This window comes from Hylobates moloch, unplaced genomic scaffold (genome assembly GCF_009828535.3).
Source record: "Hylobates moloch isolate HMO894 unplaced genomic scaffold, HMol_V3 SCAFFOLD_2, whole genome shotgun sequence".
Classification (NCBI taxonomy): Eukaryota; Metazoa; Chordata; class Mammalia; order Primates; family Hylobatidae; genus Hylobates; species Hylobates moloch.
This window is the reverse complement of record NW_026652277.1, coordinates 78332602-78476780: the sequence shown is the minus strand read 5'-3', so window position 1 is coordinate 78476780 and position 144179 is coordinate 78332602. Positions and strand designations below refer to the sequence as shown.

Sequence of the window (144179 nt, the reverse complement as noted above, 5' to 3'; positions counted from 1 at the left end):
GTGCTATGTGCCGCGTACATGGAAGGAAATATTGATGCCTGCCAGGTAATTCTGGCCATTATTTACATTGACCAATAGTATATAAATAACTGCTCTTACTTTATGAAAATCATCAATATGGAGACAATTCTATACTTCAATTAATTTGCAATTTTCCAATCCTGTCAAAGTTCCTCTCAGCTTTGGCACTAAAGTAATTCTTCCCTACATGCAGCATATGTTTTTAAGTGTCTAACAAACATTTATGCTGGACTTATTCTGAGTCAAACACTGTTCTAAGTCCTCTACAAATATTGATTCACTTAATCATCATTACACTCTTACGATGTAGGTAATACCAGTATTCTCATTTTGTAGATGAGGAAATAGAGGCAGAGGAAATTTTAGTAATTTGCACATCATAGCTGGCATACAAACCTAGGCTGTCTAGCACCACAGTCCAGATTTTTAGCTACATTTCAATAATCAGTCTCAGAATTTTTTCAATTACTTTTAGCCCATTCGAAATTCCTCTCGCTTTCTTACCCCCTCATGGTTAGAGTTCTGGTACTTTTCTCAGATATGAAGTCCTATATTCCAAGTATATTCATATGTCTCCAAAGCTTTGTCATGGAATTAAAGCTTGTAACTTATTAAATCACACCTTTGGTGCAGTAGCTCATGCCTGAAATCCTAGCACTTTGGGAAGCCGAGGCAGGAGGACTGTTTGATATCAGGAGTTCAAGACCAGCCTGGGCATCACAGTGAGACCTCATCTCTAGCTCAGTGTGGTGGCATGCCCGTATTCCTAGCTACTCAGAAGGCTAGGTGGGAAAATCACTTGAGCCCAGGAGTTTCAGGCTGCAGCGAGCTGTGATTATGCCACCGCACTCCAGGCTGGGAGCCAGAGTGAGACCCTGTCTCTAAAATATAAATAAATTTTAAAAATAAATCACACCTTTCAGTTTCAGGTAAACTCCAGAGTCCTAGACAAGCTATTCTGGTCAGTCACAATTGAGGTTAATGGTGACACAGGGATTTACACCGTAGGTAAAATGCTAATGACTTACAAACTTTATCTGGGGTTATCATTTAGTGTAAAGTATCCAAAAGGAAATTCTCACAATGATAAATGTTCTTTTTTTAATTCAGGGTGACTCTAGAGGACCACTAGTTCATCCTAATTCTCGAAATATTTGGTACCTTGTTGGAGTAGTGGGCTGGCAAAGGAATGAATGTGGTGCAATCAATAGTCCAGGGGTCTACACACGAGTGACCACCTACCGCAACTGGATTGCCTCTAAGACTGGTGTCTAACAGAGAATCATCTCCTAGCAACTATTGTAGTTACTCCTAAGCCTTATTTAACGTGCATTTTAAATTAGTGTGTACAATGGCTGTTTTGAAAGAACTGCCGTCCTGAGGGAATATTTGTGGACTTCTAAGCCAACTCAACAAGACAAAACAAGACATCTCAGGTTTGGTGCAGAAAAGCCTAAGCAAAGACAGTGTTCACTTCAAAAACAGACTATTATGAATTATTTTTCTGTTTCATTAACTCACATCATGGCTATCTCATCACAGCATAAACTCGTGGTTTTTGTCATTCAGACTTTCTAGAATTGTGAAAGTGTGTCCTTGTCCATGGCAAATTAGTCACTGTGAGTGACTGGAATCAATACTTTATGCGGATTGGGTTGGAATCCGCTATACCTGCCTTCATGTCATAGCTTTTGTGGAAGGGGTGTGGTTGTGACCTAAACCTGAATGTAGGCACTGCATTACACTCTTTTATTTGTATGGGGTCTTGATCAATTCTTGCAATCCTTGTGAAAGAATTTCACCATCAGCAAAACCAGGCAAAACAGCACATTTTAGACTTACGGAGACCAGGCAGAGTAGTAGTCCTTTACTGTTGTTACAAGTTTCTGTGGAAATTCCTTATTTGTAACATATTTTGAAAAAATCTCTATGCACCCTGAAAATGTGTAATGTATTTTAATTAAAACAAATTTAAAAGCAAACTGTTCAATGACAGTTTTCTTTTTGGTTTTTGTTTGCTTTTTTGAGAATTCGTGGGTGGGTTTTCCTCTCTTTCTCTTTTTAACTTTTTTTTCTGTAAAAAGAAGGGTTGCTTCTACTTGGACCATAGCTTGAGGGAGGGCACGGGGTGGTTAAAAAGTATCTTGAGGGCAGGGCCCGGTGGCTCACGTCTGTAATCCCAGCACTTTGGGAGGCCGAGGTGGGCGGATCACTTGAGGTCAGGAGTTCGGGACCAGCCTGGCTGACATGGTGAAACCCCGTCTCTACTAAAAATACAAAACTTAGCCAGGGGTGGCGGCTCGCGCCAGTGATCTCAGCTATTTGGGAGGCTGAGGCAGGAGGATCACTTGAACCAGGGAGGCGGAGGTTGCAGTGAGCCGAGATCACCACTGCACTCCAGGCAAGGAGACTCTTTCAAAAAGAAAAAGAAAGAAAGAAAAAAAAAAAGTGGCCGGGCGCGGTGGCTCACGCTTGTAATCCCAGCACTTTGGGAGGCGGAGGCGGGCGGATCACGAGGTTAGGAGATCGAGACCACGGTGAAACCCCGTCTCTACTAAAAATACAAAAAAATTAGCCGGGCGTGGTGGCAGGCGCCTGTAGTCCCAGCTACTCGGAGAGGCTGAGGCAGGAGAATGGCGTGAACCCGGGAGGCGGAGCTTGCAGTGAGCCGAGATTGCGCCACTGCACTCCAGCCTGGGCGACACAGCGAGACTTCGTCTCAAAAAAAAAAAAAAAGTATCTTGAGGCTGAAGGGAGCAGCTCGGGTGGACGGCGCCCCAGGTCTGACAGAGGGATGTGGCGGGCGGGCCTCTTGAAGGCCCCTGGGGGCCGCACTGCCCGGCGCGGGTTGGGCCCCTGCAGCCTGCTGAGTCTGGTCGGGGTGAGTTGCCGTTGGCGGCCTAGGAAGTGGTTCCCCGGGAAGCCTAGGAAGTGGTTCCCCGGGAAGCCTAGGAAGTGGTTCCCCGGGAAGCCTAGGAAGTGGTTCTCCGGGAAGCTGAGAGTCTGCACGCTTTGCGCCCAGGGCGTGCAGGCCCAGCAGGGCCTGGTTCAGGCGCGTCTCCAGGGCCAACGCGGCCCGCAGGGCGCCCACACTGCTGCCCTGTTCATCCCAGGGCGGCTTCTGGATGGCATCGCAGAGGGCTCCGCGCTGGTTTTGCGTCTTCCACAGACTCTAAGCCCCCGTCGCTGCTTCTCGGAAGGAGCGGCCCGTGCCCTCCAGGGCCGCGTCGTCGCGGTGGAAATGGAGGAGAGACAGCCAGGTAAGGGAAGCCCGAGCTGCCGTGGACCAGGCTGCTGACGGCGGCTTCCGCTTCGGTGTAGCAATTCCGGCTGACGTGGGAACTCACGGTTCTCTGGAAAGTTGCTAACCAGACACGCACACGGAAGAAAGGCTGAATCGGTCTTGGGCTGGGGGATGACGGGAAGGCCCAGAAGCTGGTTCTGGAAGCTGCGGCGGGGGTAGGGGTCAGAGGCTGGAGGCGGGAAAGAAGGGAGTTCAGGAAGGAGGTCAGCACGGTACGTCTGCAGGTGGGTTTTTGTGTGACACAAATGTTAATTTCCGGCCGTAGTCCCAGTCCCACAGTCCCTAGAAGCGAGCCTAGGGCCCTGTTTTATGAACCACACAGTCTCCAGGCGTTAAGTGACTACAGTCTGTAATAGTCACTTTTAAAAAGTTAAAATTTTTACTGGTATTTACTGAAAATTTGATTTAGTGTCTTGACAAGTCCTTATACAGTATTTAAATTTTACTTGAGCTTCAATGACCTGGATTAGATATATGAGAAAATCTTTTACTTACTGAATTTTCTTCTTCCAGAAAGTGTGGATTTTGCACTATCTACTGATAGCCATTTTGCATTTACCAAAGATCTAAAATAAGTATATATGTAATAATAGTTGTCCTAAGATTTTATTAAATCACTTTTAAATGGCATTTTTAGTTCCTTTATATCATAAATAAACTCAGTTTCTTAAAACATTGAAATACCAAAGGCCTTTTAAACTAGGCTTAGCATATTAAATTTCAGTTATTAATGATCTTGATATTTAATACCTTTGGTGGTAATTAACATTACACATTGTATTCATTATCATCATCATAAATGAAACAGTAATGCTTAACATTTACTGAGTTGTTACTATGTGTCAGGCACAATTCCAATAACTTTGTATGTATTATCCCAATTGATCCTTCCGTCTATTCCATGAAGAATACTATTATTATTTTAACTTTATAGATGAATAAACAGATACCAAGAGGTTAACAACCTTGTCCAAGAATGCAGAACAACACCCACTTTACACAATCCTGCCTCTTAGTCATAGAAGTCCAGGATAAGGAAGTGATTTTAACCAGAGATGTTGACGATTCACATTTTTGTGGGAGTTTTTGTTTGTTGGTGTTGTGTGTTTGTGTGTTTGCTTGCTTGCTTTTTCTGAAAAGAGTGAAAACTCCTTATAGCTTTGAGTAATAAGAAGTCCATGCTGGGAAATGACATCAGCATTACTTTCACAAAGGCATTTATATTTGTAGGGTATTTTTTTATTTCTCACTTGAGCCTATATAAAAATGCCCTCTGAATCATGGTCTGGCAAATTTGGCTGTCATTCAGGTGGAGCCTGGATGTCGATTCATCTAGAAGGGGCAGAGGAGATTAAAGGATCTAGTCTTGGGGTGGGGGTAGGAGTAGAGATTATGGAAAGTGATACTAGTGACTGCTAAGATTCTAATTTTGTAATTTTATGTTTTTAAGCCTTCAGATGCAGCTTGAATACTAGTGTAATTGTTCTGTGTGAATCCATGCCAGAACTCTATCTGGGAGTTGGAATCTTTTTTGCTCCCATCTGTTTCTGAGAGGCAGAGTTTATTAATGTGGAATAGAAAACTTCATTTTTTTTTGTTAAAAAATCATTTGTTTTACAAATAAATATTTGTATACCTTAAAGTGAAAATAGCTTGATGGTACCTAACTGATAAATTTTTAAGCTACAACTTAAACTGAATTCTGTATGTTACTGAATTAAAGTTTGTTAATGACAAAACTTTGCAATGAGAAGTAGCAATGCAGATGCAGCTGTTTTAGGTATTAAAAATTTTATGAATTATTTATTAAAATCAAATACTGCCAATTAGTATTATGTCTACCATACGGTATTCAAAACAAATGGATAATTCCATGGATATTTTAAAATATTTTTAAACATACCATAAACAAAATGTTACAAATTAAAGTGTGCTGTACTTAATTATATAAACTTGTAAATAATTTTTTTTGTTGTTGTTAAAAAAAACTGCTACCACGTTGGTTGTTTTCTTCATAAAATAAATTAAGAAAAGTAGAGATAGGGTCTCACCATGTTGCCCAGGCTGGTCTCAAACTGCTGGCCTCAAGTGATCCTCCTGCTTTGGCTTCCCCAAGTGCCAGGATTACAGGCAGGAGCCACTGTGCCGGGCCAATAAAATACAATTTTTAACTATGTTTCCTGATAGTTTAGATGTTATCATTAAGAGTAGTGCAAAATTTGACACAGCTAGTTTTGATTAGAAATATTTATCTTAAATATTTTATACAAATTAATTAAATGTGCATAACAAAATGCATGCAGTTCATTCATAGTACAAAAGAGGTTTCAATGAAAGTGTTTTAAAAGGGTATGACAGGCCGGGCGCGGTGGCTCACGCTTGTAATCCCAGCACTTTGGGAGGCCTAGGTGGGCGGATCACGAGGTCAGGAGATCGAGACCACGGTGAAATGCCGTCTCTACTAAAAAAAAAAATACAAAAAATTAGCCAGGCGTGGTGGTGGGCGCCTGTAGTCCCAGCTACTCGGGAGGCTGAGCCAGGAGAATGGCATGAACCCGGGAGGCGGAGCTTGCAGTGAGCCGAGATCGCGCCACTGCACTCCAGTCCGGGAGACAGAGCAAGACTCCGTCTCAAAAAATAAATAAATAAAAATAAAAGGGTATGACAATGTAGATTGTGTATTACACGTATAAGATTTCTATACTTTAAAATCCTGAGATTAAGAAAAGAAAAACAATGATTACTGTAAAAGATTATTCTAGGTATTTATTTAGTTTGTATCAGAAGAAATGAAACCTCAGAGAGCTCAGTGTTTTCCAAGTCCAAAAACTTAATGTCCAGTCAATAATCCTAATTTTTTTAAGTTCTGGGAATGATGCTTCTTTTAGAGCACTGCAGAGTGAAAAACTGGATTATCACTGGCTTGGTGATTTTTTGTTATGTAGCTGACCTAAACTGTTTTATATTTGCTCCTCATCTCTCCTTTATTCTTAAATATTAATTAGGCCTTTTACAGTGTCTTTGGGGTGATACAGGTTCTGTAACTCTGATTTTTCTGTAAAACCAGCATCTAGATCAAGTTCCCTTTCTACTGAACCCTTTTTGGAGTTTGGTCTTTTCAGTTTTCAGCTGCTTATGTTTCTTCCTTCATTCATTTCTTTCTTCATTCATTCTCAGCCACAAGACATTCTACATGCCTCTTTGGATCCGATAAACTGCTGAATTTGTTTTTTTGCTTTTTATTATTCTATAACATCCTTGGAAGCATTGCTTCAATAATGTAGAGTTTTTGGCTCTCTCATTTTCTCAGAGTGTTGAGTCCTGTCAAAAACAAAAACAAAACCAACAAAAATGTAAAATCTGAATTCAGATTTTGTGGCATGTGTTCCTCTTAGGAAAGGTTACTCTTCTGGGAAAGAAAGGGGCTTGGGCCCTCAACGTCCTCTGAAGAGAGTGCGTATGAAGGCTAAAGGTGGGTCCTTCCATTCTTACCCATGTTCTGCTGGGTTTTAATTTCATTTTATTTTCCTTTCTCCAACACTCCTGTATGGGTAGTAGCTGTTTCATGAGTCTGTGTACTTACTGTTATAAATGAGCCTGCTCAGATTGTTAGCCTCCCTGTTTCAAAATAATAGTTTACTTTTGTAGTCATAGAACCCTCTTAGCATTTTCCTACAACTAAAAATCTGTATGTTAGTTTCTATTCTATTGATGGAACAGGTTGATAGGACTATCCCATCACTCTTATAGTTTCTGGGGTGGGTAGCAGCCTCGAAGCAAAGGACTGCAGTGCTGTAGCATAGAAAGAGAGAATGTAGGGGAGTTCAGCCAGGCTGTTACGAGGAACCCTCTTCTGCACCTGGGAATCTGGAATAGTAAGAGCTTTGGTACTTTCTCTGGAAGCAACGTTTTTTGTTTTTGTTCTTGTTGATTGAACCATATCAACAAACTTTTTACGTGTTGTTATATTGAAATCCATTAGTATATCTTGCATTTTGAAAGGATCTTTTATTCATGCATGATTCTGTGACATAATTTGTATGCTTTTTGAAAATGTTGGTTAACTGAGTGATATGATTTGGCTCTGTGTCCCCACCCAAATCTCATCTTGAATCGTAATTGCCATGTGTCAGAGGAGGGGCCTGGTGGGAAGCGATTGGATCATGGAGGTTGTTTCCCCCATGCTGTTCTTGTGGTAGTGAGTGAGTTCTAATGAGAGCTGATGGTTTAAAAGTGTGTGGCTTCCTTCGCTGTCTCTCTCTTGACACCATGTAAGATGTGTCTGGCTTCCCCTTTGCCTTCCACCATGATTGTTATTTCCTGAGGCCTCTCCAACCATGTGGAACTGTGAGTCAATTAAATCTCCTTTCTTTATAAATCGCCAGGTCTCAAGTATGTCTTTATAGCAGTGTGAGAACAGACAACTACACTGGGTTAAGTAAATATTCCAAATGTTGACACTTTTCATTGTACTATATCACAAAGTCATGTTCATTAATATCACTGATCACATTATAAACATCTTTTAAGTATTATGGGGATGTCAGGTTCACAGTAGCACAAATAAGTTTACCAAAATTCTGATTTTCTTAATAAATCTCATATTTCATAATTAGTGACAAATAGTCATTTTCCAAAAATATCTGCCACAGGTAGATTCTAAATATATTAAATACTGATTCTGATTCTAATAGGTGTTCAGTCACTCTTAGCAAATAAAATGTTGTTCCATGGCAAAAATGATGCATTCACCTTGCAAATCATAAAATTACTTCAGTGCTTTTACTCAAGATTGCCATTCAATTCAATTATGCAGCAACCATGCTTATGTCTACTTCTCATTTTGTCATTCATAACAAAGACATGTATGTACTCAATTTCAAAAGGTAATGCAATTATAATCTTTAATGTTTCATCCAGGGCATTCTTAAATCAAGTTGGATTTTTTTTTACTGCAAATGTATGGCAGTGAAAAATACAATGATGCAATGACTCCTGGTACAGTTTGGTGCCTTTACCTTGATTTGCTAAAAGTCCCAGCCTTTTTTGCCACTAATCTATTTTCACTGTTAGTTTGATTTCACAGACTTCCTGAAAAAGTCTCAGAGACCCTTAGGGGTCTGCAGAAAACACTTTGAAAACTGCTGATCTATTCTAATTATTCTAATAATTATTCTAAAAAAAGTTTATATAACCAATACCTACAAAATAATTTCATCAATCCATAAATATCCAAGAACTGTTCATTTATATACTTACGGTGCTACAGAAGCATACGGGACAGACAGCTAACCCAGAATGAGGGGTGGGGGCAATCAAAAGTTTATCAAGTAAACGCCCCTGAGATGAGTCCTGTGGGATGAGCAAGAGGAAGCTCAAGAAAAACTTCTTGGTGAAGGGATGGAGGTGCTTGGGAAGGGCACCCAAAGCAGAGAAAACAACATTGTCGAACACTGTGACTGAATATACTATCATGTATTAGTCAGGATAGGCTAGATTTTACTGTGATTCCATACACTTAAATCTCCATAGCTTAGCACACCAAAATTTACTTCTCACTCATAGGCTATTGACAGTAGGATGACTCTCCCAGGCTGCTGGATTAGCAATCCAGGCTGCTTTCATCTTGTGGCTGTGCCGTGTGAACATTTGCCTTCACAAGCCTAATCACAGAGCAAGAGAATGCTGCTAATAGACCCACTAACAGAATGAAAATATATCCACTAATGCTCCTAGATCATTTGCCAAAACTTGTTAAATGGCCCCTTTTAACTTTAAGGAAGCTGAGAAACGTGAGACAGAACATGAATATTTGGAGACACAGAAGTTTCTCTGGCCTAATTTGTTGAAAAAGACCACTGGCACTAATTTCTACTGTAGCAAAGAACAAATAGTTTTCACAGAGTAAACAGTAGAGGGTTCTGGGAATAAACTAGAATGATGACTAATAGGCAACAGTGCAGTTCCAGATCAAAGAGGAGTAGAAGTAGAGCCCGGAAGGTTCCGACAAGCCAAGAGATGCTTTCTGGTATAATGATCAAAAGCTCTGTGCTAGTATTGGAGAAGTTTTATCTTTAACTGGGTAGAAAAGGGAAAAGGAAACAGGTACAATGTTGAGATGAGAATTCTTTAAAATTGCACAGATTTGTAAGTCATCACGCAAAGAAACAGTTATGTACAACTGCTCTGTAGTTTGTCACAGATTTGTAAGTCATCATGCAAAGAAAAAGTTATGTACAACTGCTCTGTAGTTTGTCTCTGCTATATAAAACACGAGTAGAAAAAAGACTAGGAAAAATATAGGACACCAGAGTGTTTTTTCTTTAAACAGAGTTTATTCTAGTGATATTATGAATAATTTGTAGAGTCTGTCTTAGATTTTCCATAATGAGCATGGTTACTTTATAACCAAAAGGAAAAAAAATTCATTAACCTTTGTTTAAAGAAATTTCAATTCAAATGATATATTTTCAATAAATCATTAGTCATTAAATATTGATGAGATATTTATGAATATGGTGAACATATTTTCCCAGCCTAAATTGGGACATTTAGCTTGATATAAATGAATTGAAAATTTTGCACCGAACAGTCTTGGAAAATCATATGGTTGCATAGTCATAAATAACTGAAATCCTATAATTATGTTTCTTTAAGCTCAAATGGGACATAATTGTCTATGATAGATTTATCATTTATTTTTGCTTTCCATAAATGTGTTAATGAAATTTGTTAAGCTAGTTTTTATAAACAGAATTGCATTTTAAGTTACCAGAATAACTTGGTATTTAAATATATCCACTATTTTGAGTTATTTTTCTATGTAAAATATATATGCACATATATACTTGCCTAAAGGATAAAAAGCCTTTAATTACTGTCTCTGACATCTGAACTTCAGTTTTTTTCTTTTCTGCGAGAACACACCTATGTTCTATCACTTTTCCCAGCAGAGGGCACTACAACCCAAGTATCAGGCTTCTCATATTTCCCCTAAATGTCAAACGTAACATTGTTAACTTGAGAAGGCTCATAAATGAGCAACGTATAATCCCAGCAGGAGACAGAAGAATAGACAAAGTGAAAACCCGCCCCCCCATCCCTATGTCTGGCAAATAAAAAATATAAACCGTGATTCCATTAAAAAAAAAAACTCATTCTTGCAAAGGACAGTAACAAGTTCCATGATAAATAAAGATGTATTTAAGTAATAGATTCTGCTCTAAAAACCACATAACCTAGTGAAAAGTACCAGTACACAGCAAATGCAATGCAGGATAATTATAATAACTTCCAGGTTTAGAACACTACACTCTGTTTTATACCTCCAGCTGCCTACTTGACCACTCCAAATAATGCAAGGCCACCCCATTTTATCATTTGACTTACATATGTGCTCCTCTTTATATGTTCACCCATTTATTGAATGGCATTACTGTTCTTGAAAATTTATTATCACCTTTAATTTCTCCTTTTCTATCATCTTTCCCCATCAGTCGTAAGTCCTGATGGTTTCCTAACTAGTCTTGCAAGTCTTTAGTGATTTACTAATACATGAAGCATAACTTTTTTTTATTAATTTTTTTTTGCACACAAAACAAACATTTTCTAAAAATACATACAAACAAAAAGATGCATATCAAACATATTAGGAAGGTTGCACATGGGAAGTCGGGGAATAGAAATGGGGGGGTGGGAATTAAAATAAATGAGAGAGGGACTTTATATGGATCAGTGATAATAGCTCAATCCTCTATTTGACAAAGAAGAAGGAGAAGGAAGAGGAAGAAAAAGAAAGTGGGATAAAGGATTAGAAAGGGAGGAAAATAGAAAAACTTAGAGTATGACTCCAGGGTAGACCTGTTCTGTTGTCACTGAGTTGGTTGGTTGGTTTGTCTGTTGTATTTTTCATATGTTTCACCATGTTGGCCAGGCTGGTCTCGAACTCCTAGCCTGAAGTGATCAACCCGCCTCAGCCCCCCAGAGTGCCGGGACCACAGGCGTGAGCCACCACGTCCAGCCCCCACATTGCTACATGAAGCATAACTTTTTATCCTTTCTTTTTTTTCTTTGTTGAGACAGAGTCTCACTCTGTTGCACAGGCTGGAGTGCAATGGTGTGATCTTGGCTCACTGCAACCTCTGCCTCCTGGGTTCAAGCAATTCTCCTGCCTCAGCCTCCCAAGTAGCTGGGAGTATAGGCGTGTGCCAACATGCCCAGCTAAGAAGGATAACTTTTAAAATTTTATTTTCAAGCTCTTCGTAATCTAAATGGTACCTAAATTCCCAGTCCTGCCTATGGGTTCCTCCCTTTAGCAACACAACATGCCAATTAAAACTCTAATTTCCTTCAGAGCCCAGCTCAAATTTCATGTAAAAAAGACTTGGCAAAAATTATTCTCTTCTCTGCCGTTCTCTGATAACATATCATTTGTATTTTTGTTAGAACACTGTATTAGTCGTTTTCTTTTTTTTATTTTATTATTATTATACTTTAAGTTTTAGGGTACATGTGCATAATGTGCAGGTTTGTTACATATGTATACATGTGCCATGTTGGTGTGCTGCACCCATTAACTCATCATTTAGCATTAGGTATATCTCCTAATGCTGTCCTCCCCCCTCCCCCCACCCCACAACAGTCCCCAGAGTGTGATGTTCCCCTTCCTGTGTCCATGTGTTCTCATTGTTCACTTCCCACCTATGAATGAGAACATGCGGTGTTTGGTTTTTTTGTCCTTGTGATAGTTTACTGAGAATGATGTTTTCCAGTTTCATCCATGTCCCTACAAAGGACATGAACTCATCATTTTTTATGGCTGCATAGTATTCCATGGTGTATATGTGCCACATTTTCTTAATCCAGTCTATCGTTGTTGGACATTTGGGTTGGTTCCAAGTCTTTGCTATTGAGAACACCATATTAGTCGTTTTCACACTATTGATAAAGACATACCTGATTCTGGGCAATTTACAAAACAAAGAGGTTTAATTGGACTTAAAGTTCCACGTGGCTGGGGAGGTCTCACAATCATGGTGGAGAGCAAGGAGGAGCCAGTCACATCTTACATGGATGGCAGCCAGCAAAGAGAGCTTATGCAGAGAAACTTCCCTTTTTAAAACCATCAGCTCTTGTGAGACTTATTTGCCATCATGAGAACAGCATGGGAAAGACCTGCCTGCATGATTCAGTTACCTCTTACCAGGTCCCTCCTACAACACGTGGAAATTCAAGATGAGATTTGGGCAGGGACACAGTCAAACCATATCATTCCAAGCTGGCCCCTCACAAATCTCATGTCTTCACATTTTAAAACCAATCATGCCTTCCCAACAGTCACCCGAAATCTTAACTCATTTCAGCATTAACTGAATCATCCATAGTCCAAAGTCTCATCTGAGACAAAGCAAGTCCCTTCCACCTGTGAGCCTGGAAAATCAAAAGCAGGTTAGTTACTTCCTAGAAACAAAGGGGGTGCAGGCATTGGGTAAATACAGCCATTCCAAATGGGAGAAATTGGCCAAAACAAAGTGGCTATAGGCCCCATGCAAGTCCAAAATCCAATGGGGCAGTCAAATCTTAAAGCTCAAAAATGATCTCCTTTGACTCCATGTCTCTCATCCAGGTCATGCTGATGTAAGAGGTGGGTTCCCATGGCCTTGAGCAGCTCCATTTCTGTGGCTTTGTGGGGTACAGCCTCCCTCCCAGCTGCTTTCATGGGCTGGTGTTGAGTGTCTGCAACTTTTCCAGGCACATGGTGCAAGCTGTCAGTGGATCTAACATTCTGGGGTCAGGAGGATGGTGGCCCTCTTCTCACAGCTCCACTAGGTGGTCCCCACAGTAGGGAGTCTGTGTGGGAGTTCAGACCCCTCATTTCTCTTCTGCACTGCCCTAGCAAAGGTTCTCCATGAGAGCCTTGCCCCTGCAGCAAACTTCTGCCTGGACATCCAGGCATTTCCATACATCCTCTGAAATCTAGGCCTAGGTTCCTAAACTCCAATCCTTGACTTCTGTGCACTTGCAGGCTCAACACCACACGGAAGCTGCCAAGGCTTGAGGCTTGCACCCTCTGAAGCCACAGCTGAGCTCTACATTGGCCCCTTTCAGTCATGGCTAGAGTGGCTGGGATGCAGGGCACCAAGTCCCTAGGTTGCACACAGCATAGGGACCTTGGGCCTGGCCCACAAAACCACTTTTTTCTCCTAGGCCTCTGGGCCTGTAATGGGAGGGGCTGCCGAGAAGACCTCTGACATGCCCTAGAGACATTTTCCCCATTGTCTTGAAGATTAACATTCAGCTCCTCATTACTTATGCAAATTTTTTCAGCTGGCTTGAATTTCTCCTCAGAAGATGGGATTTTCTTTTCTGTCACACTGTCAGCCTGAAAATTTTCTGAACTTTTATGCTCTGCCTCCCTTATAAAACTGAATTTCTTTAACAGCACCCAAGTCACCTCTTTAATGCTTTGCTGCTTAGAAATTTCTTCCACTAGATACCCTAAATCATCATCTCTCTCCAGTTCAGTTTCTTTTCTTTTTTTTTTTTGAGATGGAGTTTCACTCTTGTTGCCCAGGCTGGAGTGCAATGGTGCAATCTCAGCTCACTGCAACCTATACCTCCTGGGTTCAAGCAATTCTCCTTCCTCAGCCTCCCTAGCAGCTGGGATTACAGGCACCCACCACAATGCCTGGCTAATATTTTTTATTTTTAGTGGAGATGGGGTTTCACCATGTTGGCCAGGCTGTTCTCAAACTCCTGACCTCAGATGATCCACCCACCTCAGCCTCCCAAAGTTTCACAAATCTCTAGGGCAGGGGCAAGATGCCGCTAGTCTCTTTGCCAAAACATAACAAGGGTCACCGTTGGTCCAGTTCCCAACAAGTTCCTCACCTCCATCTGAGACCACTTCAGCCTGGATTTCTTTGTCCATATCGTCAGCATTTTGGTCACAGCCACTGAACAAATCTCTAGAGAGTTCCAAATTTTTCCAGATTTTCCTGTCTTCTTCTGAGCCCTCCAAACTGTTCCAACCTCTGCCTGTTACCCAGTTCCAAAGTCGCTTCCACATTTTCGGGTATCTTTTCAGCAACACCCCACTCTACTGGTACCGATTTACTGTATTAGTCTATTTTCATGCTGCTGATAAAGACATATCCTACACTGGGCAGTTTACAGAAAAAAGAGGCTTAATTGGACTTAAAGTTCCACGTGGCTGGGGAAGCCTCACAATCATGGCAGAAGGCAAAGAGGAGCAAGTCACGTCTTACATGGATGGCAGCAGGCAAAGAGAGCTTGTGCAGGGAAACTCCCCTTTTTAAAACCATCAGATCTCATGAGACTTATTTGCTTTCATGAGAACAGCATGGGAAAGACCTGCCCCCATGATTCAGTTACCTCCTACCCTGTCCCTCCCACAACACATGGAAATTCCAGATGAGATTTGGGTGGGGACACAGCCAAACCATATCAAACTCTAATCAGAGTCTGTTTAAAATAATGTGCCTGTGTCTCTTTTCTCTGTGCCATTTTTATAAAACAGCAGTTTTATAGTTCAGTAGACAGCCTACTGAACACAGCAGAAGCTTAATATGCTGAATCAAGTGGCACACTGATAGTACCATGATTCAGTTACCTCCTACGGGGGCCCTCCCACAACACATGGATATTCCAGAGAAGATTTGAATCAGGACACTCAAACCATATCGAACACTAGTCAGAGTCTGTTTAAAATAATGTGTCTATGTCTCTTTTCTCTATGTCATTTTTTATAAAATTATGAGACAAGCAGCCTACTCAACACAGTAGAAGCTTAATATGCTGAATCAAGTGGCACACTGATAGTACAAGTGGGGGATCTTCATACTTGCATGCTTGTTCATTTGTGCTATGCACTGCTTACATCCACTTCCTCATGAGAACTGCACTGGAAGAGCTCAGGTTTATATTTTAAAAATTTTTATACAAACTTTAAGGTTTTATCCAGAAAAAATATTGTCTTTTAATAATATTTTCCAGGTTAAGGTTTGTTAAGGAACAATAAAATACATAAATGAGTGAAATCCTTCTTAGTAAATGCTAATGAAAAGCACTTTTCAAAAATTTTATTGTTTAAATACTTTTTCTGGATTCCAAAAATAAGATTTTCAGATTATCTCTTGTATAAAAGTAAATTTGAAGGAATAAAAAAACCCCATACCTCTAAAAGTAGCTTTTTCTTCTTGGTTCTGTCATATTTTCTTTGACTAAATATTAGCTCTGGACTAATAAAATACTTTCTTGGTACATCTTACCTGAAGGGCTCCTAAGGGTTTTATACCACAGAGGAAAATCCTAACTGAAATACTGACATGGGGATTAATTACAAAGAGACATTAGTGCTTGCATGTAATATAGTCTGGTAAACAATTCAAAAATACTACCAGGTCATAAAAATTCTACTTAATTTTTTTGGCAAGTATATTATGTTTATGAACACCTCCAGGCTGCTTATAACTCACCCGCCTCTTCTTTTTATGGAACCTTGCTGCACAAGCATAGATATCTGAATCATAGATTTCTACATTTGAAGTCACTAAATCCAACTTCTCACCCAGTTGAGAGAATCAGTCTTTCTTTGCTTGAGCACCACTGAAAACAGGGATCTCCTCACTTTTGAGACTGTTCATTTGATTTTGGCTAATACAAATTATTAAAATGAACCAGCATTTGTATAGCTCTTATTTGTGTAATTTTTGGTGAAATTTCCTAATGTGGTTTTCTCTTTATCAGCAATTCTGATGATAAACATTCTAGGGTGAGATCATACCAAGATAGAATAGTTGTCCTAGAATGGTCTAGGAAGGCACACTAGAATAATAATTTAAAATGTGAGCATCACAAACATAGAAAGACAAGTATCACTTGTTCTCTCACTCATATGTGGGAACTGAAAAAGTAGATGTCATGAAGATAGAGTAAATTGGTGTTTACCAGGGTCTGGGAAGGGTAAAGGGAAGGGGAGAGATGAAGAGAGGTTGATTTGTAGGTACAGATAATACACTTTGATAAAAGAATTTTTTTAAAATCAATTTTCCATCAAAGAGTAAAGAAAAAGTGTGGGCATTCCCTGACATTGCCAAGCTATATGAACTTAAATAAGTTTCTTAAACTCCCCAAGTTTCCATTTCCTTGTCTGCAAAGTAGGAATCACAGTAGTTACTACCTACATTTGTACATAAATACAATAAATATAAAGCATTTTGCATAGTGCCTAGCAAATAGTAAATTTTTTAAAAAGTAGTGATCTCTTATTACAGAAGAGAGAATTTTATGGGAAGAGATAATTTGAATTGGTAGATAGTTGAGAAAAGGCTGGCATTTTAGGTGAGGGGATTAATGGTCAAAGGGCTGAGCATGGCACAATTGGGAGCACTAGGAAATAGATGCCCATTAAAGAGAATAGGGATAGGTTGGGCACATGGGATGGATCTAAAGCAGTAGTTCCCTAGGGGCAGTAGTGGATTGTGGAGTTATCACAAGAAATCCTCAAATCCATTAGTACACCAACCCATGCCTTAAACTAAATGTATATTACATACCACTTCCAAATATGAATAGATGTTGCAATTCTTAAAATAAAAATTCATTTAAAAGAGCCAGTGAATGAATAGATATTTTGATTTTTTTTTCTTTGAGATAGAGCCTCACACTGTCTCCCAGGCTGGAGTTCAGTGGCACAATCTCAGCTCACTGCAAGCTCTGCTTCCCAGGCTCAATTGATCCTCTCACCTCAGTCTCCCAAGTAGTTGGGACCACAGGTGTGCACCACCATGCCTGGCTAATTTTTGTTTTTTTTGTAGACATGAGGCCTCCCTATGTTGAGCAGGCTGGTCTCAAACTCCTGGGCTCAAGGGATCTGCCTGCCTCAGCCTCCCAAAGTGCAGGGATTACAGACGTGCACCACCACGCCCTGCGATATTTTTATTTTTATCAATTTTTCTCTTCTTCAGGTCTCTACTTGAATCTTATACCTTCAGAGAGGTTTTCTCTGGCTTTACTGTCTAATGTAGTCTCCAAGTCTTTTTCACTCTCCAGTCCTTTATTCTGTTTCAGTTTCCTTCACAGCACCAAACGCAACCTGGCATTGTATTATATATCTACTTGTTTACTACCTATCTCTTCTCTTTGAATATAAATGACCATGAAGGCAAGGACTTTGTTATATCACCATCGTCACTCCAGCATCTAGAACACTGCCTACGCATGGTGCACCTTCAGTAAATATTTGCTAAATAAATAAACAGATTCACAAAATAGTAGTTTCAAATGCATACTACAAGGCAAACTAATTATGTTATATGCAGCCCTTTTCATCTTCTCAGTAAATAATTCAAATTAAAGTAGCATCAGAAGACTCTTTTCTCCTTCTTTATAGTCATCATTGAGTCTTTTGCCTGAAATAATAACTTCTTATTAATAAATGAGTTGCCATAGAAATTGGCCCAATTACAATGAGATACCTAAGAGGGAAATGAAAGTCTTTTTTCTAAAAGGCTGCAACTTAAACATGTTAAAGAACATTGCTTTTGAGATACAAGTACAAGACATAAGTATTCATTTCATTGCTCAAATGATAAGACATTAGTCAAAGCTTCCTGTAACCCCAATCAAGTTAAACCTCTAACGTGTTATTTTAAATTAGGTAGTGCGTGTTGCCACTTGGATGCCTGCTCATCCACTACCAACACATGTTGAACTCATACAACCTCAACCTCCACAGAAGAACACGTCATGAGATTACTTAATGTGTAATCGAAACAAAATCTGTTTCATATGTTAATGAGGTCGACAAAAGATATATTTAACATTTGATAAGACATTAGTGTGATCTAAAGTATTCACTATACAGTGTTCTGTCTGGACCTCTCTATTTTAACTGTCAATGTTACATTATCATGTTTACTGGGTTCCTTGCCCTTTATTCTGACATCTGCAGAACCAAATCGGTTAGATTGCCACTGATTGTAGGGCAAATGTTCATAGCCCCCAAATTAGATAGAGTTGTTTTCACTTCATTCTCTTCCCTTGAGAGAGTAGAAATAGTGGTCCTGTTGTGTTCTTTTCTTTCCCCAAATCTGGCTGCAATTCTTTAAACACAATACATTAGCACGTTTGCTCTGGATATTTGGTGAAGAATGCATACTATGCATCAATATAAATCCCAATAGTGTGCAAGCAAACAATTACCTATAGGATAACCTGTTTTTATATTCTGCTATTGCTACATCAGAATTAGTTCTGACATGTCTGTCTCTAAAAATTCCTAAGCATCACCTCTTGCAATCAAGATATTTTCAGTGCTAGAGATTTGAATAGTTGCATGTGTAACTCCCTTCCACCCACCATGCCATCTGTTACCTACAAAGTATAGAAGTTGGAGTCAGGAAATTTGGCACAGTTCTCTAAGTGGGGCAACCTCCTCTACCTTCTTGGAGCCTAGTAAATAAGGTTCTCTCTTCTGTTCCTCTTTCGTCTCTCAATCAAATAACTATAAATAAACCCCTAAATGGTTTTATTAACTATTGAATAATGGTAGTGATCATAGGATGGCAAACTGTTTTTAGTCTGGATTTTTTTTAGAAAATAGAGCCCAAGGCAATTCTAGGGAAGAAGGACTGAGGGAAAGGGATCAATAGAGAAAGAAGGGATGAGGATGGAAAGCAAATGTAAGGGGTACGTTACCAATTGGGCTAGAGTTTTATATCAAGCTAGTGGGATATCTTTGGAGAGTCTATATGAGCCACTGTGTTTCTGAATGATTTGTCCAGGGAGAGGAAGGGAGAAGAATTCACCTTCTTGTGTCTGCCATTGGAAAAAATTCCTCCCATGACACATCGACTGTGACACAGTTTTAGGTTGTACCACCTGGCCCTCTAGCAGCTATGAGGAGGCTAGATCACAAAACAGCAGTGACAACATCCACAGTGGCAGCCACACTGCGTGAAGTAAGCTAGTGAGTGGAAGCAAGTCAGTGACACTTGCCACTGTCCATGTATAATTTGCAACCTCACAAACACAACTGGGCAAATCGGTGCACCTCCACAGTGTGTCAGAGGCGATGGAAAAACTCCACATGGGAAGCAAGAAATGCAGAGTAAAGAGTGAGGCAATACGCTGTCAGATTTTGTTTGAGACCCCCCAGAGGGACTGGGAACAGGCACCTCAATGGAACTGGCTGGCCAAGCAGGTGCAGTACCATGAAAACATGACCCCAACGTGAAAGCGTCAAGAAACTTTGCTCCAACAAAGTCTGAAAGCCCTTTTCTATGGTATATCCTGATGTGGTAGATGCCAGACAGTCTTCTGAAGTATCATCAGGAGGATTCTAGAGAAAACTTCAATCTAGAATCCAAGTAATTCCAAAACTAGGTTTAGCCAGTAACCCAACAGAGCTGAAAGAGTGAGATCATGATAACGGATTGTAGTTGTAAAAAAGAACTATTTCTGGAAATTGAGCTTGTACAAGATGCATGAGAATGAGTCATTCTTAATTCTGATCTATTTAAAATAAGTTCTTGAGTTTAAAATAAGTTCTTTAGAGGTGTCCAACCATTTTACAGTATTCACCAAAATGAGGAGATTTTGACAAACAAGTAAATAGTACCTGCCTGCACTATGATAAATAAGAGGCACTGTGAGGTAATGAAAACTACTTGGAAGTAATAAAAACTGGATTTCAATCTCAATCCTGTTACTCATATTGTGACCTTGTGACCTGAGAAGTTTATTCAAGCTCCCTGATCTCAGTTTGCTCTCCAGTTTAATGGGAATAAAGTGCGTACTTCACAGCATTTGTAAAAATTAAGGAAATGAAGTATTGAAAAGTGTCCAGTGCAATAATAGGAAATCAGCAAATTTAAATCAGAAACTACTCTTAAATCCTGCTTCTTCACTCATTTTTCTCAGATATTTAATTTCACATGCAAATATGTATGCAGATCTCTTCCATCAACTATGTAACACCAGTTAGGTATAAAGTGATTTTGTATGAAGTAGTTAAAAATTCAACTGAGGTGTTAAAAACATTCTATGAAGAATAATTCTTCTTGAGAATCAGTGACTGGGTACTAACTGTAGCTCACTAATAATACGTAGCATTTATTAAGCACTTTCCTTTGTGGTGGTGAGGTAAGTATAATATTGATGATCTTATTTATCTATTTATTATTATATTAAAGGGACAGGTTCTTTTTATGTTGCCCAGGCTAGACTTCAACTCCTGGGCTCAAGAATCCTATCACCTCAGCCTCCCAAGAAGCTGGGACTACAGGCATACATCTCTGCAACTGACTGGGGGCTAAATAATAATTTTCAGGTAGTAGTGAAAAATGAAAATGCAATGCTCCTTAAGCTTTTAACTTTAAAAATATTTTATCACTTATAAAACATAATAGGGATGAAAATGGTATGTGGGTAACAATATAAACTAATAAATTGCAAAAATACAATTTTTGGTGTTCTAATTTTAGATCATAAAAGAAATAATACTTTATAATGTGTAATCTTGATTTCTCATAAATTTTTATCCTGCTTTTCTGGAAACTCATTTGTTAGTTTATCAAAATTTATACTTTTTAAACCTCAGTTGATATAATTGAAATTAATGCCAGTTGCTCTTGGTAAAATCAGTTTGTTTTTTACTTTTTATAAAGATGAACTTTTCATTTTAAAACAGTTTTAGATTTACAAAAAAGTTAAGATGGTAGGGAAAGTTTCTATATATTTCACAGTTTCCCCTGTTGCTGCCATCTAAAGCGTGGTACATTTGTTACAATTAATGAACTGATATTGGTACCTTCTTATTATGAAAGCCCATACTTAATTCCTGTCTTTTTAGTTTTTGTCCAATGGCCCCTTTCTGTGCCAGGATCCCATTTAGGATACTACATTACATTTAGCCATCATGTCTCCTTAGGGTCCTTTTAGCTGCAATCGTTTCTCAAATTTTCTTTGCTTTTGATGATCTTCACAGTTTTGAGAAGTACTTGTCAAGTATTTTATAGAATGCTCCTCAATTAGGATTTCTCTGATGTTAGTCACATAATTAGATTTGGAGTTATGGGTTTTTGGGAGAAGATCACAGAGGTAAAGTGCCATTTTAATCATATCGTGTCGGTGGTTTATACTATCAGTATAACTTATCTCTGTTGATATTACTTTGATCATCTAGCTTAGGTAGTGTTTGTCAGGATTCTCCACCATAGAGTTACATTTCCCCACTTTCCATTTGTACTGTTTGGAAGGAAATCACCGTTTAGAGATGACACGTAAGGAGTGGGGAGTTATGACCCACCTCATTGAGGGTGGAATATCTACATAAATTATTTGGAATTTTTCTGCATGGGTTATTTGTCTCTTCTCTCTCATTTATTTATTTAATCATATACTTGTACCACTGTGGACTCTTGGATACTTATTTTATACTTTAAATTAAAATCCAATACTAGTTTACTAATTTTATTGTTCAAATTGTTCCAGATTTGACCAGGGTAACAATCTGTGTCTCTATTAAGCTGAGTTTGTACTGATGAGTATGATGATTTCATACTGATGTCTCCCAGTCTAATACATTGATTACAGAAAGCTTGATTACTTTTTCAAAATGTATTTTATTTTGTTGTTGTGTGTGTTCCAACTCCATTATTTTATTTTACTATTTAACTTTTAGTTTCAGGGATACACGTGCAAGTTTCTTTCCTTTTTTTTTTTTTTTTTTTTTTGAGATGGAGTCTCGCTGTGTCACCCAGGCTGGAATGCAATGGCGTGATCTCGACATACTGCAACCTCTGCCTCCCAGGTTTAAGCTATTCTCCTGCCTCAGCCCCCTGAGTAGCTGGGACTACAGGTGCACACCACCATGCCCAGCTAATTTTTGTATTTTTAGTAAAGACAGGGTTTCACCATGTTGGCCAGGATGGTCTTGATCTCCTGACCTTGTGATCCATCCGCATTGGCCTCCCAAAGTGCTGGGATTACAGGTATGAGCCACCACACTGGGCAGCAAGTTTCTTATATAAGTAAAGTGCATGTCATGGGGGTTTGGTGTACAGATTATTTCCTCACCTAGATGATAAGCATACTACCTGATAGGTAGTTTTTTTGATCCTCCCCTTCCTCCCACCCTGCACCCTCAAGTAGGCCCCAGTGTCTGTTTTTTCTTTCTTTGTGTCCACATGTACTCAATATTTAGCTCCCATTTACAAGTGAGAACATATGGTACTTGGTTTTCTGTACCTGCATTAGTTTGCTTAGGATAATGGCCTCCAGCTGCATCCATGTTGCTGCAAAAGACATGATCTAGTTCTTTTTTATGGCTGTATAGTATTCCATGGTGTATATGTACCATATTTTCTGTATCCAGTCTACCATTGATGGGCATCTACACTGATTTCATGTCTTTGCTGTTGTGAATAGTGCTGTGATGAACATGCAAGTAAATGTGTCTTTCTGGTAGAAGGATTTATATTCTTTGGGGTATATACCCAATACTGGGATTGCTGGGTTGAATGGTAATTTTAAGTTCTTTGAGAAATCACAAAACTGCTTTCCACAATGGCTGAACTAACTTACATTCCCACTAGCAGTGTATAAATGTTTCCTTTTTGTGCAACCTTGCCAACGTTGTTATTTTTTGACTTAAAAAAAAGCCATCCTGATTGATATGAGCTGTTATCCCATTGTGGTTTTGATTTGCATTTCTCTAATGATTAGTGATGTTGAGTGCTTTTTCATATGCCTGCTGGTCACGTGTATGTCTTTTGAAAAGTGTCTGTTCATGTACTTTGCCCACTTTTTAATGGTGTTGCTTGTAAATTTAAGTTCCTTATGATTCTGGATATAAGACCTTTTTCAGATGCATAGATGGCAAATATTTTCTCCTGTTCTGTGGGTTGTCTCTTTACTCTATTGGTAGTTTCTTTTGCTGTGCAGAAACTCTTTAGTTTAATTAAGTCCAATTTGTCAATTTTTGTTGTTGTGTTGTTGCAGTTGCTTTTGGCGTCTTTGTCATGAAATATTTGCCAGGGCCTATGTCCAGAATGGTATTTCCTACGTTTTCTTTCACAGATTTTCATAGTTTCAGGTTTAACATTTAAGTTTTTAATCCGTCTCAACTAAATTTGTGTATATGGTGTAAGAAAAGGGTCCAGTTTCAATCTTCTGGATATGACTAGCCAGTTATCCCAGCACCATTTATTGAATAGCAGGTCTTTTCCTTATTGCTTGTTTTTGTTGACTTTGGTGATTATCAGATGGTTGCAGGTGTGCCACTTTATTTCGGGGCTCTGCATTCTGTTCCATTGGTCTATGTGTCTGTTTTTGTACCAGTACCTTGCTGTTTTGGTTACTGTTGCCTTGTAGTAGGTACTGTTTCCTTAGATTCCTTGGATTAGGTTTTCATTTTCTCCTGAATCTTTTTTTTTTTTTTTTTTTGAGACGGAGTCTCACTCTATCGCCCAGGCTGGAGTGCCGTGGCGCAATCTCGGCTCACTGCAAGCTCCACCTCCCGGGTTCACGCCATTCTCCTGCCTCAGCCTCTCCGAGTAGCTGGGACTACAGGCGCCCGCCACCACGCCCGGCTAATTTTTTGTATTTTTAGTAGAGACGGGGTTTCACCGTGGTCTCGATCTCCCGACCTCGTGATCCGCCCGCCTCGGCCTCCCAAAGTGCTGGGATTACAAGTGTGAGCCACCGCGCCCGGCCTCTCCTGAATCTTAATGATCTTCATTACTGTCCATATTTTGAGTCATATGTCTGAGATTTTAGCCATTTCAGCCTGGTTAAGAAGCATTGCTGGGGAACTAGTGCAGTCATTTGGAGATAAGAGGATACTCTGGCTTTTTGAGTTGCTAGCATTCTTGTGCTGGTTCTTTCTCATCTGTGTGGGGTGATGTTCCATCAGTCTTTGAAGTTGATTTCCTTTTTGCTTTTATCTTCTTTTATGCCCTTGGGGTTTTGATTATGGTATAAGGTGGGTTCTATATTCTGGCTTTGATTCCTGGAAGATTTTAGGGTGCCAGGTGCTCAACTCAGCACTCCTGGGCTGCATATTCTAACTCTGGGGCTGTGGTACCCAGCCCCTGGCTTTGTTCTCTGGCTCCTCAATATTTGGAACCTGCCATGCTGGAGGGGCTGAGACATTCCTGGGCTGCTGACCACAACACTCTGATGGGAGGTGCTGGCCAAAGTGCTTCTCATGGCAGTGGGAGTGGAATCCATGCTCGCTCATGTGTGCTAGTAGCCACAGTATCGCAGCAGGGTGCATGTGCATTAGCTGGAATAGGGTGCTGGAGGCAGGTAGCCTTTGCCTTAGTTTTCACAGGTTCTGGCAGTATATTTTTATGGTGTATTTTGGGCTGTGATCCAATAGGTAGCACTCGAGAGTGTTAGCCAGCACATAGATGGCTAACACTTTCAAGTGCCACCTACTGGATAGGTCTTTTGTATTTTGCTCAGTTGGCAGCAGTGTTCTGTGATGAGGGACTGAGATAAGACCTCCTCACCTAATTCACCCCTGGGTCAAAATTTAAATACAGCTTTTATGACAACTAATACTGAAACTGTTAAGTGTGTTTTATAGAATCTGACAACATTGGGATAAATTAATGATAAAGTTTTTCAAAACTTAAGTTTTAGTACATCTACAGCTGATGATTTTTACAGAAAAATTTTTCTAAAAACATATAACTCTTCATATAGATCAGTTTTTTGTTAGTCTGAAATCAGTTTTACATATATATTTATACAGTGGCATTTTAATGTTTCTTCTGACATTTCCTGAAACTTATGGAAATAATATAAGAAATTGAAAGAGGCCTCATGATTTGTATATAATTTAAAGTACCTGTACAAGAAAAAAATTAAATTTGAAATTATTTCTCCTTAATAATTGGTTCATCCAAAGCCTCATATGAAAATGGTGTTCTTTTCCATTAAATGTGATCATGGGGGAGGATGCTAAGATGGCCGACTAGAGATAGTTAGGAAGAACTTCTCTAACCCAGACAGACCAAAATATTGAGTAAACTGGAATACTCTGAAAAGACCATCTGAGAGAATACAGTGAGAGATGTTAGAGAGTTGACCAAGGTGCCAGACTGAATGAGGAGGAAGCTGAGAACCCTTCATGGAGTTGTTGAGCACTAGGACTTGGACATGTTCTAGGCCCTAACAGTTCCTAAGGAAGGGGTACCTTCTGCCTCTGGTGCTCCCCACCATCCCCTGTGGCGTGCTGTTCTCAGTTGTCTGACAGCACCTCAGCCCCTCCAGCCCAGCCAGGGCTTGACCTCAAGGGACCAGAGGACAAAGTCACAGATCCAATCCCAGTCCCCCAGGATTAAAATATACAGCCCATGAGTACAGAGCTGAGCCTTGCCCTTAAGAGCATCCAGAAATGAAGATACTCAACTATATCCAACTGACACCACTGTTAGAACCTCAAAGGCAATAAAGATCATCAAAAATAAAAAGCCCTATCCAGAGGACAACAACTTCAAAGGAAAAAGGAACCTCAGCCTTCACAGATGAGAAAGAAACAGCACAAAAACTGTGGTACCTCTAAAATCCAGAAGGTCTTCTTATCTCCAAATGATCACAGTAGCTCCCTAGCAATGCACCCTGATCAGATTGAAATGGTTGAGATGTCAGACATAGAATTCAGAATCAGGATGGCAAGGAAGCTCATTGAGATACAAGAGAAGGTTGAAACACAATCCAAGGAATACCATTAAAATGATCCAAGAGTTGAAAGACAGCGTAACAATTTTAAGAAAGAACCCAACTGAACTTCTGGAAGTGAAAAATTCACTACAGGAATTTCAGAATACAATTGGAATCATTAACAACAGAATAGACCAAGCTGAGATAAGATCTCAGAACTTAAAGATCACCACTTTAAAGCAACATGGGGAGACAAAAATAAAGAAAAAAGATTTTTTAGAACTGAACGAAACCTCTGGAAAAAAAAAAGGGATTTTGTAAAGAGACCAAACCCACGAATTGTTGACATGCCAGAAAGAGGAGAGAGAGAGCAAGCAACTTAGAAAACATATTTGAGCATATAGTCCACGAAAATTTTCCCAATCTCACTAGGGAGGTCAACGTGCAAATTCAGGAAATTCAGAGAACTCCTGTGAGATACTAATGCAAGACGAACATCCCCATGACACACAGTCATTATATTCTTCAAGGTCAACATGAAAGAAAAAAATATGAAAGGCAGCTAGATAGAAGGAGTAGGTCACTTGAAAAGGGAATGTTATTGGGCTTAACAGTAGACCTTTCAGCAGAAACCATACAAGCCAGAAGAAATTGGGGGCCAATCTTTATTATCCTTTAATAAAAGAAATTCCAACTAAGAATTTCATACCCTGCTGAACTAAACTTCAGAAACGAAGGAGAAATGAAATCCTTTTCAGACAAAGGCTTAGTGAATTTCTTACCAGATACGTAAGGTCCCTCTTACAAAAGTGCCTATAGGGAGCACTAAACATGGAAATTCAAGAATGATACCTGCCACCACAAAAACACACTTAAGCACATACCCCATAGACATTATAAAGCAACTATACAACCAAATCTACATAACAATCAGCTAATAGCACAATGACAATATTGACCCTGAATGTAAATAGGCTAAGTGCTCCACTTAAAAGGCATAGAGTGGCAAGTTAGATTAAGACGCAAGACCCAACTGTCTTCTGACTTCAATAGAGCCATCTTAAGAGTAATGACATCCATAAGCTCAAAACAAAGAGCTGGAGAAAGATCTATTCAGGCAAATGGAAAACTAAAAACAGCAGAAGTAGTAATGCTTGTATCAGTTCAAAGAGACTCTAAACTAACAATGATCAAAAAGGACAAAAAAGGATGTTACATGATGATAATGGCTCAATATAGCAAAAAGACTTAACTATCTTAAATATATACATACCCAACATTGGAGCATGTGGGTTCATAAAGCAAGATTTTAGATATCTATGAAGAGATTTAGACAACCACATAATAATACTGGGGGCCTTCAACTCTCCTCTGATAGTGATTAGATTAATCACTGAGGCTGAGAACTAACAGATATCATGGTCTTAAACTTGACACTTGACCAATTAGACCTCATAAATATCTAGAGAATAATCCACCCAGTGATAACAGAATATGCGTTTTTCTCATCTGCACATGGCACGTAGTCTAAGGTCAACTACATGCTTGGCCATAAAGCTCATCTCAACAAATTAAACACAAATAGAAATCATACCTACTACACTCTCATTGTATGGCAAACAATTAGAAATTATGCCAAGAAGATCTATCAAAACCCTACAATGGCATGGAAGTTAAATAATGTGCTCTCAAATGACTTTAGAGTAAAGAATGAAATTTGGGCAGAAATAAAAAAAATTCTTTGAACCTAATGAAAACAGAGACACAATATACCAAAATCACACAGATAAAGCAGTTTTAAGATGAAAGTTTATAGTGCTGAATGCCTACATCAACAAGTTAGTAAAATCTCAAATTAACATTCTAATGTCACACTTAGAGGAACTAGAAAAACAAGAGCAAACCAACCCCAAAGCAATCAGAAGAAAAGAAACAACTGAAATCAGAGCTGAATGGAATGAAATTGGGATGCAAAAATCCATACAAAGGACAAATGAAGCCAAAAGTTTGTTGTTCAAAAGATTAAACAAGATTGATTATACTGCTAGCTATACTAGTAAAAAAAAAAAAAAAAAAAGAGAAGATCCAAATAAACACAATTAGAAATGACAAAGGTGATATGACAACCAACCCCACAGAAATACAAAAAATCCTGAGAGACTATGGTGAACACCTCTGTGCACACGAACTAGAAAACCTAGAAGAAATGGATACATTCTTAGAAACACAAGTCTCTGAAGATTGAACCAGGAAGAAATTAAAATCTTGAGCACACCAGTAACAAATTCTGAAATGGACTTGGTAATAAAAAGCCTACCAACTAAAAAAAGTCCTGGACCAGATGGATTTATAGCCAAATTCTACCAGATGTATAAAGAACTGGTCTCATTTCTACTGAAATTATTTCAAAAATCTAGGAGGAGGGACTCCTCCCTAACTCATTTTACGAAGTCAGTATTATTCTGACACCAAAGCCTGGCAGAGATACAGTGAAAAATGATAACTTTAGACCAATATCTCTGAGAACAAAGCAGCAAAAATCATCAACAAAATACCAGCAAACTGAATCCAGCAACACATCAAAAAGTTAATTCACTGTATTGAGATGGGCTTTATTTCTGGGATGAAAGGTTGGTTTAACATATGCAAATCAATAAATGTCATTCACTACATAAACAGAATTAACAATAAAATGACACGATCATCCAATAGACACAGAAAAAGTCTCTGACAAAATTCAATATCCCTTCCTGTTAAAAATCCTCAATAAATTAGGCATCAAAGGTGCCTCAAAGTAAGAGCCATCTATGACAAACCAACAGCCAACATCATATTGAATGGGCAAGAACTGGAAGCATTTCTCTTGAGAATATGAATAAGACAGGTAAATTCACTCTTGCCACTCCTGTTCAACATGGTACTGAAAGTCCTAAGCAGAGCAATTAGGGAAGAGAAGGAAATAAAAGGCATCCAAATAGGAAGTCAAACTTTCTCTGCAGAAAGTATGATTCTGTACCTAGAAAATCCTATAGTCTCTGCCAGAAGGCTTCTAGAAGCGAAAAATGACTTCAGTAAAGTTTCAGGATACAAAATCAACGTAGAAAAGTTGGCATTTCTATAAACCAATAACATCCAAGCTCAGAGCCAAATCACAAATGTAATTTCATTTACAATAGCCACAAAAAGCATAAAACACCAAAGAATACAGCTTATCAAGGAGGTAAAGGATCTCTGCAATGGGAATTACAAAACATGGCTGAAAAAAGTCAGAGATAACACAAACAATAAAAAACATTCTGTGCTCATGGATAGGAGGAATCAATATTGTTAAAATGGCCATACTGCTCAAAGCAATTTACAGAGTTAATGCTATTCCAGTTGTTATAGGAGTTATTAAGAAATTATTTTAGGAAGATAGAGAGGAAAAGGAGTCCTTGGGAAGTTTTTTTTTTTTTTTTTTAAAGCAGTTCCAGAAACTTTTCTTATATAGCAGAAAAGCCCTGGCTGGGCCAGCAAGCTTCCATATGCAAATGCCGGCTGTTAGAAACTGGGTCCACCCAAACATGGCGATTCCCACCAATTCTTCAGGTCCCCACGTGTGCCTGGCAACATGGCTGCCCCCACATATGCCCACGTGTGTAGAACATCATGGCACCTACACTTGCATACTGAAAGGCCAGGGTGGGAGGGCCAGTTTTTTCTTTGGGCTACTTGAATGGCATACCTGGTCAAACCAATCCCCTGGGTCCTGTGCAAATCAGACATTGCTTCCTCATATAACTGGCGGTTTTCAGCCACACTTCGGGTTTCCTCTTTTGGGTTGAAGGCCCCCTCCCTCTGTCTCTGTACCTGGGAGCCTATTCCTTCTTTCTTGCCTATTATATGCCCCTTAAAACCACTCCACATGTGTCTGTATTGTTTTATTCAAACCAGCATGAGACCAAGGACCCTGGTGTTCCTCCAGTCATTGGGGCCATATCACAATCAACCAATCAATGACATTCCTCACATAATTAGAAAAAAATGATTCTAAAATTTATATGGAACCAAAAATGTGCCCAAATTGCCAAAGCAATCCTAAGCAAAAAGGCCAAAACTGGAGGCATCACACTATTGGACTTTAAAGTATACTGTAATACTACAGTAACCAAAACAGCATTTGTACTGGTACAAAAACAGACAAATAGACCAGGGGAACAGGATAGGCAACCTAGAAGTAAGCCAAACACCTAGAACCACCTGATACTCAATAAAATTAACAATAACAAACAGTGGGGAAAGGACTCCTTGTTTGATAAATGGTGCTGGGATAACTGGCTAATTGTGTGCAGAATTTTGAAACTGGACCCCTTCTTTTCACCATATACAAAAATCTTTTCAAGATGCTTTAAAGATTTAAATGTAAGATGTAAAGCAATAAAAATTCTAGAAGAAAACTTAGGATATACCATTTTTGACATTGGCCTTAGCAAAAAATTTATGACTAAGTCCTCAAACGCAATTGCAATAAAAACAAAAATTTACAAGTGAGACCTAATTAAACTAAAGAGTGTCTGCACGGCAAAATAAATCATCAACCAAATGAAGAGACAACCTATGGAATGGGAGAATGTATTTGCAAACTATGCATCTGACAAAGGTCTAATATTCAGAATCTCTTAAACAACTCAACAAGCAACAAACAAATAACCTCACTAAAAAGTGAGAAAAGAACATGAACAGACACTTCTCAAAAGAAGACATACAAGTGCCCAACAAATATATGAAAACATGCTCCTTATCACTAATCATTAGGGAAATGCAAATCAAAACCACAATGAGATAATATCCCTTAGAAGTCAGAATGGGTATTTTTAGAAAGTCAAAAAACAACAGATTCTGGCAAGGGTGCAGAGAAAAGGGAACTCTCATACACTGCTCGTGGGAATGTAGAGTTCAGGTTCAGCCACTGTGGAAAGCAGTGTAATTTCTCAAATAACTTAAAACTATTATTCATCCCAGCAGTTTCACTATTGGGTATATACCCAGAGGAAAATAAATCATCCTATCGAAAAGACACATGCACTTGCATGTTCACTGCAGTGCTATTCACAGTAGCAAAAACATGAAATCAATCTAGATGCTCATCAGTGGTGCACTGGATAAAGAAAATGTAGTACATATACACCATGAAATATGATGCATCCATAAAAAAATCATTCTTTTTTATGATCACTCTTTTTCATGTCCTTGTAGCAACATGGATGCAGCTGGAGGCCATTATCCCAAGGAACTCACACAGGTACAGAAAACCAAATACCACAAGTTCTCACTGATAAGTAGGAACAAAACATTGAGCACACATGGACATAAACATGGGAACAGTGGCTACTGTGGACTACTGGGGGATAGGGAGGGAGAGAAGTATAGGTTGGAAGGCTACCTATTGGGTACTGTGCTCACTACCTTATTGGTGGGATCATTCGTACACCAAGCCTCAGTGACACAATTTTCCTGTGTAACAAACCTGCACATGTAGTCCCTGAACCTAAAATAAAAGTAGGAAACAACACCAAATGTGATAATTATTAAATTCAATTCCCATTTCTAAGCCTGTGGATATTTGCTTTGCAATTCTGCAGCAGTTTTTAAAAACTAGAGATCCTACACTTTTTGAAGGATATAATAATTCCCTGATATGAAAAAAACATGAAATCAATCTAGATCCCCTTAGTGGTAGACTGGATAAGGAAAATATAGTACATATACACCATGGAATATGATGCATCCATAAAACTAGAGATCCTACACATTTTGAAGGATATAATCCCTGATATGCTTCATTATCACAGTGTGTTTTTATTTTGTAATAATTTACTGGCAAAGTTTATTTCCTTATAGTGGCAGCCCTTATGTCACTGCTCACGTTGGAGAGTTAATATTTGTGAAAACACTGCTGGGACCACTCTGGGGATAGACAGACAAGCTGGTTTTCGATCGGTGATCTCAGTTCTGCCTCCACATGGAAGCCCTTATTTCTCAGGGCTACTGCCATTCTTGTTGCTATCTCTGTTGCTGTTAGCACCATTGTTTTTACCAGTGTGGATCCAATTCCCACCCTGGCAGCCCACTCAGGTCTGCAGCACCTTGAACGTGCATACCAGACAACCAGGCCCACTGCTCTCTGCCTGTGCTGTCCATCAGGCCCAGGACTTGACAGCTTGACTAAGTGGCATGTTCATGCTGTCATCCATGAGTATTGTGTTGCCTCTACTCAAATGCATGTTCAAATATAAAATTGTTAAGAATTTAAATATGGCAAGAATAAAACTTTAAATCTAGCAAGGGCCATTCTAGTGGGTGATGCTTTATAAGACTACACAAGTTGCACTCTCCTGAAGCCATCCCTGGGATAAGTATTCTTATTTTCTGTATCAAAAAAATTGCAAATTAAGGTTGAAATATCACCTCCACAATGTTATATAACTAGTAAACAGCAGAGCTGAAAATTAAATCCAAATATATCTAATTCAGTTGTGATTCTCTGCCATATGGAAAAATTCACTTCTAAAGGTTTTCTTAAACTTCTGATCAATCACAGGAACTGCTAATGACTTATTCATTCTATTGAAGAAGTAGCTTAATTTTTCTATGAGAAATATCTTGTTCCTAGTTCCAAAGCCAAAAAAAAAGGTCTGTGGTTTTCACATTGTTAGTAGATTAAATGTTATAATGAATGAATGAATGAATGAGTGAATGGCTCTGAATAAAGTTCAGTCTCTCAATTAAAGCTTGGGCAAGGTCTTTCAGCCCACACTCCAGAGCACTACCTCTCAGATTTGAATCCCAGCTGGGACACTTATTTACCGAGTAATTTTGGGAATATTGCTTAATTTCTTTGTGCTTTATTCATTGTTTTCCCATTGGTAAAACAGTAGTAACAAGAATAGGGAGTTCTCACTGAGATTATAATGAATTAATCCACATAAAGCTCTTAGTAAATTGCCTGGCATATATTAAGTCTGCAATCAATGTTAGCATTTATGTAGCTCTTAACATTTCATAACAGTTTTGTATTTGTGGATATGAGGAGTGAAGAGTTAAGAAAACCCAAAATTTTAACAGTGATTATCTCCAGGTGATGGGATTATGAATATTAAAACTTTATATTCTTATTTATTTTCAAAATTTTGTATAATTTTGCATATGCTAATACAATAAAAGTATTTTAGTAATGTGAAGAATATAATATCTCTTATCCCTCATCCAAAGTCATCTAAATTTTCCCTCTCTCTTTCTCTGTCTCTCTTCTACCCTCATCACACACACACACACACATGCTGAGATCCATGGACACACACACACACACACACACACATGCTGAGATCCATGATAATATAAATTTAGAAAAATATATACATAGATGAATCATGTACTTTGGAATAAAGTTGCCAGATTTTATAATAAAAACACAAGACACCCAGTTAAATTTGAATTTTAGTAAACAACAATAATTTTTATAATAAATATGTCCTAAATATTGCTTGTCCTAGAAAATAAGTGGCAACCTTAAGACCTGGGCAGTACAGTTCTGGGGTATAGGATTATGTCAAATATTGCATGTACCATACACTACAAAACTTTTGTCTGAAATTCAAATTCAGTTGGGCATCTTGTATTGTATCCGGTGACTCTACTTTTTATCTCTGTTGGCAGATTAATGCCAATTTCCCCTGTCCCTATTTCTAGCCTGATCTATATATAACAAATAAAGGAATTTTTTTCAAATCTTTTTTTTAATTGAGGTATAATTGACATACAAAAAAGCTGTATGTATTTAATGTGTGCACCTTGATGAGTTTGGAGATAAGTATACACCCATGAAACCGTTACCATAAACAATGCCATAGACTTAGACATTGATATCTCAGTACTCTGCCACAAAATAAAATGCTTAAAACACTCAAGCATGTAATTTTTGCTCCCCTCCCAAGTTCTTGTTCTATTACATGCACACACATGCAGGAACATGTCTTCTCTTTTCTATCACACATCCCCCTTCTTACTGTCGTGACCCACTGTCTCCATTCCTGTTGTCTGTAATATCTTTTTTAAAGGAGTGAGAAAGCAGAACTAAAAAATTATACTAAGGAGGTAAGGTAAAATAGTTTGAATCAGAGTAACATATCCTGTTCTTGTCCCCTCATATCTGGGATGCTTCTCTCCAGTTACTGTGTGAGTCATGAGTCATGGTCCTTCCTTTGCTGTGTTGAATCACAGGTAGTCTTTGTGAAAATGCTCTGGTATCAGTTCTTATACTGACAAAGGACATTTTTTTTGAGAGATAAATTAGCCTTAGCTGAATCATCCATTCGTCTGCTGCTTGCTTCTTTGCTTACTATTTTCATTGGTTTCTTTTTAGCTGAGGGCTTAGCTTTTTTGGAGTATCAGGGATTGTGTCTGGCTTCTGCTGACTATTTATCTTGGTTGTATTTCCTTTTAAATTGCTCAGTAGATATTTGACATTTGGGCTTCTACACTGACCCTTTCTTAATCCCATCTCTCTGTGATATCATCTCTTCTAATTTTTAAAAATCACCTTTCAGAAAAAGGTGGTGAGGCCAAGAATGAGTTAACTCTGTCAGGAAGTCAGCCATATAGATCCTAAGAGGCCTCATATCCATTGTCTGGGATTCAACAGCCCTAACACTTGTGGAATTAGAGAAAGAGGTGAGAGATGTGGGCAGTTACTGTTAATTCACAGCCTTTGCTTAAATTTTGGAGAGGAGGCATGCAGAAAACTTTAGTACAGAGAAGAGACCGACATATATCAACATTTTCCCCTAGATTAATAGCTGACATAGTATAGTAGAAAAAGTCAATCTCTGCAAGCTAAAATCTTGGCCCTACTCCTTATAAGCTGTGTGACTTAGAATTTGGTCATTAACCTCTCTGAGTATTGGTTTCTTCATACATTAAAGGGGGATAATAATAACTCAAGTACTCTTCTGTGGATTAGACATAATATGATGAGGCATATGGCACATGATAGAAAATCGGTAGTTTTTATCTAGATTGTTATGCTTTCATAATTGGAAATTTAAGGTTGAAAATCATTAAACTATTTTCATATATAAGTAAAGATACCATTGTGTCTATGAATTTCAACTTTCCTCATGATTTGAATGTGTATATCATAGTTGTGCTGTGAGCAAATGAGAGGAACAGTGTGTCCTTTAGCTATTTCTGATTGGACTGTAAGTCATTAACGATTTCAACACAAGAGAACTCCTTAAAAAACACACCCAAGAAACTTGAGATCTTAGGGAAAAACCCAAAGGTATTATACATGTCAACCTTGCTTTGTTTTCTTATCCTATTCTTACCTATAGCCTAACAAAGGCACACATTAAACACATGCATATTACGATGCTCGTCTCATACTGTAATCACTTAAAGACACTTTCTATGTACATGATTTTGAATGGATATATATTTTTATAAATCTAATAATGTATTCTACATTATTGCCTTTAAGAGAGAAAAGCAAAAGAGAGTTAATGATTTAAGAAAAAATCCTGAGAGTTCCAGAATGCAAGATCTTTTTACTGGGATACTCTACTTCCTATAAATTTCTTAACTGGAAGTTTCCTATAACTATACTGATATGTTAAAGGATAAGCCATAGTTAAATATGGAAGCCTAAATTCACACAAGTCTAAAGGGGAGATGTTCAGCTGAGGTTCCACATGGAGTAGGGAAAATTTAAAAAAATAGAAGAAAATGAGCGACTAGAATATCTAGTGGTTTCCATACTTAAGGAAAAATGGGAGATAGTATTACTGTCAGAAGATTCCATTCATTATGTTCTCTATAAAAAGCACAGTATTGTGGGAAATAAAGTATGACAAGTATATGTAATAAGGTAATATTTTAAAAATGTCATCATTGTGCTTTTCTCTTTTGCATTTTTTCGTGATGAAGAACCCCCCATCATGCCAAGGATATCCATTTGCCTTGGGTTAGGAATTTTACAATGGAAATTTTGTAAGAGAAAAGATACAACTTTTGAAATCCAAAGTAAAATTTGTTTGTAGTTGAGGGAAAGCCATAATTTGAAAGCTAAGCTTTGTCATGAAAATAAAAAAAAGTATTTTCTAAATCCTTTTAGCTCCAATGATCATTTCTAGAGCCAAGCCCCAGGACAAGGTTGTTAACATTTCTTCCATAGTGTAGAAAGGATTTTCCTTCCTTATTTAAAACTAAACTCTCAGGATTACTGCCTCAAGGAAGAAAGTTATGATAAGGTAAGTCCATGCTGGAGAAAAAAAAAGAACTTTTCTTAGTGGGTAAATTATGAGGAGAATGAAAAAGACTTGGGGAAAGGTTAGATGCACATTTACTCATGCCCCCACTTGAAGTGGAACTCCAGGGGGTGGAGAGGCAAGTAAAAATAGCCAGTGCTGCCAGCGGATGGGGGAGGGATGGCATTGGTGATTCAAGACTGTCTTTTCTACCCTCTTCTAGTGCTTCTTTTAGTAATATGAAGTTAAAACCAGGTACTGTGAATGGTCACCTGATTTTTTGTTCTTATGAAGGTGATTTTTTTGGTGTAGATGGTTGTTAAATTGGTGTCCTTGTTGGGGGACAATCAGTGGAGCCTTCTATTCAGCAGTCATGTTCTGCCTCTCTCTTGCTGCTATTTAAACTGGAGCCTCTGAAGATTATAGGTAAAAAATATTTGAAGAGCCATGATCAGAGAACATTCTGAGATTTATACCTAAAGGAACATTTGAATATTGTGATCCCCAGAATTTCCCGTGTTCTCTTCTCACTTTCTTTCTTTTATTTGTTTTACTATTTGCCACCCATTTTTTCTCTATCCTGCTGAAAACCTCTACTTGTTCCCTTCTCTACTCTTCCTCTTCCACATCCTGATACCTAATATGAATTTTCATACTTAAAACTGCTACACTTTTTAAACAATTTTATATTGCCAGCGTTTACATATAAAAATCACAGTTTGTCTTGTAAAAATATTTTTCTTTTGTAATATTTTTCTGCATATCTTTGTAGTAGTTAATCTTCTCTTTAAAATGCATGTAACTGGGGGAGAGGACAAGATGGCTGACTAGAAACAGCTGTGGTCAGAGGCACCCACCGAGAAGAGTGAATCCTGCACCAGCTACTGAGGTATTCAGGTTCTCTCACTGGGACTGTAGGAAATTGGCATGACCCACAGAGAGCAAGGAAAAGCAGGGTGGTGTGATGGCCCACCTGGGAGCCACATGGGGCAAGGGGAGCTCCTATCCCCAGCCAAAGGAGGCAGTGAGTGATGGTGCTACCCTGCCCAGGAAACCATGCTCTTTCCATGGACGTGTGTAACCCGCAGATCAGGAGATCCCTCTTGTGAGCCCATGCCACTGAGGCATTGGGTCCCAAGCATAGAACTGTGCAGATTCTCAGCAGCCACTTGGCTGGAGACTGCCTAAGACTATGGAGTTCCCCAGGAAAAGGGGCAGCCATCTTCACTGTGGCTGCCTGCTGCCTAAGACACCTGAACTCCCCGAGGAAGAGGAGGCCACTGTCACTGTGGCTGCCTGCTGCCTAGGACACCTGAACTCCCTGAGGAAGAGGAGGCCACCGTCACTGTGGCTGCCTGCTTCCTAGGACAGCTGAACTCCCCGAGGAAGAGGAGGCCACCGTCACTGTGGCTGCCTGCTGCCTAGGACACCTGAACTCCCCGAGGAAGAGGAGGCCACCGTCACTGTGGCTGCCTGCTGCCTAAGACTGAGCTCCCAGGGGGAGGGGCAGCTGCCATCACTGCAGCTCCAGTCTGTGGTTTTCCCCTGTCAATACTGGGGATGAAACAGTTAAAAGAAATTAAAGAATATCTAAGCAAAAACTCAGTTGTAGGTAAGAAAACCCAATTCTCCCAGAGGAAGAGAAAGAGCCAAAGTCCTTTAAAAAATAACTGCCTGTTTTTCTCTGGCTGGTGAGCCTTATCTCTCCCTTTCCGAGGCATTATGAAGACTCTGTTTCTCTAGCTGTGCAGCTGCAAGGTCACTAAACAGATAATCTCAAGTTGTAAAACATGTTTTTCCTTGAAAAGTAAGAAATGATGTAATGCATGTCTCAACTGAATAACTGTCTTTGTTTCTTGCTTCTGTAATATGCTTCCCCCTGCACAGATCTCCCCCCACCCCACAAAATGCTTAAAAGGTAACCAGACTCTATGTTTGGGGCTCAGTCTTTTTGGATGTTAATCTGACTGGGCCGGTGTACCGAAATAATAAATAACAAGTATCCTCCTCAACCCCTCGGTCTCTCTGATTCCTAAATTACCCCACTGCAGGGAGACTGGGTGGTTTGGACCCAGGAGGAATTCTCCACAGCACGGCACAGTGGCTGTGGCAGATGGTGGCCAGACTTCCTCCTTAGGCCAGATCCTGACCTATCCCTCCTTACTGGATGGGGCCTCCCTGCAGGAACTTCAGCAACTCCAGCTAGGGGTTTAGGGACAGAACTCTGATCTCCCTGGGACTGAGCCCCTGGGGAGAGTGGCGTCCATGGTCTCTGTGGATCAGCAGACTTAGTCTTTCTCCCTGCTGGCGCTGGGGAATCTGGGCAGTCCAGACAAGTGGGACTCCCCCCAGCACAGCACACCCCCTCCACCAAGGGACAGCCAGAGTGCTTTGTTAAGTGGGTACCAGATCCCATGCCTACTGACTGGGTGAGAACCCCCTCCAACAGGGGTTGCCAGACACCTTATACAGGAGTATTTCTGCTGGCATCAGGCAGGTACCTCTCTGGGACAAAGATCCCAGAGGAAGGAGCAGGCAGTCATCTTTGCTATTCTGCAGCCTCCACTGGTGACAATCCAGGTGTGGGAGGGACCCAGGCAAATAGTGTCTGGAGTGGACCCCCACCAAACTGCAGCAGCCCTACAGAGAGAGGCCTCAGGGTTAAAAGAAAAACAAACAGAAAGCAACAACAACAGCATCAACACAAGTCCCATGTATACTCCATCCAAAGTTCAGCAGCCTCAAAGATTGAAGCTAGATAAACTCACAAGATGAGAAAGAATCAATGAAAAAAATGCCAAAAACTCAAAAAGCCAGAGTGCCTCTTCTCCCCCACTTGATTGCAACACCTCTCCAGCAAGGGCACAGAACTGGGCAGAGGATGAGGTGGATAAATTGACAGAAGTAAGCTTCAGAAGGTGGGTAATAGTGAACTTCACTGAGCTAAAGGAGCATGTTCTAACCCAATGCAAAGTTGCCAAGAATCATGATAAAACACTACAGGAGCTGTTAACCAGAATAACCAGTTTAGAGAGGAATATAAATGACCTGATGGAGCTGAAAAACACAACATGAGAACTTCACAATGCAACACAAGTGTGAATAACTGAATAGATCAAGCAGAGGAAAGAATTTTAGAGCTTGAAGACTATCTTGCTGAAATAAGACAGGCAGACAAGATTAGAGAAAAAGAAGGAAAAGAAACAAACAAAGCCTCTGAGAACTATGAGATTATATAAAAAGACTGAACCTGTGACTGAATCTATACCTATAATGGGGATAATGTAAACAAGTTGGAAAACATACTTCAGGATATCATCCAGGAGAACTTCTCCAACCTAACAAGACAGGCCAACATTCAAATTCAGGGAATCCAGAGAACCCCAGTAAGACACATAATCATTAGATTCTCCAAGGTTGAAATGAAGGGAAAAATGTTAAGGGCAACCAGAGACAAAGGCCAGGTAACCCACAAGGAAAGCCCATTAGACTAACAGCAGACCTCTCAGCAGAAACCATAGAAGCTGGAAGAGATTGGGGACCAATATTCAACATTCTTTTTTGTTTTTGTTTTTTGTTTTGAGACGGAGTCTCGCTCTGTCGCCCAGGCTGGAGTGCAGTGGCGCAATCTCAGCTCACTGCAAGCTCCACCTCCCGGGTTCACACCATTCTCCTGCCTCAGCCTCTCCGAGTAGCTGGGACTACAGGCGCCTGCCACCATGCCCGGCTAATTTTTTGTATTTTTAGTAGAGACGGGATTTCACCGTGGTCTCGATCTCCTGACCTCGTGATCCACCCGCCTCGGCCTCCCAAAGTGCTGGGATTACAAGCGTGAGCCACCGTGCCCGGCTCAACATTCTTAAAGAAAATAATTTCTAATCCAGAATTTTATATCCAGCCAAACTAAGCTTCATAAGTGAAGGGGAAATAAGATCTTTTTCAGATGCTGAGCAAATGCTGAGGGAATTTGTCACCACCAGGCCTGCCTTGCAAGAGCTCCTGAAGGAAGCAATATAGAAAGGAAAAAATGTTATTAGCCACTGCAAAAACACACTGAAGAACAAAGACCAATGACAAAATGGAATGACTACATCAACAAGTCTGCAAAATAATGAGCTAGCATCATGATGACAGGATCAGATTCATACATAACAATATTAACCTCAAATGTAAATGGGCTCAATGCCCCCAATTAAAAGATGCAGAATGGCAACCTGGATAAAAAGTCAAGACCCATTGGTGTGCTTGATTCAAGAGACCCATCTCATGTGCAAACACATAGGCTCAAAATACAGGGATAGAGGAAAATTTTCCAGGCAAATGGAAATCATATAAAACAGGTTGCAATCCTAGTTTCTGACAAAACAGACTTTAAACCAACAAAGATGAAAAAAGACAAAGAAGGGCATTACATAATGGTAAAGGGATCAATTCAGCAAGAAGAGCTAACTATCCTAAATATATGTTCGCTTATTACAAGAGCACCCACATTCATAAAACAAGCTCTTAGAGACCTACAAAGAGACTTAGATTCTCATAATAGTGGGAGACTATAACACCCCGCTGTCAATATTAGACAGATTATTGAGACAGAAAGTTAACAAGAATATTCAGGACTTGAACTCAGCTCTCGATCAAGTGGACCTGACAGATATCTACAGAACTCTCCACCCAGAACAACAGAATATATATTTTTTTCGGCACCACATGGCACTTACTCTAAAACTGATCACATAATTGAAAGTAAAACAATCCTCAACAAATGCAAAAGAACTGAACTCATAACGAACTGTCTCTCGGAACACAGCACAATCAAATTAGAACTCAGGATTAAGAAACTCACTCAAAACTACACAACTACATGAAAATTGAACAACCTGCTCCTGAATGACTCCTGGGTAAATAATGAAATTAAAGCAGAAATCAGGAAGTTCTTTGAAACCAGTGAGAACAAAGAAACCATGTACCAGGATCTCTGGGACTCAGTGAAAGCAGTGTTAAAAGGGAAATTTATAGCATGAAATACCCACATCACAACACTAGAAATATCTCAAATCAACACCCTAACATCACAACCAAAAGAACTAGAGAAACTAGAGCAAACAAACCCAAAAGCTAGCAGAAGACAGGAAATAACCAAGATCAGAGCAGAACTGAAGGAGATAGAGACACAAAAAACCCTTTAAAAAATCAATGAATTCAGGAGCTGTTGTTTTTTTTTGAAAAAATTAGTAAAATAGATAGACCAGTAGCTAGACTAATAAAGAAGATAAAAGAGAATAATCAAATAGATGCAACAAAAAATGGTAAAGGGGATATTACCACTGACCCCACAGATATACAAACAACCATCAGAGAATATTATAAACACCTCCATGCAAATAAACTAGAAAATCTAGAAGAAATGATTGAATTCCGAGAACACATACACTCTCCCATGACTGAACCAGGAAGAAGTTGAATCCCTGAATAGACTTATAATGAGTTCTGAAATTGAGGCAGTAATAAATAACCTACCAACCAAAAAAAGCCCAGGACCAGATGGATTTGCAGCAGAATTCTACCAGAGGTATGAAGAAAAGCTGGCACCATTTCTTCTGAAACTATTCCAAACAATTGAAAAGGAGGCACTGCTCTCTAACTCACTTTATGAGGCCAGCATCATCCTGATACTGAAACCTGGTAGAGATACAGCCAAAAATGAAAATTTCAGGGCGATATCCCTGATGAGCACTGATGCAAAAGTCCTCAATAAAATACTTTCAAAACAAATCCAGCAGCACATCAAAAAGCTTATCTACCACGATTAAGTCAGCTTCATCCCTGGGATACAAGGCTGGTCCAACATATGCAAATCAATTTAATTCATCGCCTAAACAGAACTAATGACCAAAACCACATGATTATCTCAATAGACACAGAAAAGGCCTTTGATAAAATCCAACATCCCTTCATGTTAAAAACTCTCAATAAACTAGATATTGATGGAACATGCCTCAAAATAATAAGAGCCATTTATGACAAACCCACAGCCAATATCATATTGAATGGGCAAAAGCTGGAAGCATTCCCCTTGAAAACTGGCACAAAACAAGGATGCCCTCTCTCACCACTTCTATTCAACATAGTGTTGGTAATTCTGGCCAGGGCAATCAGGCAAGAGAAGGAAATAAAAGTTATTCACACAGGGAGAGAGGAAGTCAAATTATCTTGTTTGCAGATGACATGATCCTGTGTCTCGAAAACTTCATGATCTCAGCCCAAAACCTCCTTAAGCTGATGAGCAACTTCAGCAAAGTCTCAAGATACAAAATCAATGTGCAAAAATCACAAGCATTCCTGTACACCAGCAATAGATGAGTAGAGCCAAATCATGCATGGACTACCATTCACAATTGCTACAAAGAGAATAAAATACCTAGGAATACAGCTAGCAAGGGAAGTGAAGGACCTCTTCAAGGAGAACTACAAACCACTCCTCAAGGAAATCAGAGAGGACACAAACAAATGGAAAAACATTCCATGCTCATGGATAAGAAGAATCAATATTGTAAAAATGGCCATACTACCCAAAGTAATTTATAAATTCAATGTTATTCCCATTAAACTACCATTGATATTCTTCACAGAATTAGAAAAAACTACTGTAAAATTCATATGGAATCAGAAAAGAGCCCCATAGCCAAGGCAATCCTAAGCAAAAAGAACAAAGCTGGAAGCATCACACTACCTGACTCCAAATGATACTAGAAGGCTGCAGTAACCAAAACAGCATGGTACTGGTACAAAAACAGACACATAGACCAATGGAACAAAATAGAGATCTCAGAAATAAGACTGCACATCTGCAACCGTCTGATCTTTGACAAACCTGACAAAAACAAGCAACGGGGAAAGGATTCTGTATTTAATAAATGGTGCTTGGAGAACTGGCTAGCCATATGTGGAAAATTGAAACTGGACCCCTTCCTTACACCTTATACAAAAATTTACTCAAGATAGATTAAACACTTAAATGTAAAACCCAAAATTATAAAAAATGTAGGAGAAAATTTAGGCAATAACATTCAGGATATAGGCACTGGCAAAGATTTCATGATGAAAATGTAAAAGCAATTACAATAAAAGCAAAAATTGACAAATGGGATGCAATTAAACTAAAGAGCTTCTGCATGGCAGAAGAAACTATCATCAGATTGAACAGACAACCTACAGAATGGTAGAAAATTTTTGCAATCTATCCACCTGACAAAGGTCTAATATTCAGAGTCTATGAGAAACTTAAACAAATTTACAAGAGAAATACAAACAATCTCATTAAAAATTGGGCAAAGGACATAAGTAGATACTTCTCAAAAGAAGACATTTACGTGCCCAAGAAACATATGAAATAAAGCTCAACATCACTGATCATTAGAGAAATGCAAACCCAAACCACAATGAGATAGCATCTCATGCCAGTCAGAATGGCAATTATTAAAAAGTCAAGAAACAACAGATGCTGGCAAGGCTGTGGAGAAATGGGAACACTTTTATACTGTTGATGGGAATGTAAATTAGCTCAACCATTGTGGAACACAGTGTGGTGATTCCTCAAAGACCTAGAACCAGAAATACCATTTGACCCTGCAATCCCATTACTCGGCATATACGCAAAGGGATATAAATCATTCTATTATAAAGATTCATGCTTACGTATGTTCGTTGAAGCACTATTCACAATAGCAAAGACATGGAGTCAACACAAATGCCTATCAATAGACTGGATAAAGAAAATGTGGTACGTATACAACGTGGAATACTATGCAAGTATAAAAAGGAATGAGATTATGTCCTTTTTAGGCACATGGATGGAGCTGGAAGCCATTATCCTCAGCAAACTAACACAGGAACAGAAAACCAAATACCGCATGTTCTCACTTATAAGTGGGAGCTGAACAATGAGAACACATGGACACATGGAGGTGAACAACACGCATTGGAGCCTGTCAGGGGGCGTGGGGGGAGTGAGAGCATCAGGGTAAATAGCTAACGCATGTGGGGCTTAATACCTAGGTGATGGGTTGATAGGTGCAGCAAACCAGCATGGCACACGTTTACCTGTGTAACAGACCTGCACATCCTGCTAATGTATCCCAGAATGTAAAATAAATTTAAGTTAAATTTTAAAAATGTATATAACTTTTTTTACGTGAGTTCTTCACATTTTCAAAGGTTACTATTGTATGATTTTTGGTCTTGTGAATGAAAGGATTTTTAAATTATTTACAGTTGGCTTATAGTGTTAAAATTACTTAATTTGGTATATTTATTTTTTGTATCAAGTTACCTTGAAATTCTTTATTAGTTCAGTTTTCCTCTTAATTAGCTTGGAATTTCTATGTAGAAAATCACGTTTTTGCAAATAGTGTTTTTACCTACAAGGCTTTAATAGTTAAACGTTCTTGTATAATTTCCTGCTATATTATCATGAACATACAGAAAACTGTTAATAATATTTATATCCTTAATTTTAAACAATTAGAGAAACCATGGCTTAGAGGAAATAAAAGCCCATCTTAACAGTAGCTAGTCGGTGAAAGTATGCATATTAACCTATAATGAATCCCTGCAGTCCCTACTGAAACAGATTTAGGTCATCTTTTTAGTTGATGTGAAGTGACCGTATGGTCATTCATGTACAACTAAGAATACATCATCCTCTTTTCAGTATTTACCAAGGGCTTTTTGATAAAATTTTAGTTGTTTAAATACATTTCTGGAAATTGTATAATAATGATTAAGTCTCTGTTTACAACTGGTCTCTTTCCTAAACCAGAGAGTAGGTAAGAAGGAATAATTTGTAATATTTTAAATGTGTCATTAAGCCTAAACTTCTCATCTTACTGTTAATTAGGCTTCTAATATAGCTTTCATGAGGAAATCCTGACCAGCCAATACTGCATCATGACTGGTTTCACTCATGAATTACGGGCATAAAGTAATTTCTTCAGTGACAGGTACTTGATTTATGGGTAGATAGTGAGAGAGATAACTGAAGAGTTAGTACACTCACTGGAGATGAATGAAACAAAACACATGGTCTAGAAAGGCATGGACACTGATGAGCTTCATTGTTATGTGAATTTCGAATTGAATACAAATTTGGCTAGAATTCAATAAGAGTAATAAGCATATTTTAGATGAGGAATAGAAATGGAGGAGACATTGAGAGATGGTTAGGGCCACACTTGGGAATAGAAATTCCATAGAACAAAGCTGGGGAGTCCATCGTACTCGTCCCTGAGCCTGGGGATTAGCTTTGTTATACACAATTATCTATTGTTTATGCATATTAGGATACAAGGCCCAGGACAGTAAATCAACGCCTTCATTTCTGTTTTTTACCTCTCAGTTTCAGAAGTCTAGTTGTTTCAGTGTTGAAATAGATCTAGTTCACAGGACCCCAGGGAAACTACCTAATTCATATTAGAAAAGATTCTTGGTCGTTCTAATTTGGATTGCTAAGGATCAAATTAGAGCAATATTTTTTTCAAAATCAGTGCCATGACCTTTTAGTAGTTACATGACTCCTGTGAAACATATATGTGTATCTATGTGTGTACTGTGCTGTGATTTAAAATATATTTTTACTGTGGAACATAGTAAAAAATTTGAAAAATAATGCTGCCCTCAGATGTGTCAGAAACCCCAATACTGACCAGGAAAAATCTAATTCCTGCCAGGGTCATGTTAGAGCAGTGATTTAGGAGGAAGAGTGGGGGTAGGGTGTCAGTGTACAGTAGTCTCCCTCCAGCATGGAGGTATATTTTATCAGTGATGTTGTTTAAAATTATTGATGAGAGGCGATCATCATAATAACCACACCAACTTTGTTTTAAAATTCTTTACAGGTAATGTATTTGCTTATTTCCTACCTCCAGAATAGACTGCTTCTGTTAACACCGGACTCCACCTTTAGTTTGTCATTGCTTTGTTTCCAGAGTCTTTAGGATTTTTAATGTACTTAAAGAGACAAAACTAGAGTAATACATAAGACAATAGCAAATAACACAAATCCATATATAATTAAGGGCTAAATTGTATGTCATGGATTATAAGTGATGGAAATCCATCACTTACAGAGGAGAGGCTAAGAGTTATGGAATAGTGTGCTACTGTTACTAAACTGTTGTCGTTGTTGATGATGATGTAATATTTATTAAGTGATTTCTTTTTTTTTTTTTTTTTGAGACGGAGCCTCGCTCTGTCACCCAGGCTAGGATGTAGTGGCGCGATCTCAGCTCACTGCAACCTCCACCTCCTAGGTTCAAGCAGTTCTCTGCCTCAGCCTCCCGAGTAGCTGGGATTACATGTGCCCACCACCACACCTGTCTAATTTTTCTACTTTTAGTAGAGACAGGGTTTCACCATCTTGGCCAGAATGGTCTTGAACTCCTGATCTTTTGATCCACCTGGCTCGGGCTCCCAAAGTGCTGGGATTATAGGCGTGAGCCACTGCGCCTGGCTTATTAAGTGATTTCTTACATAGTATTCCAAGAAATCTATCACTTATAGCGGAGAGGCTAAGAGTTATGGAATAATATGCTACTACTACTAAACTGTTGTCATTGTTGATAATGATGTAATATTTATTAAGTGATTTATTAGTGTTCCAAGTCATCCACATTCATTATTTCATTTGCTACTCACAACTATTCTAAAAGATAAATGCTATTTTCATCTTTCTTTTGCAGACGAAGAAATGGAGGCACAGAAATTTTTTTGTCTTTTTAACCAAAGTCAAAAAGTTCATAGCGGAACAAAGATTTGAGTCCAAGCAGTCTATACACAGGAACTGCACTTTAAACTGCTGTCCTAATCTCACAGAGATTTTGTTAAGGAAGTGGTAATTAGATTGAGCTTTTTCAAAGTGTCATATTTAAGTGAGAGAAAAGAATATAGAGAATACTCCAGTGGGAAGGAGGCTGTGATAATAGAAGATAAATTACAAAGTTAGAATGAGAATTACATGTTTTAAAAATGACAAAGCTTAGTTAGACTTAAGGTTCATAATGTGACCTATTATGAGAAATGAAGTTGGGATAGATTTAATTCTTAGAAAATTTTGAAGTTCATTGAATATATTGTTGATGAGGTAGAAAACAGAGAGCCATTAAAAGATTTTTAAAAATAGTCATATGATGAAAATGCTTTTTATGGGCAAGTATAGTCTTTAGTGAGCATGAATGTGTGTTGGAAGGAGAAATAAACAAATAATAGAGTTCAGCTAGAAATCTATTGGAAAACAGAAACCCCCAAAACTAGGAGGAGACCGAAGAATGCTGTGTAAGTCAGTTCCTGCAGTTTCACTGTACTGCTTAAAACTGATAAATTGTTTCAGGTACTATTACACACATTTATCAGCAAGGACACCATTTCACACTTTACCTTCGAGTAATAATAGAGTATGTATACCTTTGAATATGGTTATAATGAAGTAATTAAGTTATATATTGATAATTCAAATGTGATCTTTTTCTCTTATGTGTAAAATATATGTTTTGCTTAAAAATAAAGTTTTCTAAAAGAAACAATTAAGATCTGACAACAAATTATTGACTTGAACATTGATGTGTTCCAAGACATACTTTTTGAGTTAAAATGTACATATATTATGTTTTTCTCAGTTCCAGAATTTAATGAGCAAATGGAAGTGATCCATAGAAACGAATAGATTTTATAGTGAGTTTCTCCAATTTTTATTGTCTTAGTTTTTTGAGACAAATCGTATCAATTCTTCTAATAAAGGCCACCCAATTTGGTCTCCCTTTCCTCAGGCCTATGACTCATTCATTCTAACTCATGGGACTCTCTGTCTCCGTTGAAGGTGACCTCTTCTTTCCAAGATTGCGTCTTCTGGATGCTCATCTTTTGGATCTGATTGCTCGTACTTGGAAAGATGTGATTCTGCACTAAATTCTCTTATGTTCTTTCTTCAGTGGAAAAATAGTACATTGATTGCATCACAAGCACAAGGCAAAACTTAAGGCCAACCTTTAGGTTATTAGTAGGTATAAATTAAATTATTTGCTGATGACTCATTTATTAAACATCTAATTAATTTATTTTAAAGTCCAAAATTACAGGGAAGGGCACAGAATCCTTTTAGAAAGCCTATTCTAAATGTTGGGGTTTTTAAAAAATTTCTTTGATTTTGAAGAAACATGGTCAATTTGACAATATCTTAACTCTCCCCTTGACATCCTGGTGTAATGTCATTTTATTGTTGACTTTTCCTTATTGATGTATTGCATCAAACATGCATTATCTTTTGACTGATAATAAATCATTCAACAGTGCAGCAATAGAAACCAGTGTGGGCTAGGCATGGTGGCTCATGCCTGTAATCCCAGAACTTTGGGAGGCCGAGGCCAGCGGATCACTTGAGGTCAGGAGTTCGTGACCAGCCTGGCCAATAAGGTGAAACCCCGTCTCTACTGAAGAAACAAAAATTAGCCCGGCATGGTGGTGCCCACCTGTAATCCCAACTACTGGAAAGACTGAGGCAGGAGAATCGCTTGAACCTGGGAGGTGGAGGTTGCAGTAAGGCAAGACCATGCCACTGTACTCCAGCCTGGGCGACAGAGTGAGAATCTGTCTTGAAAAACAAAACAAAACAAAACAAAAAAACAGTGTGGTGTTGGCCCACATGTGGCAATATGTGTCTAAGGGTGCTGAATGCTAATGAAATAAAATTCATGTATAGTAATTTCACTTTTATAGTATAAATTACTAATGCCTGTCAACCCTCAGAATTTGTTTTATGAAGGCTTGTAAAGCCGTATGAAGATCACCCTTTTTAAAATCTTCACATGCTACACGAAATAGGACCTAATAGTTCAATGTTTTAATCATTTATCACATTTTTGCTTGTTTTTAATATACTATATTCTTTCAGAATATAGTGTATTTTAAATTTATCATGAAATTGAACAGCAGGTTCAAGGAATTCCCATGTACCTTCCTCACCCCTCCCACACATAAACTGTTACCCTGCTTTTTGTAGATAAATAATATTTTACATATTTACAGGATACATATGAGTGCTTTCTACATGCATAGAATGTGTAGTGATTACATCAGGGTATTTGAGAATATTCAAGACCTTGAGGAGTATTTATCATTTGTATTTGTTGGTAACATTTCAAGTCTTCTAGCTACCTTGAAATATGCAATATATTGTTGACAACTATAGTTACCCTAGTCTACTATCAAATATTAGAATTCATTTCTTCTATCTAATTATAAGTTTGTACCCATTCACCAACCTCTCCTCATTGGCCCATCCTACACTCACTCCCTTCCCAGCCATGGGTATCTATCACTTTATTCTCTATCTGCATGGGAACATGTGGAATTTGTCTTTCTCTGCCTGGCTTATTTAATTTAACACAGTGACCTTCAGTTCCATCCATGTTGCTGCAAATGATATGACTATTTTTTTATGACCTAACAGTATTCCATTGTTTATATATGCCACATTTTCTTTATCCATTTGTGTGCTTATGAACATGTAGCTTCACTCCATACCTTTACCATTGTGAATAGTGCTGCAATAAACATGCAAGTGCAGGTGTCCTTTTGATATACTGATTTATTTTCTTTTGCATAGATACCCAGTAGTGGGATTATTGGGTTGTGTGGCAGTTCTACTTTTAGTTTTTTGAGAAATCTTCATACTGTATTCCATAGCGGTTATGCTAACTTTACATCGCCACTCACAGTATATAAGAGTTCCATTTTCTCCGTATCGTCTCTAGCATCTGTTATTTATTTATTTTTAAATAACAGCCATTCTAACTGGTGTAAGATGACATTTTGTTGTGATTTCGATTTGCATTTCCCTGATGCTTAGCAATGTTGAGGATTTTTTTAAATACCTGTTGGCATGATCTCGGCTCACTGCAACCTCTGCCTTCTGGTTTCAAGCGATTCTCCTGCCTCAGCCTCCCGAGTAGCTGGGATTATAGGTGCCTGCCATCACGCCCGGCTAATTTTTGTATTTTTAGTAGTGACGGAGTTTCACCATGTTGGCCAGGCTGGTCTTGAACTCCTGACCTCATCATCCACCCGCCTTGGCCTCCCAAAGTACTGGGATTACAGGTGTGAGCCACCACACCCAGCCTATATATTTTCTTTTGAGAATTACCTGTTCATATCCTCTGCTCACTTTTTTTTTTTGGTTACTGTTTTTGTTTTTCTTAGAGACAGGATCTCACTCTGTCACCCAGGCTGGAGTGCACAATCAAAGCTCACTGTAACCTCAAACTCCTGGGCTCAGGCAACCCCACTGCTTCAGACCCCCAACTAGCTAGGACTACAGGCATATGCTACCACACCCAGCTAATTTTTATTGTATTTTACTTTTTGTAGAGATGGGGTATCACTATGCTGCCCAGGCTGGTCTTGAACTCCTGCCTTTGCCCACTTTTTAATGTGCTTATTTGCTGTTGTTCAGTTGCTGGAGTTCCACGTGAATTCTGTATGTTAGTGTCTTGTCAGATGAATATTTTGCACATATTTTGTCCTATTTAACAGGTTGCCTCCTGACTATGGTTTCCTTTGCAGTACAGAGGCTTTTTAATATATTCCCATTTGTCTATTTTTGTTTTAGTTCTCAATGCTTTTAAGGTCTTAGCCATAAAGTTTTTTCCAGATTGATGTCACAAAATGTTTTCTCAATGTTTTCTTTTGGTAGTTTTGTAGTTTTGGGTTTTATGTTTAAGTCTTTAATCCATTATGATTTAATTTTTGTACATGGTGAAGGATGGGGTCCAGCTTTATCCTTTTGCATATGGATATCTAATTTTTCCAGCACCATTTATTGAAGAGGGTGCCCTTTCACCCATGTATATCCTTGGCACCATTTTTGAAAATCAGTTGGCTCTAAATATGTGGATTTATTTCTGTGTGCTCTATTCTGTTCCATTGGTCTAAGTGTCTGTTTTCACACCAACGTTATGCTATTTTGGTTAATACAGCCTTGTAATATGTTTTGATATCAGGTAGTGTCATTCCTCCAGCTTTGCTCTTTTTTTTTCAGGATTGCTTTGTCTATTCAGGCTCTTATTTGTTCCATAAAATTTTAGGATTCTTTTTTCTATTTCTGTGAAAAATGATGTCAGTATTTTGATGGAAATCATATTGAATCTGTAGATTGCTTTCGGCAGTATGATCATTTTAAAGATACTAATTTTTCCAGTCCATGAGAATAGAATGTCTTTTGGTTTGTTTGTGTCCTCTTTGATTTCTCTCATGAGTATTTTGTAGTTTTTCTTACAGAGATCTTTCCATTCCGTGGTTAAATTTATTTCTATGTATTATATTTTCTTGTAGTTATTGTAAATTGGATTGTGTTCTTCATTTCTTTTTAGGCTATTTCATTATTGGTGTATAGAAACACTTCTGATTTTGGTATGTTGACTTTGTATCCTGCAACTTCATTGAATTTGCATGTCAGATCTAAGAGTTTTTTGGTAAAGACTTTTGGTTTTTCTACATATAAGCTCACGTCATCTGCAGTGAGAGACAATTTGACTTCCTCTTTTCCAATTTGATTGTCCTTTCTTTCTTTTTTCTGATTGCTCTGGCTAGGACTTCCATTACTGTGCTGAATAGGAGCAGTAAAACTGGACCCCCTTGTCTTATTCGAGTTCTCAGAGGAAAGACTTTCAATTTTTTTTCCATTCAATATAATGTTAGCTGTCAGTTTGTCATATATGGCCTTTATTATTTTGAGGTATGTTCCTTTTAAGCCTAGTTTGTTGAGAGCTTTTATCATGAAGGGGTGTTGAATTGTATCAAATGCTTTTACTGTGTCTATTGAGACTGATAATATGGTTTTGGATTTTGCCCTTCTGTTGATGTGATGAATCATGTTTATTTTCTGTTGATGTGATATATCATATTTATTGATTTATGTATTTTAAACCATTCTTGCATCCCTAGGATAAATCCCACTTTATGAATATGGGTCCTCCAGTGTTGGGCGCATATATATTTAGAATTGCTAAATCCTCTCCCTGGATTTAGTGCTTTATCAGTTTGTCAGAGGTAGAGTGTGTTTCTTATAAGCAGCATATATTTGGGTCATGGTTTTTTATCTGTTGTCTGTATCTTTGAAAATTTAATTTATTTACATTCAAGGCTATCATTGATATGTCTGGTTTTGTTTATATCATAGTGTTGTTTTCAGGTTGTTTTGTGTATTTTTTGTTCCTCTCTTTTTCTCCTGTTGTCATTGTGGCTTGGTGGTTTTCTGTAATGGTACCATTTTAGCTCTTTTTCTCTCTCATATTTGTATTTGCTTTACCAGTGAGTGTTATACTCTTATGTGGCCTCGTGATAGTAAATGCCATCCTTTTGCTTACAGCTTTAGGGCTACCTTGAGCATTTCTCGTAGGAACAGCTAGTGGTGATGAATTTTCTCAGATTTTGCTTGTCTGGGAAAGACTATTTCTCCATTTATGAAGGACAATTTTGCTGGATATAATATTTTTGAGTGGCAAGTTTTTTTGTTTTTTTTACACTTTCAACATATCCCATTCTCTCTTGGCCTGTAAAGTTCCTGCTGAGAAATTCATTGTTAGTCTGATGGGAGTTCCTTTATAGGTGACTAGATACTTTTTTTTTTTCTGCTGTTTTTAGATTTATCTATTTTTCTTTGACTTTAGACCTTTTGAGTATAATGTGTAATGCAGAAATCTTTTTTGCATTGTATCTGTTTGGTGATTTCAGCACCTCCTCTATTTCAGCTGTCTATATTTCTTGCTAGACTTGGGAAGTTTTCATCTATTATTTTGTTAAACAGGTTTTCAAACACTTTTGTTTTCTCTTCACCTTCTGGGACTCTGATAATTCAAATATTTTGTCATTTTATGGTGTCCTATAGGTCACTAAAGTTTTGCTCATTCTTTTTTATTTTGTTCTTTATTTTTGCCTGTCTGGGATATTTCAAAAGACCTGTCTTCAAGGTCTGATATTTTTCTGTTTGATCTAGTCTATTGTTGTTCTTCAGTACCAAAATATGTCTGATTCTTTTTGTATGATATCTATCTCTTTGGTAAATTTCTCAGTCATATCCTGAATTGTTTTTCTGATTTCTTTGCATTACTTTTGGAATTTTCTTGTGACTTACTGAGCATTTTTAGAATCAACTTTATTTGGTGCCTGGGATTTCATGAATTATTTTTTAATTGGTATCCTTTGCTGGAGAATTGTTGTGTTCTTTTGAAGGTGTCATATTCTGATATGGTTTGGCTGTGTCCCCACCCAAATCTCATCTTGAATTGTAGCTCCCACAATTCCCATGTGTCGTGGGAGGGACCTGGTGGGAGGTAATTGAATCATGGGAGCAGGTCTTTCCTGTGCTGTTCTCGTGATAGTGAGTAAGTCTCATGAGATCTGATGGTTTTATAAAGGGGAGTTCCCCTACATGACCTCTCTCTTGCCTGCTGCCATGTAAGACAAGATGTGCCTTTGCTTCTCCTTTGCCTTCTGCCATGATTGTGAGACTTTCCCAGCCATGTGGAACTGTGAGTCCATTAAACTTCTTTCCTTTATAAATTACCCAGTCTTGGGTATGTCTTTATTGCAGCATGAGAAGAGACTAATACACATTCCCTTGCTTTTTCATGTTTTCCGTGGTCTAACATTGATATCTGCACATTGATGTAACAGTTGTTTCTTTGAATTTCTTGAATTTGCTGTCATAGAGGGCACTTTTTCCTGAGGTTGAATCTATGGTGTTGATAACTCAGGCACTTTGGCTTTGATTCTCGGTGTGTCCATTAGTGTAGTCTCTGTATGATTTATTTGGCTGTAAATATTGTCAGTGGTATCTGTTATTTTCTTGGTGGCTTAAAGTGATGTTATTAATGAAGCTGTGGTGCAGTTTTTTTGGAGACTGGCACAGGTAGGCCAGTCTTTGGGCCCCAGTAGTGGCAATGGTGGGCTAAATGTACCTGTTCTTGGGCCCCACGGTGGCATACACTGGTACCATTGGTTCCAGGAAGGCTGATTTTTGGGCCTTTAGGTAGCTTACTTAGATGCTGATAGTTGCTACAGTGGGCTTGTCTAGTGGGCAAGTTCTTAGGCTTCTGTGCAGCTGATGTGATGTGGGTGATGGCAGTGGCAGGACAACCACTTAGGTCCTAAGCAGTGTGAACTGGTGTTGGTGGTGGCTGCAATGAACTGGATAAGTCAGTCTCCAGGCCTGCAGGTGATACCTGCAGGTAGGTGTCAGCTATGGTGGTAGTGGCAGGTGGATAGGCTTAATCTCAGGCCCTTGAGAAGAGTATTCAGGTGCCAACAGTATTGGGCTGGGTAATTCTCTGTTTTCCATACCATATGGTCTGGCATGTAGCAGGGTGTTGAATCCAGGTGGGGCGGGCTTGTTTTTTGGTCTGTGATTGTATAGGCTGTGGTAGGCAATGCCAGGGCAATCCTTAGGCCATTGGGAGAATGCTCAAGTGAGGAGTGGCGGTGGATGTGCCGCTGCCCTGCCACTGGCAGAGGCAGTGCCACCTTCATGATAGCAGCCTATGCTGGTGGGTGGGAATCTGTGCACTACTTATGCCTTAGCCCCCACAGTGCCCACTCCTCAAGCCTGGCTGTGGTAGCTGGCACGTCACTTGCATCTTAGCCCTGTGTGCATTATGCCATGATTGCTTCTGCCTGTGCCACAGGGGCAACTGCTGCTGCTTCTCTTGCTCCTCAGTCCCAGCACCACTGGGCTCTAGGACAGCGCATAGTTGTTTGGGGGTAGGGCTCTAAAATGGCACCTTGTGGTAGCTGCTTAGGTATCAAGGAATTTATGGAATCCAGTTTGGGCTTCATCTGGGGGTAGTGCTGTCACACAATCGCTCAGCAGCTCCCTATGTTAGTTTAAAGGCTTATAGGGTTGAGGGGCTGTGGCAAGCCCACGGTAGACATTTAGACCTCTGAGTGTCTCTCACCATTTCCCTGTATTGGGGAGTCTCTTGGCTGCTAGGCGGCAATGGCAGAGCAGGTGATCTTCACTCCCCTCTTCTTGCTTTTGGCATTCCCTGTTACTTTTCTGTTAATTCTCATGTTTTTTGACCTATTCAAAGTGTGATTACTCACTAATTTTGGTACTTTTAGTGGAGGAGGCAAGTGTGAAGTGCCTCTAGTCATTCATCTTAATACCCTTCCTCCTATTTATCACAATTGAAGCAAAGAACTTGAGACAATATATTGCTGAAAAGAGAGCCATATAGACAGAAGACTTTAGAAAATACCACTTTTGAAGTCTATTGAGAACAATTAGCAACATAGTGCTAATCACAAAAAAAAGGGGTGAGAAAAAATAAAGTACCTAACTGTGCTAAGGACATTAATATGGGACAGATACTATTTTAAGTCCTTTACATTTATTATCTCCTTTAAATTAGAGACAAATATTATCTCCATTTTACAGAGGGAGTATCTGAGATGTAGAAAGGTTAAGAACATTCCTATTTTCACAAAGGTAATTCATGCCAGTGCCAGAAACTGAACCCAGGCATCTTATCTAGTAGCCTGGTACACTGTCACCCCGCTGTGGTAAAGCTATTATGTCAGAGAAAAAAAATGAGTTATTTTATGTAGTCACTGAAAGCCAAAGGAGGGGGAAAGTAAAAACCAATAAACACAAACTTTAAAACTACTCAAATAAAAGATCATTTGAAAGAATGGCCAAACAGAAAATACTCCGATGGGAGACAATTAAATCTCTATTTTTGAGCCATTAAAAATAAAACAGCTTCTACTGTAATCTTTAACTTTTTAAACATGGTTAAAGTAAATATTGCTGTATCTCCTAAGTTCCCTCCACCATGTCCTGTGATTCAATATGAAAACACTGATTTTCTTGAGAGAATAAATCTATACATACCACATGTTTTAATCCAGAATCCTCAAAGCTGGTTGCTGGACTTGCTTGTAATTACTTGGGCATGTTTCTTGTAAAGCCTAATTTCCCTCATTTAAGCCACAGAGCTTATTGTCTGCTGTATTATTATTTACTGATATAAGAGGCTGAGAATATATTTATGAATTTTAACAAATAAGGATTATAAAATATTAGTTTATTAATGTGAAATGCTTAAATGTAAACATTAAAACCATTTAAAAAGAATATTTACACAATGTTAATTTCAAATTAGCACAAATACTACTACATATAGTATATAAAAATGAAAATAATCAGTTACATTTATATACTAAAACGAATACAATTTTTCTAGCACCTTTTTGTTAGATTTTGGAATTTTTTACTTTTGAAAAAAAGTAATGTTCCAAAGAGATGAAAGTTACTTTTGCTAAATGAAGCTATAGTTTTCAGTGTGAACTGACTGGTAAATTTTATTAATTGCTTATTTAGACATTTTTAGTTCTACTCAAAATTGTATTGTCATATGTCTTTTGTCATATTCTTGGTGTTTATACAAACTGACAATCTGTTTCATTTTTTTCATTTGTCAAATGTTTTGGAAAATATAGTTCCTTTTAATACCTTTGCAGAGCATTATAATGAAACAATTAGAGGCACATTGCATTTTTAGCATTTTAAATGAAGATATTCTGTACAACCAAAATACAAATTTATCATTTTTCTTTAATATCTTTTGACTCTGAGCCTTAGTAGCCCTTAAAATTGTAATTGCTATTTTATAACTTTTCTGATCTTTATAAGTTCATGTATTTATACTAAATTCTCTATAGATACATGAAAGTATTTAAAGGGACGGTTTGTAAATACTGGGGAATTCACACTACTAAGATGGACAAAGTTACCCCTAATAATAAGAAAGAAGAAAATACGTTTTTGCTTTTGATATTTACCTTCCTTTTCTGCCTTTTTTGGGGTAAATAAATTGTTTCAATACATTCTATTATATTTAGAGCTAAAATGGACAGTATTAAGAAAAGCTAATACAGTCCTGCCATTTTCCTTAGGAGGAAAGTAAGTCCCAATAAGCTGAATAATGGCTGAGACAGCTGCCCTGGTTCATAACTCAGGTCTTCTCCGCTCCACTACACCTTGTTATCCCTCAAAGGGAAGAGACTGAACATTTCTGATGAACAAATAAGAAGTGCCATCAGTGTGCTCTAGTGTGTTTTGTTTTGTTGTTTTTTTTTTTTTTTGGAAAGCACACTGGGGCCACACCTCGATGCTTATCATACTTCCCCAACTGGAAAAGTGTGGTCTTCTGAATCATCACAAGTTGCTCATTCTGAGCCCTCTACTACTTGGAGCTTCTCTATGCGGATATTGACAATTACTTCACTGTGTGGAGCCAGTTGGCACAAAATTGATCATGTTCTTGTTCTTATCAGGCTAGAAGACTGCATACCTCACTCACTAAACCTGTCAAACTCGTTTCCTTTCTTGTTGCCGGTGACTGTCATTATTTTGCAGCCTCCAAGTCCTAACCTGCTGATACAGATCAGATGGTGACTGAATAGGAGCTGCCCCAGTCCTGGGTTCATGATGTACGCGTAAGTATTCAGCTTTTCTCAGTAAAGGTTATCAGTGGGGACAGAGGTTTACAATTCCTGAGACAGGTAGTACAGATGTTGGCTGGTGGAGATTGATTTAAACATTAGAGTTTTAATGTGTGTTATTGTATTTTATATTAAAGTTTTATTGTTGTTGTTTTTAAATATCAGAATTTTTTTGAACAACAGAGGCCAATGCGGTGTTTTTTGTTTCTAAATAAAAGAAATAGAAATGATATGAGGTAATAAGTTAACTATATTAATATTTAAAACATTTAGAAAAACCTACACTTCAAAGAATAAAGTGTTTAATATAGCCCATTTAGTTACTTTTCCATGTTCCATAGCATGGTATGCATTTTTATCATATGTTGCTCATTGATGTATATTCTGGGAAAGTTAAATATAAATTTAAGAGGAGAGTCTTAGAATTTTTATTTGTTTAACTCTAATAGAAACTATGATAGGTTATTGTGTATATCATGAGTGAAATGATTAAAATTAAAATACTCATATGTAAAAATTTATCAAATTAACAAAATCTAGGCTCTGTATCATCATAATTGAACTCCAAAATAATTGATCAATTATTGAATTTAAGGTAAATAAATTTGTATTATATATTTATGTTTATGTAATATTCAGGCTATTGTTTTATAGACTTCAAAAGGAATAATTGATATTTGATGGATGATTTCATTCAAACTTGTGCTAAGTCTAGTCTTGTTTCTTAAAAAGTTTCTTGATCTTTCCACAGACACAAATTTCCCACATGTTCTGCACTGACTGATGTTTCCAACCTAGTCATGATTTTGTGATCATTTTAATTGTTCAGTCATTTGATCTTGTCTTCAATTAACCTAAATACTTAAAGCCTATAGGCTCTGGCAGTCTTAAATGATGAGTGTTCCTGCCCTCCTTAATTTACTTTCAAATGACAGCATAAGCCTGAGGAAGACTTCCATTTCATGCATAAATCTCCCATATAGACCCATCATGATAGCATGATATAGCATATTATCTGTACTTCTTACTAAATACAACAAAGTATATTTCTTGTTTATCAAGATAAAGACAGAATAAGACAAAATGTACAGTAGAAAAAACTTTTATATTTAACTAACATTCATATAAATATAATATGCTAAAAATTTCTTTAAAAAATTAGAAAAATTTGGAGTTCTCTTATTCTAATTTGTTTCAGAATTCTTCAGTATGTGTTTTTTATCAGCCTGGTTCTTCTCTTCCCAACTTATGGCATCATCTCTAAACACTCACTTTTCCACCCTGAAAATATCATTACAACGTGAAATTTCTATATTGAAGCCTCATCAGCTTTGATCCAGAGTTTATTAGAGTTCTGAGGATTTTTTTGTTTTATTATCAAGTTGACATATCATAATTGTACATATTTATGGGGTACATAGTGCTATTTCAATACATGTAATATATAGTGATCAGATCAGAGTAATTAGCATATCCATCATCTCAAACATTTATTATTTGGAGGATTTAAAATATTCTTGCTAATTAGATTTCAAATCAGATCTGCTTTTAAAACAAATATTCTGTCAAAAAATATAGCTTGTGTATAACGATAAGAAGCTTGGACAGTGGGTTTATTGAATTCATTAGTAAAGGTATTTTGCCCAAAGGATCTAGTCTCAAAGAATGAATTAGTCAGATAGACTATAGCTTCTTAGCAAAAGCCCTGTCTTTCTCATTTTGGTGAAGTAGAAAGAGTACCAGCATTTAGATGTGTTCAGGATCCAACTTTGGACTCTTTTGTCTGGTACTTCTCAAGACCTCATTTTTATCTGTGAAATGTGGGGAAGGTTTATAAGTAAATGAATGAGGGGTGAGGTTGTCACCATTAATGGGCCTTGAAGTAATATTGGTGGATAGCTAAAAGCAATTTTTGGTTTATTGGTTTATTCTTTGGTTTATTTTGGTATTATTCATTTGTTGTTGGTGTATTTAAATAGTAATAAAATAAGATTTGTATTAATTTTATTTTTTTCTATATCTTAAGTATTAGTGTAAATATTATATTATGGATATATGATTCAGATTCAGATTCAGATATATGAGTATGTGTACCAGGCCATGATGTTGAACACTTCTAACTGTGGGTCATGGTCAAAAATATTTTTTAATACACTGTGTTAGATAGCCCTGAAGTCCTTTTGAATGCTTAATTCTATGATTTCAAAGAGTTAATGGCTAGTTAACATGGAGAGCACATTAACGTTCTTAAGGCACTAGAGAACTATTTAAAGTATCCCACATTGTAGGTTAAGTTTTTTTCATGGGTCCCTGTATTTGGTGCCCTCTGCAAGTGAGGCAGAGATAAGAGAGATAGTTATCAGCAAGTTGAGACCTTTGTGATGAGGCAAATCAATAAGCCACATTCTGATGGTACGTTGTGATCAATGTGAAAAAACAAATACTGACATGCTGCTACAGGGGTGCACATTCAATTTCATAAAAGCTTCTTTGAATACGTAATAACTGTGTTAGTTTTTAAAAGCAAGCAGAATTAGTAGTAGGAGAAAGATGGTATTCTGGGTTGAGAGAACATAGCCCTTGTAAGGGTCATGGGACTTGAGATATACTCACAAATAGATGTTGGAAGTTGTCAGATAAAGCTGAAGTGATCATTCTGACTATGAAGGGCCTTTTGCACCAGGTTAAATTTCCATACTACATAATAAAAGTTGATTTAAGCAAGAGGAAAAAATGATAATGCGATTTAGAACCATTGGAGTGGACCAGTGCAGCTTGATGGTGCCACTGTCACTTTTTGCAGAACTAAATGAAGGGTGTAGCAGAGAGACTGCCTATGTATTTGTTGTTTTGACTGCCTACAATGAATGTTCCTCCTGACATTTAGTCAGACCCCATGGTCTTCCTTCAAGATATAACAAAGTTACTGTGAAATTTTTCTCCTACCTTCACATCTTTTTAAAAAAAATTTTTTTTTAATTTTATTATTATACTTTAGGTTTTAGGGTACATGTGCACAATGTGCAGGTTTGTTACATATGTATCCATGTGCCATGTTGTTTTGCTGCACCCATTAACTCGTCATTTAGCGTTAGGTATATCTCCTAATGCTGTCCCTCCCCTCTCCCCCCACCCCACAGCAGTCTCCGGAGTGTGATATTCCCCTTCCTGTGTCCATGAGTTCTCATTGTTCAATTCCCTCCTATGAGTGAGAACATGCGGTGTTTGGTTTTTTGTCCTTGCGTTAGTTTACTGAGAATGATGTTTTCCAGTTTCATCCATGTCCCTACAGAGGACATGAACTCATCATTTTTTTATGGCTGCATAGTATTTCATGGTGTATATGTGCCACATTTTCTTAATCCAGTCTATCGTTGTTGGACATTTGGGTTGGTTCCAAGTCTTTGCTATTGTGAATAGTGCCGCAATAAACATACGTGTGCATGTGTCTTTACAGCAGCATGATTTATAGTCCTTTGGGTATATACCCAGTAGTGGGATGGCTGGGTCAAATGGTATTTCTAGTTCTAGATCCCTGAGGAATCACCACACTGACTTCCACAATGGTTGAACTAGTTTATAGTCCCACCAACAGTGTAAAAGTGTTCCTATTTCTCCACATCCTCTCCAGCACCTGTTGTTTCCTGACTTTTTAATGATGTCCATTCTCACTGGTGTGAGATGGTATCTCATTGTTGTTTAGATTTGCATTTCTCTGATGGCCAGTGATGATGAGCATTTTTTCATGTGTTTTTTGGCTGCATAAATGTCTTCTTTTGAGGAGTGTCTGTTCATGTCCTTTGCCCACTTTTTGATGGGGTTGTTTGTTTTTTTCTTGTAAATTTGTTTGAGTTCATTGTAGATTCTGGATATTAGCCCTTTGTCAGATTTAATTGTTCCTGAAGTACAGCCGTCCTCTCTTCAAACATATGTAACACATTGTGTATACTTCCATTGGCACTCTTCTATTTGTATGCTAATTTGTTTTCATTTATATTTCTCTGCTCAGAGAGCTCCCTCCCTTTATTGCTAGTGTCAAACACATTGCCTGTCACATTGTAGACTCTCAACTTTTGTACATTGACTTATGATTTCATATGGCTAAAACCAAAGAACAGATACTGAGAAGAGAGGAAAGGTTAGGAGTAAATGAAAATTTCAAGTTTTACTGTTTATTATGTATCTACGTATGCACATATCTTACATATCTTCTCAGAGAAGGCCTGTGAGATATTTGAGATTCAGTAATTCAGAAAGTAAGTAAAAAGCTGAAAACTAGAGAGAGTGTACTTTAAATAAACTTAAGTTGTGGTGCTGATGGAGATTTATTGTTGAAGAGATAAAAACATCAGATAGATGCTTATAGACTAGATTTTAAAGTTTCATTTATTCATTAATACAACAAATATTTAATTTAGCTTATAGTATACTAGTAGCACATTATGCACATATGTATATATCTACATATATGTAGACATATGTGTTTGTATATATCCTGTGTGTATATACACATATCAGATGCATATAAACAAATACACACATACACACATATATGAATAAAACAAACAGAATCCCTACTTTTATGGTGTTTATAACACCATAGGAGGAAGAGGAGGAAACGTGATAAATGATTAAGCAAATATATATGAATTATGACTTTGATAAGTATGAAATAAACATTTTGTACTTTTTCCAAAAAATGTTGCTAATTCACTTTATTTCTTTAATGGCTAGCTTTTTAAAAAGTAGATCCCCAGTTTATATGATAACATTTTACTGCCTATTTTTGTTTATCTGCAGGAAAATGAAGGCTAAATTTCTGAAATGCATTTTGAAAACATTAAATACTGGCATAGCTTCCCATTGCACCTAAAGAAGTCTTGGGAAGATCTAAGCAGGACCTCTTAACACTATAAAACAAATGTAGGAAGACAGCATGGAAACCAGTATCTTGACCAAGAAGATAAGTCTGCGTTGCTTTAAGCAGTTATTTGCAGTAGTGTTTAAAAAGGAATATTGTGTCTTTGGACTGTGGGATTGGGTGTATTAGGGTAGCGAATGAATATTTAGGGACAAATAGCAAGAAAGTTTTTATACCCTTGGATCATGCAAGCATTATAAGGATTCATTATTTATTATGAAGCACATTCAACTTAGCATTTCAGGAACATTCATATTCAAAATCCAGGTTCAAAACTCAATTCAAAGACAAATCAGAGATGTTTGCATTTACTATTTCAGATTCTGTGTATTATATTTTCTTCCAGTATCATATATGACTAAACTTTGACTCTTAACTAATTTTCTGTAGTTGGCCATTATTTAAAATGTATTATTAACTTGCCTTTATTTTTTTTGCAAAGTTTAGAAAATTTTATAATTAATTGATTACTGCTTAAAATTTGAATGTAGAGTATTTTGAAGAATTCAACAATTTATATAGCATTATTATCAGGTGATGGGAGCAGCCCACATATTCAGTACTTTATATAAAATAAAAATAATTTAAAATATAACTATAAAAATATACAGTATAATGTACAAGTGGGAACCATATGAAATTGCCCCGTTTGTAGGTTAAAAAAACCATTGAATACAGGCAATTTCATATGGTTCAAATTTATGAAGTCTTTTCCTGGTCTTGTTTTATTTTTTATAGAATATAATATATGGAATGACCAATGCAGCATTCCCAATGCATGATTCTCAAAACTAAGTATCAAGGATTGAAAAGTCTTTTGTACTATGTAAAAAAAAAAAAAAAATGCTGATTTAGATACTTAGAATGTCAAACTACTTTGAAGACACATTCCAACAGATAAGATAAAAGCAAGTTGGCAAGCATTCACTTCTGAAAATAGAAAAACAAAACAAAACAACTCAGTGCAAAACAGAGTGTAGGGTGTGTCTAGATACTCTTATAAGCAAAAAGAAAAAAACAAAATCTAGTTAATCGTTTGATCTACAAGGTGCCAAACAACTGCCTTAACTCTTATAAATCTGCTACTCTTATGCCCACTGACAGATTGTTGTATTTGCTTTGCACTGCTTCTTTTTATAATTAGGCAAATAAACCTGAACAGGCAGAAGGACCCCAAATGAATGAGGCCTTTAGTGCAATACATTGATGTCAAATAACAAGAGAATCAATGAATCAATACAAACTAAAATAACCTACAGCTTCATCTTTTTCTTTAAGACTGCAGTTTCCGCTTGGTCGCCCGGGTTTTGCTCTGTCATGATCGCTGCTCACTGCAACCTCTGCCTCCCAGGCTCAAACGATAATTCTCCATTTCTCCCACCTCAGCCTCCGGAGTAGCTGGGACCACAGGCGCACATCACCACGCACAGCTAAATTTTTGTATTTTTGGTAGAGACGCGGTTTTCTTGAACTCCTGAGCTCAAAAGTGCTGGGATTATAGGTGCGAGGCACCATGCCCTTGGCTCCTACAGCTTTATCTTGATAAAGGTTTTTTTTTTTTTTTTTTTTTTTTTGAGACAGAGTCTCACTCTGTCGCCCAGGCTGGAGTGCAGTGGTGCAATCTCGGCTCATTGCAACCTCCGCGACTCTGGTTCAAGTGATTCTCCTGCTTTAGACTCCTGAGTAGCTGGGATTACAGGCGTGCACCACCACACCTGGATAATTTTTGTATTTTTAGTAGAGATGGGGTTTCGCCATACTGGCCAGGCTGGTCTCAAACTCCTGACCTCAGGTGATCTACCTGCCTCGGCCTCCCAAAGTGCTAGGATTACAGGCATAAGCCACCGTGCCCGACCTTGATAAAGGTTTTTAAAAATAGATTAAATATAAGTTATTTGTGATACTCCTATCTTTAACACTGAATTCATTATTTCAGTCATATGTATAGACTTGAATAGATTGTAGAGGCTTGTTAAGGATTGGGTTTGCCATATTAGCGTAGACACTACCTTGAAACCACGTCAGCAGCAGCATCTATCTCTCCTCTCTAGCAAATCAGTGAGACATTTCCTGTCCCATTGTGGCCCTACTGCCTACCTTCCCCTCCCTTTTATCATTCATTCTTCCATAATCATCTTGCTTTGTGGTGGTTAGTAGGCCCAGATTATACTTTAATTTCCAATCTCAAACTTCAGCTGCTTTGGATGGTACTTGGCCATGATTTCTGCTAGGTAAAGGAAAGATCAATTTATTTTGTTTCATAGCTTGTATATCATATCACTTTAAAAAATATTAACTCATGGGATATTGTGGTTGGGCTCTTCGGATATTATCAGGTAAAAATGGTTGAGACAAGTACCTTCACTTTTTCACAGAATGAGCAGAATCTTTTTCAGTAAAGTTAACTCAAGGAATGTGTCCTCTTTAGATGACATAGACTTAGATTTCTTGACACTCATGATTTACTCTTTTTGGGCAACTAATTCTTGCTTAGGACTGCTCTTGTGTTCTTTACTTTTTGATCTAATAAGAGCAGCAAGCATTTAGTCAGTGTACTACTTCTTCAAAACTGCCAAAACCATTAATTTATTCTCATTTTAATTCATTCAGCTGCTTAGCTACCATATTTCTCCTACTGACAGCAGCTTTTAGAAGAATGTGAAACATTACTTCTAACGAAACTGTGGCAACAGAAGATAATGGATTATTAGCTGCTCTCTTGTATTGTGGGGATTTATTTACCCTGACTCTTTTCGAGATTACCTGGAAATTTGCATGGTTAAGATAGACTTGCGGTTCATCATCAAGGAACATAGTAAAGGCAACTGTGACTATGTTCTTACCTCACTTCCCAACTTGAACAAACCGAAGTAGGTATTATTTCTGACAATGGTAAGTCAGAGTTCAGACTAAAGCGTCATTCTAACGTTCCCTCAAAAACATTTTTTTAAAGTGGATTAGGAATTCAGGCAGCATTAATGTGCATATGTCTAAACTAATAAAAATAAAGTGTTCTATATTCATGATTACCTTTCTGGAAGTAATTTAATAAATGTTAAGTAAGATGAAGTTTTTCATTCAACAGGCATGTATTAGGAGTTGTTCTAGATAGATGCCTGGTAGTGGTTTATCTGCTTGAATTGTGTGTTATCTATGCATTAGAATAAATGACATAAACATTATTTAGAATGGAATTTACCTATTAGAATTGCATGTTCTTTGATTCATATGCTAATGTTGAAAAAACTATTGTTTCATTTACAATGTTTAACTGCATAGGAGAAAATACATGAAAGCTAGATTCCAAATCCCTCGGTATACTTAATGAAATATTGGTATTATCATTCATACAGCTATGAAATAAGCTTTTCTTCCTGGCTGTAATTATTTTTCAGAATTTTATCTGTAGCCAGATACAGTACTATAATAAATTAATGGATTTTCATGCAAATAGAGAAGTAAATTTCTATTGATCTACTTATGGAAATAAAAGTAGGGTCTATCAGAATATGAAATTCAATAATAGAATTTTAGGTATTCTTACACAAAGTTTAATACTTACATTGTTTTAACTATACACATGGTTTGTAAGGTATTTTTCTTTTAAAGCTCAACAGCTAAAATGTAATTATTCTGTGTTATCCTATACTATATGGTATATCTTTTTAAACATCTTGAGAATTAGGTGATTTTATTATAACAATTAATTAGGTCTTAATGAATCACTTAATACATACTCAAATCTTCAAAAAAAAAAGTGGTTATTTAAAAATTATAAATCTTAAGAAATAGCATTTGGGTTGTTTTTTGAGTTGATTGGGCAATGATAAGGCCACTTGGCATTAGAAGGGAGCATTCCAAGAATGAGAAGCTCTCAAAGGTCTTCGTATGCAGCACTCTAACATACCGATTACCTCTTTCACACATGGCCCTTTAGAAATGTGACAGGCAGATTCTGGGACATGTTAATTTTGTTTATTTAATATGCAGATTATATTAGCTGTGAACATTGTTGATCACATCTCTCTAGGACAATTATATCTTCATCACAGCTCCTTCCCCTGAATTGGATTGCAAAATACCACTGAGATACAAATATTTAAATCAATCATACAGGAAGCTAAGTGAAGAACATTGGCTGCTTATTGAAAACAACTGTGTTTTAAAATTTATTTTTATGTATTTGGTTACTTATTTTGCCAGAAACTGCATAGCCATAGCACATTCTGTTTAGCCTCCATGTTATATATATACATATATAAAATAAAATAGAACTGGTGTTTATTATAAATTCAAATGTATTATAATTAATATAGCTTTGAATAGGAGACAAAATATTGAATTATTTCTAGGAATAGCATACCAAAAATATTCAACATCAATAAGTAATATAACATATTTTTCAGAAGAGAGGGTACTGGACAATTTATGAATTCTTTTTCAGTCACTATTTTAATTCTGTTTTTGTCTCCTTAGGTGTTTTCACATTCTCAGTCACAAGTAACAGAATTTGATTCCTTAAGAAACATTTTATGGGCTGTTAGATGTGGGTGGTTAAAATTATTTTGGTTGAAACAATTGGACTTGAGTTTTAAAAAACAGAATTAATTGAGAGGCCATTGAGATATTTTATAGAACTAAAAAAAGAATAGACCTAAGAAGTATGGATCCAGCCAGCTGGGTGGGTCATATAGAAGGGGAGGTGAGACTTAATACATGCACATCCTGAAGATATTGCAGGTTCTATTCCAGACCACTGCAATAAAGTGAATATCACAATAGTGAGTGCCACAAATTTTTTACATTTCCCAGTGCATGTAAAAGTTATGTTTACACTATACTGTGGTCTATTAAATGTGCGAAAACTTATATCTAAAAGAGGCACATACCTTAATGAAAAATACTCTATTGATGAAAAAAAATGCTTACAATCATTGGAGACTTCAGTGAGTCATAATCTTTATGCTGGTGAGGGTCTTGCCTTAATATTCATGGCTGCTAACTGATCATGGTGGTGATTGCTGAAAGTTGATGTGCTGTGACAGTTTCTTAAAATAAGACAATGAGGCTTGTTTCATCAATAAGATTTCTCTGTAGCCTGTGATGCTGTTTGATAATTTTACTCAGAGCAGAACTTGTGTAAAGTTGGAGTCAGTGCTCTGAAACTCTGCCACTGCTTTATCAACTACGCACATGTATTATTCTAAACCCTTTCTTTTCATATCAACAGTGTTCACAGCATTTCACCAGGAATAGTTTCTATCTCAAAAAACCACTTTCTTTGTTCATCCATAAGAAGCAACTCTTCATCTGTTCAAGTTGTATCATGAGATTGTAGCATTTGAGTCATGTCTTCAGGTTCCACTTCTAAATCTGGTTATCTTGCTTTTTCCATTACATCTGCAGTTACTTCCTCCACCAAAGTTTTGAACCCCTCAAAATTATCCATGAGAGTTGGAATCAACTTCTTCCAAATTCCTGTTAATTTTGATATTTGACCTTCCCTCCATAAATCACAGATGTTCTTAGTGGCATCTAGAATGGTAAATCCTTTCCAGAAGGCATTCAGTTGCTACTATGAGAGGTATAGCCTTATCAATGTATGTCTTAAATAACAATACTTGAAAGTCATAATTTCTCCTTGATCCATGGGCTGCAGAATAGACTCCTGTTAGCAGGCATGGAAACAACATTGATCTCCTTCAGAGCTCTGGGATGACCAGGTATGCATCGTCTATGAGCAGTAATATTTTGAAAGGAATCTTTCTTTTTTTGGAGCAATCGGTCTCAACAGTGGACTTAAAATATTTGGTAAACCATGCTGTAAACAGATGTGCTGTCATCAGGCTTTGTTCTTCCCTCTACAGAGCACAGGAAAAGTGGATTTAGCATAATTCTTAAGGGCCCTAGAATTTTTGGAATGGAAATGAGCATTGGCTTCATCCTCAAGTCACCAACTGTATTAGCTCCTAACAAGAGAGTCACCCGGTATTTGAAGCTAGGCATTGACTTGTCCTCTCTAGCTATGAAAGTTGCCTACATAGAAAATGTTATTTAGTTTACCCACCTTTATCAGGGATCTTAAGTAATCTTCTGGATAACTTGCTGAAGCTTCTACATCAACACTTGCTGCTTTGCCTTGCACTCTTATGTTATGAAAATGGTTTCTTTCCTTAAATCTCATGAACTAACTTCTGCTTGCTTCAGAATTTTTGTCTGCAGCTTCCTCACCTCTCTCAGCTTTTATAGAATAAAAGAATTAAAGAGAGGGCCTTGCTTTGGATTAGGCTATGGCCTTAACACATGTTGTGTGTGGCTGGTTTGATCTTCTATCCAGCCCACAAAACTTACTCCGTATCAGCAATAAAACTGTTCTACTTTCTTATCATTTGTTTATTCACTGGAATAACACTTTTAATTTACTCAAAGAACTTTTTCTTTGCATAACTTGGCTGTTTGGTACAAGAGGCCCAGCTTTCAGCCTGTCTTACCTTTCAACATGACTTTTTCATTAAGCTTAATTATTTCTAGCTTTTGATTTAAAATGAGACGTGCAACTCATTCTTTTGCTTTCTCCCTAATTAGATGATCCTTCAGGTCTTCATTTAAATATTCTCCGAGAAACCTTCCCTGACCCCTTACTCCAGATAAGATTTCCTTGTTATAGACATATAAGAGCACCTTTCATTTTTGTTACCATTTTTATTATGTTGTTTACATATACATTTTTTAATATTTGTATTTCCCCCTAGCCTATAAACTCCTTGAGTATGTATGGTTAACCATTTCACCTTCAGCCAGCAAAAATTTTCAATAAGTATTTTTTGAATGAATTAAGAAATCTCAGAATTACTTACCAAGCATATGACTAAAGACCTGTTATCAAAGAATTGCTAGAAATATATTGTAATTAGTATATCAAGCATATGTAATGGGTGCTTTAAATTGCATAAAATATACAGGAAGTTTCTCTCTTTGGTGGGTTATAGTATTTTTTTAAAACTGTTTTTGTATATGTGTAATAGAAAAGTCCTTGTTTGAACTATCCAAAATTATGTTATAATACAGTTTGAATTAAAACCTTTCTTGAAGTTTCAGATAAAAAGCCTTCCATATTTTTGGAAGATTCTTGAGGCTATGGGACTTAATGTTTAAGTATGTGTATTCATTTGGGTGTTTTCAATTGCAATTAATTAAAACTTCAGCCTCACACTGGTTGGTGTTAACAATATGAAAAATTGTTATTTAATATAATATTAATATCAAAAGCTGGGCTGTTCTCAGTGGCATTTGATCCAGCCCCTCAAATGTGTGATATGAGACCCTGGTTATTTCTGTCTTTCTACTTTGGTATTCTTTGTGAGTCCACATTGTCCTCAGGTTAGTTTCTCTTGGAGCTTGCTTCTCATAGAATTGTAGCAGTCTCAGGTGTCACACTGGGACACAACAATATTCAGAGAAAACAGTAAGGAGTTATCTCTCAGTTTGACTTATTTTAGAAGAAAAGAAGTATTTCTCAACAATTTCCCAACTATCCCTCACATATCACTGGCCAGAGTTGAACTGCATGTCCATTTTTGAACAGCCCTTAGCCACAGAGATGGAAGTATCTGATTGAGACTATCTGGGTGTGAAATATATGTAGGAATGTGTTTTAAGGGGATTTTGCTGAAGAATCAATAGTAATTAATAGTTATTTTTATAATTCAGTGAATTGACAGTTGAGAACCAGGAGCCAACCATAGCCCAAAGGGTTTCTCAGTGGAGACACCCAACTTTCTATTCAACCTAACAACCATCCTAACAGATGTGAGGTGATATCTCATTGTTGTTTTGACTTGCATTTTCCTGATGATTAGGAATGTTGTTCACCTTCTCATAAACCTGTTGTCCATTTGTGTGTCTTCTTTGATGGAATGTCTGTTCAGGTCATTTGTGCATTTTTTTTTTTTTTTTGAGACGGAGTCTCGCTCTGTCACCCAGGCTGGAGTGCAGTGGTGCTATCTTGGCTCACTGCAAGCTCCGCCTCCTGGGTTCACGCCATTCTCCTGCCTCAGCCTCCCGAGTAGCTGGGACTACAGGTGCCCGCCACCACGCCCAGCTAATTTTCTGTATTTTTAGTAGAGACAGGGTTTCACCGTGTTAGCCAGGATGGTCTCGATCTCCTGACCTCGTGATCCGCCAACTCGGCCTCCCAAAGTGCTGGGATTACAGGCGTGAGCCACCGTGCCTGGCCTATTTGTCCGTTTTTAAACTAGATTATTTGGTCTTTTGCTGTTGAGTTGTAGGAGTTCCTTATAAACTTTGGATGTTAACTTTTTATCAGATACATGGCTGGCAGATATTTTCTCTCATTTGGTAGACCGCCTTTTAATTTGTTAATTGATTCCTTGACTGTGCAGAAGCTTTTTAGTTTGATGTAATCCGCTTGTCTGTTTTTGCTTTTGCTGCCTTTGCTTTTGGTGTCATGTCATATCCAATAAATCATTGCCAAGTCTAACATCTAGAAGCTTGGTCCCTATGTTTTCTTCTAAGAGTTTTAATGTTTCAGTTTTATATTTAAGTTTTCAATCCATTTCAAGTTGATTTTTATGAAAGGTGTGAAATAGGGCCCAATTTTATTCTTATGCATGTGGATGTTTAGTTTCCCTAATACTCTTTATTGAGGACACTATGTTTTATACATTGTGTGTTCTTGGTACCCTTGTCAAATATCAGTTGGCATAGATGCATGAGTTTATTTATTTATTTATTTATTTATTTATTTTTTGAGACGGAGTCTCGCTCTGTTGCCCAGGCTGGAGCACAGTGGTGCAATCTCGGCTCACTGCAAGCTCCGCCTCCCGGGTTCACGCCATTCTCCTGCCTCAGCCTGAGTAGCTGGGACTACAGGTGCCCACCACTATGCCCGGCTAATTTTTTGTATTTTTAGTAGAGATGGAGTTTCACCGTGGTCTCGATCTCCTGACCTAGTGATCCGCCCGCTTCGGCCTCCCAAAGTGCTGGGATTACAGGTGTGAGCCACCGCGCCCGGCTGATGCATGAGTTTATTTCTGGGCTCTCTCTTCTGTTGCATTGGTCTATATGTCTGATTTTATGCCAATGCCATATTGTTTTGATTACTATGGCTTTGTAGTATACTATGAAATCAGGGAGTGTGGTACCTCTAGCATTGTTGTTCTTGCTCAAAATTGCTTTGCCTTTTTGGGGTCTTGTGTGAGTCCAGATGAATTTTAGGATTTTTTTTTTTATTTCTGTGAAAAATGCCATTGAGATTTTGACAGGATTGCATTGAATCTGTAGATTGCTTTGGGTAGTATGGGCATTTTAACAATATTCATTTTTTCAGTCTATGAACATGGAATGTCCTTCCATTTATCAGTGCATTTTTTAATGTTTAACTTCATTTCAAACTGCCAAACCAGTTTCTAAAGTGGAGGTACCATTTTGCATTCCCAACACCAATGTATGAATATTCTAGTTATTTTCCCTTGGGAAAAAAAAACAAAAACTGTAGCCATTCTAATACGTGTGTATTTCCTATCTACAAAATATTTTCTACTTCAAGGTCAAAAATATTTTCTTCTGTATTTTCTAAGTTTTATAACTAGGGTTTTTTTTTTTTCTGCGAAAGAAAGAAACAATTCTAGAGTTGATATTTAAAAGCAAATGACCTAGAAAAGCCAAAATAATTTTGAAAAACAATAAATTATTCAGCTGAAGGACTCACATTTTGTGATTGATAGTTGATTCTTGCTGAAAATATACAGTTAAACTTGGAAAGAATTGTCAAATTAACAAGATTAACTTTTCTAATTAAGCATAATATATCTTTCTCAATTTTTAAGGTTTTATTTATTTTTCATAAATGCTTTAAAATTTTTTCCATTTAAATATGTTAAAAATTTTGTTAGATTCACAGATAATTATTTCATAGTTTTCAGTGCTATTGTATATGTTACTGCTTTTACAATTTCAGTACCTATTTGTTAAATGCTTGTATATGGAAATAGTTTGATTTTTATGTATGACCTTTCCCTCTGTGATTTTTGTTAACTTACGTATTAGTCTTTTTATGGCAGATTCTCAAGGATTTTCTTTATAGTATGTTAATAAAAGCAATTTATTCCTTGCCATTTTGTGTGTTTTATATTTCTTTTTCTTGCTTTATTGCAGTGGCTAGGACTTCCGATACAAATAGGAGTGATAAGAGCAGACATCCTTGCTCCGATCCGAGCTTTAAAAGAAAGCATTCAGTCTCACCATTGCATATATTAGCTATAGGATTTCCTTAGAAGAGCTTTATGTACTTGAGAAACTTTTCTTCTTCTTTTTTATTTTTATTTTTTTGTTGAGATGGAGTCTCACTCTGTCGCCCAGGCTGGAGTGCAGTGGCGCGATCTGGGCTCACTGCCAGCTCTGCCTCCCAGGTTCATGCCATTCTCCTGCCTCAGCCGCCCTAGTAGCTGGAACTACAGGTACCCACCATCATGCCTGGCTAATTTTTCTTTTTTTGTATTTTTTAGTAGAGAAGGGGTTTCACCGTGTTAGCCAGGATGGTCTCGATCTCCTGACCTCATGATCCGCCCGCCTTGGCCTCCCAAAGTGCTGGGATTACAGGCGTGAGCCACTACGCCCGGCCAGGAAATTTTTCTTCTATCCCTAGCTTGTTGAAAGCTTTCTTCTTCTTCTTTTTTTTTTTTTTTTTAAATAATGAATTAAGGTTAAGTTTTTTTCAGATGCTTTCTCTGAATATATTGAGATGATCACATAGGAGTGTTTTTGTTTCTGTTTTGTTCTTTGGTCTGTAAATACTATGAGTTATACTGATTGGTTTTCAAATTTTGAACTAACTTTGTAGTTCTAAGATAAATCTCACTTGTTTTTATATAATATCGGTTTTAGGTACTCCTGAATTCCATTTTTTAAAGATTTTTACTTCTTGTTTAGAGGAGCTTTCATCTGATTTTTTTTTTCCAGTTCCCTTTAGGAAACTCTAACTTGTCCAATTTTTAAAAATAATGTCTTCGGTTTTGTTATCAGAATATGCTGGATTCATTAAAAAAATTGGAAGCATTTCCTTTTTTTTCTATTTTCTGGCAGAATCTGTTATTTTCTGGCAGAATCTGTTTAAATTGATGTTATTATTTTTAGGGATGTACTATTCAGACATCTGTGTCTTCCTGAATGAGCTTTGAAAGTTTTTGTATTTCAAGAAGATTTATCCATTTTATCTACATGAGCAAATTTATTGGCATAATGTTATTCATAGCATTTATTCATCATTCTTTGATGTTTAATAGGTCTATGGTAATATCTTTCTCCTCATTCCTGGTGTTGCAAATTTGTGCCTTCTTTTTTTCTAAATAATTCTATATATCTTTATAATGAACTGACTTGTTTCTATTGACTTTTCTACTGTTTTCAATTTCATTAGTTTCTTTATTATTTCCTTTTTTCTGCTTTTATTTGGTTTACTTTACCCTGTTTTTTCCCAGTGTCTTAAGGTAGGGCTGATTATTGTTTTCTTATTTTCTAATTAAGAATTTAAATCTATAAATTTTCCCCAATCATTGCCTTGTGTGCATCTCACAAATTTTTTATGTTTTCATTTAAAACAAAATATTTTTTAAGTTTTTTGTACTTCTTTTTAATTCCTAAGTCATTTAGAAGCTTGTTGTTTAATTTCATAATATTTGGGGATTTTCCAGATATCTTTCTGTTATTAACTTGTGGTTCAATTCTTTTAAAATCGAAGAACATACTTTATAAGATTTATCTTTTAAAATTTGTTGAGGTGTGTTTATGAACCAAATTGTGCTCTTTTTTTTTTAAATTTCTTTTTTTATTATTAATTTTTTTTGCACACAAAACAATAAACATTTTCTAAAAATACATACAAACAAAAAGATGCATATCAAACATATTAGGAAGGTTGTACATGGGAAGACAGGGAATAGAAATGGGGAGTGGGAATTAAAGAAAATAAATGAGAGAGGGACTTTATATGGATCAATGATAATAACTCAATCCTCTATTTGACAAAGAAGAAGGAGAAGGAAGAGGAAGAAAAAGAAAGTGGGATAAAGGATCAGAAAGGGAGGAAAATAGAAAAAATTAGAGTATGACTCCAGGGTAGACCTGTTTTGTTGTCGCTTGGTTGGTTGGTTGGTCTGTTGTATTTTTCATATGTTTCGCCATGTTGGCCAGGCTGGTCTCGAACTCCTAGCCTGAAGTGATCAACCCGCCTCGGCCTCCCAGAGTGCTGGGACTACAGGCGTGAGCCAACATGTCCAGCCCCCACATTGCTTCTGGCCTCCGTGGTAGACCTCCCAGACGGGGCGGCCCGGCAGAGGCGCTCCTCACTTCCCAGACGGTGCGACCTGGCAGAGGTGCTCCTCACTTCCCAGACGGGGCGGCCGGGCAGAGGCGCTCCTCACTTCTTCCCAGACGATGGGCGGCCGGGCAGAGGCGCTCCTCACTTCCCAGAGGATGGGTGGCCGGGCAGAGGCGCTCCTCACTTCCCAGACGATGGGTGGCCGGGCAGAGGCACTCCTCACTTCCCAGACGGGGTGGCCGGGCAGAGGAGCTCCTCACTTCCCAGACGATGGGTGGCCGGGCAGAGGAGCTCCTCACTTCCCAGACGGGGCGGTCGGGCAGAGGCGCTCCTCACTTCCCAGATGATGGGTGGCCGGGCAGAGGCGCTCCTCACTTCCCAGACGATGGGTGGCCGGGCAGAGGCACTCCTCACTTCCCAGACACAAATTGTGCTCTTTTTTTGATTAGTTTTGTATATGCAGTGGAAGATAATGTGTATTATGCTGTTGTTGGGTGGAGTGTTCTATAAATGTCAACTAGGTCAAGATGGTTGATAATATTGCTAATAGATACTATTTCCTTATCAATTTTTGTCTACTTTATCAGTTACTGAGAGAAGAGTGTTGATGTCTTAAACTATAATGTGGATTTGTGTACTTCTCTTCATTATAACAGTATTTGCTTCAAGTACTTTGCAACTCTGTGGTTAGTTGCATACACATTTATGGATTGTTTTAACATTTGTTATGTTGATGAATTGACCCCTTTATAATTACGTATCATCTTTCTTTAGTTCTTGCAAAACCCTCGATTTAAAGTTGATTTTGTGTGATATTAATACAGACATACTTCTTTTTGTTGTGATTCACTTTACTGCACTTCACGGATATTGCTTTTTTTTTTTTTTTTACATTTTTCATTTTACAGTAGGCTGTCAAGAAAAGCCAAGCCATATCTTTAGCAATTCACATAGATATTTCCTTGGCCAATATCCAATTTCGTCACTCAGGTTCTACCTTCCCAGAACACTAGGACACAAAAACAATTCAGCCAAATTCTTTGCCATTTTATTACAAGAATAGCCTTTTCTCCATTGTCCAATAACACGTTTCTCATTTCTATCTGAGACCTCACCAGAATCACCCTTTATGATATGATTTAATTTCTCTATAATCAAAGAACATACTTTATAAGATTTAATTTGTTTTAATTTGTTGAGGCATGTTTATGAAACAGATTGTGCCCTTTTTTGATGAATTTTGCATATGCAGTGTAAGAGAATGTGTATTATGTTGTTGTTGGGTGGAGTGTTCTATAGATGTCAACTAGGTCAATATTTGTATAATATTAGAAAAATAAATATTTTAGAGTTTTACTTTCTATGGAGCAAATTTTGTAGAGGGAAGATTTATTAATATTTTTAATCACATATTTAGGAACTCTGGAAGAGATATAGAGAAGAATGCTATAGATTCTGCCCTTTAGGAAATTATAAACTAAGAGAAGGTATAATTATTAGCATAAAAGAATATTAAATGAGGTAGATTATAGTGTCTATATACTAACTCAATAGTGTTTATTAAACACTACTAAGGCACAGGTACTGTGATAGACACTGGAGTTACAGCAATGAGCAAAATAGGTACTATTCATGCTCTATGGGGTTTACTGTCTAGCTGGGTAAAAATGATATTAGAATCAATACCAATAATAATATTTGATTATTTATTGATATATTATTAGTATTTTTTAGAGGCAGGAGTCTCACTACATAGGCTGTACTATAACTCCTGGGCTCAATCAAATTATATTTTTATTATTAATTTAAGGTTGGAAAAGTATAGGGCACCACAGGAACATAAGCTTAGCGAGACAGCACAACAAATAACATAAAAATATTAGCCCCAAATAGGTTTGGCATTAATAAAATGATGTCACTTTTAACTAGGGATTCAGAAAAGGTCCATGGAGATGTAACATTTAAGCTGGATCTTGAAGGGTGAATAGGATTTGAGTGTAGGGAAGTAGGAAAAAAACAGTGCCGATGGGGTCCACAGCTTGAGCAGGATCAGTTAAGTGTGGGGGCATGTTCAAAGGCTCAAAGACAGTTCAGTAGGGAAGCTAGACTCACTGAACTTGAAACGTCAATGAAAATAATAAATGCTTGACTGAAAAGGTATGAGTTCATGCTGTGGAGTGTGGGCTTGATTCAGTAGACAGTAGGTAGAAAAAGACATTTGAGCAGAAGAGACAGTATCAAAGGCTTTCCAAAATATCTCAAATCACAGAGTGTCTGATGGATTGCTGCGGAGAAATGTGGAAATAGGAAGAAAGGCTAAGACTCCATTGTGATAAGTAAGTACATAATGAGATAGAACTTAGCCCAAATCATTGGTTTTAGTTATCTATGGGTTAAATATCAAAGGAAGATTTATAGAGTACAGAAATAATTGAGAATTGGGAATCATAGTTCTGAGTCCAAATCTTGGTTCCAATACTCGCCAAATTTACCTTGCCTAAATTAGTCTCTCTAAGCCTTACTGAAGTAATCATTAGATGAGGCTATTAAATAACTACTAAAAAGAATTGGGTAAATTTGAGATAAAATGTATCAACTGTCCACCACCATGCTGGCAGAAAAATATTGCAAAGTAGAAATAACACAAATTTCATTTCCCCCTCATGATGGCATTTGGGGAGTTTCATTGAGATAATTATAGTTTCAAGTTGATGAAGAATAATAATTATAATAGTTTTCTTTTATAGCCTATTACCTGTCAGATATTGTGCTAAGCACTTAATTTATATTGTCCCTAAACCTCACTACAGTCCAGAAATTTAGGGCCATTATCACCATTTTTCAGATGAAGAAACTGAAGGGTATAGAGAGCATATACAGTTAGTAAGTGGTAAAATCAGCTGCTGTCTACAAGTATTGGGCCATCTGTTTCATGTTTTTTTGTTTTGTTTTGTTTTGTTTTGTTTTTAATACAGTAGGCAAAGATGTCTGAGTTACCACAGGAGTAGTCAAAAGTTTTGGAAAGACTGTGTTTATTAAGAGATTCAGTGCATGAGAAAGAGTCATTTTGGAAATATAAAACTGAGATGGGTGAAGATTGTGAAAGTAGATGCATGAGCTCCAACTGGGAAAAGTAGACTAGACAAGTCACATAAAAAAGGGACTGTACCTATGTTTTGGGGGAACGGTACTGAGATTTAGTTATGTTACATCATCATGCTTAATGCTATATGGAATTTGTATAAAAACAGCCTCTAATTGGTGGACTTCAGCCTAAATAAGGCATAAAAGAAAATGAAATTGAAATTTATGATGGCCTTGTTTATTTCGAAAGGACTTAGTACTATGGTTTTGAAGAATGGTTAAAGAGTTGTACTGTCCATTCCCATCCTTGGACTCCTGCTATAGCCATTTTATTTTTAAAGACAAGAAAGTTAAATAAGAAAGCAGAAAAACATTTCACTAAAGTGAGAACAAAAATAAAGTGGTCATACCGAAGAGGAACAAAGACATTTGGATTTGATTATTCCTAGGCATTCAGTGTTTTAAAATAAAAATCAGTGAGCGGATAACATTTTAATAATAGCAATAACATTTATTGCACTTTTGACATGTTAAATATATTATCTCATTTTATTTTCACAAGAATTATATCAAGTAGATACTGTTATACCCATTTTGCAGATGAAAAAACTGAGGTAAAAAAAGTTTCAGTGTCTTACCTACAATCATACTGCTCATAAATGTCAGAGTTGGAACTTAAAATAGATCAGCTGGACTCCAGAATCTGGGCTTCTAACTAGTATGTTATACTATCTCTCAACTTAAATCTCTCAAAACAAACTTTATGCCTTTTAATTGCCCACAGAGCAGACCATAAGTAAAGACAGTCCAGTTCTGGTGATTTGATTTTACTGTGCCACATATCCATGGCTAAACACTGGGGAGGAAGAGGTCTGAGTCTGTGGATTTTGCTGAGGTTCACAGTTTCCTTCGTGCATCTAAAATAGCATTTAAAATGAATATTGTATTTGTTCTCCATTGCTGCTTCTCACCATTAACATGTGAGTCTCATTCTGTGTATCTGTGTGTATATGTGTGTAGTAAGGAAGGTCATTAACCTTAGTTAACCCATGCCATTAAGGAGATGTTATTAACCACAAGTATTCCCAGAAATGAAGGCTTTTTGGCAAGAAGTAGAATGGACTGTGCCCAAACGGAATATCTAATGTGTATCTATGCTTCAGGTTGCATACAAATATGTTAAGACATGTGTAAGACATAAAAAGTATTTCCCCCCAAGGCTACTGCTGTGAGAATACTTGATTAGCACGTAAATATTTATGCTGCACATAGAAGAGTGTACTGCATTTAATTTAATGTTTTGTTGTTTAATTTCTTTTGTACCAAGTATAATCAAATATTTAAATCCTCATCTTGATGTCATCAATTATCTCATGGATTCACTTCACCAACTTCAAATTAATTGCCCAGTGTTTTCTTGTTTTAATGATGTTAAAAACAAACACAGAAATAAGCCCATTGGAGGGTCATGTAGGATGATCATAAAGATTTGATTTGGTCATATGTTATTAAAGGATGTTTATATAGTCCTGACAAATAACTTCTCTTTTGTACTTAAACCCTTGGCCAACTCATCCTTCTTTCCTTTGTGTTACTAAGTTGAACTAATATATAAACTTAGTCAACATAAACTATTGGCTCTTTATTTCAAATTTTGAGACATTATTTAGGTGGTTGATTTAAAACAAAGCTAAGCATTAAATTCTGAATGAAAGAAGCAGACATAAAATTTTTAGAGAGCTGTACTTTCATCATTATATCCACCTAGTATAAAATTCCTATTCATATTTCTTAATTTATAAAAGATATGTGGCATATGGTTTCTCAGCATGACCCTAATTTTTCACCAAGGCAATAAGAGAATTTAACCCTCTGGTTTGGCCAAACGGTGGGAGGAACTGTAAATGTATAAGTGATTTTATTTCTGTTAGTGGAGTACCGGACCTTCTTTTGTTCACTAGAGAATAACCAGCACCTAGAATAGCGTTAGGTTACATAGTAGGTGCTCAATTAGAACTTGTTGACTGTATTAGATGTGACATATGGATTATATCCATTTTGAATGTTCCTAAGAAAATATAGTTAGTGTAGGAGATGCGAACTTTGGGAATGCATGCCTAAAAAGCGTCATCAGACTAAGCAAAGGTGAGGGGAGCTTTCTCAGGAAGTTAGAAGGAAAGGTTTGAAGAATAGGCTAGACAACATTATGGTAGTGTTCTGATAAAGTGGATGTTAGTATTGGTGATTGAAGTGGAATAATTGTAAGTTAACTGTAAATTCTGTGATTCCGTCAGGTCCTGGGTAAAATAAAAAAGGAATCCTTCAAATCCCTACCCCCGTACTTACAAATACATTTGTACTACAGCTAGTCTCAGAGGAAGCATGTCCCTTTATCAAAGACTAACTTCTCTACATCACAGCCTTTTCTACCTCTTCTGAAGCAATAATCTTTTCTGAGGACAGAGAGGAAATAAATGGCATGCTGGTTCCTTATTTACAAGTCAAAGCCTACCCAGGAGTTGTATATGTTGGAAAGATTTTATAGAGGTGACATTAGAAAACTGAAGGTGTGCTCATTGGGTACATGGCATGTAAAGGCTGGAGAACGGAATGCAAGAGACATCAGTAGGGGCTGGGTGACACATCATGCTGCCCAGGGCTCCCTCATGGAGGATCTTCAGGATTTTGCTGAAGCGATTGTAGTCCATGTGAAATTCAGCAGTTAATTCTTGCAAATGTGTCTCAGGGGTCCCTTCCAGTGGGCAGATTACATACTGGCAGACTTCTGTACACCCTCTCCATCCCAGAATATCTTTGCTTTAAGTCTGTGTTATACACTAGAGTGGTATATAAGCATTAATTTGAGAACGATGTCACTACTTTCAAAATGTTCCATATCCACTGGATTATCCTTTTTCTCTGCACAGACTAAAGACCTTGGCATCCTCCTTAACTCTTTTCTTTCTCTCATGTTCTACAACCAATTCATCAGCAAATTCTGTCAGCTATAACTTCAAAATATATTCTGAATCCAGTTATATGTTCTGATTTCCTCACTGCTAGCATCCTACTCCAAGCAGCCATCATCTCAGACCTGAACTATTGCATGGGTCCCCTAATCAGTTTTGCTGCTTCCACTTTTCACATCTTCGCTGCTGCCTTCCATCCAGTGTATTATCCACAGAGTGATCCTTTAAAAAAGATCAGTCCCATCCACAGGGATCAAAACTCCAAAATGGTTCTTTTTTTTAAATTTGAGACAGAGTCTCACTTTGTCTCCAGGCTGGAGTGCAGTGGCGCAATCTCAGCTCACTGCAGCCTCTGCCTCCTGGGTTCAAGCGATTCTCCTGCCTCAGCCTCCCGAGTAGCTGGGACTACAGGCAAGTGCTACCACACCCACCTAATTTTTCTATTTTTAGTAGAGACGGGGTTTCAACATGTTGGCCAGGATGGTCTCGATCTCTTGACCTCATGATCTGCCCGACTTGGCCTCTCAAATTGCTGGGACCAAAATTGTTCTTATTGTGGCCTGCTGGATTATGATGTGGTCTATTATGATCTCTGAGCCCATCATCTTCCCTCTTCCACTTGCACACTGCCTACTGGCCACACTGACCTTCTGCTCTTCTGCAAATTCACCAAGTCTGCTCCTACCTCAGGGTCCTTGTAATGACTATTTCTTTTGCTGTAGCATTTTCCCCTCAGATAGTTACATGGCTCCATCTTTAGATATCATGTCTCCACTTAGATATCACCTTTGCAGAGTGATCTCCCCTGATCACCTTAATCCTACCACCTCCCTCACTGTACCCTGGTTATTCTCTGTCCTCTTACTTGATACCTGACATTTATGTATAGATTTGTTTATTGCACAAACTGTCTTTTCCATTGGGACACATAAAGGCAGTCTATATCCTTAGTACGGCCATATCCCATAGTAACTAAATTAGTGTCTGGAACATAGTAGATGTCCAATGAACATGTACTAACTGAACATGTGTTAAATGAATGAATGAAATTTATTTTTATTAATACTATACTTGGCAGTCATAGTAACTATAAAGTCTTCTTGAGGTGGAAAATGTGACCATTCTAATACAAGAAAACTGCAGAAATGCTCCTTGTATTTGTATGAATGAAATTAAGTGACTAAGTATTGTTACCTGTGTAGCTACTATCAGAGGTATAGCTGACCTTGCTGATACCATAGCATGAGAGTAGTGCTTCCAAGATGGTAATAAAGATTTTGAAAGTCAGCTATAAAGAGAGATAGATCTTGTACTTAATCTAGAACTCAAAGGTCTAAAAAATGTTTTCAAAGAAAATTTCAGAAAACTCATGAAATTATTATAACCAGTTTCTTTAAATGTCTTATATGTTTTACATTATATTCTATTATGTAAGTAAGATTTAATATTTTCCCCCATGTACAGAGCTATTACACATTCCAATAAAGGAGCAGGATGCTATGCAGTTTCTGCCCACACTCCACAATTTCAGCTTTCTTCACTGACTGTTTTATCAAACCAGTCATTTCTAGCTGATAGGAAGCTAATTTTGATGTCTTAACTCATAGTTGTAACTGCCACTCCCCCACAGTTTCCCACCACTTTGCCAGTTCTTGATGCTTCTGAAGTCACTTATCATAATGACATCTATAGAATATGCCCTCATATTCCTTTTGAGAAATCCAAGGACATTTTTTGCAATCCTCTGATTAGTGTTTCTTATCTTTGGAATTTTTATTGAGTCCAAAGCAAATTTTGCCTCCTCATGAAAATACCAGCATCATCACGACTTAGATGGCTCTATCGTTTTCAATGCTGCAACAACACAAGTAGCTCCTCCTTTTTACTGTCTCCGTTGCCAGTGTTTCTGACTCATGCTTTGCAATATTGCCAATAGACCTACCATAGAAAGAGATCTCCCAAAGGGAATCCCACTGCCATCCACAGAACTACATTGGACTGTTTTGATGTGTACTCCATTACTGTGACTATTCAAGTTTTATTTCTATTTAAATTACCAAAAGGCTTTTTGGTAATTTAAATAGCAATAGTTAAATAGAAATAGTTACTGTGTTCTGTTTATTTGAATAGATTTTTTTAATGATATGGACACAATAATGATAGTTATTTTATGTCTCATTACAACATTAATGTGATGTCACAACAATGTCATTTTATTCAGTGTCCACATTGAATTATTAATGGATAAAGCATTATCCCACAAGTTTTTTTAACAGATGTATCGGTTTTATTTTAAATATTCTGTGTTTTTTACCTTCAGCCTGTAGATCAAGATTTTAATTCTGCTGAGTGGTTAATATCTTAAAGCAGCTAAAATAGAGAATTTTGGCAGTAAATACTGATAGGTTTATATTCTTTAAGTTTATGCTTCTAGACGTCATTTTGTTCATTTTGCAAGAAATTCAGAAACATTTATTTTTATACATTTAAAAAATAATATTAATGAGTAACTTTAACAGTAATTATACAGATTACTCTGGAGAAAATACAGAAATATTCTTAACTATAAACTGTCAGGTCATCTGAAGAATTATATTTAAAGAAAAGACCAAAAACAGAACAAAACAAATCCCTTTGCATTAGAGTTTGAAAGAAACGGGACTATCCACCGATTATTTACTGGTATTTATTATTTGTATTATTTTGGATCTGACAAAGCCATGAAAGACTTTTATTCTTTGTTTTACAGATGAGGAGATTGAAGTACAGAATTTAACTAGCTTGCTGATAGTAGCAAAGCCAGAATTAAACCCAGTCAACTTGTATTTATTTCAATCATAAAAACCCATCACTAGTTTAGAGGATATACAGACATTTTCTGTTTAACTTTTAAAAAGTTTACTTACATGAAAGAGTAGGTTTGAGTTGAATATTTCTCATTTTTATTCCAATTTTACTTTAACATGAAGAAAGAAAATACAGCAAAACAAACATTTCCACCTTCAAAAGAACTAAAAAACAAACATAATTTTATCTTTTAAAATAGATGCAATACAAAGTATGATAAAAGGTTGTTAATTTCCAACAAAAAAAAGCCCAGGACCAGATGGCTTCACAGCTGAATTTTGCCAAATATTTAAAGAAGAATTGATACCGATACTTCCCAAACTCTTGCAAAAAAAAAAAAAAAAGACCTAGAGGGAATGATTTCCAACACATTTTACAAGGCCAGCATCACCTTGATACCTAAGAAGACAAAGACATCACAAGAAAAAAAAAAACAAAAAACTACAGGCAAATTTCTTAGATAAACATTGATGCAAAAATGCTCAATAAAATATACTGAGTCCAGCAACACATCAAAAATATTATACATCATGATCAAGTGGGATTTAACTCTGGCATGCAAAGCTGGTTTAACACACATACATCAGTCAATGTGATGCATCACATTAGTAGAATGATAGATAAAAGCCTCATGATTATCTTCATTGAAAATATCTCTGATAAAGTTCAACATTATTTCTTGATAAAAATTCTCAACAGTTTCAGAATAGAAGGTGTATTAGTCCATTCTCACACTGCTATGAAGAAATACCTGAGACTGAGTAATTTATAAAGGGAAGAGGTGTAATTGACCCATGGTTCTGCAGGGCTGGGGAGCCCTCAGGAAACTTATAATCATGGCAGAAGGTGAAGCAAACATGTCCTTCGCATGGCAATGGCAGGGAGAAGTACAGCATGAAGGCAGGGAAAAGCACCTTATAAAACCATTAAATCTTGTAAGAACTCACTCACTATCATGAGAGCAGCATGGAGGTAACCACCCCCACGATTCAGTTACCTCCCACCAGGTCCCTCCTATGACATGTAGGGATAATGGGAACTACAATTCAAGATGAGATTTGGATGGGGACACAGCCAAACCACATCATAAGGGAAATTCTTCAACCCAATAAATGCCCTTTATGAAAAACCTACAACCAATATCATAATCAGTGGGGAAAAACTGAATGCATTTCCACCAACATCTGTAAAAAGCAAGAATGCCCACTCTTGCCACTTCTGTTCAACATAGTACTGGAACTACTGGCAAGAGCAGTCATATAAGGAAAAGAAAGAAATGGTATCCAAATCAGAAAGGAAGAAGTAAAATTATTCTGACATGATCTTAAATGTATAAATCCCAAAGATGCCACAAAACACTGTTAGAACTAATAAGTGAATTTTATAAAATTTCGGGGTACAAAATCAACATACGAAATCAGTATTATTTCAACACACAAATAACAACCTAATTGAAAAATAAATGAAGAAAACAATTCTATTTCCAATAGTATCAAAAATTTAAAAATTAATATACCTAGTATAAATTTAACCAAGGAAGTGAAAGATCTGTGTGCCAAAACTATAAAATATGAAAGAAATAAAGACAATGCCAATAAATGGAAAGATATCCTATGTTCTGAATCAGAATTACTATTGTTAAAATGTCCAGACTAGCCAAAGAAATACATAGATCTAACACAATCCCTATCGAAATCTCATTGGCATTCTTCATAGAAGTAGAAAAAAATTCTCCCAAAGTTTGTATGGAGCCATAAAAGACCTTGAGTAGCCAAAATAATTCTGAGAAAGAAAAAGTTTGAGACATCACACTTTCTGATTTAAAATTGTATTACAAAGCTATGTTAATCAAAACAGTGTGATGCTGGCATAAAGACAAACAGGCCAGTGAAACATAGCAGAGAGCTTAGAAATTAATCCAAACACATATGGTCACTAATTTTTTTTTTTTTTTTTGAGACAGGGTCTCACTCTGTCACCCAAGCTGAAGTGCAGGGGCATGATCACAACTCACTGCTCCTTTGACCTCCTGGGCTCAGGTGATCTTCCCACCTTAGCCTCTTAAGTGCCTGGGACTATGGGCATGTGCCACCACACCTGATTATTTTTTTAAGTTTTTTTTTGTAGAGACAGAGTTTTGCCATGTTGCCCAGGCTCGCCTGAAACTCCTGGACTCAAGTGATCCACCCACCTTGGCCTTTCAAAGTGTTGGGATTGTAGGCATGAGCCACTGTGCCTGGCCGTGGTCAACTAATTTTTGACAAGGGCATCACAAGGACTCAATAAAGAAAGGATAGTTTCTGAATAAGTGGTATTGGTACCAATAAATGGTACTGGTATGGTAAATTAAACAAGATTTCCACAAGCAAAAGAATGCAATTAAAACCTTATCTTACACCTTACAAAAAAAAACACAACAACTCAAAATTGGATAAAAGACCTAAATAGAAGACTAGAAACTACAAAACTTTCAGAAGAGAACATAGGGTAAAAGCTACTGGACATTGGCTTTGGCAATGATTTCTGGGTTATCACACCAAAAGCTCAACCCACAAAAGCAAAAATAAATAAACAGAACAACATCAAACTTAAAAGCTTCTACACAGCAAAAGAAACAATTGATAAAATGAAAAAGCAGCCCACAGATTGGGAAAAATATTTGCCACTGTATATCTGAGAAAGGGTTAATATCTAAAATTTATAAACAACTCATACAACCCAATAGTGGGGAAAAATAACCTGATTAAAAAATGTGCAAAAGACCTGAATAGACATTTCTCTAAAGAAGACATAAAAATGGTCAACAGTCTATGAAAAGGTTCTCAACATCATTAATCATCAAAAAAAAGTAAATTAAAACTAACATGAGATACCACCTCACACGCCTTGGGATGGCCATTACCAAAAAGTCAAAAGGTAACAAATGCTGACCAGGGTGTGGAGAAAAGGGAACCTAGGACAGTGCTGCTGAGAATGTAGGTTGGTACAGACATTTTAAAAAACAGTATGGAGGTTTCTAAAGAAATTAAAAATATAACTACCATACGACCCAGCAATCTCTCTTCTGGGCTTATACCCAAAGGAAATGAAATCTTCATCTGGTAAAGATATCTGCACTCCCGTGTTCATTGCTGCATAATTCACAATAGCTGAGATACGGCAACAGCCTAAGTGTCCATTGACAGACAGATGGATAAGGAAGTTGTGGTAAATAATATATACAATGGAATTTTCCTGAGCCCCCCAAAAAACCAAGATCCTGCCATTTGCCATGCATGGATGAGCCTGGAGGATATTAGCTAAGTGACATAAGCCAGAAACAGAGAGAAAAATACTGCATTATCTCTCAGATGTGTAATATTTTTAAAAAATAAAAAATACAGAGATGCAAACAAAATAGTGGTTACAGGGGCAATTAAATGGGGAGATGTCAGCCAGAGGATACAAAGCAGCAGATATGTAGGATGGAAAGTCTGGAGATCTAATGTACAACATGAGGACTATAGGTAATAAAATTGTATTCTTGTAGGATTCATGCTAAATGAGTAGATTTTAGCTGCTGTTGCCACAAAAACAAAAAATGGTTACTAGGTGAGATAAAGGATAAGTGAATTTGTTTCACTATAGAAACCTTTGTACTATCTATATGTATTCCTTAACATCATGCTATATCCTTTAAATATACACAATAAAATTTATTTTTCTAAAAAAATGCTGTTGAAAGGTTCCATTTAGCATCCAACTCATTCAGGTTTAAATGAACAAAAAATTGTCATGTACAAATCAGGAGAAACATAGGAATTTTAAAGGCATTAGGGAATTTAAATGTCATCTAAATAATCTTTTTCAAAGCTTAAACTATTTATACATCTAACAAATATATCTAAAATATAGTAAAAATCTCAAAGTTTCTTGCATAATTAAGAATGCCCTGAATATATTTTGTTTTATTTATTATGTTTATTACAAGCTTTTCACAACAGCCTAACCAACACATTTCTTAACAATTTTCTGAACACTTTGTTATTTTATTATGACCTTATTTTCTGCAATTAGGGTAAACATCACTTCCTTTGCACTTGGCTGGTGTCTGCATACTGTACCTGCCAGCTACACTTCAAAACACATAAATGGGCATTTGGTAAAACTTATTTCAACTTCCACATTAGACAGAAGGCAACATTCCAGTTACATCAGACTGAAAATAGCTAATCACTAGGCAGAAGAAACTTATTTTAAATTCAAATGCGACTATGATTTTTTAAAAAGTCCCTTTACAACGATGCAGTGTTACCATGATGTGATATTTGGCTATCAACCCCTTACATTTTATTAAACTTGATTCTTGTTATTTCATCATTCTTGAAGGGATCAGAGTACAGTAATGAAACCCACAAAACTAAGGGGGGAAAAGGAATGGGAATAATAAAATAATTACAGCAGCCATAATATTCACAAGCTACATACTCAAACTACTTATTGCCATAGGTTTTGGAAATAGAGACTTCGATTATGGGTGAGAAGAATGATATTTCACATGAGTACATAGTAACTTTTTCATTTTTTCTCTAGGTTATGTAATTCTAACCTTAACAGTTGCTTTATTAGAATCATATAAACATATTAGTGATACAACTAAAATAAAATGAGTCAAAGAGAAAGGCCTTAAAACAGATATTTTTCACTTGGTTCAGACCCAGACCCAAGTCTAAGGACAGCAAATTGCTCTTTCTTAACTATATTGATGTCTTTATTGGAAACGCTATTCTCCTTTAATATTCCTCATCTTGCCTGGAGTCACAGTCATTTACCTGGACATCCAAACAAGTGGGCCATTAATCCTTTTCTTGTCCCACAGCTGATCAGTCATTCGACAAAGTTCAAGAACTACAACTAAATCCATCTCCTCCTCTCCACCGCATTCCGTAGCCTCAGTTCAGGTCCTCACAGTCTCCTTCCTGGACCATCAATATGACCTCTAAACTGCACTCTGTGCACCTGTCTGCACTCTTGCCCTAATCCCTATCCTCATTCACATCTGTGTGACTTTTCTAAATCTTCAAAACTCTTCAATCTAATTAAAATTTCTGTTGGCTTTCCACCTCCTCCAGAGGAAATTTCCAGGTGTTTACTTTGGCTTATGAGACTCCCAGCCCACCAGCTCTACCATATCCTCTTCCCAGAATTGCAGTCTTGTGAAAGACTTGCAATCTTAACATATATTGAGACAATAAATTCTTAGAGGACAAAAGTCATGTTTTATTTATATTTTTATCCCCTATTAGTAATGAATGCTGTTTCACATTCCTCCCTTCCCCCGCAACACCCCACATGCTATTTTCTCTGTCCTTTTTTTTTTTGACCTGGTGAGCTTTTATTCCTGAAAATTGTAATCATGTCACTTTCTTAATAAAATCTCCCGACACAACCCTTGAAAAAGTTTAGTGCTCCCTCTTCTTGTACAAATTTATTTTGGCACAGCTCACACTACGTAATAACTACCTGTTTCCATGTCTGTTTCCCCTTTTAAAGTGTGGGCATCCCAAAGACAAAGAGTTTATCTTAAAATCTGTTTACATTTAGGGATCTCGAACAGTTTCTGAAACATTATGTTGATGTGGTAGGTACTATTCTAAGGACTTTTTCATGATCTCATTTAATGAAAGAAGTTCACAATAAATATTAAGTAAAGAGAAAAGCATAAAGACATTTACAGAAAAATTTCACTTGAAAGATATCACAATATTGAATCTTATTTGAGAATTCAGACAATAAAGTAAATAAATAGCAACTTTCAAGTTGGAAAAAGATAAATGAGGTAAGATATTTTTGAGTGATGGAGGTAATGCACCAGTGGGGTCATGTGAGTCAAATGTAAGTGAAGGATGCTCATAAGTGGTGGAATCTTACTAAGTACAATTCACCATTTTTTTATTTCACTGGAAGGTGCTAGTAAATGAAAAGAGCCATGATCAGGTCTTCCAAAGTAATGTTGCTACTTGTACAACGTGCCATTAAGAAATTGTTAAGGTTATTTTAAAAGTAGTTATATTAAAATCTGAAAGCAGTCTTTGTGTTTCACTACCAAAGTTTTAAATTGCCAATAAGCCAGATAAAATGTAGTGGGAAGATATCCTCACTTGAATGTCAACATCAGCAGAACTTTGTCTAAACCTCACACTGTGATTGGGTTTTTGCGGGGGGGGGATAGGCAAATTAAAACCTACTGGTCTTTTCAAGGTCTAAGTTGCTCACTGTTATTTAGCAGTATAAACTATTTTCATAGAGGAACATAGTAAACATAAATTTGAACTATAATGAATTTTTACTGTCTCTATTTTCTTTCTGTTATCACAGACCTGTTGAATTTTCAGAAGCTGAATTCTCACGAGTTGAATATCAAAGAAAGCAGCAATTTTGGGACTCAGTACGGCTAGCTCTTTTCACATTAGCAATTGTAGCAATCATAGGAATTGCAATTGGCATTGTTACTCATTTTGTTGTTGAGGGTAAGTATCCAGGTCACAGTTCCATTGCCTAAGTACTCCGTGACTTCGTGTCTTGAAATTTTCTGTTGTATAAAAAGTGACATTTGCATGATATTAACATTTTAATTACCAGTCTTTTACTGATGTTAAATTATAGTTTGCCTCTGTATTGAGCTCTGTGTTACATATTTCCAACCAGTTAACTTTGTAATAAGCATTGCATTGATAGACATATCTAAAAGAAATATATAAAAAAGAGAAAGAATGAAAAGATCATCTTTCGCATAAAGACAAATTACATAACGTGCTGAGAGTTTAGTATACTCTTCTCAGAATCAATATATTAATGAGTTGCCTCAAGAAAAGCTCAGGATATTAAGAAGAGTTATCTGAAAAATACCTTTAAAGGGCTAAAGATCAAGCATTATTTTTGAAGAAAAAAACAGATTTTTTTTTATGACTGTGGGAAGAAGGAAAAGCTCAGTATTAATTCCTAATTATATATGCAAAAATGGAGAGTCAGTATCATAGATGAGCCAAATGACAATCAGCTAAGATTCATTTACCTTCATCTTTGGTTTCTGTATTTTCCTCTTTTTTTTTTGAGACAGATTCTTGTGTTATCACCCAGGCTGGAGTGCAGTCGCACGATCCCGGCTCATTGCAACCTCCACTTCCCAGGTTCAAGAAATTCTGCCTCAGCCTCCTGAGTAGCTAGGATTATAGGCACCTGCCACTACACTCGGTTAATTTTTGTATTTTTAGTAGAGTTGGGGTTTCACCATGTTGGCCAGGTGGGTCTCGAACTTGCAACCTTAGGTGATCCACTCCACCCGGCCTCCCAGAGTGCTGGGATTACAGACATCAGCCACCATGCCCAGCTGATTTCTGCATTTTTAATCACAGGTGATTGAGACTTAAAATTTTAGACACTCATATCAGTCATAGCAATAAAACTACATTTGAAAGATCCGAAGAAGAAATGAAATATTGTCCAACATGCCCAGTTTACCTTCCTACTCTCATTATTGGGGGATTGATAATACCCATTCCTTAGACTCTCATAAAATGAAAGCATAAGCCAAGTTACTCTATACAATTTTATCTTTTGTTAGTATTTTCTTTGGGTTAGAAGGTAATGAAATAGTTTTGTTTTTAAAATGCCTTTCACTCCCAATGCTTAAAAAAGAAAAAAAATGAAGGGATAGTAAAAATAATGACAAAAAAAGCATTTTAGCCATTAAAAAAATCTTAGAGGTTGTCATAGGCTGAATAATGCCCCATTCCCACGCAAAGATGTCCATGTCCTAATTGTTAGAATCTGTGAATGTTAGTTAATCTTATGTAGCAAAAAGGCCTTTCCAGATGTCATTAAACTAATAATTTTGAGATGGGACATTATCCTGGATATTTTGGATAGGTCCTAAATATAACTGCAAGGGTCCTAATAAAAGGGAGGAAAGAAGGTCAAAGGAGGAAGAACAACAAAAGCAAGAGGAGAATGGGACGATGTAAAATGGGACCATCAGCAAAGGAATGAGGGTAGTCTCTAGAAAAAGGCAAAAAATCAATTCTCCCCTTACAGCGTCTAGAAGGAACCAGCTCTGCCAACTTTTTGATTTTAGCTTTGTAAAACTCACATATGATATATGACCTCCAGAACTGTAAGAGTATAAATTTGTGGTGTGTTAAGTCACCAAACCTACAGTAATTTGTTATAGCAGCAGTAGACAACTAATACAGAGGTTAACACCCAAGGATTTGAGTGTTCTAGCTCCAAGACTTTCCTGACTGCAGATAATTTAAAAGTTGCCTGGCTGCAGATGGACATTTAGGAAAAGACAAAAGTTAAACAAGTAGAATGGGATAAAAGAGAGGTATATAAGATGATGCTGTTTTTAAAAGGAACATATCTGTTATTATAGCAGAAGGAATTCAAGGAAGGAAATTACATTCTAGTAACCAGGGAAACAACAGAGGACAAATTATTTCTAAAATATTACTTTTATAGATTGTACATGAATAGATCTGAAAGACAGTGGAGTAAAAAATTATCAATAATTGTTAAATAATCACAATAGAAATAAGGATTTTAGCAGACATAGTGGTAAAAGTCACATCACCAGGATGGAAGTGAATTTGATGGAGTTATTTTTATTCTAAAGATCTTAGTAATTATGAATGATCGGCTTTCAGTGTATTATAATTCTTACCAATTATCCACTGTTTTTAAAACTGGGCAATTTTAAAATAAGAATTAATAAAATCAGTGACTTTTGAATATGGTTGATTTATCAGTGCCCTTCAGCCAGAGATCACAAGAATACATCTTCAGATATATACAAGGGAAAAAGAACATATGCCATGGAGAACCACAGGCTGCATAGTAAAACATTGTTCAAACGAATGCACTATTAAGATTTTGGCTTGTCTTAGGTGATTCAGGGGGAGGGTTGAAGGAACTGGATCTTTTCTCTGAACTGGATTTTATCTGATTGCTGTCAGAAACCTGAAATAATGCTATGATCGAGTATCTTACTAAATCCTATTTAGAAGGTTCACAATGAAGTGAGGCTGAAGCTGTAATTTGGTAGAGAAACAGTAGTCGCTCCTATTGGCTGAAATAGGGAGATGTCCCATTTTTGTGTTGTTTTATTGTTTTAGACAGTGTTCTTGTTTTTGTCTGAGTTCAGACGTATTATGGAATGGTCCTTTTTTTTTTTGTCTTCATCGATTATGGTCACAGAATAGCTTTGTCTGATGTTGATGTTCAATGGAAATACCAAAACTCAGCTCTTGGATATCAGGAGCTACCTTTTCCTTCTCAGGTTTTATATTTACAACTCCATAAAATTTTTCAATGCTACTTTGGTATCATTTTAAAAAACAATTACTGTGTTATTAATGGACTATCAAATGCTTGATAGAAGTCATGTCTCTATTTGTTACTTGACATGATGAAAAGACATTTAGATTAATGTGTGCTTGTTATCCTCAGGATTTCCATTTGGATTCTTATTATTTCCTCAAAGAGAAAGAAAATGTCTTAAAACGAAATCCTATTTGAACATTAAATGAATATAACAGCATTGTACATACTTTTTTGAGGCTTGCATCTACTCAACATTGTTGCAAGCATCATCTGCCTTGTCGAAGGTAGCTTTAGTCTGTTTTTTTTTTTAATTATTGACTGATGTTCATTATCTTAAATATTCCATAATTTACTTATCTATTCAAATACTCATAGACATTTGGGTTGTTCCAGGTTTTAGTCATTAAAGCAATACTACTGTAAATATTTTTATACATAGATCTTGGTACACACATCCAACAGTTTGTCTAGAAACTATGCAGATGCAGAACCACTGGGTCATTGGACATATGCTTTTTTTTTTTTTTTTTTGAGATGGAATCTTGCTCTGTCGCCCAGGCTGTGGTGCAATGGCACAGTCTTGGCTCACTGCAACCTCTGCCTCCCGGGTTCAAGCAATTCTTCTGCCTCAGCCTCCCAAGTAGCTGGGATTACAGGCACCCGCCACCATACCCAGATAATTTTTGTGTTTTTAGTAGAGATGGGGTTTCACCATGTTGATGAGGCTGGTCTCTAACTCCTGACCTTGTGATCTGCCCGACTTGGCCTCCCAAAGTGCTGGGATTACAGGCATGAGCCACCGCTCCTGGCCAGGGCATGTGCTTTTTTATCATCATGGATAATACCAAACTGTTTTCTTCCAGCACTGCATCTCAGTTCCCATTGCTCCATATCCTCACCAACACTTAGTGTTGCCATAGCTTTTTATATTTGCCAATTTGGTGTAGGTTATAGCATTATCCTCGTAATCTTAATTTGCATTTATCTGTTCTACAATGATGTAGAGGATCTGTCCATGTCTCAGTTGGTCATTTGGATTTTCTGCTATTGTGAAGTGCCTTTTTAAGTTGTTTTCCCATTTTGTATTGAGTCATCTGTTTTTTCTTATTGATTTCAAAGAGTTCTCTCTGGATATATATATTCATTGTCAATTGTATTAGAAATATCCTCTTCCAGTGAAAAATTATATACACACATATGTATACACAAATCTTATATATAATACATATTATGTGTTATACGTATACATATATTTTTATGTATTATAATGATGTATATATATATAATGCTGCTTTCATAACTGTGTAAAGCTCTTTTGAGATTAATGAATAAAATACCATTCACTACCATTCATATGAAATATGACACTAACTAAAAAAATTCAAACACTGAATTTGCCAGTTGTCTCAGTATTTTTTGTGTTTGTTGGTTTTGTTGTTTAGTTACTGGAATTATATGGTAAATTATATTTTCAACAAGCGTTTTCATGACCCAGATAACTTTTTCAGGATTTTTAAGAATCAATTGTTAAACCACTTGTTATGGGATAAAAAAAGTATGCTTTATAGAGTTGCATGAAATATTTTAAAGATTTTAGTATTTAGAATTATGTTTTAACAAAATCCAGAAACCCAGTTATCTAAAGCTGTTTTTTAAGTTTGGTTTCTTGAAAACCTAAAGAGTAAAATTTGCATTGAGATAGCATCACTTGTCTTCCTGTTCTATAGGGCTGGATCCACTTCCAGGAATGTAGGGATTTTACTTTCCCACAAAATGTTATTCTCCCATGAAATCCCAAGAGCCAAGCATACCTGGTTTTAATCTCAGGTTCACCATAAATTACTTAGGTGATCTTCAGCAAACTTCTTTTCTACTTCACTAAGCTTCAGTACTCTTATGTAAAGGGGTATACTATTATTTTTACTTCAGAAAATTGTTGTGATGATTAAATTAGATTTGTGTTTTCACACAGTGCATGTTCTCACAAATATTTGCCATTATTAAATTGGATTTCTACAATGGCTTCCTAATTGATCTTTTGTAAAACTTTATTTAATGTTGAATTTCTTCATTGGTGAAATGAGCTGAGCATATAATAAAGATTCAATAAATGGCAAATATCATGTTCTCTGCATATAATGACAATTCAATAAAGGAAAGGTATTATTAATTAATACAAAAGTTCAACATTAACATAATTGCTATAGTATAGTGACTAATACAGTTATGCTTCATATATAACTTTTATACATATATTAAAATCACTTTTACTTCTACGTGATTCCAGAATATGCTTTTGCCTAACAGGGAAATTCTTACAGACAATATAGGGATATGTATATGATAATTAATAGAATAGCTCTGTCACTGTGGGATCAATCTTAATTTTAATCTTTTTTTGTAATAAAACTTTAATTGTGAAATCTTGTCAAGATGTACCTTGAGAAGTAGCTTGAATTAATTAAATTTAATAAGATAATATATGTGAGAGCTGATTAGACAGAGTTTAGTGTATGTTAGGAACTTGGTAAATATTGATTAATTCATCCACGCATCCATCAGTAAAAATAAATAAATATAAATTGTCAGCAAAACAGCCAAATAGATTGTAAACTGTTGTGGTAAAATGTCACCCTGATTCATATTTCTTGACATCTCATTTTGAATGAACAAAATGTATTTTTTTAAAGAAGTAAGATAATGCTTAGAATCAATTTTGTAAGTGGAACAAAAAAGATACAAAATTGTGGTGATAAGCTATCTCAGCCAAGTAAAACAATTATTTTAACAGAATAAATAAAAACCAAAATTATAACATCAATTACTTCTAGATATTACAGTTACAGATTTTTATTATCTTGTATATAATTTTCTGGTCATTCCAGATTTTCTGATATAGCATTTATGATCTAAAAAATGTTTTTAAATGAATGTTTGTTTTTAACATTTAAAAAAATTTAAATGAATATTTAAATGTTTTAAACATTTAAAGAATGTTTTAAAATGAATGTTTAAAATGCAGTAAGAGATTGGAGATTTGGCCAGGTGCAGTGGCTCACACCTGTAATCCCAGCACTTTGGGAGGCCAAGGCTCATGGATCACTTGAGGTCAGGAGTTCGAGACCAGCCTGGCCAACATGGTGAAACTGTTCTCTACTAAAAATACAAAAATTAGTCGGGCGTGGTGGTGTGCCCCTGTAATCCCAGCTACTCAGGAAGCTGAGACAAGAGAGTCACTTGAACCTAGGAGGTGGAGGTTGCAGTGAGCTGGAATGGTACCACTGCACTCCAGCCTGGGAAACAGAGTGAGACTCCATCTCAAAAAGACAGAGAAAGAGAGAGCGAGAGAGAGAGATTAGAGATTAAATGGGTTATAGTTACAGGATTTAAAGACTGAAAAATTAATTGGATATTGGAAATGAGGATGAAACCAAGCCTTGGGTGACCATGTGGATGTTGGAGCTGTTGACAAAGAGAAAATACAGGAAGTGGAGCAGGTTAAGTAAATGAGGGAGTAAATGATTATTTCACTTTGGAAATATATTAGAGGTGCCTATTTAATGTGCAATAAGCAGTCTTCTGAAGTCATTGATGCAGAATTGAAACTCATGACAAAGATTTGGTCTGAAGATAAAGAATTTAGGAGTCATCAATAAATAGTGGGTAAGGCCATCCCAGTTAAGATGACCAAAAAGTACTTAATATGACCAGGTCAAAGATAGAATCTTTGAATGCCAAGGAGAAGGGTGGAAATAAAGAGCTCACCAAGATAACCACGACATGTGGCCAGGGAGGAAGGAAGAAAACTAGAAGATGGCTTCATAAAACCAAAGATAGGTTTTCAGGGAACTTGATGTAGGCTACAAGGAAATCAAGGAGTAAACCAAACAAACAAAACCATGAAAGACATTACAACAGTTGTCCTTGACAAAGACAGCTTTAGTGGTGTGTTAGGAACAGATTGCAGAGAATTAGGGAGTGAATGGGAAAAAAAGAAGGTGAAAACAATAAATATGGACTTCTACTTAAGTAAGCTTAGCAGTAGCATAGAAATATTTGACAGCTTGTTCAGTGTATCTTCATAATACAGCTTATGTCTGATATACCTGTTAGCAATTCTTTGAGGGAACTGATGACATTTACATGACTTTCAGCAATTGCTTTTGATATTGTCTTTCCACTGTATGTTGCATGTCCAATTTTATGAATATTTTGATATGCATAAATATGTATAAATGGAGTGTTATGTATGAGTACTTTGGGATCAGAATTTTTTATTTTAACCAGCAGCAGTGGTGAAATTACAGAATATTTGAAAAGTATCTGCAAGAATTTTTGCACTAAGTAGAAATAAACTACATTATTGTAGCCTATTTAGCAGGTGTGGGCAAGACATAGGGGACAAAACAACTTATTACCTTTAACCATGAGACTTTTGTTTGTTTTACGTTTCAGATGATAAGTCTTTCTATTACCTTGCCTCTTTTAAAGTCACAAATATCAAATATAAAGAAAATTATGGCATAAGATCTTCAAGAGAGTTTATAGAAAGGAGTCATCAGATTGAAAGAACGGTGAGCTCAACAGAAATTTTAAATGTTTATTAATGTGTCTTTTGCATCAGTTTGAATGTGGGTGTTATATAGGAACTTAGTCTCAATTTCTTCTTTTGTATAATGGAGATAATACAGTATGTAAGTCATATAGTTGTGAGGATTAAATTACTTAATATGTATAAAATATTCAGTATACTGTGTGCACCATCAAATGTATATAGTAGATTAGAGTAGGCAACTAATTAACTCCTGAGAAATTGTTGGTTGAAACAAATGTTTCTCTATTTTTAACTCTTGATTTTATCTTTTTTGATTCATTTTCTTTATTCTTTTTTAACATAACAATATAGAGTTGCCACAATCAGCTTACCAGTTTGTTTATTTTGACAGCACTTAAAAAGATTATATAAAAGGACATGGTATATCTATAATTCTTGATATTAGTCTGAAATCTAGTTATGACTCACGTATTTTGTTTTTTAAATAGCTTATGTATTTATCAAGTTATTTCTAATTTTTTAAGTATATTGGGTGAGCCATCTCCTTAACTGTCATAGCAGAAAGGCAGAGAGAATAGTCTTCCATTTTTTGTCCCATGAAAAGCATGGCTATGGAGATCATAGATTTGTTTAGCAAAATTCAGTGTATTAGCTTCAATTGTAGTCTTTTAAACTTATAAGAGTTATTCTAGAACCAAGAATTAATGGCCAAATAGGAAGAGCACTATGTTAATATGATTCTTTATGATTAGCTTTAGACACTGATCTCCTTTAATAAAAGATGAGAACTTTAGCATTCCCATTCTCCCTCACTATACTATCCTTTCTCTGTATTATTCACAATGTGAGAAAATATTTACAATTTACCCTGTTATTTACATAAGTTGATTCTAAATGTTGAAAAGCAATAAGAGCATTTCCATTTCCATGGCTATTCAAATGGCGTTTTTGTTTTTTACAATTATGACCACAGTTCTTATGCCATTCAAATAATGTTCCTGGAATTAAGTATGAATATATTTTCTCTCTCTTTCGTGTGTGTGTAACACCTCTACCATTTTACTGTATTATCAGACATTTCCAAGGTCTTGATATTTCTTTAAATCTTCTTTTCTAAAACCTTATGTTTCCTGCTCCATTTCAACTAGTTGCGCTGTAGGTCCACTTTACAAAGGTAAACCTAACCAAGACAGGACTGCACCCTTTTGTGAGATCCATTGCTTCTTGCATCTCATGTTTTCGTTGATATAGTAAGATATGCCCTCAAGTACCTTTTCTAAGAAAAAGTTCATGGGATGTAAAATTTATGAATTATTTCATACTGAAAAAATCCTGTATTCTATATTTCACTCAGTTGAAAGTTTGGATGCACAACTTTAAATCGAAAATCATTCATTTCCCTAAAAGTTCATGTACTGTGATGCCTCTGCCTTTTTTCTTTTTGCTTAGGATTGCTTTGGTGATTTGGACCCTTTTTTGGTTCGGTATAAGTTTCAGAATAGTTTTTTTTTTTCTAATTCTGTTAAAAGTGATCTTGGTACTTTGATAGAAATAGTGTTAAATCTCTAAATTGCTGTGGGCAGTATGGTCATCTTAATGGTATTGATTCTTCCAATCCATGATCAGGTTTATGAGACAACGTTTGTTTTGTCTCTGATTTCTTTCAGCAGTGTTTTGTAGTTCTCCTTGGAGGGATCATTTACCTCTTCGATTAGATGTATTCCTAGGTATTTTATTCTTTTTGTGGCTATTGTAGATGGGATTGCATCTTGATATTGCCGTCAGCTTGAACATTATTGGTGTTTTAAAATGCTACTAATTGTTTTATGTTGATTTTTTGTATCCTGAAACTTTAATGAAGTTTATCAATTCTGGGAGCATTTTTTGTGAAGTCTTTGTTTTCTATACATAGAATCATATCATTTGTGAAGAGAGATTGTTTTACTACTTCTTTTTCTATTTGGATGCTTTTACTTTTTTCTCTTGCCTCATTACTCTGTGTAGCACTTCTAGTACTATGTTGAATAGGAGTGGAGAGAGTGGGCATCCTTGTTTTGTTCCAGTTCTCAAGGGGAATGGTTTCAGCTTTTGCCCATTCACTGTGATGTTGGCTGTGGGTTTGTCATAGATAGCTCTTATTATTTTCACATATGTTCCTTCAATGTCTAGTTTGTTGAGGGTTTTTATCATGAAGGGATGTTGGATTTTATTAAAAGCTTTTTCTGCATCTATTGGGATGATCATGCTGTTTTTAATTCTGTTCATATGGTGAATCACATATGAACATATGCTTCGGCGCGAGCCGAAGCAGGGCGAGGCATTGCCTCACTCGGGAAGCGCAAGGGGTCAGGGAGTTCCCTTTCCTAGTCAAAGAAAGGGGAAACAGACGGCACCTGGAATATCGGGTCAGTCCCATCCTAATACTGCGCTTTTCCAATGGGCCTGGAAAACGGCACACTAGGAGATTGTGTCCCGCACCTGGCTCGGAGGGTCCTATGCCCACGGAGTCTCGCTGATTGCTAGCACAGCAGTCTGAGATCAAGCTGCAAGGCGGCAGCGAGGCTGGGGGAGGGGCGCCCGCCATTGCCCAGGCTTGCTTAGGTAAACAAAGCAGCCAGGAAGATCGAACTGGGTGGAGCCCACCACAGCTCAAGGAGGCCTGCCTGCCTCTGTAGGCTCCACCTCTGGGGGCAGGGCACAGACAAACAAAAACTCAGCAAGAACCTCCACAGACTTAAATGTCCCTGTCTGACTGACAGCTTTGAAGAGAGTAGTGGTTCTCCCAGCACGCAGCTGGAGATCTGAGAACGGACAGACTGCCTCCTAAAGTGGGTCCCTCACCCCTGAGCAGCCTAACTGGGAGGCACCCCCCCAGTAGGGTCAGACTGACACCTCATTCAACCGGGTACTCCTCTGAGACAAAACTTTCAGAGGAACTATCAGACAGCTGAATTTGTGGTCTCACGAAAATCCGCTGTTCTGCAGCCACCGCTGCTGACACCCAGCCAAACAGGGTCTGGAGTGGACCTCTAGTAAACTCCAACAGACCTGCAGCTGAGAGTCCTGTCTGGTAGAAGGAAAACTAACAAACAGAAAGGACATCAACACCAAAAACCCATCTGTACATCACCATCATCAAAGACCAAAAGTAGATAAAACCACAAAGATGGGGAAAAAACAGAGCAGAAAAACTGGAAACTCTAAAAAACAGAGCACCTCTCCTCCTACAAAGGAACGCAGTTCCTCACCAGCAACGGAACAAAGCTGGATGGAGGATGACTTTGATGAGTTGAGAGAAGAAGGCTTCAGACGATCAAACTACTCTGAGCTACGAGAGGAAATTCAAAACAATAGCAAAGAAGTTAAAAACTTTGAAAAAAAATTAGAAGGATGGATAACTAGAATAACCAATGGAGAGAAGGGCTTAAAGGAGCTGATGGAGCTGAAAGCCAAGTTTCGAGAACTACACGAAGATTGCAGAAGCCTCAGTAGCAGATGCGATCAACTGGAAGAAAGGGTATCGCTGATGGAAGATGAAATGAATGAAATGAAGAGAGAAGGGAAGTTTAGAGAAAAAAGAATAAAAAGAAATGAACAAAGCCTCCAAGAAATTTGGGACTGTGTGAAAAGACCAAACCTACGTCTGATTGGTGTACCTGAAAATGATGGGGAGAATGGAACCAAGTTGGAAAACACTCTGCAAGATATTATCCAGGAGAACTTCCCCAATCTAGCAAGGCAGGCCAGCATTCAGATTCAGGAAATACAGAGAACGCCACAAAGATACTCCTCGAGAAGGGCAACTCCAAGACACATAATTGTCAGATTCACCAAAGTTGAAATGAAGGAAAAAATGTTAAGGGCAGCCGGAGAGAAAGGTCGGGTTACCCAAAAAGGGAAGCCCATCAGACTAACAGCTGATCTCTCAGCAGAAACTCTACAAGCCAGAAGAGAGTGGGGGCCGATATTCAACATTCTTAAAGAAAAGAATTTTCAACCCAGAATTTCCTATCCCGCCAAACTAAGCTTCATAAGTGAAGGAGAAATAAAATACTTTACAGACAAGCAAACGCTGAGTGATTTTGTCACCACCAGGCCTGCCCTAAAAGAGCTCCTGAAGGAAGCACTAAACATGGAAAGGAAAAACCGGTTCCATCCACTGCAAAAACAGGCCAAATTGTAAAGACCATCGAGGCTAGGAAGAAACTATAGCAACTAACGAGCAAAATAACCAACATCATAATGACAGGATCAGATTCACACATAACAATATTAACGTTAAATGTAAATGGGCTAAATGCTCCAATCAAGAGACACAGACTGGCAAACTGGATAAGGAGTCAAGACCCATCAGTGTGCTGTATTCAGGAAACCCATCTCACGTGCAGAGACACACATAGACTCAAAATAAAGGGATGGAGGAAGATCTATCAAGCAAATGGAAAACAAAAAAAGGAAGGGGTTGCAATCCTAGTCTCTGATAAAATAGACTTTAAACCAACAAAGATCAAAAGAGACAAAGAAGGCCATTACATAATGGTAAAGGGATCAATTCAACAAGAAGAGCTAACTATCCTAAATATATATGCACCCAACACAGGAGCACCCAGATTCATAAAGCAAGTCCTCAGTGACCTACAAAGGGACTTAAACTCCCACACAATAATAATGGGAGATTTTAACACCCCACTGTCAGCATTAGACAGATCAACGAGACAGAAAGTTAACAAGCATATCCAGGAATTGAACTCAGCTCTACATAAAGTGGACCTAATAGACATCTACAGAACTCTCCACCCCAAGTCAACAGAATATACATTTTTTTCAGCACCACACCACACCTATTCCAAAATTGACCACATAGTTGGAAGTAAAGCTCTCCTCAGCAAATGTAAAAGAACAGAAATTATAACAAACTGTCTCTCAGACCACAGTGCAATCAAACTAGAACTCAGGATTAAGAAACTCACTCAAAACCGCTCAACTACATGGAAACTGAACAACCTGCTCCTGAATGACTATTGGGTACATAATGAAATGAAGGCAGAAATAAAGATGTTCTTTGAAACCAACGAGAACAAAGACACAACATACCAGAATCTCTGGGACACATTCAAAGCAGTGTGTAGAGGGAAATTTATAGCACTAAATGCCCACAAGAGAAAGCAGGAAAGATCCAAAATTGACACCCTAACATCACAATTAAAAGAACTAGAAAAGCAAGAGCAAACACATTCAAAAGCTAGCAGAAGGCTAGAAATAACTAAAATCAGAGCAGAACTGAAGGAAATAGAGACACAAAAAACCCTTCAAAAAATTAATGAATCCAGGAGCTGGTTTTTTGAAAAGATCAACAAAATTGATGGACCACTAGCAAGACTAATAAAGAAGAAAAGAGAGAAGAATCAAATAGATGCAATAAAAAACGAAAAAGGGGATATCACCACCGATCCCACAGAAATACAATCTACCATCAGAGAATACTACAAACACCTCTATGCAAATAAACTAGAAAATCTAGAAGAAATGGATAAATTCCTCGACAAATACACCCTCCCAAGTCTAAACCAGGAAGAAGTTGAATCTCTGAATAGAGCAATAACAGGTTCTGAAATTGTGGCAATAATCAATAGCTTACCAACCAAAAAGAGTCCAGGACCTGATGGATTCACAGCTGAATTCTACCAGAGGTACAAGGAGGAACTGGTACCATTCCTTCTGAAACTATTCCAATCCATAGAAAAAGAGGGAATCCTCCCTAACACATTTTATGAAGCCAGCATCATCCTGATACCAAAACCTGGCAGAGACATAACCAAAAAAGAGAATTTCAGACCAATATCCTTGATGAACATTGATGCAAAAATCCTCAATAAAATACTGGCAAACCGAATCCAGCAGCACATCAAAAAGCTTATCCACCATGATCAAGTGGGCTTCATCCCTGGGATGCAAGGCTGGTTCAACATACGCAAATCAATAAATGTAATCCAGCATATAAACAGAACCAAAGACAAAAACCACATGATTATCTCAATAGATGCAGAAAAGGCCTTTGACAAAATTCAACAACCCTTCATGCTAAAAACTCTCAATAAATTAGGTATTGATGGGACGTATCTCAAAATAATAAGAGCTATCTATGACAAACCCACAGCCAATATCATACTGAATGGGCAAAAACTGGAAGCATTCCCTCTGAAAACTGGCACAAGACAGGGATGCCCTCTCTCACCGCTCCTTTTCAACATAGTGCTGGAAGTTCTGGCCAGAGCAATCAGGCAGGAGAAGGAAATAAAGGGTATTCAATTAGGAAAAGAGGAAGTCAAATTGTCCCTGTTTGCAGATGGCATGATTGTATATCTAGAAAACCCCATTGTCTCAGCCCAAAATCTCCTTAAGCTGATTAGCAACTTCAGCAAAGTCTCAGGATACAAAATTAATGTACAAAAATCACAAGCATTCTTGTACACCAATAACAGACAAACAGAGAGCCAAATCATGAGTGAACTCCCATTCACAATTGCTTCAAAGAGAATAAAATACCTAGGAATCCAACTTACAAGGGATGTGAAGGACCTCTTCAAGGAGAACTACAAACCACTGCTCAATGAAATAAAAGAGGATACAAACAAATGGAAGAACATTCCATGCTCATGGGTTGGAAGAATCAATATCGTGAAAATGGCCATACTGCCCAAGGTAATTTATAGATTCAATGCCATCCCCATCAAGCTACCAATGACTTTCTTCACAGAATTGGAAAAACTACTTTAAAGTTCATATGGAACCAAAAAAGAGCCCGCATCGCCAAGTCAATTGTAAGCCAAAAGAACAAAGCTGGAGGCATCACGCTACCTGACTTTAAACTATACTACAAGGCTACAGTAACCAAAACAGCATGGTACTGGTACCACAACAGAGACATAGATCAATGGAACAGAACAGAGCCCTCAGACATGATGCCGCATAGCTACAACTATCTCATCTTTGACAAACCTGACAAAAACAAGAAATGGGGAAAGGATTCCCTATTTAATAAATGGTGCTGGGAAAACTGGCTAGCCATATGTAGAAAGCTGCAACTGGATCCCTTCCTTACACCTTATACAAAAATTAATTCAAGATGGATTAAAGTCTTATATGTTAGACCTAAAACCATTAAAATCCTACAAGAAAACCTAGGCAATACCATTCAGGACATAGGCGTGGGCAAGGACTTCATGTCTAAAACACCAAAAGCAATGGCAACAAAAGCCAAAATCGACAAATGGGATCTCATTAAACTAAAGAGCTTCTGCACAGCAAAAGAAACTATCATCAGAGTGAACAGGCAACCTACAGAATGGGAGAAAATTTTTGCAACCTACTCATCTGACAAAGGGCTAATATCCAGAATCTGCAATGAACTCAAACAAATTTACAAGAAAAAAACAACCCCATCAAAAAGTGGGCAGAGGACATGAACAGACACTTCTCAAAAGAAGACATTTATGCAGCCAAAAAACACATGAAGAAATGCTCATCATCACTGGCCATCAGAGAATGCAAATCAAAACCACAGTGAGATACCATCTCACACCAGTTAGAATGGCCATCATTAAAAAATCAGGAAACAACAGGTGCTGGAGAGGATGTGGAGAAATAGGAACACTTTTACACTGTTGGTGGGACTGTAAACTAGTTCAACCATTGTGGAAGTCAGTGTGGCGATTCCTCAGGGATCTCGAACTAGAAATACCATTTGACCCAGCCATCCCATTACTGGGTATATACCCAAAGGACTATAAATCATGCTGCTATAAAGACACATGCACATGTATGTTTATTGCGGCACTATTCACAATAGCAAAGACTTGGAACCAACCCAAATGTCCAACAACGATAGACTGGATTAAGAAAATGTGGCACATATACACCATGGAATACTATGCAGCCATAAAAAATGATGAGTTCGTGTCCTTTGTAGGGACATGGAGGAAACTGGAAAACATCATTCTCAGTAAACTATCGCAAGGACAAAAAACCAAACACCGCATGTTCTCACTCATAGGTGGGAATTGAACAGTGAGAACTCATGGACACAGGAAGGGGAACATCACACTCCGGGGACTGTTGTGGGGTTGGGGGAGGGGGGAGGGACAGCATTAGGAGATACACCTAATGCTAAATGACGAGTTAATGGGTGCAGGAAATCAACATGGCACATGGATACATATGTAACAAACCTGCACATTGTGCACATGTACCCTAAAACCCTAAAGTATATAAAAAAAAAAATAAGGAGTATTGGCCTGATATTTTCTTTTTTCATGTGTCTCTGTCAAATTTTGGTATCAGGATGATGCTAGCTTTGTAGAATGAATTAGGGAGGACTCCTTTCTTCCTGATTTTTTGGGAATAATTTCAGTAGGATTGGTGCCCATTTTTCTGTGTATGTCTGGTAGAATTTGGCTGTGAATTCATATGGTCCAGGGATTTTGTTGGTTTGTAGGTTTTTTATTACTGATTTAGTTTCAGAACTCATTATTGGTCTGTTCAGGTTTTCAATTTCTACTTGGTTCGATCATGGAGGTTATATGTTACCAATAATTTATCTATCTCCTCTAGGTTTTCTAATTTACATGCATGGGGTGTTCATAATAGACTGAGTATTTCTGTGGGATTGTATTTCTGTGGGATTGGTTGTAATGTCAACTTTGTCATTTCTGATTGTACTTATATGGATTGTCTCTCTTTTCTCTAATTTAGATAGCTATCAGTCTTGTTTATTCTTTCAATAAACCACAAATTTGGTTTTGTTGATCTTTTCTTACAGATTTTTGTGTCTCAATTTAGTTTCGTTCTGCTCTGATTTTAATTGTCTTTTATTTTGCTAGCTTTGGTGTTGGTTCATTGTTGTTTTCCTAGTTTCTCTATGTGCATTGTTAGATTGCTAATTTTAGATCTTTCTAACTTATTGGTGTACGTGTTTAGTGCTATAGACGTTCCTCTTAACACTGCTTTAGCTGCATCCCAAAGATGTTGATGTCTTGTGCCTTTACTGTCCCTAATTTCAAAGAAATATTTGATTTTTGCCTTAAATTTGTTGTTTACCCAAAGGTAATTCAGGAGCAAGTTGTTCAATTTCCATGTAGTTGTGTGGTTTCGAGATATCTTCTTGGTAATGATTTCTATTGTTATTGCATTGTGGTATGAGAGTGTGCTTGCTGTGATTTTTTTTTAATTTATTGAGGCTTGTTTTATGGGCAAATACTTGATTTATCTTGTAGTATATTCCACATGCAGATGAGACAAATATATATTCTGTGGTTGTTGGGTGTAGTATTCTGCAGGTGTTTGTTGGGTCCAGTTGGTCAAGTGTCAAGTTTTTGTCCACAATTTCTGTGTTAGTTTTCTGCCTCAATGGTCTGTGTAATGCTATCAGTGGGACTGTTGATGTTTCCCACCATAACTGTGTAGCTGTCCAAGTCTTTGTAGGTCTAGAAGACTTGTTTTATGAATCTGAGTGCTCCAATGTTGGGTGCATATATATTTTGGATGGCTGAGTCTTCTTGTTGAATTGATCCTTTTATCATTATGTAATGGCCTTGTTTTTCCTTCTTTACCATTCTTGCTGCTTTTGTTTTCTGTTTGCATGACAGATCTTTCTCCATCCCTTTACTTTGAGCCTATGGGTGTCATTACACGTGAGATGGTTCTTTTGAAGGCAGCAGATTGTAGAATCTTGTGTTTTTATCCAACTTGCCACTGTATGCATTTTAAGTGGGACATTTAGACCATTGACATTTAAGTTAGTATTGATATGTGATATTTTTTTCCTGTCATGTTATTAGATTGTTTTGTAGATGATTGTATAGTGGCTTTATGATGTCTGTGGGCTATGTACTTAAATGTGTTTCTTTGTTAGCTGGTATTGTTCCTTCATTTTGACATTTAGCATTCTCTTAAGGACCTCTTGTAAGGCTGATAGTGGCAACGAATTCCCTTAGCTTTTGCATATATAAAAATAATTTTATTTCTGCTTTACTTATGAAGCTTAGTTTGGCAGGGAATGAAGTTCTTGGTTAGAATTTCTTTTCTTTAAGAATGCTGAAAATAGGTCCCCAGCCTCTTCTGGCTTATCAGGTTTCTGCTGAGATGGCCTGATGAGGTTCCATTTATAAGTGACATGACCTGTCTTTGTAGCTACCTTTAAGATTTTTTTTTCTTTTGCAGTGACCTTGGTGAATCTGATGACCGTATGCCTTGAGGATTGTTGTCTTATATTGCCTCCTGTAGGAGTTCTTTGAATTTCTTGAATTTGCAGGTCAACTTCTCTAGTGAGACTGGGGAGATTTTTGTGGATCCTTTGCTTAAATATGTTTTCCAAGTTGTTTGTCTCTCTTCTTGTCTATCTGGAATGCCAGTGGGTCATAGGTTTGGTCTCTTTACATAATCTCATGTTTCTTGGAGGTTTTGTTCTTTTTTAAAATTTCTTTTTTCTTTATTTTTGCCTAAGTTGATTCAAAGAACTGGTCTTCGAGCTCTGAGATTCTTTCCTCAGCTTGGTCTATTCTGTTGTTCCAACTGTATTATAAAATTCCTGTAGTAAATTTTTCAATTCTAGGAGTTTAGTTTGGTCCTTTCTTAAAGTGGCTATGTCATCTTTCACCTCTTGGATCATATTACTGGACTCATTGGATTGGATTTCAACTTTCTTCTGCATCTCAATGAGTATCCTTGCTATCCAGATTCTACATTCTATATCTGTAGTTTTAGTCATTTCAATCTGGTTAAGAAACATTGCTGGGGAAGTAGGGTGATTGTTTGCAGGCAAGGAGACAGTCTGACTTTTTGAATTGCCAGAGTTCTTGCACCTATTCTTTTTCATATGAGAGGTCTCATGTTCCTTTATCTTTTTGAATTTGCTGTCATTTGAATGGGGCTTTTTTTTTTTTCATTCTTTATTTCCCTTGAGATTTGGGCTGTTGTATAAGTTGAGTATAGTCTGTTGTCTTCATTTCTTGGTACTTTCAGAGGGCCAGAGTTCTGTACTGGTCTTTATTTGTGGCTAGATTCTTGCATGGGTTTCATAAGCATGTGTTCTGGAAGAATTTTGTTGGTGTTACAATTAAGACTGTGATCCAGTAGATGGTGCTTAAGAGTAATGACTGGCAGATAGGCTGTTAGCTGCCCTGCTCTTGTGTATTTCAGTGTGTTTGCAACAGTGCTCTGTGGTGGCGTTGAAGAGAGATGATGCTCTTACCAGGTCCATCCCTGTGCCTTAGGGGGCCCCCTTTAATCACTGGCACCATGCCCTCATTTCCTTAGCCTCAAGGGGTGCCCAGGCAGGCTGTGTTTCTGCCTCTACTAGTGATAGTCCAAGCCAAAGATTAGGTTGCCAAGAAATCTGCAATGTTGTGGAAGCTTGGTGGAGTCAGAGCAGATTGTGGGGTATATCTGAAGGTGGTCTGTTGATGCTTTGACCTACTGTCAAGGGTGGGGGATCTCTGGGCAGGGTGGTGTTGTCATGGGTATGCAGCTTATGTGGTGCTCGTGGCTCACAGTTTTTTTGCCCAGCAGATAGCTGTGGGGCCTGCCCAGCTTGTTCTCCCTCACCCAAGTTTCCTTCTGTTTGCTCTCTGAGTATCTGGCCCAACCAGCTGGTTTTGTCCCAAGCCTTCTGTACCCAGATCACTGGGCTATTAGGTGTCCGGAGCTGTGGTGCTTCTTTGGGCAGAGGCAGTGGCTGTCAAACAGGCCACACTCTTTCTGGATTATCCCCGTAGAGGGAGGCACACCAGCTTCTGTACCAGCCCATGAATCCATGTCTCACTCTTCTCAGTGTTCTGAGAGTGAGGGCTCTTCCCCTGCTCAAGCACCAGCCACAGATCTCAGCTTGGCACTCGTGAACTATGTGCTCTAACCCGACGGGGTTGAGATTGAGCCTGCAGCTTTGTCTTCTGGCCTCTTGGGGTTGGAGACTGGCTCTGCTTGGGGAGCGGATATGCTCGCAAACCAGTAAAGCACTCGTACTGGGCAGTGGAGGTTCTGCTGTGCGCATGTTCTTGTGGGAGCAGCCAGGTAGCATCCTTGGGAGGGGCTGGTGGACAGCCCGCTGTACAGAAGAGACACACCCCAGTCTCATGAGAAAGGCAGCCCTGCTCTCTCCTGGCCCTGCAGTCAGCAGAGGAAGGGGGAGAGCCTTGGAGGATGGGTTCCTGTGGCCGTGTTTTGCTGTAGCTGCCCCACATGCAAAACCCTGTGGGACCCATGCAGGCAGGAGCTCTCTCTGCCGACTCTCGAGGCAGATCCCCTGCCGATTCAAGTGTCTATGGGGGTCGTGGGGTCTCTTGTAGGTATGATCCTAGAGATCCTCAGCAAGAGTGAATGGCCTCACAGTCACTTCATTCACCCCTTCCCTAGTTGCTGTTCAGGGCCGGGAGCTAGTCCTAACATCCAGCAAGACCACACAGGGTTGCCAGCTTCCTCATCTTCAGCCTCTGTGTCTGCAGTGCCTCTCTGTCAACTCTGAGTGTTTTCTCTCCCAGACATCTGTTTGATGTATGTTGGCTTACTCAATATTTTGGTCTCTCTCAGTGGGAAAGTTCCTTTCTGGCTGTATCTGGGCAGCCGTCTTGCCACTCCCCCAACAAGATCTCAGTTATTTTTCATTGGTGGCAAAGAGAGGAGGTGAGTGAAACATATCCACTTTAATGATATATTAATACTTTAAATCATGGTTCTTCAGCAAAAATGTTGAAGATTATCTGTCTCTACCATCTTTCTATGCCCAAAAGCCACATGAAAGCCATACGTGTGGTAGAGTTTGCATGGAACTGTTTTGTTTAAAAACTGGATTTATATTTTGACAGTACTCCATCGTTTTTGCCAAAGTTAAAAAAATGATTATTCTGATAATTAAAACAAGATACTAGTTGTTTACATACTGAGACTTGCTAGTGTGATTAAATTAATATTAATTACTTAAAATTAATGTGTGAAGTATCGCTACTTAACTAAATGGAATGCAGGAATGATTTATCAAGTACATATCCTAGGACAAGCAATCTTTCTAACAGACTGGTCTCCATTTTCGCCTTGGGAGCATCCAGTAATTAATGTACTTCTGCTAAGATTCCACACCTCAAAGCCAATGCTGTAAAAAATTGTTTGTTTATATAAAAATAAATATAAACACGAGTTCTGGAATTTTTCCATATGTTCTATGATACATTGACTTCACTTTGGAACTGAATGCTCAGGACAATCCAAAAAGATAATACTATAAATGACATGACAGTTATTGTAGTTGGATAGGTACGTGATTTCCAAAATAAAGACTGGAAAATTCTCATGACTTCCATCCACTATGCAGAATTTTCAGTATCAAAAGGCTACAGATGTTGACTCCATAACTTTCTAATCTCATTTCTCAATAATAGCTTCTCACTGAAACCATCTTTACTGGGCTCTTTATATTCTAAAACTACAACAACTAGCTTGAGGGACTATGTTTTAAAAGGACATCTTAAAGATATTTCTTTTTTCATTCTTTGTTCCCCTCCATTTTAAGAGATTAACATTTGTAATACAAAAACTTCTTTAGAGACAATAAATATTACCTTTAAAAATACTTTTTCATTTAAATTTATTGAATCTTTTCCTGGCTGTTAGCTAAAAACCTTATCTAAAGCTTGGGGATGTGTGATGACAGAACTTCCAAAGAATAGAGACGTTGAAATAGATGCATAGCAGAGCATTATCTAGTACCAATTAATTTATTTTTGTATAGGTTATATTCCAAAACACAGAACTTATGACTAGGGGATCTTGATTAAATAATTTACTAATCAAGATCTTTCAGAAAAAAATTCATAAGGAAGTGAGGACAGCAGGAAAGGGCAAAGGAAGAAGCTAGATAAAGATGTAGTTTCAAAAATGTAGCCTCAGCATGATTTCTCTGGGAGATCTGGAGCTTAGATTAATCACGGAGGTGATTCTTCCCAGAAATTAGAGGGTTGGGTTGTTTGTCTGACACCGGTGGATCTGCCCAGGGAAGGTGGAGCGTAGCCTACCAGATGTTACTGAACAAGGTGCTCAGGTCGGACAAGGACAGTCCTCTGGAGAAGTGCAGGTGTGAACTGTTATCAGTCAGTTCTCGAAGCTGGGGCATGGGTACACCTCCCCACTCAGTGCAATTTGGATAGAGGACAAATATCTGCTACAGTTCTTTTCTCACAACTCATTATCATGTAAGTAATTTCAGCTTCTTAAATAAATTTCATAGGAAAGAAGGAAAAGTTTATTTGCTTGATAAGTGACTGCAAGCAATAATTCCCCATTGGCCTCGGCCTCCAGAAAACCCAGCTCACGATCCTGGCTTTGCTTTGTTTCCTTCTGTGGCTCTGTCAGTGATTTCATCCATTCCCATAATAGGAGTTAAGAAGAAGAAAAATCCCTTTGAGTCAGCAGGAAGCTTTCCTGGAGAGGAAAGAGGAAAAGAATCAGTTTTGTTGGTGTTTTTGCCCTCTGCTAGCACATATTCCCTTGACAGTAACAGGAAATTTGCATAACCTGTCTGATTATTTTCATGGGTGGACCTCAAAAGGGATTCCCTACCTGGCATGCAGTAACTACTGATCTTCCTTGCGGACTTAATCTGCATTCAGTTCACAACCAAAGGAAAGATGCAAGCTCAAACTTACTAAAAACAGTACCTGGGTGGTATGAAGCTTATTAGTCAGAGCCATATGTATTGTTTCAAATATGTTATTTTGTTTTTTAATGCTGGAGTTCAAACCAAAGACTACAATTGGTATCTGATTTTAAGGTGAAGTTTTTTCCCCCATTTTACCATGAGCACACTATCTTGTTTCATATAGAATAATCTCTAGTAAAATGATCTATTCTTAGGTTTGAACTGTAAAAAGGGAAAGGATACAATTAGTTTTTGTAGTTTGGATCACATTAAAAGCATCATATTACTGAGTTTCCAACAGAAAAAAGTAAATACGAGTTAAACTTTCCAGAAACTAGTTATAACAACGATTAGGTATCTGGGGAGGAATAGCTCCTCTACCCCTGTTAAACTTAGAAGCAGTAAACAACCTCTGAAGAGATTATCTCTTAGGAGATTTATATTCAGGGAATAAAAGATGCCTTTGAGGGCGTCTTTAAGGGTTTCCTTCACCATGACCTTCCTACCTGCCTGTTTCCCACCAACTTTAACATCTGTCTTAAAATATGTAATTAATTCAAGGTTGTCAAAGTCACTTAATGCACTTAACACAAGATCTAAAGATGGCTTCCCTGGGTTCATATTACAGAGCCACCACTTCCTGTGCCACCTTAGACAAGATTATATATCCTGAGTCTCAGTTTCTTCATCTATCAAATGGAGCTGATGAGAATGATACATTTCCTCCTAAGGTAGTGTGAGTTTAAAACAAAAGAATCAGTCCAATGCCTGCCGTGCAGTATGGAATTAATACTTGTAAGCTTTTAGTAAAGCTCACACCAGTATTGTACTACACCAGAATATGCCATTTTTTAAATAGAGGTTGACGCGTTGGGGGACCATGGTTTGTTAATATCACATTTTAGTTTGAATTGAATCTTGATATTTTCTTATACTCTAATATAATAAGACTCCTAATCCTTCCCCAAAGTGTCATATGTACACAGTTCAGAATTTCAGAGGACATTTATCAGAAGTGCTAGAGATATAAAAATCACGTTTCCTCCCTGTTCCCTGAGTAATGGAAATAAAATGAGCTCAGAGAAGCTTAGTGAAATTGTGTCATGACTCAGAACTGATCCAAACCTGAGGAATGACCCAAACATGTGAGGTCACCACTGGGGCCTCCTGGGTCCCACCTTTCTGCAGATAACCACAGATTTCTACTTTCACTTGGCAACACGATTTGCAGATAAAACAATGTGTTACCATCTTCTTTCCTTTACCATATTGTTGATTCTTAATTCATTAATTCATTTATTCATTCACTCATTTATTTGTCAAACATGGCTTGTGTGTTTACCGTGGGCCAGACAATGTGTGGAGCATTGGATATACAAACATAAATCTCACTCCCCGCCTTACACAGTTCATATTCTAGAGTGAGAGAGACACTATTGTAAACCAGTGTGATAATTGCTATTAATGTAATAAAATCATATTCAAGATGACAAGGTGGCCCAAATAAAGGAGTGTTCAACTTTGAGAAGGGCAAGTTAGAGCTAACTTGTCATTAGAGTTTCTCAAGTAAGGTAAGGTTGTAATTGAAGAAATTTGCCGGGGGTGGGGGAGAAAGTCGTAGGAAGAGGAAAATGAATGTGCACAGTCACAGAGGTGTGAACCAGCCTACTGTGATTAGGAAAGAGCAATTAAATCAGTAGATAAGAGGTTTTGGCCCCTCTCCAGCTGGACCAGGCTCAGGGGAGGGGGTTACAAAAGAGGTAAGCAAGTGGGAATAAGGGTGGGATGGGGGTGGCCAAAGGCCAGGGGACCATCCACCGCTTCCTGGGAGGGCTGTGCCTGTAGTGGGTTTGTTAGTGGGCAGAACAGGGCAGGGCAGGTTAGCCAAGCCTCCTATCTCCGCTTCCGTCTTCCATCTCCCAATGTGGTCATCCTGGCTGCCATGGAACCCTCTCCACTCAATGGCGTGGAGTCCTGGCTACCATCTGGGATGGTGTGGAGCCTGCCGGCACACCGCCCACTACCTAAGGTGCTAGGCTGCAGGAGCTGGCAGCCCTTGCTCAAAGCCTGCTGTTCCTTGCACAGTTGATGGTCTTTCTTATTTGCATCATCCATCCCATGTTCTGTGGACATCTGGGCAGTCAAGTTGAATAGTGTTACAGTTGTGAATAATACTGGTATTTCGGTTAAAGCTGGATTAGCCTCCCCTTGTGACAAGCTAGTGTCTCAATCCTTTGTAGGCAAGAACCTAAAATGTGTGGGGACCATACTTCAAAGAGGAATCCTTATCTTGATGCTGTGTTGTTTTCCTTGCTGGGCCATCTTTCTCAATACTGACAGCATCTTCCTGCTGTTAAGCGGATCCTGACATCACCAGGATGGTCCAAATTTATGTGATGATTTTCATTCTTGCTCTTCCAGCAGCATTCCCGTTCTGGCTGCAGAGGAGATATTTACAAAAGTCAGGGCATCATCTTGCCTTAAGTTACCACTGGAATCACAGAGAATGCAGTCTACGTGGGCCTCAATGCACTCTTGCTTGTAGATTGTGGAACTTAGAGGGTTAGAATCTGCCTGGGCCAACACCACTTCCCAGTTCTTCCTGTCTGCACTTCTTTTCCTCTACATGTAGTGGAAAAAAAAACTCATATCAATACTTGGGGAGGTTGGACTAGGGACTTTTCCCAGGAGTGGGGCGCCTACATCCAGCTGGCTATCCCAGTATGCTCATGGTATATATTGAGTGACAGACTGTTTTAATTGGAACCCTTCTTGCAGGACTGATTAATGTGACAGAGCTGGAAGCTCAGGGCATCATCATCTGTGAACTGGCCTTTGTAGTCTACATGGTTGCCCCCTGGCTTTGGTGTGGCAGCCTGTGTACGAGTGGGCAATGCTGTGGGAACAAGGAATCATGAGCAGACTCGGTGTTCTCACTTTACTCTTCTCCTGTGTGCCAGTGTGTGTACACTTGCGGCAAGTGTTTTACTGTTGTTTTGAAGAGTGTGGTTGCCTATGTATTTACCATTGACAAAGATATTATTTCCCTTTGTGAGCCAAGTGATGCCTGTTTTTGCTCCTCTTCATCTATTTGATGCACTTGCAAGTACCTTTGGTGGAGTCGTGAGAGGCACAGGAAAATGGAAGATTGGTCCTATCTTGACTGCTATTGGTTATGGGAAAACCTTTTTTGTTTTCCCGTGGGAGTATCTCTGATGTTTGCTGCTAAACTTTGGATAATAGGACTCTGGTCTGGATTGAGCATGTCTTTCAAAACCTTTTCTCTTTAGTGTACATCTTGAGAATAAACTAGAACAGAGTTGCAGAGCAGGCACAGGTTTGAGCTAGTCTAAAAGGGTACAAAGAGACCATAGCTACCCCAACAGAGCTGTCTATCCCAGAAAGAGAAGTAACAGATGGAGTGATTTTGCCTGATATTGTCAGACCAGAGCGCCAGATCACACAACTGATGGAAGAAAACACCCAATATGCAGTGCCCTCTGTTGGGGATGTTTTGACATTGAGACAGTTGATTTTCTATTGTGGAATGGCTTTTGCTGTTGCTATTGCTATCCTTTTAGCAGGATTTTAATAACAGTTTTCAATGACTATAGTTAAAGTAGAAAAATCATCACCAGCCTTCAATTAGAAATGGTAATTATATGCCTTATATTAAGCGTGGAAGGAGACCTTGTTATCTGGACAGTGGTTTTACTCTCAACTCTGGGTGGAAAGGTGATGTCTCCATGATTATTCTGAGAAACTGTGTTACTTTAATGGAAATCAAGAAAGGAGGTATAACTTTTTTTTTTTTTTTTTGAGACGGAGTCTTGCTCTGTCGCCCAGGCTGGAGTGCAGTGGCGCGATCTCGGCTCACTGCAACCTCCGCCTCCCGGGTTCACGCCATTCTCCTGCCTCAGCCTCTCCGAGTAGCTGGGACTACAGGCGCCCGCCACCACGCCCGGCTAATTTTTTGTATTTTTGGTAGAGACGGGGTTTCACCGTGGTCTCGATCTGCTGACCTCGTGATCCGCCCGCCTCGGCCTCCCAAAGTGCTGGGATTACAAGCGTGAGCCACCGCGCCCGGCCAGAAAGGAGGTATAACTTTAAGCAAACTTTTGTCTGTTAACTGTAACATAATTTCTAAGTATGTAAATTTGATTTTTCCTGCTGTAAGTGTTCTTTATTCTTTCTTTTTTTTTTTTTCTTTTTTTTGAGACAGAGTCTCACTCTGTTGCCCGGGCTGGAGTGCAGTGGCCTAATCTTGGCTCACTGCAAGTTCTGCCTCCCAGGTTCAGGCCATTCTTCTGCCTCAGCCTCCCAAGTAGCTGGTACTACAGGCACCCACCACCATGCCCAGCTAATTTTTGTATTTTTAGTAGAGACGGGGTTTTACCTTGTTAGCCAGGATGGTCTCGATCTCCTGACCTCGTGATCCACCCGCCTTGGCCTCCCAAAGTGCTGGGATTACAGGCGTGAGCCACCGCACCTGGCCTATTCTTTCTTATGTTGAATATCTTTCTTCTTCCAGGAAAATGGTTCATTGTCCTATAAATTGTTATTGGTGACCTAGTTTTCTTTTATTTCTCTTAATGTGCTTAATCTTGTCACTGAGTATATATTAAGTACCTGTTCAAGTCCTGTCTAGGATATTGCCATATAAGCTTTTACAAAATAAACACCTTAAAATGAAAAAGAGAGAGAGAGAGAAGACTTTGAAGGTAGGGATGGGGCAAAGTAGGGGCCAATGAAGGGGTAAGATTGTGTTGAAGGAAATATTGAACTTGAGGCAGGGCCTAATATACTCAGGTGTGCATTTTAAAGATATCATCCTGGTTGCAGCATTCGGAGGGAACAACTGAGGGGACAGAAGATAGGGTAGAACCACATCAACATGCCATGAGGAGGCTGCTGCAAAGGCCCAAATACAAGTTTCTAAGGAGCTGATTTGAGACCATAGCAATGAGATTGAATCAAGGGAAGTGGATTTAACATTTAGGAGGTAAAGTCTACTGGGCATTATTACTACATTAGAAGACTCAGGGAGAGGAAGGAATCTTGTGGGGAGGGAGACTTTCCCTCCTCTGACAGGATGTAGAAATTGGGGGCAAAATTTACCATGGAAATAGATCTTATGTAAACTTACATCGACCTGTTATTCTGACTGATAATTCTCAGCCCAGTGCTTTAAAAATTTTTTTTATCTATTTATTATTTATTTTGAGACAGATTATGACTCTGGCTGATTTTTGTATTTTGGGTAGAGATGGAGTTTTGCCATGTTGCCCAGGCTCGTCTGGAACTCCTGGGCTAAAGCAATCTATCCACCCTGGCCTCCCAAAGTGCTTGGATTACAGGCATGAGCCACTGCACCCAGCTAGCCCAGTGCTTTTTTGACAAAAAGGCAGTGCCTCAATAGCCAGCTGGAGTCAGAACCCTTTAGGAAATCCGTTTCCTGAATACTGAAAAAGTTTCAATGGCTTAGACTGGAAAAGCTAAGTAATGAAATGCTGATGGTATAAGAGTGTGGTGAAACTTATTCCCAAGCATAGTACCAGTTGTGAAATCCTGTCTCTCATAGAGATGATTAACAAGTGAGGGTGTCAGAGTCACATGGCAGAAGTCATTTCAAGTCATGTCAAATGGTCTAGTGATGACATAATCATTTAAGAAATCAACAAATTCTATCAATACTGGATGAGATGCCATATTTGGGATGAGTGCAGCAAACAAGGTAGGCTTTCTTAGAAATAAAGATGCTGTCTTAAAAAATAGCATGTACTTTTAATTTACTTGACAGTATTTAAAACTATCATCAATAGCTTAGTAGATACCAGACAAGGTGTAAAATGTGTGATATAATTTCACTTAATTCTCAAATCAACTGTATAAGGCAGATATTGTTGTTATCCCATTTTACAGAGGCTTAGCAAAGTTGAACAATTTTGTTGTGGTTATTTGGTTCCATAAAGATTAGACCCCAGGTTTAGTCTTACTACTGTCAATCTACCCATTAACATGACTGGGAATAAGCTGAAAATCTTTTTTTTTTTTTTTTTTTTTGCCCAAGTCTCTAGATAAGACAAGGAATAACACTTTTGTTAAGACTAATACTTCTTTTAAAAAATTATTTTTCTATTTTACTTTTAAGTTCTGAAGACTAATACTTATTTTTTAAAAATCAGATGTCTAGGATATTTCGACATTCTTCTGTAGGCGGTCGATTTATCAAATCTCATGTTATCAAATTAAGGTATGTAAATTTGGTTTATAATTTCAAGTTAATACTGTTAAGATGAGGTATTTGATGAACCTAATTGCTTAGCTGCCCTGAGCAAGTCTTTACAGCAACACAGAGATTTCATAAATCTTGAACAGCCCAAGGGTTCCTACCTATTTCCCAATCACAATAGAAAGTCATAAGGTGCTTTGAGACAAGAAAATCTCAGCTATTGGATAGAAAAAGAGGAAACAAATACAAGAAACAGGGGAATGACACAGTTAACATTCCCTCTTTCCCCGGTCTCTTAAGCTAGGGGCTAAGTAGAACTTAACGTCTTTTCCATTTTCCTCATTTTAAGCCTACTCCACCATCAGACAATGACTTTCTTTGCAGTAAAGTTTTTCTTTCATGACAGTGCATGTTTATTGTTAGTTTAAAATGGTTTTTCATTTTGATGCTTTGGTGAAAAATAATATACAAAAATTAATCATTAAGTTATTAACAGAGACTAAAATTATAGAATCCACCCTGAATATGTTTTTACATGTTGTCTAAAAAGCTTAGATTCCGTAGTGATAAATATCTCTCTCTCTTTTTATATATATATATTTGTAATATTTGTTTGCTTCACTTCTTGGTGATAAAGTAAATATAAATATGGTTAAATGATTAAGGAATCCATGTCTTTCCTTTTTCTCTTGCACTTCTTTCTTTCATACCTTCTTGACTTTCTTTCTCCTTTCCACTTTTCTCTCCTCCCTCTCTCCTTCTTTCCCTTTCTCCTTTTCTTCCTTTCTTCTTTTATCTGTCCAATTAAATTCATTCTCAAAAGATTTCTTGAGGCTTTCTAACCCTGCACATCACAATATAAATTTATATATTTGAGCTGTTTATCAAATGATTCTCTTTTATAACTGCTTTCTTTAATCATTTATCTATTAACAGACAACCAGACCCCAAAATGTCAGTGCTTTAATATAGTAAAGGTTTATTTCCTTTTTATGGTACAGTCCAAAGAGTCAGAAGTTGGGGCAAGAGTGTGGGTGCCAATCAAGATTATGAAATGAAATTGCCCACTGGACCTTCTGCATCTGGCTGGCAGACAAGAGAAGAGTGAGAGCAAGGAAAATGCTATGAGAGGTTTTATTAGAGGCCAGACCTGGAAGTGGGGGACATTATTTCTTTTCATATCTCATCGGCCAGATTCATTAGAAAGTTTCAGTAAACCTCAGGAAAGCCCAGGAAATGGAATCTATCTCTGTGCTCAGGAGACAAAGGAAACTAGGTTTGGTAAACAGAAGGATTCTCCCTGTCTCACCACTTCTAAAGAATAATGACATTAGTTACAGCTTTTGCTCAAAATGCCTTAAAAAGCAAACCTTTTAAGTATGTACGAAGCATGATTTCACGAACATCTCCTCCCGCAAACCCCTCTAAACTGTGAGTTAAGTAAGGGCAGTGAACAGCTGTTTTCAGGTATGTATTTTATCCAGTATTTCCAGCATGCCGTCTTTATTTCTTCTGCAATGCTTCCACCACTTCCTGGTTATTATACACTCATTTTTAATCTCTGTATCTAGAGACAATTTAAAAATCTGGTATGCACGTGTATCATGCATTATGTTTTTTAAGTTTAATGTGAGTCCTAATAGTCATTAATGATTAGATAAATGGCATTTTTTATCTGCTTTTTTGTTCTTCAGTCCAGATGAACAAGGTGTGGACATTCTTATAGTGCTCATATTTCGATACCCATCTACTGACAGTGCTGAACAAATCAAGAAAAAAATTGAAAAGGCTTTATATCAAAGTTTGAAGACCAAACAATTGTCTTTGACCATAAACAAACCATCATTTAGACTCACACGTAAGTCTTTTATTTTTATTTGCCACTTTTTCGGTTCCCTCCTCTTATAACCCTCTTTAATTTTTGTAAGCAATATATATATATATATTTATTTATTTATTGTAAGCTATATATATATATATATATATATAAAATCTCAGCATGGAATAAAACTAAAATAAAATTCCACTATGAGGCAAAATTTACTATTACAACTTTTTCTTATATTTTACTAGGGCTTTTAATAAGATTTCTAAACTTTTTTCTATATCATATATTATTGGGTCCTTACAAAAGTTCCAAAGGGTAAGTATTACTTTCGCCATTTTACAGGTAAAGAAGCTGAGACTCAAGGAAGATGTGAGACATGGGATTAGCAAACCTTGGGGCTAGAATTAGACACAGGTATTGTGACTCACAGAGGTCTTTACAGATCAGTTCTGGGTTTTTTTTTTTTATAGTATCAAAGAAAGACGTCTTCATGAAGGTTTACCCCTGTAGGAAGAGCCAGTGACATGAACTGTAAAGAGGTTCTCTAGCTTGTTTCCAACTTAACTTAAAACTATTTTTCATCACTTCGTTATTTATTCCTCATGAATTGAACTAGGAAAGTTCTTGTTTTGTTTTCCTCCCAAAGTAGAAGAAAAGGGAGTTCAAAAAGTTTAGGAAACTAAAATTCAAACTACCTTACAGCTAGTTGGAACCCGAGCCGATTTCTATGCCAATATGTAATTGAAGGTAGTAAAATAAGGTGTTTCAAATAAAATTTTAAAGGTCAAGGGCAAGAACTGTATCTTTTTATTTTCTTTCCCCTCCATCAAACACTAGCATATCTGTCACATGTGATAGATGTTCCAGCTTCATTCATTGCTTCTTGTTATATATTTCCAAGTTTAGTTACTTCTAATTTAATACAAAAAAAGATGGGAGAGGGGCTTGTATTTTGGACCCAAAAGACTTCTCCCTTCCCAATAGTCATGCATTTATTTAGGAAACAAGTTATCTAAAGTTAATTCTTTTATTGTTAGAAATCAGGAAAGTTCTTTAAATATATTTTGAGATAAATCCCCACAAATATTGTTACATTCTCAAGAAGTAATTAGAAATAAGGGAGATCATGGTATCCACCTTGATTGTTGATCAATTATATTCCAAAGTAAAACAAAGTATTTTCCAGCATTCTATAAATGGAAATCTCAATTCCTGATGATATAACTGTGCCTAAGCCACAATCATATATCCTAAAGTAAAATATCCATTATAAAAGTGACATTATATTATGTTTACTGAGTTGTTACAGCTGTAGAGTTTCTTTTTGTACAATTTATAAAAAAATTTTGGCATCGTTGGTTACATACAATGATTTTTTATGATACAAGTTGTTTTAATACCAAAATAAATTCTCTGACCATGCTCAATATTGAAGATTTAACTGTGTATGTTTTCTTCTGCCACATACATGTATTTGTTAAATAAAGAGACATATCCATGAAACCTCTAGTAGGAATTGGGGCTCGCATCCCTTTTCGGGGAGAAGTCAGTGTTCCTGATAAAATCACCATAATTCTCCATGTTCTCACTGACTGACAAACAGAAAACCAATCACTAACCCAACAAACATCTAATGTAGCTGAGTTATAATGAACATGAATGAATAAATTTGAAGGGAAAAAAGATGTCACAGAAGGGAAACATAAAATGAAGTGAAAGTTTGTGTATGGCTGGAGTCTCTGGACTGGTTGTGTGTGAAAGAACTTCATGCCTCTAGTGCCTGCTGCCTGAGCCACAACTATCCAAGCCATTCACAAGAGAGAATCCTCAGGGAGACAAGGTTATCAACCTGCATTGACTAAATTACTAGTCTGTTAGATCAGGGCCTAGAAATTGGGCCCTCAGTGGTCTGTGATGCATTTAGCTCCACAGAGCTACCATTTCAGACTGGCCATTAGGAATACGCCTAAACCACATAGGTTGGTAAACACCAATTGTGATGGGAATTGGAGGTTGCTGCCTCAGATGATTATACTGGAGCCCCCAAAGAAAGTCAGGGACATTTATCTTTATTTATTATTTCCTAATTTCCTAATTTCTGTTTCTTTTTCCTGAGCAAAATCAGGGAATAAAATGCTCTCTGATTTAATTTTAAAGTAAATTACACAATTTGAACCAAAAATAAAATCAGAGTAAAAGGTTATTTATATATTACTTGATTATGAAAAATCTCATGTTCTCTTGAAATATGTATGCTTTAGATAATTTGCATTTCTATTAATGACCAGTTGAACAACGTAACATGAAAATGGGAATATATTCTTCTGCCAACTAATTCATGTTTTGCTTATTCCAGCTATTGACAGCAAAAAGATGAGGAATCTTCTCAACAGTCGTAAGTTCCAAAACCCACAATTAACTGTTTATTTCACAGTAAAAGATCATGAGAAAAAGTTATAGAAAAGTTAGCAGTAAAGTTTACCAAGCTTTTTAAGACTTATTTTATATTTTTGTAAACCAAGCACTTAGTCTTATTATTTTTAGTATTTAAGTATTTAAATTTATAAATTTATACCAGATACAATTTTAAGTTTATATGACCTACGAGATGTGGTTAAAAACACCTTACATAATATTCTAGATATTATATTAATATTCATTATAAATAATTGTTTTAATATTATCTACCAATTCAAGAGGGTGTTTTAAACTGGTAACATTTAGGCTTTAATTTTTTTTAAATTTGCTTGCATTTTTATTGAAATATCTGTTATGTACATTCTCTTCCTCTTCCTGCCCTGCACCCCACATTCCAGCATTGGTACATAGTTAAGGTCTATTGTGGACAAACACGCCCATTAAAAATGTTGTAACACTTTAAGTTCTCCTTTAAGATTGACTTGAAATCTAGTCAATTGAGGGTTTGAAATCAGGGAAGAAGAATTTTTTTTTAAACTAGCCTTTCAAGTTTTAAAAGACCAAAAAAGTCAATATTGTTTAAATCTGTTAAAATACAGGGCTTTGCAAACACAATAAATTGATTCTCTTTAGTCATTAGTTAAGGGAAAATCATGACCTACCTTTAGTATTGGGCTCTCTCTCAGTAATAAGGATCCTGCTGCTACTTTTGGTGTGGATCCTCCTAATTTTGTATCCCACTCTGTCACTTACCAGCTGGGTGACTGCCAGCAATGTTCCCTCTTCAAGTCTTAATTTTCTCATCTAAAAGGTATGTTTCTATAAATACATCTAAAACACATAGCAGAGGATCTATACATTTTTGGTGCTCAATGAATTATCTATATATGCTTTATAAGGAGAGACAGAAGTTAATTCCTGGACTGAATGCCTTGAAATGTTAGTAAACATTTCTTCTGAACCTCAGTAGGATCAGCAAGACCTGTATCAAATAAGCTCAAAGGCTGAGTGCTATGAATGGTTCACAAGGTAGCAGGGACAAAGGATTGTCTATAACCAAAGCCAATCAGAATATACTTTTTTCCTCCTTTTTATGAATACGAATGATCATGTATTTCTGTGGCAGGCTGTGGAATAAGGATGACGTCTTCAAACATGCCATTACCAGCATCCTCTTCTACTCAAAGAATTGTCCAAGGAAGGGAAACAGCTATGGAAGGGGAATGGCCATGGCAGGCCAGCCTCCAGCTCATAGGGTCAGGCCATCAGTGTGGAGCCAGCCTCATCAGTAACACATGGCTGCTCACAGCAGCTCACTGCTTTTGGAAGTAAGTTAACCAAGGCTGCTGTGAGCCTTCTTTTCACAGTCCTCATCTGCCACTGATTTAGTGCGTCAGAAGAGTCCAGTCTTGCCAGTTTATCCTTTGCTCCATTCAGGGTAGACCCAGCTGTCCCCTAAATGGATAATGCTTCCCCTATGCCCTGTCTTTAATGGTTGGTTTTTGTCATTTATAGTTCTTATATATTTTCCTCTATCATCATGAACCTAGTGCTGTCTTTCCTATTATATATTATATAAAATGATATGTAGATTATTTTAGTGTAAAGACTATTACACATGTAACAAGTTTAATCTCTTTTACATACTCAAGAAGAAAGTCAGCTACTTTCGTTTTGTTTTTTTCCAATTAATCCCTCTAACTTCCCACTGTCAGCATTGCCATCACTTTACAAATAAGAAAAGAATCATAGGTATCCCTCTTGAACTTCTCTCTTCTCATTGCATTCTCTAGGAACCCTGCAGGCCTGTATGGTCCAGAAAAGTGTGTGGAAGGTGGGAGAGACCTGCTACCTTGTCTTACTCCCCTCACGGTATTCAAGACTGGTTATGTACAGCCCAGCAGAATCTCTCTGTTTGGGCTTTCATGGTTGTACCTCTTAAAACTCAGCTGTGTCACTTCATGTACACAGACATACCTAGGCACCCTACTGCCCCAAGAGGTCAGGAACACACCATCTTTCTTCTCTGAGGTTTTACCATCATGGTACAGAAAGCTTTTCCTTTTAAACTCTCAAAGACAATACTCTAAATAAAGACCCTTTGCCTGGCCAGTGGCACTGCTTCTGCACCCTGCACCTTATTAAAGGAGCCTATCCCTGGTGATTCTCGGAGGTGCTTTATCATCCTTCTAAGGGTAACATCCCAGATGGTTCCAAGATACTAAGGTGATTATGTGTTGCTTCTTCACAGAAGAGAAGAGAAAAGGGACTGACTTATATATGTGTATTTACAACTCCCGAAATAACTGGCATTATGCCTTATGGGTAAATTTGAGTCCCACTCACTTGTGAAGGTTTTCTAATTTTTTCATATTCACACAATCCTCCAATCTTTACACTTCCGTTTTTGTGAGAATGTCTTCCATTTTAGTTTATAACTGATCTCTCTTTATGTAAATTAAAAATAAACAAATCCAGAATTCCAACTTAATATTTAGAGAAGAATACAAGCTGTGGCGATTGAAATTCTTGTTTCAGTAGGTCCAGTGCAGGTTCTGGGTACTCACAGACCTATATGGGAATTGGCCATTGAGCTTGATGAAGTAGAGATTACTGGTGACCTTGATAAAAGAAGTACTTGATAAAGGAAGTAAAGAGATAATAGGACTAGCCAGAATTTGCTGGTGATACAAACCTTGTGGGAGAGAAAAGCATCTATGTGAAAGGAGAACTGAAAGTCTAGTAAGAGGGACTGACCAGGCCAGATCCATGGGTGGTAGGAGCTGACGTTGAGTTGGGATTAATTAGCCCTTGTATATCAGGGAGGGATATGAGCATAGGGCGGAGAAAAACCATGTGTATACATGAAAGTTTGCAAAGCAGACAAATTACACTTCACTTCAAAGACCACAGTAAAACCCAGTAAAATAAGAATGAAAAAGTGAGTCATAAAATAAGAATCAGTGGAAGACATGACATGGAGAGAAAATGCCTCTTGGTACGTATATTATCCAAAACAAATCAAAATTAATTTCTACACAGTTTGTTGAAATTAAGGAAAAAAGGACCTGGAGAGTTCCTAGCAAGCAAGAACTTTAAAAATTGGAAATTAATCATAGTTATTAATTATTTGTACATAATTGTAATAATTTTAAAAACTATTTTTTCCTATTATTTTATCAACTACAAACTTTCTCACCAAAAGAATGTTTCAGGAGCATAATACTGATAGTTGGGAAGAAATACAGTCCCAGTCTCTTTTACACAATTAAGTCAAGCATCACAATATTACTTTTAAATTTTTTGCAGAAATAAAGACCCAACTCAATGGATTGCTACTTTTGGTGCAACTATAACACCACCCGCAGTGAAACGAAATGTGAGGAAAGTTATTCTTCATGAGAATTACCATAGAGAAACAAATGAAAATGACATTGCTTTGGTTCAGCTCTCTACCAGAGTTGAGTTTTCAAATATAGTCCAGAGAGTTTGCCTCCCAGATTCGTCTATAAAGTTGCCACCTAAAACAAGTGTGTTCGTCACAGGATTTGGATCCATTGTAGATGATGGTGAGCAGTTTCAACCTAATTTTCTTAGCACAAGAATGTCTTGAGATCAAACGAGCTATCTATCTTAAGGAATCCCTCTTAAGCTTTTAATGAAAGTAATGGTCTTTCCAATATGTGTGGCCTTGGGCAGAACAGGGGCTGTGGGTTAAAAAGTAAAAATCAGGCCCTGTCTTTTGAGTTTACAATTTATGATGATCATAAATATTAAAATGTGTTGTAAATATTTTGAGCATTTTTTTTGATTAGTCAATAAAATCTGTATCTTTTTCCTGTGTCTAACCTGCTAGGGGTGTTAAAAGACATCAAGTCTAGTAATTGTATAAATTAAACACCAGAACTTAAGATTTCTAGGTACTAGTTCACTCTAAAGAGAAAGATTAGGCCAGCGGTGATGGCTCAAGCCTGTAATCCCAACACTTTGGGAGGCCGAGTCGGGCGGATCACGAGGGCAGGAGATCAAGACCATCCTGGCCAATATGGTGAAACTCTGTCTCTACTAAAAATAAAAATAAAAAAGAAAGAAAGAAAGAAAGAAGAAAGAAAGAAATCTCAACTGCTCAACTGGAGCAGTGGAAAAAAAAAAAGTCAGGGAGAGAGAACCTGTGGAGTACATGAACTTACCTGTTTTAGAAAAGTATCTCCAGAGGCAGTTGGATTTTTGTCAGCTGTTGGGGTGTTTATTATCTTGATGCTCCTTCTTTTTCTCTATATTAATAAGCAGTTCTGTTTTGAAAATGTTGGAGGGCTTCCAGATCTTGGTTCAGAATACAGTACAAGGAACAATTCACAAGATAAAATTTGGCTGTGACTCCCAAATGAGCGTGTCAGAAATGTCGTGTAGTGAAAGTGCATCCGCATGTCAGTCTCTTGAAGACGGCTCAGTTCCAGAAATTCTCATTAGCCTGCTTTATAATGCCACAAATGGAAGGCTATCAGCAGAAGTGATAAAAGGCAGCCACTTAAAAAACGTGGCAGCAAACAGACCACCCAATACATATGTTAACTCTACTGAAATCCATATATCAAGAGATGTCCAAATGCAAGATATCCATCCAGAGAGGGCAGCCAAAGCCAGTGTACACGGAAACTTTTGTTTTTCAAGTGGCCCTGTTTCAGCTTTCTGATGTGACACTCATACTGTCTGTGTATAACAAAAGCAGCATGAGAAGAAAAGAGACGATAGGCTGGATTTATGTAGGTCTCAACGGCTCTGGAGAAGAACTCAATCACTGGACTGAAATGAAAGAGTCAAAAGGACGGCAAGTAGGTAGATGGCAGGTGTTGCTAGAGTCATGATGAATAGAATAAGCAAACAGTTACCATCCAAGGCAGCATATTTCTAATTACAACATTACTGTTTCTACCAAGTCACCATTAGAAGAGCTGTTCTTTGAAGAATCATATTCAACCTTTTACCAAAATGCTTTAAGTTCTATGGAAAGAACATGTAATACTGACATAAATGAGGGAAATATGTGTGTCTGGTAGAGCTTGTTTGGGAAACTGAGAAACGTACATTATCATTGCTAAACTAACAGTCCTCCAGAAGTTTAATGAGATGTTTTTGATTTGAAGTTAATTTTAATTCAGCAAAAGAGCCAGTCATTTTATGAAAAATCAAAATTATAAGTGATTTTAAAAACCAGAATTTTAGTTGCAATATAATTTTAATATCACTCTACATACTATTTAGAAAACATAGTTTGGCCAGTCCCTGGTGTTTGTAATGTTCTTTGATATGAAAAAGTAGTCCTCCAACCCTATCGCATCTAATGGCGAAGGGTTTCAGTCACATTGAAAATTGTTTTATTTCAGACATGTTCCCTTTGTGCACTTAGTTTCATTGTGCCTCAGTTCCTCTCTATAGCACTAAATCTAAGTGCAAACAAGTATTCATTTTCATACAGGAATGTTTTTAATATGTTTTTTTTTCAAAGTTCATTTTTCATTTGCCTCTGCTTTTGCCTGACCCAAAGAGACAAAGTCACAGTACTGGTCCCTTGCAAGTCTTTAGACAGATTGCACTGTAGAACTACGTAACTTTCTGTTGAAAGCACTTCCTGTATTCTTGTATTCCAGTGTAGGAAGCTAGTAGAGCAGGACTTTACTTTAAAATTTCTTTCAGTGATTGACTCTTCAAAAATTGCAGTAATGTGAAAATACATTTTTTTTTTTTTACAAACTGAAAACAGCAGATAAACTGTAGAAAATGAAAAACAATTCAATTTTAATTTTCTGCTCTGAGTATTTAGTAACCAACACTGCGTAAAGCAGGTAGCATCCAAAATAAGAAACTGTTCTCTCTCTAAATCTTCACTCTTACTTCAATTTATATTTGTGATATAAAGACTATGCTTCTCAGTTTGAATCGGAACATCATGTTAAAAACAGTTCTCAGATTCCTTATGAAGTTTCCAGTAACTTGTGACTAGATTTTATGAAATTTACAGATAAAGTTCTTCAACGTGATGTTATCTTGTACCTTTCATGTAAGTTCAATTTGCTCATACAGCTTGAAAGTTGTATTTGCAAAATTAAGCCTTCAGTTTTTATAAATGCAACGATTCCTCAGAACAGTGTGGCAAGATCTTTATTTCCTCCGAAGTATGTAAAAGTTGTATAATGTGCCAATTTTTTAATGGCAAGTCACTTTCATTTGTTTTTATATTTAGGAACTCTAATTAATCAGGAATATTATAAGCTGTTTTCTTTATAATTTTGCTTCTTACCTAATATATCATTTTATGCATATACTTTATTAGAGTATGTTTTATATATATTCAAAATAGCTTCTTTTTTCTCCTTCTCATTTCTAGTTAAAATAGACAAAAACATACTATTTACCAGTTACTAAAAAGCAGTATATCATTGCTCCTAGTCCCAACTAAGTACTATATATTATTATAAACTAGAACTTGTTATTACCGTAATAACAAAACAATGCATAGATATTACTTCAGCTTGGCTATACTGAAAGGCCTTAAAAGAAATCCAAAAAGACCATGAAATTCTGTATTTTTTCATTTAAAAAAGGCAGCTGTATGCATTCATACACATGAATTGTAAGAAAAAATACAAAAGCTATATTGGATGACATGAGGTTTGAGAATGTGTGTTACAGGGCTGCATTAAAGCGAAAAATTCATCTTTTATTGTTACATCAATGAGCTTTCTCCAGGATTTTTAAAATAAACAAGTAAGAATTAGAACCTGAAAAAAAAAAAAAAAAAAAAGAGATACTTATATTTCTATCAAGGATATCCTGAAAAAAAAAAAAACTAGTGCTAATATATCTTTTTTTTTTTTTTTTTTGAGATGGAGTCTCACTCTGTCACCCAGGCTGGAGTGCAGTGGCACCATCTTGGCTCACTGCAAGCTCTGCCTCCCAGGTTCACGCTGTTCTCCTGCCTCAGCCTCCTGAGTAGCTGGGACTACAGGCACCCGCCACCATGCCCGGCTAATTTTTTTTTTTTTTTTTGTATTTTTAGTAGAGACAGGGTTTCACCGTGTTAGTCAGGATGGTCTCGATCTCCTGACCTTGTGATCCGCCTGCCTCGGCCTCCCAAAGTGGTAGGATTACAGGCGTGAGCCACCGCGCCCGGCCAAATACTGCTAATCTATCTTAATCTAGCTTTTTTTTTTTTTTGACAGAATTTTATTATATGAAAAGTTTTCCAAATGCTCCATGCATATCCAACTTGGCTTTGTGAGAGGTTCTTAAAAGTCTCTTACAGCGAGCTCAGGGCTACTCACCAACAGCTTCAACCCAGAGCCCTAAACTACTTCTTTTCTGTATTCAACTGTGCAGTATCCTCTCCTCCTAACACCCAGCCCTGTTCTGTGTTGTTATCAGATCACTAGCACATATTGGGCATTCATTTTGTTTCCCATGCTGTGAGACACCCCTAAATAGTACATGACAGAGTAGAGTAGGGTGAAGAGATCTGTGCAGCTGTCTCCTGGTTTCTACTTGAATAGCTTTAGGAATGTCAATAAACTTCCAGGGGCCATTGTTTCCTTATATGGAAAATGTGGCAGTTGGACAAGATCAGTGTTAGGGACCTCTATGAGAATCTAATGAGGACTATGGACCCTCTCCTCATGAAAAAGTGCATGCATATGTAATATTTTGCATGTAGTTTTAAGGCTCCTAATATCCTTGAAAGATCTACAAAGGTGATATAATACTACAACATGTATGTTTATGATTCCTTGCATGCAGACATTTATGACACAGAAAATAAGATGATAGCTAATGTTAATAATCTTTGGCTTTTGCTACAATTTATGTGTCTTTTATGTCTTAGATGCAGTCGTTTTTGAGGAATACTGTTTGTTTGTTTGTCCATTTGTGCAATAGGACCTATACAAAATGCACTTCGGCAAGCCAGAGTGGAAACCATAAGCACTGATGTGTGTAACAGAAAGGATGTGTATGATGGCCTGATAACTCCAGGAATGCTATGTGCTGGATTCATGGAAGGAAAAATAGATGCATGTAAGGTAAGTTTAAAGTCAAGGCCAAAAGTTTATGAGGAAATTTTCCATTAGCTATTTCTGAGTTTGGCATATATTTTACCTAGGAGAAAAAAAATGGCATCTCTTACACTGAGAACTGAGTTTATTTAATAATCGTAACAATAACAATAATTGTGCTGAGTGTTTAATATACGCTAAGCCAAAAATTAGCACTTTTTATACATTATTTCATTTAATGTAATGAGATAAAAGCAATGTTATAGTTATCCATATTCATCCCCCAGCCTCCCAGTCATTTCCCGTCGCCCCTCACATTTTTTAATGACAGCGACAGCTGAAACAGGTTTTCTTTCCATTCCAAGCCCTGCATTAGCAACACTGACCTGTTTAAACGCTGGACTTCTAGCTCCTGGACCTCCTCTTCTCCAGTGATCTTCCATACTATTCAGCGACCTCAGACCGTCCTCTTAGAGTCACACTATGGGCCTTGTTACCAAAGCTGCTCCATCTCCAAAAATGCTCATTTGCATCTTCCTTTTTGACTACTATCCCCCAGTGTTTCCCCCCTGCTTTTTAACTACTGCTTCCCTATATACACTCACTATGTTATACCCTAGTCTACCCACTCTCGCTCCCAGCACGCACAACCTACATGTACATTCCTTGTGTCTGTTCTCTGTTCTATTTTTCTCCTTAGCCTTTGTCACCATCCAGTATTTATCTAGCTTATTGCCTATTTCTCCACTAACTAAAATGTAAGCTTCATGGAGGAAGACATATTTTAATCTATTTTATTTACTGCACCTGAAATAGACTAGTGAAAATATGTGATGACTGATTGAATGAAAAACAGTCTTTTTTCAACTTCATGGACACCTATTGTCCATTGATTACTCTGTTTTCTCACAGTTCATTAATCATTTCCTTTCTTCCATCTTCTACTTTTCCAGCTCAGATTTCACTGTCCATTATTTTTTACTGATAAATCATAATTGTATTACATCTATGGAGTACGATGTGACATTTGATACATGTATACAATGTGGAATGGTTAAGTAGAGCTAATTAACATATCTGTCACCTCACTTAACATTTTTTTTGTGATAGACATCTAAAATTTACTCTCTTAGTTATTTTGAAATCTATAATACAGTATTATTGGTTATAGTCACCCTGCTTTGCAGTAGATCTCAAAACTTATTCCTCCTCACTGAAACTTTGCACCCTCTGACTAGCAACTCCCCCTTCCCTCACTCTCCACCCCCCTAGGCCCACCCAGACTCTGATAATCATCAGTCTACTCTCTACTTCCATGAATCCAACTTTTTTAGATTGCACATATAGGTGAAATGATGTACTGTATGTCTTCCTGGCTTACTTCACTTAGCATAATGTCCTCTAGATTCATGTATGTTGTCCCAAATGGACAGAATTTATTCTTTTTATGGCTGCATAATATTTATTTTGTAGATATACCATATTTTCTTATCTCTTCACACATTGATGAACACTTAGGTTGATTCCATATCTTGGCTATTGTGAATAATGCTGCAGTGAACATGGGAGTACAGATATTCCTTTGACATATTGATTTTAATTTTTTGGATATATTCCCAGAAGTGGGGTTGCTAGATCATATGGTAGTTCTGTTTTTAGTTTTATAAAGAGCCTCCATAGTGTTTTCAATAATATCTGTACTAATTTACATTCCCACCAAGAGTATATAAGGGTTCCCTTTTCTCTTCATCCTCAATACTTGACTTTCATCTTTTTTATAAAAAACATTATAATAGGAGTAAAGAGATATCTCATTGTGGTTTAAATTCATTTCCCTAATGATTTGTAATGCTGAGCATTTTTTTCATGAACGTGATGGTCATTTGTATGTCTTCTTTTGAGAGGTATCTGAGTCCTTTGCCAATTTTTAAAAATCAGGTTTTGTTTGTTTTGTTTTTTGCTATTGTGTAAACTTCTTTATATATTTTGGATATAAGCCCATATATATATGGTTTGCAAACATGTTTTCCCATTCTGTGAGTTGTCTCTTCACTTTATTAATTGTTGTTTTGTTTTGTTTGTTTGCCATGCAAAAGCTTTTCAGTTTGATACAATCTCATTTGCCTGTTTTTGCTTTTGTTGCCCGAGTTTTTGAGGTAATATTCAAAAATCCTTGCCCAAACCAATGTCATGGAGCTTTTCCTCTGTTTTCTTCTAGTAGTTTTATAGTTTCAGGTCTTAAGTTTAGGTTTTTAATCCATTTTGAGTTTCTTTTTGTGCATGGTGTAAGGGTAAGGGTCTAATTTCATTCTTCTCCTTTTTTTTTTTTTTTGAGACAGAGTCTCACTTTGTCACCCAGGCTGGAGTACAGTGGTACGATCTCAAATCACTGCAACCTCTGCCTTCCAGGTTCAAGCTATTCTCCTGTCTCAGCTTCCTGAGTAGCTGGGACTACAGGCATGTGCCACCACGCTTGGCTAATTTTTATATTTTCAGTAAAGACGAGGTTTCTCCATGTTGGCCAGGTTGGTCTCGAACTCCTGACCTTAAGTGATCCACCTGCCTCAGCCTCCCAAAGTGCTGGGATTACAGGCATGAGCCACCACGCCCAACCTAATTTTATTCTTCTGATGTAGATGACCAATTTTACCAGCACCATTTATTGAATAGACTATCTTTTCCTCAGTGTGTATTCTTGGCATCTTTGTCAAGAAATCAATAGACCATAAATATATGTGTTTTTTTCTGGCTTTCTATTCCATTAGTTGATGAGTCTGTTATTATGCCAGTACCATGCTATGTTGATTACAATTGCTTTATAAGACATTTTGAAACCAGGTAGTGTAAGGCCTCTAGCTCTGTTCTTTCTTTTTGCTCAAAATTATTTTGACTATTCAAGGTTTTTTTGCTTCTATATGGATTTAAGGATTGTTTTCTCTCTTTGTGAAAAATGGCATTGGAATTTTGGTAGGGATTGCATTTTAACAATGACAATTTTAACATTTTAATGAACATTTTAACAATGATAATTCTTCCAATCCATAAACATGGAATATCTTTTCATTTTTGTGTGTTTTCTTCAGCTTCTTTCTTCTATATTTTATAGTTTTCAGTATACAAAGCGTTCACCTCTTCAGTTAAATTTACTCCCAAGTGTTTTATTTTTTGTTGCTGTTGTAAATGGATTGTTTTCTTAATTTCCTTTTCAGATAGCTCACTATTAGCGTATGGAAACACTATTGAGTTTTGTATATTGATTTTGTATTCTGCAAACTTACTGAATTTGTTTATCTCTTCTAACAGCGTTTTGTTGGTTTTAGGGTTTTCTATCTATTAGATCATGTTGTCAACACACAAAGACAATTTCATCTCTTCCTTTTCTATTAGAATGTCTTCTATTTCTTTCTCTTGCCTAATTTCTCTAGCGACAACTTCCAGAACTGCGTTGAAAAGAAATCAGAGTAGACATCCTTTTGATGTCCCTGGTCTTACAGGAAACACTTTAGATTTTTCACTATGGCTTTAATAACAAAAGCCAATATATGGCTTTTATTGTGTTTGACATACACCTATTATGTTGAAAGTTTTTCTTACAAAAGCGTGTTGAATTTTTTCAAAAGCTTTTCCTGCATCTGTTGAATGGATCATGGTTTTTAGCCTTCATTTTGTTAATTTAATGAATCACACTTATTGATTCGAATATATTGAATCATTCTTGCATCTGAGGGATAAATCCCACTTGATATTGATGAATGATTCTTTTAATCTATTTGAATTTGGTTCGTGAGTATTTTGTTAAGGATTTTTACATCCTATGTTTATCAGGAATATTGACCCATAATTTTCTTTTCTTGTAGTGTCCTTATCTGGCTTTAGCATCAAGGTAATCCTCACCTTGTCAAATGAGTTCGGGAGTATTTCCTCTTAAATTTTCTGGAAGAGTTTAAGAAGGATTGGTATTAGCTCTTCTTTAGATGCTTGGTGGAATTGAACTGTGAAGCCATCTGGTCCTAGACTTGACTTTGGTGGGAGGCTTTTTAATTACTGATTCAATATTCTTACTTATTTTTGATCTGTTCAGGTTTTCCATTTCTTCAGGTTTTCCACTTCTTCATGATTCAGTATTAATAGGTTGTTTTACCTTCTTAAATATTTCTGCATCACCATTTCTCCTTTCTTTGCCTCTCTTTCACGCTCCTTTCCTTCCTCCCTTGACCAGACAACTACACTAGCTGTCTTGCTAATTTCCTCATTTTTACTCTTATGCTCGTCTCGTGCATTAGGCAAATAAGAGCCAGAACCATTTCCAAAAAAAATGCTAATCATGTCAGATCTCTCTCTGAAACACTTCAGTGGCTTACCTTTAGTCTTAAGACACAAACAAAAACTTCTAAACAAGACCTACAAGGCTCTACATGGACTTGTCTTTCCTTACCTTCCAGATTCATCACACTCCTCTCTACACCCACCTCCTTTTCTAGGCCCTTGCATTTGCCAGGTTCCTTCATGCCACAGAGCATTTGTAATACTGTTCCCTCTGCCTGTAACACACCTGACCCCCACTTCCCTTGTGCTCAGTTCTTCCTTCAGATACCAGCTCAATTATACTCATCAGGGGAAACTGTCCTGTTTTTCCTTATCAGTCAAATTTCCCTGTTGTATGTTACCATAGTACTTATCATAATGGTAATTTTGCTTTGTTTTTAGGCTTATTTAATATTGTTGTTGTTGTTGTTGTTTTTAACCTAAACTTCAAACTCTATGAGCACAGAGGCCTGTCATTTTGGGTCATCATTTTATCCCTAATAGACATCAGATTGCCTCAGACATAGAATAGGAACTCAATAAATAGTTAATTAAAGAAACAGATAAATAAATAAGTGAAGAAGAGGCACAGAAAGCTTAAGTATCTTACCTAGGGTCATACAGCCAGTAATTAATAGAGCTGGACCTGAAACCGGCAGTTCAGCTGCTGAGACCACACCTTTAACGACCACATGTTTATTTGTTTATTTACTTAATCTTCTTTGTTCTTATTTTTGTTTTCCAAATGAGATTTAAAGGAGCTTATAAAAATTTAGCAAGAAAACTAATTAGAAATAGATGAGTAAAAGAAAAGGAGACCAAGAATAGGTCCATAAAATCCGATCAAGGTGACAGCGTTTGGAAGAGATCCTTGAAATTGTATACCTAGGCTTACAAGTGCTAATGTCACATTTAACATTTTATATACATAGTTACTAAACCATGCTAAACAGGCCTGGTCAAACCAGAAAAAAAAAACAACCTAAGGATACTGATACAGAAATAATGTAACCATTTCCTGTGAATGAATGTTAGCCTTCCTAAGAAAAACAATGCCCTTTAAAGTTTAGCAAAAATTTTAATTCAGTTGAGAGACCCATTATATAGTGTGGAGTCTGACTGTGGTCTGTGTACCAATTTCCTTTTTTCTCTGTGAACGTCAGATTACAATACCTTCCCACTGAATTAAAGTAGAGTTAACAATTTAAAATATGTTTTTATTTCAGGGAGACTCTGGTGGACCTCTGGTTTATGATAATCATGACATCTGGTACGTTGTAGGTATAGTAAGTTGGGGACAATCATGTGCGCTTCCCAAAAAACCTGGAGTCTACACCAGAGTAACTAAGTATCGAGATTGGATTGCCTCAAAGACTGGTATGTAGTGTGGATTGTCCATGAGTTATACACATGGCACACGAAGCTGATACTCCCGCATATTTTGTATTGTTTAAATTCATTTAGTTTGGATTAGTGCTTTTGCTAGATGTCAAGAAGCCCTTCAGACCCAGACAAATCTAATATCCTGAGGTGGCCTTTTTGTACGTAGGACCAAACCCCCTCTACCGTGAGGGAAGAAGACACAGCAAATGACTGATAGCACCTATTCCTTACTCACAAGGGAAACTGCTTGTGATACTTCCTAGTAAGATAAATAAGTGGTTTCCCTCAATCGAAGACGGGAACATCATTTTCCACAGGATATGAAGAGCTGCCAGTAATGCCAAAATCTTACCTCGTATAATACCTGGAGAACGTGAGATTCTTCTAGTGAAAAAGAACAGTCTTCCCTGAAGACTCAGGGCTTCAACATTCTAGAACTGATAAGTGGACCTTCAGTGTGCAAGAATGGAGAAGCATGGGATTTGCAATATGACTTGAGCTGGGCTTATATCTAATAATACAGAGCACTATCACTAACCTCAACAGTTGACTTTTTAAATGTATCTGAACTTGCTGTTAACACAGTGTTATACACTCAAGCACTAGCTTCAGTAAGCATGTTGTATTGTTAAGAAGCTTTTCTGATTTATTCTTTAACAGCATCTTGCCATCTATATGTTAGTTGCAGTTGGCCCAGAAAGGAAAAAAAAAAAAAAGAAGAAGACTCTTGGGAACATTTTTCCATGAGCACAAGAGGATAAAAAGAAGCAGATGAAGGCTAGGAGAGTTGGTTTCAAATAATTAGTAACAGGACAAGCACTCTAATTTTTGATGGAATGAGTTATCCAATTATTTACTTAGAAATATTTATATCAGTATATGGCAACTGGTACTTTTGTAAGTCTTCAGCTCTCTGACAAGTCAGATGTCCATCATAGTATCAGGTCAGATGTCTATCAGAATATCAGAGCTGATTTGTGTAAAGCTTAGTGTAAAGCATGTAGGACAGTGCCTGGCATATACTATGAACTGAATAAATCTTTGTTATATGGAAATGAATGCCTTGGCAAGCTTTAAGATAAATGAGCTCAATTTTTTTCAAATAAGTGTTACATATGGCCCAAATCCTAATTATGGCAATAGTGGTAGAAAATGGACTTTGAACCAGGCTCCTCAAGCTGAAACATTGTCTCTGCCTCATAGGAGCTGTGTGTCCTTGCCCAAGTTACTTAACATGTCTCTTCATTAACTCTTTCACCTCTACAATGGGAATAAAAGTGGTACTACCTCATATAGTTGTTTTGAGAATTAAATTAATTTAAACAAGTAAAACACTTGCAATAGTGTCTGCACACGGTAGTCTCTCATGGATTAGCTACTATTTATCATTAATAATGTGCTTTAGATTCAATAAAACTTACTATATTTTAAAAGATTGATCTTTGCTTCTTTAAAGCCATGTAATTGATTTCAAAGTACTCTGAATTACATTGTAAGGCAAATTCGGTGAACTACTATAATTTTTTCAAAATCACTTTTATGCCTCATTAATATATTTTGCACTATGTCTGCTTATAGACAAGTAGTCATAGGATGTTACAATCATCTGTCACCATGGTTCTGACTACAGAGATGCATCCGTATTCATCTATACACCTCAAATGTGAGATTTGCTGCTCTGATTTATTAGAGAAAAATCTAGACTATTCATTTCCCTAGTGTTGGAAAATGTTGTTAGTTTACAAGTACATGTGTTTATATGTAATATATGTAAATGAGAGAAATACAACTAAAAATGTCTCCCAGTTATTATTCGCATCTCAGTAAGATATAAACACAAAAAGCTTATCATACACATTTCCTCTTTCAAAACGAAATGTCATCGAATTTCTGAGTCAATGACTGGGAGTAGCTAAATACCACCAGAGAAAGCAGAGTAAAAACTTAAATTCTTACACGTCCTTCACTTAAACTCCTACAGTTTGCATATAGCACAGAAACATTTAAAGTGTTTGAGAATGTTTAGCATATTAAATATGGGCTTGATTGAAGATGAACATATTTTATATTAAAGCTAAACACTTCCTTTAGTAGATACAGGAAAGCAAATCTGTCTACCAAAAAATTACTTTCCTCTATGTAATTTCTATAACCATGAATATGTGTTTTGTGTAATTTTATTTATATTTAATAAGACTGTGATACCCTTTTGTGAATAAGTATCTGTGAAACTGTGTATACTGATTTAAATATTTCTGTGCTTAATTCAATTGAGTTCAATGATATTTAAGCACAAATGAGAGAAATAAATACACAAGGTTATAAGAGAATCCAATAATGAAAAAGTGGATTTTTTTTAACAGAATTTATATGTCCAATTTCTAGTTAGGTGTCTGACTTATTGAATGGTTTTGTAGGAATCATGTAATGTTTTTTACCTCATGTTTTCCATCTTCCAAATGGGACCTTAAGCTGTCTACCTTATGGCATTGTTGTGAGACTTTTGAGATGAATAATAAAGTTGAAAATTCTATTAATGTTCAAAACTTACTCAAAAATGCAAAGTACGTCATTGTAAACTGATATCATTTCAGAAGATGCTGAAAATCCATTAAGATTTTAAAGAGGGGGTGGAGCCAAGATGGCCGAATAGGAACAGCTCCGGTCTACAGCTCCCAGCCTGAGCGACACAGAAGACGGGTGATTTCTGCATTTCTGTTTGAGGTACCGGTTTCATCTCACTAGGGAGTGCCAAACAGTGGGTGCAGGACAGTTGGTGAAGCGCACTGTGCGCGAGCCAAAGCAGGGCGAGGCATTGCCTCACTTGGGAAGCGCAAGGGGTCAGGGAGTTCCCTTTCCTAGTCAAAGAAAGGGGAAACAGACGGCACCTGGAATATCGGGTCAGTTCCATCCTAATGCTGCGCTTTTCCAACGGGCCTCGAAAACGGCACACTAGGAGATTGTGTCCCACACCTGGCTCGGAGGGTCCTATGCCCATGGAGTCTCGCTGATTGCTAGCACAGCAGTCTGAGATCAAACTGTAAGGCCACAGCAAGGCTGGGGGAGGGGTGCCCGCCATTGCCCAGGCTTGCTTAGGTAAACAAAGCAGCCAGGAAGCTAGAACTGGGTGGAGCCCACCACAGCTCAAGGAGGCCTGCCTGCCTCTGTAGGCTCCACCTCTGGGGGCAGGGCACAGACAAACAAAAATTCAGCAGGAATCTCTGCAGACTTAAATGTCCCTGTCTGACTGACAGCTTTGAAGAGAGTAGTGGTTCTCCCAGCATGCAGCTGGAGATCTGAGAACACACAGACTGCCTCCTAAAGGGGGTCTCACACCCCTGAGCAGCCTAACTGGGAGGCACCCCCCAGTAGGGACAGACTGACACCTCACTCGGCCGGGTACTCCTCTGAGACAAAACTTCCAGAGGAACTATCAGCTGAATTTGTGGTCTCATGAAAACCCGCTGTTCTGCAGCCACCTCTGCTGACACCCAGCCAAACAGGGTCTGGAGTGGACCTCTAGTAAACTCCAACAGACCTGCAGCTGAGGGTCCTGTCTGGTAGAAGGAAAACTAACGAACAGAAAGGACATCCACACCAAAAACCCATCTGTACATCACCATCATCAAAGACCAAAAGTAGATAAAACCACAAAGATGTGGAAAAAACAGAGCAGAAAAACTGGAAACTCTAAAAAGCAGAGCACCTCTCCTCCTCCAAAGGAATGCAGTTCCTCACCAGCAACAGAACAAAGCTGGATGGAGGATGGCTTTGATGAGTTGAGAGAAGAAGGCTTCAGACAATCAAACTACTCCGAGCTACGGGAGGAAATTCAAAACAATAGCAAAGAAGTTAAAAACTTTGAAAAAAAATTAGACGATTGGATAACTAGAATAACCAATGGAGAGAAGGGCATAAAGGAGGTGATGGAGCTGAAAGCCAAGTTTCAAGAACTACGCGAAGATTGCAGAAGCCTCGGTAGCAGATGCGATCAACTGGAAGAAAGGGTATCGCTGATGGAAGATGAAATGAATGAAATGAAGCAAGAAGGGAAGTTTAGAGAAAAAAGAATAAAAAGAAATAAACAAAGCCTCCAAGAAATTTGGGACTGTGTGAAAAGACCAAACCTACGTCTGACTGGTGTACCTGAAAATGACGGGGAGAATGGAACCAAGTTGGAAAACACTCTGCAAGATATTATCCAGGAGAACTTCCCCAATCTAGCAAGGCAGGCCAACATTCAGATTCAGGAAATACAGAGAATGCCACAAAGATACTCCTCGAGAAGAGCAACTCCAAGACACATAATTGTCAGATTCACCAAAGTTGAACTGAAGGAAAAAATGTTAAGGGCAGCCAGAGAGAAAGGTCGGGTTACCCACAAAGGGAAGCCCATCAGACTAACAGCTGATGTCTCCGCAGAAACTCTACAAGCCAGAAGAGAGTGGGGGCCAATATTCAACATCCTTAAAGAATTTTCAACCCAGAATTTCATATCCAGCCAAACTAAGCTTCATAAGTGAAGGAGAAATAAAATACTTTACAGACAAGCAAATGCTGAATGATTTTGTCACCACCAGGCCTGCCCTAAAAGAGCTCCTGAAGGAAGCACTAAACATGGAAAGGAACAACCGGTTCCAGCCACTGCAAAAAACATGCGAAATTGTAAAGACCATTGAGGCTAGGAAGAAACTGCATCAACTAACGAGCAAAATAACCAACTAACATTATAATGACAGGATCAGATTCACACATAACAATATTAACTTTAAATGTAAGTGGGCTAAATGCTCCAATTAAAAGACACAGACTGGCAAACTGGATAAGGAGTCAGCACCCATCAGTGTGCTGTATTCAGGAAACCCATCTCATGTGCAGAGACACACGTAGACTCAAAATAAAGGGATGGATGAAGATCTCTCAAGCAAATGGAAAACAAAAAAAGGCAGGGGTTGCAATCCTAGTCTCTGATAAAATAGACTTTAAACCAACAAAGATCAAAAGAGACAAAGAAGGCCATTACATAATGGTAAAGGGATCAATTCAACAAGAAGAGCTAACTATCCTAAATATATATGCACCCAACACAGGAGCACCCAGATTCATAAAGCAAGTCCTCAGTGACCTACAAAGGGACTTAAACTCCCACACAATAATAATGGGAGATTTTAACACCCCACTGTCAGCATTAGACAGATCAACGAGACAGAAAGTTAACAAGGATATCCAGGAATTGAACTCAGCTCTGCACAAAGTGGACCTAATAGACATCTACAGAACTCTCCACCCCAAATCAACAGAATATACATTTTTTTCAGCACCACGCCACACCTATTCCAAAATTGACCACATAGTTGGAAGTAAAGCTCTCCTCAGCAAATGTAAAAGAACAGAAATTATAACAAACTGTCTCTCAGACCACAGTGCAATCAAACTAGAACTCAGCATTAAGAAACTCACTCAAAACCACTCAACTACATGGAAACTGAACAACCTGTTCCTGAATGACTATTGGGTACATAATTAAATGAAGGCAGAAATAAAGATGTTCTTTGAAACCAATGAGAACAAAGACACAACATACCAGAATCTCTGGGACACGTTCAAAGCAGTGTATAGAGGGAAATTTATAGCACTAAATGCCCACAAGAGAAAGCAGGAAAGATCCAAAATTGACACCCTAACATCACAATTAAAAGAACTAGAAAAGCAAGAGCAAACACATTCAAAAGCTAGCAGAAGGCTAGAAATAAATAAATCAGAGCAGAACTGAAGGAAATAGAGACACAAAAAAAATTCAAAAAATTAATGAATCCAGGAGCTGGTTTTTTGAACAGATCAACAAAATCGATAGACCGCTAGCAAGACTAATAAGAAAAGAGAGAAGAATCAAATAGATGCAATAAAAAATGAAAACGGGGATATCACCACCGATCCCACAGAAATACAATCTACCATCAGAGAATACTACAAACACCTCTATGCAAATAAACTAGAAAATCTAGAAGAAATGGATAAATTCCTTGACAAATACACCTTCCCAAGACTAAACCAGGAATAAGTTGAATCTCTGAATAGACCAATAACAGGTTCTGAAATTGTGGCAATAATCAATAGCTTACCAACCAAAAAGAGTCCAGGACCTGATGGATTCACAGCTGAATTCTACCAGAGGTACAAGGAGGAACTGGTACCATTCCTTCTGAAACTATTCCAATCAATAGAAAAAGAGGGAATCCTCCCTAACACATTTTATGAAGCCAGCATCATCCTGATACCAAAGCCTGGCAGAGACATAACCAAAAAAGAGAATTTCAGACCAATATCCTTGATGAACATTGATGCAAAAATCCTCAATAAAATACCGGCAAACCGAATCCAGCAGCACATCAAAAAGCTTATACACCATGATCAAGTGGGCTTCATCCCTGGGATGCAAGGCTGGTTCAACATACGCAAATCAATAAATGTAATCCAGCATATAAACAGAACCAAAGACAAAAACCACATGATTATCTCAATAGATGCAGAAAAGGCCTTTGACAAAATTCAACAACCCTTCATGCTAAAAACTCTCAATAAATTAGGTATTGATGGGATGTATCTCAAAATAATAAGAGCTATCTATGACAAACCCACAGCCAATATCATACTGAATGGGCAGAAACTGGAAGCATTCCCTCTGAAAACTGGCACAAGACAGGGATGTCCTCTCTCACCACTCCTATTCAACATAGTGCTGGAAGTTCTGGCCAGAGCAATCAGGCAGGAGAAGGAAATAAAGGGTATTCAATTAGGAAAAGAGGAAGTCAAATTGTCCCTGTTTGCAGATGGCATGATTGTATATCTAGAAAACCCCATTGTCTCAGCCCAAAATCTCCTTAAGCTGATTAGCAACTTCAGCAAAGTCTCAGGATACAAAATCAATGTACAAAAATCACAAGCATTCTTGTACACCAATCACAGACAAACAGCCATATCATGAGTGAACTCCCATTCACAATTGCTTCAAAGAGAATAAAATACCTAGGAATCCAACTTACAAGGGATGTGAAGGACCTCTTCAAGGAGAACTACAAACCACTACTCAATGAAATAAAAGAGGATACAAACAAATGGAAGAACATTCCATGCTCATGGGTTGGAAGAATCAATATCGTGAAAATGGCCATACTGCCCAAGGTAATTTATAGATTCAATGCCATCCCCATCAAGCTACCAATGACTTTCTTCACAGAATTGGAAAAACTACTTTAAAGTTCATATGGAACCAAAAAAGAGCCTGCATCGCTAAGTCAATCCTAAGCCAAAAGAACAAAGCTGGATGCATCATGCTACCTGACTTCAAACTATACTACAA

At 37.4% G+C, this 144179-nt stretch overlaps 2 protein-coding genes and 1 long non-coding RNA gene across 3 annotated transcripts; 2 read left to right on the top strand and 1 right to left on the bottom strand.

Annotated features, from left to right (window-relative positions):
* Positions 1-57786: 57786 nt before the first annotated feature.
* Positions 57787-137522, top strand: LOC116468278 (transmembrane protease serine 11F). Its single transcript, XM_032151898.1, has 10 exons — positions 57787-57846; positions 90368-90519; positions 97826-97944; positions 118794-118861; positions 120535-120698; positions 123025-123063; positions 124213-124414; positions 126396-126655; positions 131016-131158; positions 136663-137522. Exons 1-10 carry the CDS (start codon positions 57836-57838, stop codon positions 136819-136821), a joined length of 1317 nt encoding a protein of 438 aa, XP_032007789.1. The 5' UTR covers positions 57787-57835; the 3' UTR covers positions 136822-137522.
* LOC131382534 (uncharacterized) lies at positions 111542-137209 on the bottom strand. The gene is made up of 3 exons (XR_009212085.1): positions 137172-137209; positions 114879-115046; positions 111542-112391 (listed from the first exon to the last, which is right to left on the bottom strand). It is a non-coding gene; the product is annotated as an uncharacterized LOC131382534 (long non-coding RNA).
* On the top strand, positions 127284-127951 carry LOC116468332 (putative synaptotagmin-14-like protein). The gene is given in 2 exon segments (XM_032151953.2): positions 127284-127652; positions 127654-127951. Coding segments are annotated over 2 exon segments (561 nt in total). The 5' UTR covers positions 127284-127389.
* Positions 137523-144179: the final 6657 nt, after the last annotated feature.

Coding starts and splice junctions, on each gene's coding strand:
- LOC116468278 (XM_032151898.1), top strand. Junction 120,699..123,024: donor ACCATCATTTAGACTCACAC/GTAAGTCTTTTA, acceptor TGCTTATTCCAG/CTATTGACAGCAAAAAGATG. Junction 131,159..136,662: donor GAAAAATAGATGCATGTAAG/GTAAGTTTAAAG, acceptor TTTTTATTTCAG/GGAGACTCTGGTGGACCTCT.